Here is a 114,595-nt window from a genome sequence, read left to right on the forward strand (position 1 = left end):
TGTTCTGTCGTGTTTATGTAGTTTTACAGCACAAAAATGTGGATCTGCATAACTCAGGTTCATTCTAGGGTGCAGTTTTCAGATGCATGAGGGCACACCTTGTACTGTTCAATAATATCTCACCTCACTTGGTAGGTATTGTTTTACTAGTTCTTGACTGTCAGGAAATGTTTGGACAACATTTCTTGATTATCAAGTAGTGTCACTCTACCATAAAGGTATTATCAAGGTCTAGTCATCTTGCAGCTCCTTAAACCCCCAGCCAATAGATGATGGTAAATACACACAACTGTACACACACCAGCGGACATCTGTTCAAGGAGAAACAAAACACACCAACACATGCAAGATTTGACAGAAGAAGAATGATTTCAAACACCTGTTCCTTCAAAAGCAACTATTCTACTGTCTTTAGTGAAATTATGTTAGCAGGTCATATGATGGCACACTGATGGAAGGTTTCTGTGGTTAACTTTAACTTTACCATTAAATGCATTTGATATTGTGAAATTGATGACAGGATTTATATCAATGTAATTGTGACCATAAAAACTGAAGATATTTGTTAATTAATTTCGGATTAAATTATGAAAAACGACATTTGATTATTCAACAAATAAAGACAAACATAGTTTAAGTTTTAGTTTCAGTTCTTTTGTTTGAAATGCTTGAGTGGTTTGAACAAGATTCCTTGAACATTGTCTTGTTCATTGACTTGAACAAGGCTCCACCTTCCTAAACAATCAAGTGATGCCCTATCTTTAAAAAACAAAGGACAAAAGAAAGAAATGAAAAATATTCAGCACCAAACGAACATTACCACCTGGAGAGCTCAGGAAATCAGGTACAGAAAATATTTACATGTAATTTTTAATCAATTGTGAACAGTTTTTCAATCACATTTATAATATTTGAAATAATTTCTAAATGTACATCATATAGACAGTTATTAGCTTAATACATACGTTTTGAATTTAATTACAAATATGTGAGTAGAGTAGTTGTTTAAAAATCTTTCAGCAGTTTTTTGTTGTGTCATTATTAGTTTTGGGGATGTTTTTTTGGGAAAAGTATAGTCATTGATAATGAAAACTAATTACTGTGTTCAAAAGAGATGCTTATTTTAATAAGTACGTTTAATATTACTTTGGTATTTAAAAATGATTCACCTGAAGCATAATTTTAAAATGGGATTAAACTTTGTAACTGTGTCTGATCCAGCATAGTTTGTTAAATGCTGTTATATTTTTGGCTTGTATTTCTGAAATTAATGCTTCTAAAATGTAAGGAATTTCTTAAAACTCATTTTATGTCTTGCAGGTTTTGAAGGATTTTGGAGTTCTGCATAAGCTTTGGAAGAGTTTTTATCCGTGAGATCAGGGATGACCAAGTTGGCTGTGTTGTGTTTCCTGCTTCTGCAGACTGGAGTCGAAGGATTTAAAATATCAAATATTGTTTTTAATTTTTTTAACGGAGGCTCATTAACTCATGAAGTGATCACAGAGAGAGCAATCCTAAATGTCACTCTACAGGTGTGCCGTGCACTGGCTTTGTCTGAGGGAAAGACCTTCTCTTTTCCTGTAAGTATTTAAATTAAACCATTAAGTTTAACTCTTTTATCAATTAAAATGACTTTGTTGAAGCAAAAGAAACACCTGCATTTGTGTGTATGTATGCAGCCACAACCTTTCTCTGCTGGGGCTGTAGCAGCTGCATGTGACGCATCAAAATCAACCAAAAGTTTCATCGACACCATTGTGAGGATCCAGAAAAGCAACCACCAAGTGGACAAGGATTATGTGCTGAGTCCAAGTCATCACTGCGATGATGAAAGCATAGCAGCAGGACAGTTTCTCATTACACTTGGTTTAACCGCTGTGAAGGCTTCCAATAAGCAACAAAACTTTGTTTTAGCAACATCAATTCTGGGAGAGATACTCCATACCTTACAGGTATTTCTGCTACAGCTACATGCATTTTATTTCCTTGCTGCCTAAAACTGTCACTCGTGAGAAATGATCACTTTTTATTATTAGTTGTTTGGGGCTTCATTGAATCTGCAGACAAGGGTTACCAAAGGTCTATGTTGATATCTTTACTCTGTGCTGCCCACTTGTGGTAGGAAAACTCACAAAAAAGCTTGATACTTCCTTTGAGTCAATTAAGCAGTAGTTTTGTTTTGAAGGATTTCTACAGTCACACTAACTGGGTGGAAATAGGCAACACATTCCCAAACGCCAATCTGATCAAAGGAAATGCCGATGTTGGAAAAATAGCAGGTAAAGAAGGTGTTGTTTTGCTTTGTGTGGACTTACAGTATGTGCTTATATTCAAATATACCAAATCTAATGTGAATCTGCAGCCAAAACGAGAGCAACTTGCCGCAACTGTGCTGGAGAGGACTGCAGAAACAATATTTTGGAGGACATCTTGAAGGAACAAATCCTTACTTCGGGATATTTTTCACTTTATCCATTCTCTACAAAACCAAAAGGTAAACATCTTTATTTGGTTGTAAAATAGTATATCAGTGTAGTTACACTTTACTCTGCTGCCCACATGTGGCAAGAAAGGCCACAAAAAAGTTGTATATGTATGAAAAGAGTGTGTCAACAACTAAATATTCTTTGTGATTTGTATAATGATGAGCAGGAAAATGCAGCCATGGAGGGTCATTTGATCGAACAAAAGAAATTGAACCTACAGGTGGAATCAACAAAGATTCATTTGACTCTGAACATGGACATCTTCACAGCCAAGCAGCAAATATGGCGATAGCAGCAACCAGTGAGCTGCTGGAGGACGTTCGCAGTGCTGCTGGAGACAAAGGATTCTTACAGTGGGAAGCTGTTTATTTTCTCTTTACTTGAATTTCTTTACAGAATAATAGAAAACAAATGAACAGCTTTGCCTCTGCATTTTGCTTGTTGCACCTCAGGATGATGGGACTGTTCAAAGGGAGAGCCCTTTGTTTTTGCGTGGACACGACAGGAAGCATGGGGGATGACATTGAAGCAGTGAGGACTGTAACATCATCGATTATTGACAGTAAAGTGGGAACAGAAGACGAACCCTCAATTTACATTCTCGTTCCCTTCAATGATCCAGGTAGAATCCCAATGTTCAGGGCTGAACTGTATTTTCTTCCTGATAGTTTCACCTTCAGTATTCTGAATTTAATCTATGGAAACAATCATGACAGAAATTATTCCTATAGTTTTCATGTGCTTTATAGTCATTGTATTGCCAACTGAATAAAGAAAAAAGGGGAAAACAACATAAATCCAACTTTCTGGACTAAAGTGGTGTAGAATATACATATCATTGACTTCTATTTAAATCACAGAATTTGGGCCTCTGCTTCAGACAACAGACCCAGATGTTTTCAAGAGTTACATCAACTCACTAACACCAAATGGAGGTGGAGATGCTCCAGAAATGAGTCTTTCTGGACTTCAGGTGATCCGATTTATACCACAGAGCTGATTATGTATGAGAAGCAAAACAAAACAAAAAAAAAAATCTGTAATTTCTGCATACAGCTGGCTTTAACTGGTGCGCCTCCCAATTCGGAGATCTTCGTTTTCACGGATGCAGCAGCTAAAGATGACTACTTGAAAAACACAGTGCTAGCACTCATAGAGCAGACGAAGTCTAGGGTGAGTACGTCTCTGGTCATGCACTAAAGTCCTTGTTTTCAGTAATTAATGGAGCGTCGCACTTTAAACTAACGTACCGTCAAATAAACGGTTGTTTACATGACCACTAGGGGGTGCTCGCGGACCACCGGTGTTTCCATGACCACAGTTTGAGAAAGACTGGTGAAGAGCTTTCTAAATGCATTATGTTTTTTTTTCTGTTTCTAAAACATTTAGCTGCGTGATTTAGAATTTATCAATTTATTTATCTGTGTGAATATAACATACTAGTGGATATTTATGTTTGATAGTTTCTCAAGCTAATGTATTGACCCTTTGCACGTGACGTCATCATCTTCTAAACTCCGCCCGCTCCGCCATCACGGACGTCATAACAACCAATTCGCTCCTGTTAACCTTGTCAAAAAAAAGCACGTCTGGTAGCCTAATGTCGCTTTTACTTAGTTGATTTCGCAGTAAAAAAAAAATGGCCACAGGGTGCTGCGCTGTCGGCTGCACAAACGAACAAGGGTGAAAACCAAACTTGTCATTTTATTTTATAACTTAGCGAGGAAAGATGATGTGGCGGTGGACAGCAGCCGTCGATCATAATGACTGTTAGCCTTCGGTGTAACAGCGAACACTTTTTTACAAGGTAAGATTAACGTTCACAAGCTTTATAAATATAATTAAAAAGATATAAAATATCGCATTATGGTGAAGGTACACATTTAATCTTTGGTAACCATGGAAACAGTGCCCCGCCTTCATGTAGCCTAGCATGTATGGAAAAAAACTGGTTAGCATCTCGTCTTCTGTACGTTTTTAAGGCTGCTCCGGTTTAAGGGGAAACGCTGCTTATGACACGGTGACAGAAATCATGTGGGGTGAATTCAGGAAAAGTCGGTGATTTGGTCAACACGTCAGGAGAGAATATGTACGGGTCGGTTTCTAAGCTAGCTGATTCAAGCTCCTGTAAATACCGCCAACTAGCCCCAAGCAGGTGTGTTGCGTTCAAAGACAAATGAGCTTGACTCGAACAAGAAGAAGCCACAAAAACAACTTAGAAAAACAATTTCAGTCGTTCAGTTCAATACTCCCGATCCTCATTTCCAACGTCCGTCATGGCGCCTCGAATGATTAAGTGACGTAGTTGCAAACGGTCAGTGTCTGTACATGAGCTGCATGTCCAGTTTGATGTCTGTACATGCAGACATCAAACTGCCTGCATGTCCCCAGGCAGTTTGATGCTTAAAAAAAAACACGCAAAAAGAAACATGAAGAATCATCTCTAATGTTTTAGGTTGCACGCAGATTCAGTAAATGAGGTTTTTGCCCCCCTCATTGTGTTTCAGGTGAACTTCATAATAACTAATGTACTTGGCCTTCGCCGTCGAAGACAAGCAGACAACAACCAACAACAACAAGGTGTTCGGATGTCGAGAGCAAACAAGGTGTTCGGATGTCGAGAGCAGGTGGTCAGCTGTACAGAGACCTGGCTCAGGCTTCAGGAGGTCAGGCTGTTGAAGTCACAAAAGGTCAGCTGCTGGAGGCCATCAACATCCTAACTGAATCCACCAGCTCCTCTCTGGTACAGAATAGCTTTATTTATTTTGTTTTAATGTTTGAAGCGTTCAGATTTTATTTTACCTTTAAAAGTATTATTGTTGCAGGTGAGCCTTCTGCAAGCATCCAGGAATCTTGGAAAATCAGAAAATTTCACTTTTGTAGTTGATGACACAGTAAAAAACTTGACCATTTACATCACAGGAACTTCTGTAGATTTTAGTCTCATTAGTCCTTCAGGTAAATAAATGACTCTGTAATCGGGGTTGAGGTGGATTAGTTTAATTTCAAACATTTTGCTTTTGTCGTTACAAACCAGTGTGTATAAATTCTGAGCTTTACTTTTCAGGGGTGATTCAAAATATTGCCAACACAACTGGATCTTCAATCATTTCATCCCAGTCAGTTGGAAACCTTCAGACTGTGCAGCTGCAAACAGAAGGAGGATTGTGGGAACTACAAATTTTGTCAACCAATCCCTACAGTGTGAAAGTTGTAGGTAAGACATCTGTAAATATAAGGCTGACATTTTCAGAAGTCCTAATTTTGAACATCTGGTTAATCTATATTTTTATTTGTTCATCAGAAAATCAGTTGCTAATGCCTAAATCACTATATTAGATTGAAACATTGTGCATGCCTGTTTTTTGTCAATTCTTTTTTAAAACCATAATTCATTATTTGTAACATTTTACACAGATATTGTGATACATATCCTGCATATTTAAATAAAAAAAATGAAACATATGTTATGACTCCGTCAAGCCGAACAGCAACCAGAATGAAGTTAACAATATTTGTAAAACAAATATAAGGATTTCCCGTTAACTTTATCCATTTGTTGTCAATCCAATAATGTTCAACCCGAATTTAAACACCACTTCAGGCGGACAAACCTGCATAAACCACTACAATGTTTACTGCAAACTTAAGATGCACTCGATTCAATGCAAAATGATCACATGCAATCCAAACTCAAGATCACACCAAACAGGACCGGGTTTCAGATATTTAAGATTAACAGCGAAATTAAATGTGAGTATTCAGGAGGTGACCGAAAGATAAACAGAGGACAAAACAAACAAAATAAATGGAAGGTTGTTAGCCCGCCCTCACAAACACTAAGAGGGGACAAACAATCCAAACTGGGCAGACTAACAAAAAACAAAATCAAACTCTAAAAGGACAGCAGGAAGCAGTGACAGAACTGTAAAAACAAAAATACAAAAATTACTAAATGTTAATTAAATCACTTTAATCAAGTCAATCTAAAACACATTAAAAACTCTGCATACCTGCATCACATAAACCAGCACTCTAAAGTCAAACTTGATGTAGTATATCTGGTGCAGCCCTACCAAATAAAAACAATATAAAGACCAAAAACATACAATTCAATCTGATTAAAAGAGACAAAGGTGCCTACCTGCTGCGTCGAACAACCACACACCCAAGTAACGCTGCCACCGGAACGTCATTAATAATGCGGCCCTGTATAAAAACTAGTGATGGGTCCAGCAACACCGATGCATCGGCGCAGGCATCAAGCCCATAGACAAAACCCAGTGTCGGTGCCCATATTGCTTTCAGCAAGTCACGTGACCGATACAGGAACTGTTTCGAAATGATACTGGAGTGCCAAACTATGTTTATAAGGAAGCGAATCTGTCAACGGGAGGCATTTGCCAAAATAATTCTTGATCTTTTATGGTACAGCAGCAACTATGCAGCAGCCTCAAAGCAAACGAAAGGTTTTGTAGTTTGGGACATTTTGATCTTCCGTCAGAAAATAAGGCATCGGTTCTCACTTTGTTGTTGTTTCATCCGGTTCTTTTCAGTTTCTACTTGATCTATCTGAATCCAAATTCAGCAGAAATTGACTGTTAGTTTACTTTCATATTATGTTCTGCAGGTTAAGTGTTGCATATGTTTCTCCTTTTAAATCATACATTTCATCATTTTATTCTTCAATTACCTTCCATAAATAAAAATCTTTAGACAGAAAAAAGGAAAATAAAGACAACCTCGCTATAAAAAAGACATTTCCAGCAAAACACATCCATCCCCTCTGTTTTTTAGTTGGCTTTCTTTCATTGTATTTTCCTTTTTTGCAGGTGAGAGTCCCATTGACTTTCTTTTCAAATTTATTAAGGAGTCAGACAGCCCATTTGGAGGGTTTGATGTGATTGACAATCGCCCCACAGCTGGTAAAAAACCCACAATTTTGTGACATGCAAAAAGTATTCACTTTTAAGGGTAACTGTGCACTTTTTTCTTATTTTTGAAGGAGGAAATACCAGTCTGCTGGTGACACTGATTGGAAGCGATGTCGCCACAGTGTCAGAGGTCACACTGGTTGAATCGTCGGGTTCAGGTCAGGTTAACGGCACCGTAGAGGCCCAGGGTGGAGGAACATTTATCATCCACTTCGACAGGATCCCATCGGTTGAGTTTGTTGTGCTTGTGAAGGGCCAAAACAACGACGGCGTTTCCAGAGCTTCTTCAGGGATCTTCCAAAGACAGTCGGCCACCAACATAAAAGCCTCTGTTCTCACTGTCACTGTTGTAAGCAAATTTAAGCGTAACCAAAATATTTGTCATTATTTCATTGCACTGTTATTGTTGTAAGCAAATTGAGCAATCCAGAATCCCTCAAACTTTTCATAGATTAGTTTCACTGTACTTGTCTCTTTTACATTTTGGTTTCCATTGTTGTTTCAGAATGACTTGGACACGGTGTTGGAGCCAGGAACACCTCGATCTGTTTCTTTCTCTGTGATGACAACCGGTGAAGGAGGAAGCTTCACCATTCAAGCCACCAATGACCAACGTTTTGCTGCATCTTTTCCATCCAGTTTACTGCTGGATCCTGGAGTTAGTGCTAATGGCACAGTAAACATCACAGCTCCTGCTGGCACTCCATCTGGTACTGGTGTCACCTTGACCATTGAGGCCGTGGCTCCTGGAGGTGCAGACACCAACTATGATGTCCTGCGTCTAACCGTCCTTTCAAAAGTAATGTCTCATTTCGTTTTGTATGCATTCTGACACATCATTGAGGATAAGTATAGATCATATTTTCCTGTCACTCTCTCACAGGTGACTGATTTCACTCCACCAGTGTGCCAGCTGCTCAGCCTGCAGTCTAACTGCTCTGACAACTGCAGCCAGTCAACATGGGAGGTCTCTGTCCAGGTCACTGACGCAGCGAATGGGACGGGTGTGGACAGCGTCAGTTTCAGAGAAGGCAGCGGCACGATGAACACCAGCACAGCAGCTGATAATACAACTCTAGTGTCTTATGTGGCTTCCTGCTGCTCACCTGATGTGCAGCTGGTGGCTGTGGATAAAGTAGGCAATGTGAAAATCTGTAGTTACTCTGTTCGCGTAAATGTCACTGAAGCTGTTACAACGAGCAATGCAACAATGAGCAACGTAACAACGAGCAACGTAACAACGAGCAACGTAAGAACGAGCAACGTAACAACCAGCCCTGTAACAACGAGCAACGTAACAACCAGCCCTGTAACAACGAGCAACGTAACAACCAGCCCTGTAACAACGAGCAACGTAACAACGAGCAACGTAACAACCAGCCCTGTAACAACAAGCAACGTAACAACGAGCAACGTAACAACCAGCCCTGTAACAACGAGCAACGTAACAACGAGCAACGTAACAACCAGCCCTGTAACAACGAGCAAAGTAACAGCGAGCAACGTAACAATGAGCAAAGTAACAACGAGCAACGTAACAACCAGCCCTGTAACAACGAGCAAAGTAACAGCGAGCAAAGTAACAACGAGCAAAGTAACAACGAGCAACGTAACAACCAGCCCTGTAACAACGAGCAAAGTAACAGCGAGCAAAGTAACAACGAGCAAAGTAACAACGAGCAACGTAACAACCAGCCCTGTAACAACGAGCAACGTAACAACGAGCAACGTAACAACGAGCAACGTAACAACCAGCCCTGTAACAACGAGCAACGTAACAACGAGCAACGTAACAACCAGCCCTGTAACAACGAGCAAAGTAACAACGAGCAACGTAACAACGAGCAAAGTAACAACGAGCAAAGTAACAACGAGCAACGTAACAACCAGCCCTGTAACAACGAGCAAAGTAACAGCGAGCAAAGTAACAACGAGCAAAGTAACAACGAGCAACGTAACAACCAGCCCTGTAACAACGAGCAACGTAACAACGAGCAACGTAACAACCAGCCCTGTAACAACGAGCAACGTAACAACGAGCAACGTAACAACCAGCCCTGTAACAACGAGCAAAGTAACAACGAGCAACGTAACAACCAGCCCTGTAACAACGAGCAAAGTAGCAGCGAGCAACGTAACAATGAGCAAAGTAACAACGAGCAACGTAACAACCAGCCCTGTAACAACGAGCAAAGTAACAGCGAGCAAAGTAACAACGAGCAAAGTAACAACAGCTGTCACTGCTTCCTCTACAAGAGCTGATTTCTCCGTGTCTCTTTGCTTTGGTTTCTCAGTCCTGAGCTTCTTGCTACAGTCTCTGAAACTGTGATCCTAAATTTTACACAACAGATTACTGGTGATGGAAATCCGGTAAATATTATGTTCATCCCGGTGGTAGGTTTCATATCTAATCCTAATCCATACATAATCAAATATTTAGACACTTTTTGAAGCTAAATTCAACTTAAGCGCCGTAGTTGCACTATAGAGTTTTAAGAGGAGTTTGCTATTTTCTTTTGTTGAAGGTTTAGCTCTGTAAGCAAAGTTTGGTGACAAATGAATATCTTTGAAATCAATTGTTCTAATCTTTATGTATTCTTCATTGATTATCCTATAAAATCAAGTTTTAAGAAAGCATGTAATCCCTGACAATAATTAAAATATGAAAACCAGGTTTTTACTCAAAAGTTTTTTTCTACAAGTTCAGAAATGCTTCTACATAAAATAACTCAAAAACCTCAACGGTGAATCCCAATGTGATCAAAGTTAGCTGAGAGGTGAGACTGAATGTAAGATAAGGAGATAAAGTTACAAAAAATTGAAAAGTAAAAAAAAACTTAAGATCAAATTTTAGTTTGCTTTTGAGGCCTACTGTGATACATCAGGAAATGTCTGCTCTGAACCTGCTGCTGCTTTTTGTGTGACTGGTTAGTCTAATAAGAGTTTAAATTTTTATTTTTTATGTCTGATAAACTAGAAATTTTACTTCTGAAAATACCAAAGTGCAAACTTCATATCAAAGCACAAACATCTCAGATTAGGGAATAGTAAGTAATTGTTGTTCTTGATTAGCACATATTCAGAGCTTACCCCCAATGGCACCAAACATGTGGAGCCACATAAACCTTCAAGTTTATGACATCAAAGAAGATATTTATATTTTATTTAAACAGACAAGAGCTTAAAGAATCATTTTTTGTGGATACAACAGATGCACACTTATGTACACTGCTAATTGTGGTGTTTGTGTATCTTTTTCAAGGACATCAGGGTTTTTGAGATCAGGTCTTTGAAAATTTCACAATATTTCTGGTCAAAATCAAGTCTGTCTCAGAAAATGCTGTCTAGTTGGTGTTTCTGTCAAAGATGTTATTATGAGCTCTAAATATTAAGCAGTTTATAAGTAAAACCTTCTAACTTTCAGGCTTTTACATTTCTAGTAAGAATGGTTTGTTTTGATTCACAACACAATACAAACATTTATATATTAAAATAAAAATATATACTCATGGAAATCTGCTCTTTTCACTCCTTAATTTAATCATATAAAATGATATTCTTAATGTTTCTGGGCAGAACAAATGTTGGTGTCAAGTTTATCTGAGCTGCTGTTTCTCTCTGGAGCCTCTTGGTGGCACCACTGCATCTGATTTTGATTTTAAGCAAGTTTGCATGAGCACAGATTTCTAAATTAATAATGTGATTAGTTATTTATTAGGGGTTGTTATCCTCTAAATGTTATATTTTTAGGTTGTTTATGTTACACAGTGTATTTATGAACAAACCCCTGACTAGCCATAACAATCAGCCACCAATTAAAATAAATACACAAGAAATTAAAATTAATAAACAAAGAATGCTTCTAATTTCTGCATATGACATCAACTTTATTCACAAATCTATCCAATAATATAACTAATCTTTGCAACTTCTTCTTCCATGTTGCTCAGAATATAAAAGATTTTACTGCTTTGCAGCAAAGGGTTAACATCACTAAGAGTCTTGCTTGAGGAAGTGTTGGGATCAAAAGTTCAAAGTACATTTCCTGTTGTCTCAGCAAAATGTCACAGCATGAGAGAAAAATTAAACCAACTGAGTCTTTGAGAAAAAGACCATTCAGGTGTTTGCATGCAGCTGGAATGTCAGAAGAAATCTGAGGTGTTTGGTTCAGAAAACAAGCAGCTGAGAACTTTTTATGAATTTATCAGCGAGAACAATAAAATCAGGAAAATCTTAGTTGCTTAAATCTGTAAGTTGATTTCCTGCTAAGCAACAGCAATCACGTTATCACTTGACTGTTGCTGGAGTTGCTTGCTGCCTCCCCTTCATGACAGGTACAAGGTGTGGATTTGTCTCAGTCGAGGAAATGATTAATCCTGATGAACAGGAACACGACTGAATGTTTCTTACTGTCCTGAGTTTTTTTTGCCTGACCTCAAATCCCAGATATTCTAGAAAACATGACGTCATGCAGTTTGCACTCTTGATTCCCTGGGAAATCTTGGACTCTTGCAACACTTGATGTCTCAATGCCACATGATAATTTCATAATTCTGTTATATTGGTACACATTTTATATGGCCTTTAAGATCATTGCCAAAATCAAAACTCATTTAACTACAACTTCTTTCTTTTACTATTTTTGTCAGATTCATAGTTGCTCACTTCTGAAATTAGACCATGTTGGTCTATTAACCAAAGTAATTAGACTTTGTTTTTAAATGATTTTATGTGTAGAAATAAGAAATGATTACACATACTTTTAGTTATTTGCTGTCTAGAAACTGAACTTGTTTCCTTATTTTATGATCTGTAGTTTCTCATTTGTGGTTTTGTGATCTTTTTGCTGTTTGCCTCTTTGCATCACATTAAAATTATTGTGCACATCATTGCAACATCTCACTATTGCCTTCCTTTTGTGCCATAACCACATCTTATTTTTGACTAGATACATAAAGAAAATAACTAAAACAATGTTTACATAAGCACAATTTAATAGGTTGCACTGAAGTCTTATTTTATTGTTAGTTATAGATGTTTCTTTGTGTTATTAATTTCAAATGTTGACTTCTAAAAGTCTAATTAGGGAGTGGTTCCTGTTGTGGCGTTCTTTTGCTGCAGATAGAAAATAGACGACATCATAAAGATGGCGCAATATATGCGTGACATCTTAAGAGACATTTTAAGATATTATTCAGGAAGTTAAAACTGGAACAGAAACTCCAAATGGACAACAACTCAAATCATTTTTTACAATATTTAGCTGAAAATGTGTGTGTCTGATCAAAACTATATTCAAATCAGATCTAGTTAAAGCATTTCTACCAAGAGAAATGAGGCAACATTTCAGCAAACTGTTGTGAGAAAGCTGTGGGAATGTTCGACACAAAGTCATGCAGTTCAAAAAGTAATTATTCTAACACTACAGATGTTGTAAACATGAACTAGTTTATCTAATCTAGTTAGATTACATTAATGAAAATAGATTAGATTAGGTTAGATTAGATAGCATTTATTGTCATTGAACAGAATTCAACGAAATTTCCATTGCAGCTCCCGTGCAAAAGGTAAATATATACAGTAAAAATAAGCAAACACACAATAATAATAATAACAATATATACAATTAAATTAACTAAAGGCACTCAACCATCCAAAGAAGTAGCAGCAGGTCCAATTATGGCAAAGTGCAGATAATGTGACAGTGCAAAATGCAGAACAAATAGGGAATATTGATGTATATAAACTACTGACTGATGAAAAAAGTCCAACAGCAAAAGTTTAGTTTGACTTGATATCAAACTGTGAAAAAAAGTTTAGTTTTTCAATTGACTGAATAAAAGTATAAAATTTTAACTGTACATTTCATAGGTATTTTTTAAATGTTCACTAATTTTTTTGTGAACATAAATTGAAACTTAAACATATGAAAGAAATTTTTCTGGTGTTTTCTTGTGAAACTTCCATGGAAATAAATCCGAAGGTTACAATTTAACAAGCAGCTACAAATGTTTTTTATTGACCTTCAGAAATTTTTTTTTTTCATTCTTTGTTTGCATAAAAAGTTTACTCATCACAGCTTTGTGCTGACCAAACAATGTGTCACCTTCCCTAGCTGAAAGACTCCACCCTTCTACAGAAAAAAACATAAAAAATTTAGACATTAACGCTTCAGAAACATTGCTCTCAGGACATCTGCCACATCGCAGGTAAAAACTATTTTTTCCCTACTTCTCTTTACACGCTTATTGATAAAAATAAAATAAAAAATCACAATTTAAGAATAATGTTTGAACTTAAGCTAAAATAAAAAGTTTTAATTCATCCTGCTGTTAAATAAAATCAAGCGATAGTGAAGAGAAACACAGATGAGAAAGATACTTTAAGGGCAGCACGGAGTTTTGCATTTCACCCTCAACTCAAATGTTAAAATCTGCAGTCCTAACAAAAAAACATCTGTTTTTTTCACTAATTTAAATACATTTAAGAAATCATTAATATTCACAATATTAAGACTAATTCATCAAAAGTTACAATTCTACGAGAAAGGATAACGTTACCTGTTTTATGTCAATTTTGTACTGAAATTTACTGTATTTTTAGATGTAGAAAAAAATAAAGGAAGAAAGACCCAAAGAAAGAAAGACGCAACACAGTTCGTCCAGTCTCCTAGTTACTTGCATCTTTAAAATCACGTAAAACAAACGGGTTTTCATTTTGATGGGTATATGAGTAAATAGGAAAAAAAACGGTGCTGAATATTGTTTAAAAAGTCTGACCACAATGATGAAAGATCATTGTGGTCAGACTTTCTTCTAAATATAGAAGAAAGTCTATATTTCTTCTTAAAACAGACCTTGTTTATATTATATATAAACAAGGTCTGTATAATATTTCTTCTAAAAACAGACCTTGAATCTTGATCACAGTTCAGGATTGTTCAAAAAGAGTATAAAGCACCAAAACCAGATCAAATATTACATATTTGATATAAATTGTGTCAGGTTTCCTTTGCAGGTTTACTTGTTGTCACCTAATATAAAAATAATTAGAATGTTGCTTTTGGAGAAGGTGTTAAACTTCAGACTTTCTGTTTTCTTGCAGATTTTGCTGTGATGACTGTCTTGGCTGTGCTGTGTTTGCTGCTTCTGCAGACTGGAGCTCATGGTTTTGGTATATTTAATGGAAAGTCTCTGAGCCACCAAGCCATCACAGAGAGAGCCGCCCTAAATGTCACAGTGCATGTGTGCCGCAGCCTGGCTCTGTCTGAGGGCAGGGATTTCACTTTTCCTGTAAGAATCAAATTCACCACGTCTTTTTTTAATCCCATTTTCAACCCAATCAGGTTCTGTTTTAATAAAACACAGTGTGTATGTCTATGCAGCGTCAGCCTTTTACTGCTTCATCTGTTGCTGCTGCCTGCGGAGCATCAAAATCCTTAAAAAGTTTCATCGAAACCATTCAGCGGATTCAGAGGAAGAATTCGCAAACGGACATTAAATATGCCCTGAGCGCTCGTCGTCACTGTGACAACGAGGAGCTGGATGCAGGGAAGAAGATAATCACAGACGGTTTATCGGTCGTCAAGGCCTCCAATAAGCAGCAGAACTTTGTTTCAGCAACATCGAGCCTCGGAAGGATTTTCCACACTTTACAGGTATTTCTGAATGGTTTCCAACTAAAATTCACAGCAACTAATTCTGCTGGTTTGAACAAAAGTTTTTACTTTTAAACTTGTCCGTCTGCTGTTGTACAAGTTACACTGACTAGTAGAGGTTTTACTTTGAACAATTCAAAATATTCAGCGGTGTTGCGCTATATTTGGTTCTGCTGCCCACTTGTGGAAGAAAGCAGAATAAGGGGTTTCACATTATTATTATTATTAGTAAAGCTGCAATTTTGTTTTTTGTTTCTTTGAAAATCTGCCTGCATCCCACCTAAAAATCATAGCAATTAATTCTGCAGTTTTTGGACGTTTTTACTTTTAAATTTGTCTGTTTGCTGTGGTAAAAAGGTAGGTAGTCTGCAAATTACACTGACTATTGGGAGTTTTTACTTGGAATAATTTAAAATTTTCACAGGTTTTGTGCAACATTTTGTTCTGCTGCCCACTTGTGGAAGAAAGTGTCACAAAATGAAAGTTTTAAAGTGCTTTTAATAAGTGGTATTTCTGAATTTATTTCAACATCAAAGATGAAAGCTGTAATTTTGTCTCTTGTTTCTTTGAAAATGAAGGATTTCTACAGTCACAGTAACTGGGTGGAAATAGGCCACAAATTCCCAAATACCAATTTGATCAAAGCGAACGCCCGTGTTGGAAACATAGCAGGTAAAGACATGATGATACTGGCTGTAAGGTGTGTTTGGTAACAAACAAAAGGCGGATATTTTGTTTTGCAGTAATTTCTGCTCATATTGATCCATTATTTCTGCTCCAATCTGAATCTGCAGCTAAAACCAGAGCAACCTGTCAGAGTTGTGCTGGAAATGACTGCAGAAACAACATTCGGAGCGACATTCTGAAAAACAACATACTTACTTCAGGATATTTCAGTGTGAATTCTTTTTCCAAGCCCTCAGGTAAAAAATATTTTCATGGGTTGATTTTTTAATTGACACTTTTTGTAATTTCTCTGACTTTACACTGTGATGGTGCTGCACTTTATTTGGTCTGATCTGATTTTTTACCAGGTCTTAAAATTGTTTTCATCCAACTTTGAGAAAACACAGAAAATTCTTCATTTATTAAACTTAGAAGATGAAGAAAAATATTTAGTTGCCATAATTACTTGGTGCCTTTTTTAAAAAACCCTCTAATTTAACCAAATAATCATTACTACATTTGATTAATCTGATAATACTACCAGCTGCATTATTGCTCCAAAAATAACATATGACCATTTCGTAATTTTTAGGTGAACTGTGTGTGATTTTTCTTTATTACGGTAATTAGCATTTATTAGCTAATAAATGCTAATCTATTAGCATTTATTTTTAAAAAAGCAAGCTTAGTTTTCTCATAGCAACAAGATCTAACATTGCATGAAAATTCAAATACTACATATAACATTGAAAGAGCATTTCTCAAAACTATGAGAATATTTTTTAGGAGCTTTTGCTGCCTGATGTGTCATTGGACTTCCTTTGGCCCATGTTTGTGCTTTTTTGGGTACCTGTACATTTCTAAAACCAGCAGTTATACAAGTTCAAACTGGTTAAATCATTTGTGCTCTTTCTATGATGACAAACAGGAAAATGCAGTCATGGCGGTGTACCGGATAGTACAAGTTTAATGGAACCAAAAGGTGGAATCAACAAAGATACGCTGGACTCCAGCCATGGACACCTTCACTCTCAAGCAGCCAACATGGCGATAGCAGCAACCAGTGAGCTGCTGGAGGACGTTCGCAGTGCAGCTGGGGACAAAGCATTCCTTGAGTAATAAATTCGGTATTTCTTGCTGAAGTTATGCCATTGTATAATTTATAAAACTGATTTTTGTCTATCTCTGTCATTCCTTAGGATGATGGGGCTGTTCAAAGGGAAACCGTTGTGTTTTGTGGTCGACACAACAGGAAGCATGGGGGATGACATCGCTGCAGTGAAAGAGGTCACAGCCTCAATAATAGACAGCAAACTGGGAACACCGGATGAGCCGTCGGTTTATGTTCTGGTTCCTTTCAGTGATCCAGGTCAGTGGTTCCAACAATTTTTATCAATAGTGTTTAGTCTATTGAATTATTTTTATTCAAATTAAAATAACAATAGCTGTGAGCAGAGCACTATAAGCAACCAAAGTCCTAAAAAACAAAGAAAGTTCTCACCAGTTGAGACTGACGGTATAAACACGTTCAAAAGAATCGAACGACACGTCAAAACTTTCAGCAGGTGTAACTTGGTTTTCTGTGATCATAGAAGTATTCCTATACTTTTCTTTTCTTTTCACCGGTATCTTCAGTTTTTTGTGAGTGACCCGGTTTTAAGCCATTTATCCAGCGTTATTTTTAAACACAATCCTTTGGTTAGCTAGCTGGTCTATGCATAACACTTTCATATCACATAACGTCACTGCAAATAAACGGCCGTTTACATGCAGTACAGAAAGTCTGTTCTGCACCCTCTGTCATTTGGCTGTAAGAGTTAAGAGGGATAACAGAAAAGGTTTTTGTTTTTCATCAAATGTGCAGATTTTGGGCCACTGATACGGACAACGGACCCGGAAATTTTTAAGGCCTACATCAACTCACTGAGAGCAGCTGGAGGTGAAGATATTCCAGAACTGAGTCTTTCTGGACTTCAGGTGCTTTGTTTGATGCTGCAAAATTGATAATATATGAAAAGCAAATACTAAAGCATTCCTATGTTTCTTCATACAGCTAGCTCTGACTGGCGCGCCTCCCAATTCTGAGATCTTTATTTTTACCGATGCTCCGGCCAAAGACAAACACCTGAGAAACCCGGTGATTGCACTCATTGAGCAGACCAAATCTGTGGTGAGTAATTCTGCAGAAGCAATGTGAATTCTGTTGATCCAGTCAAAAATAATCAATGTGAAAGATATAAAAAGAAGATGGCAATGGCCCAATAGTTATCACTGTTACCAAACAGATTCAGTGTCTCATAAACATCTTTGTGACACTTCAGTAAAGGGCAATTTCACCTAATTTTTTACTACCTTCAGCCTCTTTTATCTATTCTACTTAAAAACCACAATCATCATTCTACTATAATAGCAGAATATTTAAAACCAAGTTTGTGATTTGTGAAACCTTTATTTGATTTGTGAAACTTCAGTAAAGGGCAATTTTGCCAAATTTTTCACTACCTTCAGCATCTTTTATGAGAGAAAGCAAAAAGCTAAAACTGGATACAACAGCAAAATAATGGACATTTCAGAGAAGGAGGAGTTCAGTACTTATCTGGTCCAGATGCAGAAAGAGAACTGAAATCGACCTTTATTGAAGTTTCACAATTCAAATACAGGTTTCACAAATCACAAGCTGGGTTTTAAATATTCTGCTATTAGTTGAGAGTAATCTAGTCCAGGTTTGAAGAGTCTGGGTGTTGTAGTTTTTTAACTAGAGTAGATAAAAGATGCCAAATGTAGCAAAACATTTGGTGGCCATTTCCTGAATCGGAAGCTGCAATTGGAAACCAACTTCAGCTTCGTTACATTTTGGTTAATAAAACATCTCAATATTTCCAGGTTTATTGGTTCCCTCATTTTGTTTCAGGTGAACTTCATGATAACTAATGTTCTTGGGATCCGTCAACAAACACCAGGAAAGGGCAACCAGCAACAAAGCTATCGGATGGCCAGAGCAGATGGTCAGCTGTACAGAGATCTGGCTCAGACCTCAGGAGGTCAGGCTGTCGAAGTCTCCAAAAGTAATCTGCTGGAGGCCATCAACATCCTAACTGAATCCACCAGCTCCTCTCTGGTATGAAAACAAACCAAGATGAACTTGTTTTATTTTCACGTTTAAAGATTTCACCTGCTGAGTTGTCTTCAATTTTTCAGGTAACCCTTCTGCAAGCTTCCAGGAATCCTGGAAAAACTGAAATCTTTACCTTTTCAGTTGATGAGTCAGTGAGAAATTTGACAATTTACATGACTGGAAGTAATGTTGAGTTTACGCTCATCGATCCCTCAGGTCAGCGTCTACACATTTCATAAGTTGTGCCAACTTCAATTGCTTTTTTTAACCAGTTTCCATAATTTCTTTGTTTAGGTGTGGTTCAAAATGATGTTAATACAGCAGTCTTCAATAATTTCATCCCAGACGGTTGGAAACCTCCACACTGTGAAGTTGCTGACGCTAGCAGGAGTTTGGGAAATAGGAATAGTGTCAAACAATTACTACAGTCTGAAAGTTGTAGGTAGGACTCTGATTTCAACTGTTAAATGTTACAGAATTATTGAAAAAGTGGTTAAATAAAAAGGTTAGATAACTGAATTCATTGTATTTTTCTGCGTTTACAGGAGAGAGCTCCATCGACTTCCTGTTTGACTTCATTGTGGAGTCTGACGGTCCGTTTGGAGGATTTGATGTAATTGACAATCGACCCACAGCTGGTAATGAAAATACTGTTTGGATGTATTGAAAATTAACCGGCTTTGGATCAAAAAACGTTTCTTTTCTTCGAAGGAGAAAATGCCAGTCTGCTGGTGACTCTGTTCGGAAGCGACTCTGCCACGGTGACAGAGGTCACGCTGGTTGAATCGTCGGGTTCTGGTCAGGTTAACGGCACCGTGGAGGCCCAGGGTGGAGGAGAATATATCGTCCACTTCGACAGGATCCCATCGGTTGAGTTTGTTGTGCTTGTGAAGGGCCAGAACAACGACGGCTTTTCCAGAGCTTCTTCAGGGATCTTCCAAAGACAGTCGGCCACCAGCCTGAGAGCCTCTGTTCTCACTGTCACTGCTGTAAGTGATGCAAGTAAAAGGCAAAACCTTTAAATATTTAAAATAAATCAGTATCTCTCTTCTTGTGTCTTAACTGCACTCTTTGTATTATATTTTTAGGATGAGTTAGACATCGTGTTGGAGCCAGGATCACTAAAATCAGTTCTTTTCTCTGTGACGACAACCGGCGAAGGAGGACGCTTCACCATTCAAGCCACCAATGACCAAGACCTTCCGCTGTTTTACCCAGCTAATTTACTACTGAGTGCTGGAGGTAGTGCTAACGGGACAGTGAACGTCACAGCTCCTGCCGACACGCCGTCCGGTACCGTCGTCACTCTGACCGTTGGGGCCGTGGCTCCTGGAGGTTCAGACACCAACTATGCTGTGCTGCATCTCACCGTCCTGCCAAAAGTAACGTGTCATTTGTTTTTCATACATTTAAGACATCATTGTATGATGGAGAATTAGGGCCATGCTAATAAAAAATGAATAAAAATTACGACAATAAAGTGATAAAATTACGAGAATAAACTCGTACAAGAAAAACGTCAATGTTTTGAGAATTAGGTCATTCTAGTACGAGAATAAAGGCACAATAGAATGAGAATAAATTTATAGTATTTTTAGCATAAAGTCGTAGTACAATTTGAATAAAGTTGTACAACAATAAAGTCTAAATAATGCAAGAATAACATATTTATAGAATAAAGTCATAGTATAATGAGAATAGAGTACTATACTAGAACAGAGTCATAATATGAGAATAAAGTTAATATTGCAAGAATAGTGTCATAATACTATTAGAATAACGTTGTACAAGAATAAAGTCAAAATAATGCAAGAAAAACATCATATTTAAAAAATAAAGTCATAATGTTATGAGAATTAAGTTATACAAGAATAAAGTCGTAGTATTTTGAGAATAAAGTTGTAATATTATTAATATTACATTATCCAAACTCTGATCATTATTTTCTTAATATCATGTTTGTTTCTGCTATATTTTTTATATTCATTTAAATATTCTTATTATTTATTTTCACTGCCTTCTGGGGTTGCTACTTTTTCCTAGCCGGGCCCTAATACGCTGCCACATTATTGAGGGTAAATATTGATATTTTTGCTGTCGCTCTTGTACAGGTGACTGATTTCACTCCACCAGTGTGTAAACGACTCAGCCCGCAGAACAGATGTTTTAAAAACTGCAACCAGTTGACGTGGGAGGTCTCCGTCCAGGTGAGCGATGGCGTTAACGGGACGGGTGTGGACAGCGTCAGTCTGAGAGAAGGCAGCGGCACGATGAACATCAGCACAGCAGCTGATAATACAACGACAGTGACGTATGTGGCTTCCTGCTGCTCGTCTAAAATGCAGCTGGTGGTTGTGGATCAAGTCGGCAACGTGGAAATCTGTAGTTTCTCTGCTGCATCTTGGACCTCGAGAGTGGATTACTCAGTTTTACTTTTCTTTGTCTTCACATTCCTGAAAGTTTCTTTGTAGCCCCGGACGGTGATCATCAGAATTTTCCAACTTATGAACCATGTTGGAAGATCGGATCCTAACTAAATGTCAGCTTTTTTTGGCCTTTTCACAGAATTGAACAGAAAATGTAATTTTTGATTTCTAAACCAATTTCTCTTACACAAAACAACAACTCTGTCATGTCTGAAGATGGCACCAATATGGAAATCGTCTGAACTTAAAGTTGAGTGTTACAGTTTTTTTTGTATGTTTTTTAATTCTTACGTACTAAAACAATTCAACTATACATCCAATTAGAAGACCTTCTGTAAAAATGGAATAAACTTTATGTATAAGAAACACTGCACACACTTTAAAAAGTCAGGGTTTCCCCCAGTATATCATAAGTCTGGCGGGCCACCAGGCTTTACTTGTGCCCCCAACCCATTATTTATTTAAGTATTTTTAAAATGTTTGCAACTTTATAGTTGGTGTTCAGGTATTAATCTACCAATCTTTCAAAAACACATAATTATCAAGTGATTATTTCAAATTTCCTGTCAACATTAAACATTTTTAACTCAAAAACACGGCGGGCCGCTGGATGAATGACTGCTGTAGCACCCAACCACCAGGCTGAGCAAGTTTTCTGGAGGAAACCTTGAAAAGGTGTTCACAGTAATAAACCTTGCATTGAGAATATCTCAGGCTATTTTAGCTCAAAGTATTTTCATGACAGATTTCTTACATGGAGGGTTTTATAAGCTTCATATCATTTTGTAGTTTTATTTCCTCATCAAAAACAATGCTGCTTTGATTCTTTCATGCATGTTTGAGGAATCCTTGACTCTCCTGTGGCAGCCAATAGGGGATGCTTTAACTCCAGCTCATACAATACGTCACGCCTTTTCCATATAGTTGAGCTTCCACCTCACAAAGCATCCCTCTCCTGCAATTTCCCACTCTGCTCCTCTAGACTAGTGGCAGCAACGATTAGCTAACGCCTGGCTGAACTCTGAATCTGCTTAGGTCATCACAGCATCTACTTCTCAGAGTGGAAAACAATCACCCGGCTTCTTGTCAACCAACCGATCTGGTCCATGTTCACGACCAGATGGATTCCTAGATGATCAGATAAGTTGAAGCAGAAAGTTTCAACACGCCAAGCAGGAGAAACGTGATCTTGTCTCTAATATCAGATATGAAAGAAACACTGAATTTCCGTGATGGTGCTTTCCAATTCAGAAAAAGACTGTAATTTATAATAAAATAATAAGTTAATATTTTTATTAAAGCTGAAAAAACTATACAAGTAGATTTAGTTCTGGAGAAGTCGGATGTGGAGGTGAACGGTTCAGTAATTTCAAGTTTTTCTTGCTTCATGACAAATAGATTCGTCTTTTTAAAAGATGATAAAATTTAATATTTAGTTACCAAAGAGTTTTAACTTCTGTCACTCTAATGCATAATGTTTTTCTGTCATATATTGTGGATAAAACACCAGGTGGACTGAACATGTGCAACATATTGCAAATGCAATTCAAATATCGCTGCAATGATCCTACTTATCCTTATGCTACACTTCCATTTTTTGGTTTTAATTTAATTAATACAAATTAAATCTTTTTAATTTAATGTGTTTTATTAAACCTTCTTAAAACCACATTTCTAAACCTTTCATTTCCTTATTTACAGCAGCAGCAGAGGGGGGGCTTTTCTTTGAGTTATTGGTTAAGCTTCCATTAACTTATTTTTCCAACATCTGAATTATGTAATAAAGTAAACTTTCGTCTCTTAAGAAACCAAAAGTGAACATGCAGGAATCCTGCTCAATGGCTTTTGCATCCTGTAACTGAAGGGAGTGTTTATTAAACTTTAGGCCTGACACCTGCCTGCAAACAGAAAGTATTTGGTATCTACCCTACTATCAATTATCTATAGAAATACGAGAAGTATGCAGATAATCACGCTGTGGTTTGAATAATGATTAAAAACGAAAGTAAAGAACACTGTTGCAATTTTTTCCCCTCTCCTCCTTAGCAGAACCTAAATCAAAAACCTTTGTCTGAATAAGTTTTATTCACTATAGCAGCAAATTTTAGGCCAACACTTAATGTCCATGTGGGTATAAAATAGTAACCCCAAGGTGCAGACATGACGTTTGCATAATGGTGTGATTAGAAGGTCAAGTCCAGCGTGACTCCGCCCTGAAGCTGACCCTTATAAGGTCGGTGTTGACAAATTCACCACAAAGTTTGCTGAACAGCAGCAAGGTGAGTAGGTTTCTCCTTTAACGCCTCTGAAAGGGATCCGACATGAAGGCGACTCTTATCATGGAAAGCTAGAATTGGGATGCATTTCTGACTTTCCAAGATTAACTTTTTATGGTTTGATAAAGCTTTTAATCATCACATCCAATAAATACTTTAACGGTTTCAAAATGGTGATTTAAACTGTTTTGTTTAGGTTTTTAAAGCTGAGCTTGATGGTACCAAAGGAACTGAATCTAAAGTGTTCATAATTCTGGTAAGTACTGTATGTTCCTGCTTAAAGGTTTTAAATTTGGAGCAGGAGACTCTATGTTGGGTCTTTCTCTTCATGATATGAGAATATGAGAAGGTTCTTCAGTTATTAAGATCAATACCCATTTTATTTCATCTGAGAGGAACAGTTTACCCTTAAATTATATTTGTGGACACAGTTTGGTGTTTTAACAGGACAAACAGATTTTGTACTGAATAAAACAGTCCAACATTCTGCTTTTTTTTAACAGCTTAGACTTCAACTTTAGTGAAAATTAAAACTCAAGTCTCTGAATGAGAAACCATTCCTGGTTTGCATCCTTTGCAAGTATTCAGCAGAAATGTTGAAGGATTTCCACAGCCCCTGGGTGGAGCTTTGAAACAGGCTCCCAAACTCTAATCTGATTCATGGGTGTAAGGGTTGAGACAAATTTATCCTAAAAATTTACGTAATGACAAAACATTTCAACTTGCTTAGGTGCATTTAACTAAATGGCATTGAAAATATATTGATATGAGCCAGGATAAATTGAAAAAGATGCACCAATTTTTTATTAAAAGTTTGAATTTGTAGTTTCGCTGAACTATCGTTGAGCTTTTCAAAAGATGCATTAAAACTGACTAGAATAATATTTGTATTGTCAAAAGTGACTGAAGATCTAAATCAGGGGTGCCCAAAGTCGCATCCTGCATGTTTTAGTTCTCTCCCTTGTGGTACCAACAACCTTCTGAGCAGGTCAATGTTCTTCTTAGGCCTCTAACAGCCATCATTTAATCCAGGTGCGTTAAACCAGGGAGAGAACTAAAACATGCAGGATGCCGGCCATCGAGGACTGACTTTGGGCACCGCTGGTCTAAATTGTAGATATTTGTTTCCTTTCAGAATATTGGAGCTATGATGCGCTCAGTGTTTGCTGTGCTTTGTTTCCTCCTCCTGCACATCGGAGCGCAGGCATTTGAAATATTGCCTGGGGGTTCTTTAAATCACCAGGAAATTACAGAGCAAGCGATTCTCAATGCAACTGTGCAGGCATGCCGCTCTCTAGCCCTGACTGAAGGAACAAACTTCAACTACCCAGTAGGAATACACTCCTGTTACATTATTCTTTCTAGAAACGGATCTCTCTCAGTCCTGGTGACGTTGCGTGAATGTGCGTTTTCAGGCTCAGCCTTTCACTGCAGAAGGCGTTGCTGCTGCCTGCGGCGCCTCACAGTCGTCGAAGGCTTTCCGTCAAGCCATCACATCCATCAAGCTGAGGAATATCAGAGTGGACATCCGCTACGCCTTCAAACCGAGCTTCCACTTTGACGAGGAGGAGTTTGTTCAGGGAAGGAGGATCATCACAGAGGGAATGGTTGCTGTCAAAGCCGACAACAGGATGGGGAATTATGAGACCGCAAAGGAGAAACTGGGAGAGATTATGCATCCTTTGCAAGTATTCAACATAATTTTTACTTTTTTTTAAAAAGATTGAAATCTTTGTGGATTGACTGGTAATTCTTCTTCTCTTATCAATGTTGAAGGATTTCTACAGTCACAGCAACTGGGTGGAACTGGGAAACACATTCCCAAACTCTAATCTGATTAAAGCAGAAACCAGCATCGGCAACATCGCAGGTAAAGAGATGGCATGAGCTGATGACCCTGCAGAATGCTGTTTGGATGGAATGGAGTAGAACCATATCATCTGATGCGGTTTTACTCCATGTCAGGTGAAAGCAGAGCCACCTGTCGCAACTGTGTCGGTGACGACTGCACCAACAACATTCTGGAGGACATCATCGCTGGACAGATCCTGACCTCTGGCTACTTTGGGCTCGTACCTTTTGTCTCAACCAAGCCACCTGGTAAATTCACATGCATTTCTCTTACAATTACCTTTGGAAAATTTATTTTTCTTCTCGAATGCAATACTTGGGTCATTGTCCAGCTTTGTCAATCACAGATTACAGATATTTATCCTTTTCAACTTGACGAGTAACTATTTCCTTGCAGCAGTTCTCTGACTCAAAAGTCTAGCTGTTTAAAATAGCAAGGGCTAAGAGGAAAAATAACTAGTTGAGTTTGGTCAAATACAGGTCAAATAATAGCCTATATAGCCTAATCATTTTTTTTTTTGTGGAAATCGGTTTCTTGTGTGAATTCAAGCGTTCTTGAAAGGACCCTGCTGGCTTTAAGGGATACAACCGGCAATTACTAGACTTTTGTTGTTTTTCTGCTTTGGTTTTTTCCCCATTCATGTTTTCCTGAAGCGATCTGCTCACCACAGCCTGAGGGAAAAGTGTCCGTCCTCTGCTGCTCTGGGTTCAGCAATGACTTATATCTGAACGATGAGATCAGCTGACTTGCCAAAAAAACTCAAAGATGGGTTTTCCAACACCGACCGGTCGTTTTTTTAGTCATGCGACATTTTCCACCCGCTCCTTTGCCTGGTCTGGTTGGTTCAGGACGAGTTCAGAATAGAAATTCCTTTATCAATCAAAGTTTAGTTTATACAGCAGATTTCAGCAACGAAGCAGTTCAAGCTGCTTTACATTATAACAATACAAAGTCATAGAACACAGTCAACAATTGAAACACATCAAAATGTTTCATTTATTACGTTTCAAATGCAACTATAAACAGGTGGTTTTTAGTCTAGATTTAAAGGCACTCAGTGTTTCGGCTGTTTTGCAGTCTATGGCTTCTATTTTCTGACACAATGCTTAAATCACCCATTTTATTTGTGATGTACATTAAAAGATACAATCTCCAGTGGATTTCAAAAACTCTGAATTTCACCAACATGTTTCTTCTGACAGAAAGTTGTTTTTAGCTAAAGATTAGGGTTAGAGGGCAGGAGACCTTCTGACAAAGACTCAAGATAGTCAGAATACCAGTGGAAACATGCAAAAACAAATGAGTTTTGATACTGTAATGCTAAAAAGCATCTTTACACTGATGCAAACGTTCAAATAATTGATTTATTTTTTGCGGTGCCTGTAAAACAAACCCAACTGTGTAAAAGCACTCAAACTTTTGTTTAATCAAAGGAAAGTGCAGTCATGGAGGAACAGTCGATCAAACTGGTACGATCGAGCCAACTGGTGGGATTAACAAGGATTCCTTCCAATCCAGCCACGGACATCTCCACACGCGAGCTGCAAACCTGGCAGTAGCTGCAACCAGCCAGCTTCTGGAGGACATTCGGCTGGCAGCCGGAGACCTCCCCTTCCTACAGTACGTTTGGTTAAATTATACAGCAATTGGTTTTCATTTATTTTGCTTCATTTTGTTCCATCTCTTTGGAAACTTTTAGGATGGTGGGGATCTCTAGAGGATCCAGCAAAGCTCTTTGTTTTGTCACTGACACCTCAAAGAGCATGAGCGACGACATCGCCGTGGTGAAGACCGTCACATCCACCATCATTGACATCCAGGTGGGAACAGAGAACGAACCGTCCGTTTACATCCTCATCCCATTCAGCGATCCAGGTACGGCTTCGCTTCTCCACATTTAAACACATTTTCTGTCTGAGGAAGAAAACTACAAACTGATTTGTTTTGTTTGCCAAGGATTTGGGCCAATAATTCGTACAACTGATGCAACACTTTTCAAGGATATTGTGAACCATCTAACAACTAATGGTGGAGGAGATGATGAGGAAATGAGTCTTTCAGGGCTGCAGGTATGCTCTTGCTGTTCGACTGTCTTTAAAACCTCAGTTTTTACTGAAGCTGATCTTTACTATATGCATGCATCATCTTACAGCTGGCGTTAACTAGTGCTCCGTTCAACTCCGAGATATTTCTCTTCACGGATGCTCCTGCTAAAGACAAAGATTTGAAGAACACGGTGATTGCTCTCATAGAGCAAACCCAAACTGTGGTAAGTGTTTGCATGCTAATTACAGCGCATATTTTTATAGGGCCTTGCACAGAGGATATATCCCAAACTTTTTTACATTTTGTCACAGAAACTTTAAGTTTTACTGGAATTCTGTGTTTGTGTTCACCCCCTTTCCTCTGATGCATCAATATGAAATCAAATGCAATTGGTAGACCAGTGTAGTTGAAATCTGGCGATTCTGTGAAAATCTTTGACGTTTTTCAGAGAACTGAAAGTGTCTTGATGACAAAAGGACACACCGATCAGGTCAATAGTTAAAAATGTTAAAGCAGGTTTGTTTGAAAACAATTTTGACAAGTCAAATTACTTATAGGAAAAAGTGTCAAGAAGAAATTTACAGTTTGTTGCAAGCCATACAGTGAACATGTGGAATCTAAAACCTGATTGGAGGAAAATTAATATAAATGGTCATGCATGGTAGTGGCACCATCATGCTGTGGGAGAGACTCAGTTCAATCCCCAGAGGTGCAACAGCAACCTACATACAACTGTAACTGCAGTGAAAAGTTGTTCATTCTGGGTTTTCTGAATTACAGACTAGTCCGGTTACAGTTTTTGAAAAACATGTTTTTCTTTCTTTTCAGTTGTGCACAACTTTGTTTTGATCTATCACACAAACTACGCCGTGTTTAGTAGCTCAAAAAGTGCAAAAAAAAAAAAAAAAAAGATAAAATAGTCAAAGGTCCATGAAGACGAAGCTAGATGATCCATGTGCAGATAATTTTTCCATCTCTTGTGTGGAATAATATTTTTTTTTTCTTCCCCAGGGTAAACTCTCAGTTTAATTTAAATAGTTGTTTTCTTATTTCAGGTCAACTTTATGATTACAGACTCGGTCGTTACTAATCGCCGCAGGAGAAGAAACAGCAACCAATTGCAGACGAGAGCGATCTCAGAGTCTGACGCTCAGCTGTACAGAGACCTGGCTCAGGCGTCGGGCGGTCAGGCCATCGAAGTGACGAAGGCCGAACTTCCTGTCGCCGCAGCAATCATAGTCCAGTCAGTCAGCTCTTCAATGGTAATGTCAGCCCAGATTTAAATGTGTTTTTGTACATTTAAATCTGGGCCTCCTGGTCTAACCTCTTACTGCGATCTGATAGGTGACCCTTCTGCAGGCGTCCAGGAACTTGGGAAAAACCGACAGTTTCACCTTTATTGTTGACGAAACTGTTATAAACCCGACAGTTTACATCACCGGCAGGTCCCTCACTTTCACACTCGCAAGCCCGACAGGTAATACCACCGCCTGCTAAATTTGAGCCAACACAACGTTTTGTTTCGGTTTTCAAAATATACAGTTTGCAAAAAAAATCTTTACAGCTTTTTTGTGAAAGCAAAGTCACTTAGTACTGAAAGCCTAATTTATTAATTTCAAAATGCAATAATTAGGATTAGAAAGGTAACTTGTATGCTGATTACTTCCCCCCCAGGTGTAACTCAGCAAAGCACCGACTCTACAGGCTCATTGATCACTTCTTCAGAGACTGTGGGAAACTTCATAACGGTGCGGTTACAAAAGCACGTTGGACAATGGGCAATAAGAATTGTGTCAAACAATCCCTACACCCTGAGAGTTGTTGGTAAGATTTCCACATGTTAGCAACCACTTCAGCATTTACGCTAACTTAGCATCTGCTCTTATTTAGGGCAGTTATAATGAAAGGAACTTATTTATAATAGCCCCTTTTTCCCCTAAAAAATAAACTTCTGTACTTGGGTACAGCAGAAGAAAACCCAAATATTAGTTTTGTTCTCAGCCACTTTATAACACACTATTGTTTTAAGTATTTTTCTTTTCTGCAATGAATATCCACAATTCTGATGCTGTAACAAATGCAATGTGTGGAACCTCCATTTACAGAAATGCACCAGGGGTTTCCTGGTCAATACAGTATTTGTTATTTTAGAGCCTTTATTGTCTCGTAGGAGGAAAATTCAGGAGATTTCCATGCACCATCAAAACAAGAGTGCATTTTTACTGATGTACAGAAGTGACAGGACTGTGTTTTACATGTTTCACTAAAAAATGTTTATTTAAAAAAAAATGCACCAAAATGTAAAGAAAAAATCAGAAACAACAGTCTTGGTCTGAAATTTGCACTGTTATACTTGTGCATCACAGTCTAACTTTAACTTTGCTGTAAATTTACAAAAAGGTGATAATAAGGCAAAACTATCATTGAGTTTTTTCTTTTTCTAATAAAATTAGTTATTGCTACAGCAATTTCAAAATGTATTTAACTCAGCAGTTTCTGCTTATACAATGACACCTGTGATTGTATATTCTCTCGACATTTTTAAAACATTTACTATTTCTTTCACTGCTTGCAATTTTTCTTTTGTTCCTTCACTTAAATTGTTCTGCGACTTCAACATTAGTCTTTCAGCAGAAGAAATTGACCAAAACTGACAAACACTTTTAATCACACTTATTACATAACATCAGTCTGCATTTACCGTACACACTCATGCTTAGCAACATAAGCAATAAACCAAACTGTCATGTTTTACCTTAACTCATCTATTAGTTCTGCTAATTTTTAAGTTATTTGAAAGCAATAAAATACTTTAGATTTTTGTATTTGCAGGTGAGAGCTCTGTCGACTTCCTGTTTGACTTTGTCGAGCCGTCTCAGGGTCCTTTCGGTGGATTCGATGCTCTCGACTCGCGTCCCAGAGCAGGTAAACACCTGCTAATCTAAACTTTAACCGTGATTGGGTCAGCAGTAATCACTCGGTTTTGTTCTTTCAAGGCTTCAGTGGCAGTTTGTTGGTGACTATATCGGGAAGTGACGCTGCTACTGTGACAGAAGTTGCTCTGGTGGAATCGACGAAGGGGTCGGAGGAGACATTGGGAGTTGTTGTGTCGCAGGGCGGCGGGAACCTTTTAGTCCAGGTTGATGTGATGCCGACGGTGGAGTTTGTAGTGAGAGTAAAGGGGAGAGTTCAAGGTTCTACTGCTGACTTTCAGAGACAGTCGCCCACCAACTTCAGAGCTTCTAATCTGACTCTTACAGTGAGTAAAAGTGTGGCATAAAAATCAAGACCAAAAACCTGATAAATAATGAAAAATTAACATTTAAACTCTTTTATTCAGGCTGACTCAGACAGCATCTTGATTGCAGGAACCATGACCTCTGTGCCCTTCACTGTGGCTTCAAGTAGATCCGATGAAAACATAACCATCCGAGCCACCAACTCGAGAAGTCTTGACTTGACATTTCCGACCGTTTTATTGGTGGAAAGTGGGAACAGCACTAATGGCACGGTGACCCTGCTGGCTCCGCTGAGCATCCCGTCTGGTTCCGACGTCATCCTGACCATCGTGGCCGAGACGCCGGATGGAAGCGACACCAACTACATTGTGCTGCGATTCTCTGTAGTAAACTCGGTAATAATGCCACAATTAAGTCTTTCAAGTTTACCTTAAGAATTAGGCAATAAGACAGTTCTTTAAAATATTCAAACCTATTTTTGCACCAACGCTGGTTCTATCACAGTTCAACAAATAAACATTGTGTTGCTTTTCTCAACGCATTTAATGCAACTAATGTTCAAAATTGTAGCCAATGCCAATGAAACATAGTTCCTAACGGAGGAAAAAGTAAATATATTCAGCAAGTCAAAAGTTTACAGGTTCTCTGGTAATAACTAGATTTAAACTTTCTGCAGATTGAGTTGGTCTGAAATGGGAATTTTCATTACAGTTCTCAAGAATAGTGGAAACTTTGCATATAATGGTTGCATTGGTGTTTTTAAAAAGAAAAACTTTCTCCAGTCTGTGTGGTCTGAGTTTTTAATCCCGTAAACCCTCTGAAAGATTTTCATCATTTCACATTTTTCTTAAGACATTTGATGGCAAGAAAAGTTTTCACTTTTCAATTTGGCCTTGTGTGATATGGGCCAAAGATTTTTGCAACATTTATTGTATTGTTTATTGTAATATTATAAATATTATTATACTAAAAATATAAATGATGCTTGGGTATCTAACTCATGATCAGGACTGGGTAAAATGGATGTAAAACTTCAGCACAGTATTCTATGGTTCTTTTTGACTGTTTGAATTTTCATCCGTTTTAATTTGCATTTTCAAATAGGCTTATTTGGGTTCATTAAATAGTGCAATAGTAACACTGAAGAGTACACAACAATGGTATTCAATGTTATTCAGATGAATAAATGCTCTTGAAATCAACAGAAAAGTTAAAGATGGCAATCTCAACCATTCTGTCAATGTTGAGGTTTCCAAAAATGGTCAAATGATGTTTACTGATAATTAGACATTACCCCAAATATTAATACAATAGTTACCCATCCCTACTCATGTACAGACTAAACCAGTGGTCCCCAAACTACGGCCCGCGGGCCAGATGCGGCCCGCCTCCACATTTGGTCCGGCCCCCTGAACAATACCAGAGTATTTTCATATATGTGCATTTTTATTTGATAAGTTGGACTTTTGCAATAAAATAAATGTTCCTTAGTAATGAACTTTATTTATTATTAACTATTGGTTAGTAACTATTTTATATATGCATATAATTGACCCTAACCCTTTTTTTATGTGGAGAACCCAGTGTTATTTGGTTATTATTTATTTCATAAATAGTGTTATTTCCTGACTTTTGTTCTCTGAAGAATCCAGAAAAGGTTATTTGATTGTGCTTTCTGAAAAACAATACATTTTTATGTTTAGCACTCTTACAATCGTCACACTTTTTCTGTTACAAAATGACCCCGGCCCCCCATCAGAGAAGGGACAAGTTATGTGGCCCTCACAGGAGAAAGTTTGGGGACCCCTGGACTAAACCCTTTTTGCAGTTATTAGCTCATATATAATCAAAAATGTCTTTTTTTCTCCCCACAGTTAAATGATTTCACCCAACCAGAGTGTCAGCTTCTCAGCATGCAGTCCAGCTGTGCTGAAAACTGCAGCCTGTCTGCTTGGGTCGTCTCCATCAGAGTGACTGACGGCGACAGCGGGGCGGGCGTCGAACGCGTCAGCCTCATACAGGGCACCGGCGTCTTCAACACCAACCTGGAGGCCGGAAACGAGAACGTAACGCTGGTGTCCTACGTCGCCTCCTGCTGTGCGCCAGTAATGCAGCTGCTGGTTGTGGACCGGGTCGGCAACGTTGGCACGTGTCGGTTCACTGCCAGGGTCTCCGGGTCCAGCATGGCCTCGCTGTCTTTCTTTCTGTGTCTCATCATGATGGGGTTTGGACAACTTTTACTGAGTGAATTCATGAACTGAGTGATTCTAATACTTTATATCTTGTTGTATAACTTATGAATACTTTATCAACCACTCTGACAAATCTAAACCATCTGGAAAGAGATTCAGGAATTTAAAATGCAATTACTTTCATTTTTTTTATTGAAATTTGCACTGATATTTTTATTAGGGATGCACTGATAGAAAAATTTGGGTAATCGATATCCAATAATAATATTTACCAATATTATATATATTTCACTCCAGTTTCGACATCTTTGGTGAAAAAACCAACCAGAAACAGGAAAAACAAAAAAGAAATCGGCAAGGTTTTTTATCGTACCGATACCAATATGTTAAAAATGGCTAATGGCACCGATGTTGGTGCTGATATTTCATGCATCCCTAATTTTATAATCCCTAATTTGCATAATTTTCTGTAGACATGCATTTATTTTATTAAAATTATGTTGAAAGAGCACACTTCAAACACACATTTTTATTTTTGCTAGTCTGTAAGAAGCAAACTTCTTGGTTGAATGAAATCAACTTTGACTTTGACAGGGTCATGAATAATTTTAACTAATAACTAAATTACTGTTTTATACTCAGTGTGGTGCTAAATACATACTTTTTTTGTTTGTATTAGAAAGCAAATTAAGTTGTAAATAGGATAAAAATTAAAAAGTGTATTGTGTAGAGCAACACCTCAAGATGGATGATGTTACTTGAATTGTGACCTTGTTGTTCCACAGTAAATTATCCAAGATATTTGTCTTTTTTATAGTAGAGATGAATGAATGCACTATTAGGAAATGTCACAGTGTTTACACCATGTACAGTACTTTAGAAGCAAAAAAGCAACAAAACATAGCTGAGGCTTTTTTTGTATCCAAGGTGAAATCCATTGTGAAATTTAGTTGATAAAAGGTGCAACACTGAAAAAAATGAAGGATCCCATTAAAAAAAAACAGATTTTATTGTGATTATGTGTCTATTTTTACTCTTTTACAGAACACAAACATGTTTTTCTTTTGACATTATAAGTTTGATATTTTATCACTTGTTTTCTTTAGTCACTATTTACATTTTGAAATATATTCGGAGAGGTCTGGTAATATCTGGCCATCTGGTACATGTGTTCGCTCTTTTCATGGTGGACTATTCCTTTTGCTCTCTTTACTTATTTTTATTTTTGGGGGGAAGAATGAAAGAATGAAAAGCTAAGAGCCCCCGAGCCGCTGCGTACCCATGCGCTGCCATCTTTTTCCGTTAAACTCTGTAAACCACGGGTGTCAAACTCCAGTCCTCAAGGGCCGCAGTCCTGCAGCGTTTAGATGTGCCTCTGCTGCACCACACCTGAATAGAATAATTAGGTCATTAAGGCTCTGGAGAACTGATCTACACAAGGAGGAGGTCATTAAGCCATTTCATTCCAGCGTTTTGTACCTGTGGCACATCTAGAAACTGCAGGACAGCGGCCCTTGAGGACTGGAGTTTGACAACTGTGCTGTACACATTGCTAACTTTTTTTCCTCACATCTGACTTGCCTATGTCCTTCAATTGCACAGTCCCACAGCTCCACAGTTTTCACTCCATTCAAATCAATAAAGCTATGACTTCACAAATGCAATGCCTTTGCCATTACGGTACATTCTTTTCAAACTCAGATTAGAAATTTTGCAGAAATGGCCACAAAGCCTCTGAGTTTGACAGGAATTTGATTAACAAATTATTTGCATTATTTAACAATATGTTCAAGGAGGCAAAATGGCTGAAGTTCTCAGAAGGGTGATTTCTTGCCAGTGCAGTGAAAATGCATTTCTATAATAACAGTGATTCTGAAATTCAGACCAGTTCTTTAACTGATGTGTTCACATGCACATCAGGCAGTACCGTTGGTGTACTGGGAAAGCTTATTCTCCAAGTCGCAGATCCGCTTCTCCTGAGACAAAACTGTGGCCTTCAGATTCTGAATCTCCTCCAGTAGCCTCTCAAGCAGCTGAGGCTGGACAGGAGGAAACAGGAAGGAAGGGAAACAAAGGGAAAAAGGAAAACAGAAAGTGATGAAAGGGGGGAGAATGATAAAGAAAGAAGGGGAAAAAAGGTCAAGGGTAGTGAGAAACTAAACCAAAACAGAGATGGGTGCTTTGAAGGGAAAAGTTGTGCACAATAAGAAAAAGGTTCAACAGAGAGGGAAATGTTTGAAAAGCCATATAAATGTAAAAACATTTATTTAGATGAAGTTCGAGCAAATACTGTTAATGCAGCAGAATGATATGAATCCCAATCATTTCTGTGAAAACGAACAAATCAGCAGATCGAGCTTTGTATGCTCAACATGTCCAAAACTTACAGGCAAGCTGTTGGTGTCCAAGGCGGACATGCTGCGTCTGGTGGTGGGTCTGGAGTCCAGCACGTTCTTCTTCGCCACTTTGAGCTCTCGGCTCTTCGGCGGCACGTAGCCGTCCCTCATGGAGATGAGGATGGGATCTTCGTCACGGCCGTCCAGCCACTCTTCAGGCTCCATGGCGGGATCAGGCCCTGCTGTGTCAGGGTAAAGGTCATCCTGGAAGAGGTCCGACTGGCCCACACAAAGTCAAGCAAGAAGAAGAGAGATATTTTAGTCTGTTTTTGTTTTGAACAGTAAACTATAGATCCCTGCTGTCACATTGTTTCCTATGTTGCCAACAAATGTGGGCAGAGTCCCCAAAAGTTAGACTCAAGTAAAAGTATCACCACTTCAACGTATTTTCACTCAAGTAAAAGTAAAAAGTAGCCATCCAAGAAATTACTCGAGGAAAAAGTATTTGGTAAAAAGTCTACTCAAGTCTACTGAGTAACTGATTAAGTTATCAATCATTTAATATTAAAACATTACATCATCAGATGGAGCAAATTAAAGTTAAGTGGAAAGGTTGGTATCTAATGGATGAAAAATGACAATAATTCATATAAATAACAAAAAAGGGTTAGAGTTAGGGTTACTTACTTTTCTAGGAACTGTCATGGTGATGGGCTCGCACTTTTTGTCGAGTAGCTTGTATAACCTGGGAAAGAATAAAGGAATGACAAACAGGAAAAGCAGAGCGATCCGTCAGCCTCGTGTTTGTTTTCACTTTGATTTCTATTTAAGGATGGTGACAAACGATTTGCAGAAATGAGCGTTCGTGATGTAACAGAAATTCAGAGTCTCAGCTAGAGGAAAAAATATTTCAGAATGAATAAAAGCCTTTTTGTTTATATGTTAACTGCATCAAGATGTGTTGAAACAACTAGAATAAAATTTACTTTAGGGGATGATAACAGAGAAGGGAGAAAACAAAGAAATAATAGAGAAAACACAACTTCAAAGTTTAATTTAGTCCAGCCTCCACAAACTATTTTCTTTATTAAAAATGTAGAAAGTCGCATGTTTTTACTTTTTAAAAAAGCGTCAGAGCGTCAGTCATGAGTGTCTTACCGTGCAATCTCACATTTGGTGACGTCCACACCTCTCTTTGGCATGAAGCCCATCCCTCTCTGCGGCTCTTTACTGCTGAAGGTGCTGAGGTAATGGACGTACGGCAGCTCCTCCGTGATCTCAAAGTAACGGATACTACTGTCCCCCTGCACGAAAAAACCCTCTAAACCAAAACAACTCACTCTCCTAATCGGAGCCAGAAATATAGGACATATTTACAACAGAAGCTGCATTCAATGCTTTATATGTAGAAGTTTCCATATGATTAGATTCATCTTATCATAAATAGGACCTTTTTCAGTTTATAGATGAATTAAAATGAGCTGAATTTAAAGAAACTGTGTTCTTATATGATTTAAAAGAATAAACCAGCTCACCTTCCCACACAAGTAGACCATGTTTGCGTCTGCGTCATAATACGGTAACAACACTCCGTTACTCGTGTCCAGCTCCAAAAGCGCTATAGGCTCTTCAAAGTTTGTCTAACCAGAGTAAAAAACAGCCAAAAGGTGAAATATGATCAACTTGTCGTCCTTTGCCTTCTGATACAGACAGTATGGAAGGTGTTTGTTACCGGATCCCAGAGGCCGAGCTCTCGCTGGCTCATCCGGGTGAATCCGGTGGTGAAAATGTTTCCGTCTCTAATGAAGATGGCTCTCATTGGTCGGATGCCTTCATGTGGAGCCAGACGTTCCTGTTAGAAAGCACAAGGAAAGATGAGACAACAGAAGCCTTTTCAAGAACAAAAATAAATCTGTATTAAAGTCTGATTTTCTATCCACATCAACAAAAAGCCTAAATTTATTTTATCTATGTAAAGACTTATTAGATTTCTGTCTCGCTGGAAACATCGAGACAGAATTTTGCTCTTAGAAAAGGAAGAGATCCCAGTAGATTTTTATAGTTTCAACACCAAATTAAAAAAATATTTGACTTCCGTCTAACTTTGGTGCGCGCAGTGATATTTTCGAAGGCTGCTACCTGATATGAGGGAATCTCAAAAGTAGAAGCAGCAGATAAAAAGTGGGTGAACAAAACTGACTTATGTCAGAGTCATATAAGTCCCAAGAAATTTAAATATATTTATATAAGTCTTTATATATTTAGATTTTCTTTGCTAGCTTTCAATCATATTAAAAGTATTTACATACATGCTGGTGTTTGCACAATCACGTACTCTGATTTTAAATAACACCATTTTCTGAACTGATATACTGTATTGTAAATAATCTGACTTTTTCAGTGTTTAATAAACATTTACATTATTTACATTTTTGAAAAAGTGATCCGACTCAGTTGCACATCCCTTGGATTATTATTTCTAATAAAGCACAGTATTTTTTGTTACAGTTTTGTACAGTATATTATTATTATTATTATTATTATTATTATTATTATTATTATTATTATTATTATTAATAATAATCTTGTTTTTTATATATTGGTTTTAACACTTTATTCACTTTTTTTGTGTGAACCTACACCTTTTGCTTCACTTTCCCTTTTGCAGGATAATAAAGACTTTATATTCTATATAACTTGTAACTGTGGGACATTCTACTCCAAAATGAATTCTGGCAATGTTTGACACTTTTTATTTATCAAAAAGATTTTTTTATTATTATTATTATATAACCATACACCACACAGTTTTGGTCACATAGTCAAATAAAATCCCAACCAAACACATTGAAGTTTGTGGCTGTTAGATGTCAAAATGTAAAAAGGTTTAATCGGTTAGTACTTGCTCACTCACCGCCACCACTTCCCTCTTCCGGGGGTCACAGACACGCAGGCGTCGGTCCTTACAGGTGGTGCAAAACAAGCTGCCGTTTCGGTTCCAGCTGACGCTGTAGATGAGGTCCGGGTGGTCGTCCATGGATATGAGAGGTTCGCCTGTTCCCACGTTCCAGATTATTATCAGATTATCACTTCCTGGAAGCAGACAGAGTCAGAAAAGAAAGATTTTAGTCATCTTCACAACGCCTTTTCTGGTTCAAGCACATCACTGCGACTCAGAGCTGGGCGATAACTACTTACATTTATTCCATTATATTTACTTCAGTAACTTTTTAAAAAAAAAATGCTTTTAGGAGTATTTTTACTACGCTGTGCTTTTTTACTTTTAGAAGAGTAATTTTATTTTGAAGTATTGTTACTCTCACTTGAGTAAAATGTCTACATTCTCTACCCACTGAATGGAAAAACAAACGTGTAAAAATTTACCAGACACAGACACACACCTGCAGTTTTTGTAAAAGTTTCATAAGATTTTTATTGACTTTTTATTAAACTGATTTGGAAACATTTCTTTTGCCTGATTTTGTACATGAATTATTGTCATTTTGGTCCTTAAAATACCAAACTTTCCACTTAACTTTAGATTTTGTTCTGACTGATGATGCAATTTAAAATCTAGGATGACTACTTTTTACTTTTACTTGAGTAATTTTATTTTGAAGCACTGCTACTCTTATTTGAGTATAGTTTTCAGGCACTCTGCTCACGTCTGCTGCCTAATGAAGATCTGTTTCTCTGTTGGTGAAACCCACCGGCAGTGAGGAGGATGTTGCGTGCGGTGGGGTGCCAACTGACGATGCCGACCCGTTTGGAGTGACCCTCCAGCACCACAATGGGATCGGACAGGGGACGGGTCAGGGAGTGATCTGGGATTTGCCAAACCTGGAAAAGAAAGAGAGTATTTTGGTCTCACTGTGATCTGCAAAGCTAGCACATAGCTAGCACATTTACGATTTGTCACCTAACAAAGATGTAATAAATAGTTCTCATCATCTCTTTTATTGTTGTCACAATAGTACAGCAAAATATAAAATAAAATTTCATTCATTTATTTATTTTTCTGTATAAAAAGATTTCCAGAAGAGTTTGGGGTTTCCAGCATGACAGAATGCCATGGCGACAGAGCCAGGTAAAAAGTAATCCAGCTTTGTAAGTCTTAGAACCAAAAATTACCCCGATAAAAACACTAATCCTGGTTTGTGATGTTGCCAAGGTGATGACTGAACTACTGGACAACACTCTCACTAAAACACACACTCACACACACATTAACTCTCTCTAAAGAGCTGTTTGCTGGAGCAATGACCCGAAATAAGGAGAATGACTTCACAGTTTTGGCCTTTCTGCAAATCCACTACAGTAACAGCTGCAACTGTCTGTCTGTGTGCTGTTTGATATAAACAAAGCCCACACACACCTACACACACACACAAAACACTCTTACACACACGCATACTTAAACAGCGTCCATGCAGCTGCTGCCAGAAAAGAAGAAGCAATTTAGTCTTCACATCGCACAGATTCCTGCAGCCGTGACATGACCGAGTGGGCGGATCAGTGACAGGTGCTGCGATGCACATATGTTGAAACAAGCTGCCGATTTACAACAATAAATGTTACAACAGGACATATGCACAAAGACTTAAACCACTCTGGTAGAATATTTAATATTTAAAAATGAAAACATTTGAGATTAAGTTGTAATTTGTCTGCTCTGATGCAGAGTTTGATATAAAATATCTTTTGTGGAAAATAATGTTCAATAAATTCCAGTTAAAGTGTGTTTTGTTTATATCATGGTGCTTTTACCAAAGAAACAAATCAAGGTTTTGGACAATATAATGTAATTATTAGATCTATGATCAGAAATCTTTGATAAAATTTTCGTTCTGATGGATTTTCTTATGAATCCCTCCAGACAAAACTCCAAACCCGCTATCTCCTCCTCCATCCTTCCACCTCCTTTTAAAGGAAAACATTACTGAGAAATTCAAGTAATATGTAGGAAAAAAAAGCTAGAAAAGACCTTTTACATTTTTAATGAACTGTAGTTAAAATGCAGTCTGTGGTGGAGAAAATATGACATTCCACATATTTCATCCCACTTATAGTGTCTAAAATCACATATAGGTGATCAGAACGTCATTATTCAACATTCTGAAGAAATGTTGATATTTCAGATGCTTCATTTTGTTCGCTTCTGACAGCTGAAGTGAAACTGAACCCAGAATTATTAGAAAGATTATAGCAGCTGTTTAAAACCCTGAAGGCTGTAAAGAGGTATCAAGAAAGACATTGAAATCAGACATTTTACTCAGCAGCCAGGCTCAGCTAGGTCTGTCAAAGAAAGGCAAAGCAACCATTTAAATCCATGATTTATTCACACAAAAGCATTAACACAGGAGGAGGATAAAGAAATGGTACTTACCATTGCTGTGCAGTCTTCTGAGCAGCTGGCTAGGATGTTGTCGTCATGAGGGCACCAGTCGATATCCAGGACGGGTCCAGAGTGGCCGATTACCAGCGGGTAGTTCTTATCCACACGGCCTGTCTGCAGCACCAAGGGCAGAGTTTGACACGTGCAAGGTGGCGTTTTAGAAAGAATATTATAAAATAGCTGCATTCTTCAACTCCTTTAGCCAAAATATAAAGCAATATGAATATAATTAAAGACAAAATTCTAGCCTTTACAGAAAACAATTCAATTCAGCTTTTATTTATATTTTATTTAGATTATTTATATTGGGGTTCAGTGCAACGGCTTTGAAAAAATACAGCTTTTTAAAAAAATGAAGAGACCACTGAACTGAACCCCATTAAAAAACTCCTGGTTGTTCCACCAAATATCTGAACTCTCCCTGAGTTAAAACATTAGTATTGCTGTTTATAAATTCATATAATCTTGTTTTCTTTGCCTTATTTGAGGTCTGAAAGCACTGCATCATTTTTGTTATTTTGACCATTTCTCATTTTCTGTAAATAAATACAAAATATTTGCTTGTAATTTCAGAGACATGTTGTCGGTAGTTTATACAATAAAAGAACAATGTTCATTTTACTCAAACATAAACCCATAAAGAGTAAAATCAGAGAAACTGATCATTTTAAGCGCTATATATATGCATGACACTACAGTATTAGCACTGCATGCTGCAGCACACTGATGATGAAAGCATTAATGAGTTGCTCTCTCTTACTTTAGCCTGCTAACTAGGTAAAGTATGCTAACTAGCATATTGTGGATAAACATTGTGACTGTAGCCACATTCTATCATAGTGGCCTCTTACTGTACAAAAATAAACAGATTGAATAAGGAAAAAGAAAAGCAAAAATGTGTTTCTTATCATGTATAAGCATTAGAAATATCTCTGGCTCCACAGACACACACACGCTCAGCGAGGCGTATTAATAGATCGAATGACAAGCTGCTGAAAGGGGAGTTTTTCTTGTTGCCTGTTGGGGGGGAGAGGGAGGATGAAGATCGCCCTGCGGCGTATAAATAGCACGACTGTCCCCCACGACTTTTCAGTGAGTTCGAAAATCCTGGAGATTACGTTGCATTTTTAAACTCTTTTTCACAAATTTCAAAAATATTTTACAATTTTCCTTGCTAAAAGTAAACAAGAGAAATCTTATGATTCATACTTTTGCTTTCAAATGTCGCAAAACTTATAGAAGTTTAAAAGGCAACAAATTACTTTGGCCAAATACTTAAAATTATGAAGCCTTAGAGATTTTAAAACACTGTATGCCAACATTATTTTTCAATTTACTACCTGCTATGAAGACTAAAAAACTCAGCTCAAATAATTTCTTCACATATTTATGATTATTGGAGCACTGTTAGGAAGAGCAGGTACAAAAATCTCAGGGTATAATAACCAACAGTAAAAAGACCAAAAATAATAATAAAAAAAAGTTTATAAATATTAGAAAAAAGAAACTATCATGATTTAACAGGCTGGTAGAATTAGCATAAAATAAAAACATTTCATACAATCTAACTGCTTTTATTTAAAGATGAATAATTTATTTATATTGTTCAAAATAAACTCTTAATTACAGGTATGCACAACAATTATTTATTATTTTGATTATTATTTTTCAATTATGAAAATATTGTCGCTCTTTGTTTTTTTATTTTTAAAGCAAGCTGGCAGCTGGTTAATTGATCAGAATATTTGTTATTTTGTAGCATTTTTGTTGTTTTTTAACTCACAATACAAAAGTTATGAATTATTCACTTCATACAAATAATAAAAACTATCAGTATCATAGGAGCATAAAAATGTACCATGATAAATTTAAACACACTTTAATGTTGTACAACTGTTGTAAATCTAGACGTTTATTTTTATATTTATATATATAATTTTTTTTTTTTAGAAAATAAGTACAATATGATAGACGAAATGTAACAAAACAGCATTCCTTGTTGTTATTTTTTATTTTTTAAAGGACAAGCTTTTGTAATAATCCCCAGTTTATTTTAAAAACCGACGTACTTATTTTCTCCCTCTGGCCTTAGTCGTTACTTTTACCTTCCAGGTCCAACCTTAAAGGAGGAGATATTGACTTTTCTGTGTATTTCAAACATTTGGGGTCAAAACAAATATTTGACCCCACACAATTGCTTGCTGAACGTTTTGTCATGAATGACTGGAGCCTGGAGTAGCTGAATACTACGAGAAATTCAACCTTGAAACAACATTTAAACATCTAAAGCCTCTTCTGCTGAGTCTTGTTACAGAAACGGAACATTTAATACAAGTTTAGTCATAGTGGAGTGAAGATGAATCACGATCGTGTTCTCAAAATCTAATGACAAGCCTAAAAATGAAGAAAATTACACACTTTTTGCAACATATCGTGTTAATTTAATGTATGCAGCCATGAGAGATTTATTCTGCATTGAAAAATATTTCTCTACGTTCTGCCTTCTTTTCACTCATGTATTATAACAGAATCAGTTTGTACTTTTAATAATACAATTTGTTAAATCGAGTGAATAAACTTAATAATTGATTGAAAGTCAGAGTATCCCTGGTACTGACGAAATGTATATAAACTTCTGAATTTGAAGAAAGCTACAAAAAAAAGTCTCTAAAAATATTCTCAATAAGTTTTCTGGCATTTAACAAATATTTTGGTAATTATCACCTAAAGCAAAAGACGTTTGGTCTGATTTATCTTCAGACATTGAGGAAAAAATGTGTATGTGTCTTTTTATTTGTGTATGGAAATATTTTTTTTCAATTACAAATCTGTCTATGCTAAATAACCATAAAACAGAAATTCAGTTAAAAATGTAAATCATCCATGAAACGTATTAAAATTTACCAGCAGCTGTTATATAACAAAAAGATCATCAAGAGAAATACAATCAGGGTGAAGTGTGACACAGCTATTGTGAATTTCATAATTAAGAACTTATTTTTATTAACCTTAAAAATTATGTACATATCCCTAATGTAATTATAGTAATTTGTCATCTGTAACTGTACTTTATATTTAATTCAAAATTTCAAGTTTCAAGGTTAAGAACGTGTTTTTGTTTCCAATAAATTATCCAAAACAGATTTACTACATCACCTTAAAATGAAGGAAATAACGGAAATCTCATTAAGTAAAGAATGACAAAGAAACTATAAAACCTACAGTATTATTAGTAAAACTTTTGAATTTCTAATCATTTACATCAAAAATGCTCCAATGTGTTAACTTCATAAACATCAACATTAAATCCTTCCGCCCACAGCTGACCTTGGAGAGCGGCAGGACGAGGAACGCTCCTCCTCCACTCGACTCAACGATGACGGCCAGGAACTTTGGGTTGACGGCGCAGAAGGAGCTGTCCCACGTCACCTTGGAGACGCGGATGTCATCGTAACCCTGCTCAGCTTTGACCGCCTGCCCGAAGACGTGGCGAAACTTACTCTGCCGCACGATGCTGCGACTCATGACTGGACAAGAGGTGGAAGCACAATGAGGGAAGAAGAGAGAGGAGGAAAGGTTAAGGATGAGCCGAGAGAAATAGAAACTTTCATTAAACAAAAATAAATCAATACTCAAGTTATAAGATGTGGCAGAAAAGCTTACAGTAACTCCACATCAAAGTCTGGTCTGACTTGTGGAGGAAATTACTATGCTACAAATATGAAGGCGAAGGCTATAAGTTTAACATTACATTGTGTTCGTAATTGGGACTCTTATTACTATGTCAAATATCTTTTAATGCATGTTTGATATAAAACAACAACTCAAGGTGATACCTGCTTGATTGTGCTATAAAATGGCACAATGTGCCTGGAAAGTATGTAACACTGCTCCTTCAAAGTCCTGAGCTTCTACTCGGTCCAGGAATTTCCATTTCTTAGTTTCGACAAGTCGTTAGTGGATTTCAACATTGTTGTGTCTACCACTAGGTGGTGTACGAGAATAGGATAGAGAGAAGAGAGGAGAAGAAGAAGATATAAGATGGAGGAAAGGAATACTTGATGTTACTGTACTGCTGAGCGAGTTATGAATAAAAGCTGTTAAGGGTTCTTTGTCTACTTGAGCTTCTACCTCGTCCTAGCTTCCAAACATAACAAACATGAAATGTTAAAAGGTCCAGTTCTACTTCAGCCTAATTTTCTGATATCTCAACTTGTGATACACAATAAAATTATATTTAATTTTTAATTAAATAAATATTTTGATCGATAAAGAATTTTTTAATTGAATTTGAATTTAAATTCATGGTGGATTCTTTGATGGTAAAATAGTCAGGTCCTAAAACTTCCCTAAGCCATGACTCTTCCAGCTCCGTGCTTCACAATTTGTGTGAATCATTTTCTTTTAAGTCAAAAGTGAACTCTGTTTCGCTATTGAATAATACAGAAGATCTGGTCTTTGTCTATATTCTTTCTACGAAAATGTTTGTCCTTCAGGCAACTTGTTTTTCTTGCAGATCAGATGAACATAAACTGCAGCTGGTAAATAACCAGTTTTGTAGTTTTCATTGGAACTAGATAAACCTACAAACTGTTTCATGGTTATTAAATCCTTCAAATTCTCATGCCACAAAAAAGGAATAAGAAAATCATACTTTTTTTTAAAAGAAGTTTCAAAATATAAATTCTAATCAAAATTTATTTATTCCAATTTATTCAAGTCTTAGTAAAGTAAGAAATGTGTTGGAGTTTCATTTTTGCAATGTTATATGTATGGTAAAAACAAAAATTAACAATTTTTATTCTTGTAACCAACAAAAAAGTACTTTGTAATAGTATGTGAATATTACTTCTTAAAGGATAAAGTACCTTGGGATAAACTGGCATTGGTCACCTGTAATAATTAGATCCACCCACTAGAGGGCAGAATACAAGAGTATGATTTTAGACAACAAGTTTGTGAGACTACAAATTTTGTTAAATAGTTTAACGTCTTAGAAATATGCATAGGAAGATTCTAGGGTTAAGGAATCTAGACTGAAATCTTCAATATAATTGTGATTCTAATCAAACCTGAGCAAGATTGTTCTACTTTAACCAAAACTAAATTTAAAAAAAAAAACAGTTTTAAAGATGGAAACTCTTCTACTTGTTTGCATTTAAGGTTGTTTTTTGTATTATTCTGCACTGATTACAAATTCTTCAAAACACTTTAGTTTGATTCTTTTCTAAGAAGAGATTTTAGTTTCTCCACAAATATTAAAAGCTACTGCCGTTTTTGTGAAATTAAATCTTAAGTTTCAATTAAATAATTTATTTTTACATACTCTGTGTATACCTTAAAGAAAAAAGGTAAGTTATTTTAAAAGTTTTTTTTTTTAGTATTTTCATTTTCTTGCCTGTTAGTTCAGAAACATCTTCTGCTTTCGCCATTGTTTAACAGAAGCAGCTTTAAATAATCCTGAGTGTGTGTTAGCTACATGAAATAACAGCCCATCTGCATGTTTTAGCTCCGTTTGTTGACTGACAAGTAGCTGTCCTGTGGCCACTGCAGACAGCAGATCTCTAATCCTCCAAAACACAGGGGATATTGTATAACAGAGAAGATATTAATAGTTGATTGTCCCAGCAAACACTATGTGCTATCAAAACATCAAAAGCAAACACACATAACATGGATAGAGCAGATAAAAGTTGGGAGAGGGCTCAGAATATAAAAATCTACATCTGTTTGGATGTTTTCCTGATGACAGTATGACAATATGCTATGGCTGCACATAGGTCAAAGGTTAAAATTAAATCTAAAATAAAGAAGATGACTATTTTAGATGCTCCTTGTTGCTCTTTACTCTAATTTTTTAAAGTGTCAATATTTTTTTATTTTTAAAGGTCTTTATAGATTTACTTTGGCTAAAGAACTCTGGTTTTTCACCCCAGATTATTTGGAGAGGACAGATTTTTGCTTGTCAAGCCACTTTAATCCCAGACCTTTTAAACGTTTTGGTAGAAAGTAGCTCCAAAACTCAAACACCCAAGCAGCATTATTTTACAAACCATGCAACTAACACTATTTAATCACTAATTGCTGTCAGCCTGTCTCAATAACAGTTTGATCCAATTACTTTGGCTGGATAAAACACAAAATAAATTTCATCACCACTGACTTGAAGTAACGCACTTATAGAAAAGAACAGAACTGCAAAGTGGTTGTAAAATTGTTTTAAATAACATTTTGATTATGAAGTACAAATCTTTTTCTCAGTGATCATATTGGGCCTACTCCTGTTTATTTTGAATTACGGTACTAATTGAGGAATATTCTGTGACATGGACTGGAAAATAGGTCAACAAGCAGTCAATGTCCAAACAATAAAGACACTTTAGGAGAATGTACAGCACAAATGTGTTTCTTATAATAAAGCCTTGAAGAGAGTCGACTGAAACTGAGATGTTGGTTGACTTCACAGTAGAACATAATCCAGAAATGACCTCAGAGGAGGGGAGACATGACTGGACAAGAGCGATGAGAGGACAGAAAGCTCTAGCTGCTTTCCTAGAAGTTTTACTTTATCTAGAGATTTACATTCCAGACTGCCAACTGTGGGGCGTTCAGGGCCCCCAGAGCCGCCCCTTCAAACTGTGTTTGCGTTTATGTTTTTTCTATATTTTAACAATGTTATAGCTGGACTGTTGACAAAAGGGATTTTGGAGTGTAATAAATATAAGACATTACAATCATTTCACTTTTTATAGAGCATATAACTTTATGGACTGCTGGTTATAGTGGTTCAGAAAATTATAAACATTCAATGCCTAATTTATTTGGATTAAAATAATCCTAGGCTAATGTGTTCACATTGGGTGACATATGAATGAATATATCAATAATGTACAAGTCACAACAAATCTCTGATTTGGAGCAAGAACCTAAGTTTGTATTTAGCTTGAAGTAGCTTAGCAACAGCTAAGCTAATGTCAAACTAGCCAACTAGCTTCGCTGCTTAACTCTGAGGCAGTATTAGCCAATGAACTACATGTCAGCTCTAATGTTAGTAAATGTAATTTTAAAAAGTTTGTTACTATTTCAGTAAATCAATTCTTTTTTATTTTTTTTTCTACCATGTTTGGTTTCATGAGGTTAGCTAGGTGCGTTTGTGATTCTACTGCCAACAACGGAAGCAGCAGAAGCTCCCAGATAAATGTTTGTAGATTAAAGAGTGCAGCCATGAAATGTCTCTTTTACAAGGATTGGGATTGAGCTGTTGGTTTAAAATACATGTGAAGGCAGAGAAATTTGAATTAATGCACGTTATTATCCTGTTGTTTGCAAACTATTAATGGTGCTGGTATTTTGCATGTCCATTTCATAAAATAAAAATAAAATTTCAAACGCTGCCTGTCAAGCTTGTACCGGTTACTCCAACAGTTTGTTTTAAAAGTGCGCTGTTTTGGCCTTTTCAGTCATCATGTGTGAATGACATATACATAAGTGGGGGGGAAAAACTCATAAAACTGTCTACTATCTTGTGCAGGTTAATGAGATAGCCCTGTTCCCGGGTGTGTGAGTGCTGCGCATGGCACAGAGCGAAAGAATGACACGGCCACTTTCCTAATATAGACATGACAAACTGATGCGTCCCACCCGGAGGCCCCGCTCCTCCCACCTGCCTGCAACGTCCCAAATAGTCCCAGAAAGCAGGCGGCGGCCCCTGTGGCGCTCTGCCGCTAATGAACAGACAGTAAATTTAAACAGCCGCTGCCTACAGCCTGTGCAAACACGCATAAACAGCGACACATAATTCTTAGAGGTGAAGGGCGGCAGAGGTCGGTTGATCTACCTGCAAAACGCACTAAAGAAATGGCAGCAGTGCAGAGTCTGAGTGCTTAGTCCTTTCTGTCTCCATGCGTCAGGACGCACAGCAATAAATAACCCGACGCACCTCTAACGCCAATGCAGCAAACACCGACACGCAGCTCACCTCAGGTTTTGGGGAGTCCCCTCTTCCCTCGAGAACTTCTTCTGCGGTGTTGCCTCCTTCTTCTCCTTCTCCTCTTCCTCTTGATGGCTTATGAGTTATATGAAGTCCCGCGGTCCGCTGTCCTGAAGTGCGGAGTCCTGGCGAGGGGACGCACTGGGTGACTGCGCGACGCTCCTCGGCAGGGGGAGAGATAGAGGGGAGACAGCGCCGGGGCAGAGCAGGCAGGACAGGACGGTGGGAGGACGGTGGGAGGGTGGGCTACCGTCTATTTTAGAACAGGCTCCGTCAGTACGGGGAAACGCGAACATAGGGGCGGGGAGGATGTGCGTTCACGGCGGACACTACCGACCAGAGGTCAATCACTGATGCCCCCTGGCTATTAGGGGCTGAATAAATGATACACTGTTAAAACCAACTGTTAGAATTACATGAATAAAAGATGCAACAACTTTTCATGCCATTGAATGTGTGTGGAAAAGTTAAAGTATGCTACATTTATTTAACTCAATTTAAATAAAAAAAAAAATCCGTTTTATATTTTTATATCATATATTTATATATGATGTAGACAATTATATGCAAATTTGGGTATTTTTAAATAAAATGAGTAAAAATAAAGAGGATCTTCACAAAAAAGTTATAAACGAAATAGTTTATCTGTTGAACACTTTTGAAACAGATAAACCATTACAAAAACCTAACTGGTGTTTACAAGCAATCCGATTCTTTGAACATCTCTTACTTTAGGACTCTATTGTGAAAGCTGTTTGTTGCAACCTGGCTTGCTTACAATGCTCTGCTATTATTTATATTTAATTTATAATTATTTAATTTTCAAATCATTTAACTGAACAGAGAAGCATTTTTGTCTCTCCTATCCATTCACTTTTTCTTCCATTTGTTACATTTCCCATTTATGTTTCTATTTTACCAATAGGCCTTTATCAAAGAACATTAATCTTTTAAAATGTTAAGGAATTATATACATAATCAAAACATTATCATTCTATTGTGCAACTTTTGAGTGATATTATGCTGGCTGGAAAGTTGAGGGGTGGCAGAGGATGTTATCTGGAAACATTAAAGCAACATGTGAAGAAATCCATCAGGAATTGGACTGAAATCAGACTTTTAAATCCAGAATCAGTGTAATTTTGTGTAAGTGACTGAAATACAGAGTCAATGTTTTAGAGTGACCATCAAAGACAGGCCATTAATGGGCAGAGCTGATAAGGTTTGCCTAACCACGATGGCCAACCTTCCTGACCGAGTAACACTAGTTCTACCCAGGAGGTAAAGGCCGAAATTACTTTGTAGTTTAAAGCTAAAATAATCAAAAGCAAACTTTTCTCTGGTCGTTTTACCAACCGACTTTAAGTCTCTTTAACAAACTCAGAGAAAACATGACTTTTAATAATCTCCATTTTTATGATCACATTTGAAGCACAATATAAAATATTTACATCAACAAATTAAAATAAAATCCAAAATGTGGTTGACATTACATACACACACAAAGGCGCACACACACATACCCGACACCTACTACCGCCTAAGCATGCTCCCCCAAAAGTAGCAAACCTACGTAAAAATAAAGTCACAATCAAAAGTAAAAAAAGGGAGTAAAGTGCATGTATGACAGACGTCCCTGTACAGATATTTCTGATTGCAGAGAAGCTTCACTTGCCAGTCACAGGCACACTCCTAAAAGCTGTACTAAAGAGATCCATTCAAAATAAAACTAACTCAGTCACCGACACATTGCAGATGTTTATTAAAAAAAGAAAACACACACGTAGGTTCTAAACGCTCAGAATATAGACTTACATCCAAAAGAGATCACAGCAGAAAACTCATAAATATACACTCTGCCATTATGCTCCAAGCCCCCAAAACTACCCTTCCTCCCTCACAGCTAAACACACGAGGAATCAGTTCTGAGTGGCTTCAGAGCTGAGAGAACAACGAAAGATACCAGTTTTTTTTTTCCAGTTTATCAAGTGTAGTTCAAATTGTTTCAGACTGAGGAGGACATTCTAGAAAACCAGAGCCTGACGACTGCGCAGGTCAGATTTGGTTGAGGTATTGATATTGTGGTACGAAAAATAAAAAAAACACATTCTTCCACTCTTTCCATTTAAAAATCCAAAATTTGGGTTTCTACTTCCTGATTAAGAAGTGTTGGGAACAGATTTCTAATCTGCATTCAAGAGACAGTTGGCGGTTATGATTTCTGCCTGATTTTGACAGTTACGCAAAAAAATTGGCACAAAATGAATAAAACTCTCCAGAAAATGTGTTTTGAGAAACATTAGCAAGAGGCAGAAACAACAGAGGCAACATTCCACCTTCCTGTGATATACGAGAACGATCAAGAAAACCAGCAATGACGGGCACAGGGAGTATGTATAGGCTCAGGAACAAGTTTGGGTTTTGATTATGCTTCGGATCAGACGACGGTTCTTATTGTTTAACTGATGGTGTCGCTGATGTCACAGAGGCTCTTGGTGGATAAGTAGGGAAAAAATGTACAAAGAAAGACAACTAAAAGCTATCCTTTAAGGCAAGAGGCTTCGGTTTGCTGAATAAATCCAACATGTGCACTTGATTTCCACTTAAGAGGTGCACGCACACAAACACACACACACGCATACACACACAGTGAGGGTCACATGGTGTTGTACAGGGTGCCAACAGTTCTTTTCTGAAGCTGCCTCAGCGGATGAGTCTTCCCATACTGCTGCCTGTTGGTCAGAAGAGTCAGCCCAGGAGAATGTAGAGAGTCTTGATCAGCGTTTGGAAGTTTTTTTGACGATAGAAAGCCTTCTCCAGCAGTACAAACGTTCTTAGCTTGTGGATGTTTGCTGCTTGATAGAGGAGAACTGTGCACTCGCTGCTTTTTGGATTCATCACCAGCGGCGTGGAGAGGAGCTTGAGAAGAGGGCGGAGCTGCAGCAGAGCAGCTGCGCTCCAGCTCATTCAGATCGTTGGCTAGGAGCTCCAGGCAGCCCAGTTTGGCCAGCGACGCCGAGCGCTTCATCAGAGACGGCGGGGTCAGGCCCGCCTGCCGGATTCTGGCTTCCACCTCTCTGACCCTTTTCTGCAAGCTGTTTCCTTGCTTCCGAGCGCTTCCTGAGCCCTGGCCGAAGAAGGCTCCTGCTGAGCCGACCTGTTGAAGGAAGGCACCCAGCTCGCACAGGGTCTCCCACGTCTCCCTCCAGGTGATGTCAGCGTGGAGTCCCTCGGCGAAACAGTCCCAGTCCACGCACGACTCGAGCTCCGTCACACCTTCCAAACACAGGAAGTTTACCGACGCAAAGGGAGATGGTGCAGCGTGTTGGAAAGGAGAAGAGGTAGACAGGAATCTGGTATCAGCAGGCTGGAGTTTGAGTCCCTTTGTGCTTTTCTCAACATTTCCCAGAACCCTCCACGTGTTCCCCCTTCCAACCAGTCTAAACATGCCATCTCCCTCCTGTGCTCCCTCCACAGACACCTGCGGGGAAACTGATGCGCCCTGTGGCACTGACGTCGTCATGGAGTGGATGCTGTTTGGACGCCGCTGGGAGCCGCAGGTGCTGCCAGCGGACGAGGATAACGGCGTCTCGTGTTCCTGTTTCATCCGCTGCTCTAGCTGTAGCGTAGCTTGCCGCACAGACCCCCTGGTCCAGTCGTTGTGGAGGCGAGGGGGGGCGACCTCCTCGTCCTCTTTCTGTTTGGATTCCTCTCTTACACTCTTGGCCTCCTTCTGAGGGACAGCGTCTAGATTCTCCATTTCCTGCTTCGACCTCGTCCCGTCTTGGTCGTGGGAGCTTTGTGGTTCGGGTGGGGTGAGGGTCTCTGTGGGGTTCACTCCTGCGACCTGCGCAGAAACTGGCATTTCCTACAGAGCAGAGATCATTCAGAAGCAAAAATATTAATAAAGTGAAACCAATAAAAACATGTGTAAACTTTTCTACATACAACCACTAGAGGGCACACTTGAATCATGAGAATCTAAATGCTTATTTGGAATAATTTAAATTATATACTGGTACATAAATACAAAATTCAAATATACTTGAACACACAAAACAATCATTGAGACGTTAATTTCAAAAATCCAATTCAAAAAGTCAAACTTATACTATTCATTATACAAAAAATTATGCATCAGGGAGTGTCTAAGTACCTAAGGTAAGGTTAGGTGGAAGAAAAAAAGGTATGTTAGGAAAAATGAATTCATGCTACAAGGATAACTGGAGCCTTGAGAAGCCTATTCAAGAGCAGGGAGAGATTTACAGCTGTTGCATTCTTCATCTTAACCTGAACCAGAGACATCATCAAAGAACTTGGCTGCTTATTGGTCCAAAGGCGTCTTAATTCTAAATATTTTCTACATTTCATTCATTTCGGTGTCTGGATGTAGAGAAGAAATGTTTCTTCTGTGGATGAGCTTTAGGAAGATGGTGATTTCACACTGCCAACAGTACCAATGCCAGGACTAATGATCATGGTGTCACTATTATATCAGTGCCAGAAAACTGATTTGACTTTAAACGCAGAGGAACTATGGCCGACTGTCAAGAAATTAAGAAATGTATCACCTGTGCTTAATGAGTTCATCTGAGTTGGACTTTTTGAATCGAATTACTGAAAAATAACTTGTTTTCAATGATATTTAAAGTTAAAGATATGTAAATACTGTAGGATTTCTAAGACAGTTATAGCTTAACTTCTCAGAAAATTCACACACTCACTCATTCACACTAAGGACAAAGACTGAAAGAAGGTATAGAGGAAAACTTACAAGCAATGGTTACCTTTCTGTTCTCCTCCTCCTGACCCCCACTGTTTTCATCCTCCTGTGGTAAATGGTCTTTGCCACAGCTCTTCAGCTGCACAGCAGCACTTTGAGTTTTGCCATCGTGACTCATTCCCTTGAATTTTTCCCTGGCACTAAAAAAGTTTATGTGATCTGCACTATGGCCGAACAGCAGTACATTGTCCTGCGGAACCGCGGTGGGTGAGCTGCTGATGTCATTGGAGGAGGGCAGATCTGAGCCACATGTCTGATGGTCATTTGTTTCTTTAATAGGCACTGGTGCAGATAAACAGTGGGGTCCAGGCTGGTGTGTGTTTGGTGGCTCAGGTTCCAACACCAGGAGGGTCGAGGAGGAAACCTGCGGTTTGGTGGCTTCATTCGTGGTTGATTGGGCTGGAGACGGGAGGAGGTGGTGAACAGAGGGAGGTGGGTGAGGCTGGCCCACCAAAACGCTTTGTGCAACAGTCACCACGTCTGTCCGTTCCGGTTTAGGGACCACTGTAGCAGCCCTTGGCTGGGAGGGGGGGGGCGACGATGGCTGCTCCTCTGAGTCACACAGACCATTGGAGAGGGTCGGAGATAACACAGAACCAGCTGTGGAGTCGGGGTGGGGGTGGGTGAGCTGCCTGCTGGCGGCTGTATCAGCCTGAAGGGATTCCTCCAGGCTTTTAGCTTTAGCATCATCTGATAAAGACGGCGCATCATCAAAGGCAGAGGAGCCGAGCCGACTGGACTGGGTGCCGGTGTCAGGCTGGCTCGTGGAGTATGTTGTTTTTCCAGCGCTCTGCGACGTTCCCAGTGAGTCCAGCAGATCTCTCACAGAGGGGCCCAGATTGCTGCTGGCCTGGTTATGGGGGTCCGCGCGACCCAGACTGCTGGGTTGGGCGAGGGACTTGGATAGGGGCTCATGGTGTTCAGAAAGATCGCTATCAGAGTGAGAACGCCATAACTTGTTGTGCCTTTGCTTGCTACAAAATAAATGACAGATGTATAGACAAAATTAACAAAATGTAGCAAAATTAGTTGATTCACATAATTTATGTCAAAGTTATGTCCTATTGTGCAAGCTTATCATCTCAATGATGGTTAAATTATGAAAATGATTTTTATTATTTGAATTTTCTGTCATCAATATTTTCCCTTTAATAGGCCACGATTGGTGAATGGCAAATCAAATTAATGAAAGAAATAGGCATTCATCTAAAAAAATGTCTGATTTAATGAAGCTCTGTTGTATGTTGGATAAGCAGAAACACATCTTCCATAAAAACCTTAAGATATTATTATGTTTAGGTGTATATTTAAATTCAAAACTGACTAAATTACTAAAGCAGTAAAAATTCATCACAGCACAGACATTAATACACCAAATAAGACGATAGGTTCAATCACATATTCCATTAAATTGCTAAAGCAATGACGTTTTGTATTTTTTGTTCCAAATATCCAGTGGTTAAAATGTTATATGCGTGTGTGTACCTAGCTAGCAGTATGCCCTGGTACTCCTCCAGCTGCCTCATAAAGGACGGGTTTGGTTTGGTCACAGTCCGACGCTCCTTTACGTAATCGAAGGCATTTTTCAAATCCCAGCCATACTCCTTCATGGCGTATGCAATCACCGTGGCTGCAGAGCGGCTTATTCCCATTTTACAGTGGACCAGGCACTTTGAGCCAGATTTCCTGGTCCAGACAAGAACAATTCAGTTATTCATTGTCATTTTGTGTTTAAAACCGGCATGTAGAACAAATGAGCTGATTCAGAAGCAAAATCTTAAGGAAAAGAAAAAGTATACCTTTGGAACAGTTAAAAAAATTAGCTGATGGTTTATGTTTAAGTAAAAAAAGTCCTTCTCTTGTAAACATTTTTTGCCAAAGGTTTTAGTTTAAAGTGAAACTATAGTTGTGTTGATTAATTTGGGATAGAGTTTTTCTGCAGGCTCAAATCTTTGTAAATTAGCAACATTCCCCAATGTAGATTATGTAAACAACATCTGGAAGTAAATGAGAGCAATACTAACAACTATACAAAATAATCACAGTTACCTGATTAAATGTAACAAAATCACTAAAACATAAATGATCACTAACCCTGACAAAACATTTGTCTGTTGGGATTTATTCACTGCAAGTTCCAAAAATCATTGAACGTGAGAAAAAACTTTTTTTTGTTTCCCCTTTATCCTATTTTGTTGCTTATAAACTAACTCAAACCAGCTGAAGTTTTAAATTTATATCAGTCATATGTGTTAAACCTGTACTGGATTAATCTCCATCTTAAATATATTTGCTGAAGCACAGCTTACCTTTTATACATTTGTCTGTAAAAAGCCCAGGTTGTGATGTTGTAAATCAAAGATAGTTCAAAAATAATCCAATTAAAAAGAACTTTTGTTCTTCATTTCTCTTTCAGAAATTTTGATTTTTATCTTATAACAGGGAAAATGAATTAAGACTGGAAACACCGTTCTTGTTACACATCTTTACATATTTTAACAGTATGACCCTAGTCTTCATACTTTTCCAGATTGCACAGGAATCCAACAAAACTCACTTTGCTCTAGATATGAACTTATAGGTGTCGTTCCAGTAAGCAAGCAGGTCGGTGGCTTCCTCGTCATAGACGCGGATGTTGTGGTACTCAAACACACCGGGGAAGAAATTATCAATTTCCCTCGTTACATTCAGGATGTACTGAACGCTGGACAGGAAATAAACAGAGGTTAGATGAAAATAAGAGACTGCTTGTCTGCTGCAGTTTAACTCAAAACACACCAAGCTACAATGTTCTCATTTTAAGCATATTTATTCTTTACTGTTTCTATTGCTATCCCTGCTACTGATGTTTCATTGAATGTGTTTCGTTGCATTTTGCTTTTCCTTACCCACTCTTCTGCAGCTCTTCCAAATTAGATGCATTCCACTCAGATCCCTGTAGGAAACAAAAGCAATCCTCAGTGTTGTTCTAGGCCGTCCTCAGAGCTTTTCATCAGTCCTAAATCCCATGGCAAGTTATGCCTCATGTGCAGTATGTCTTTACAAACCAAACAAGCCCCAAGTACCTTAAAATTGCAAGCAATTTATTACACAAGACTGAATCAGATTGCTCTGGTTTAATACACAAAGTGAAGCTAAACAGTTCTAAGCTTTTTCTGTTTAGAGTAACATCCAAAAGAAGTGTTTAAATGTTTGCTGCCAAAATACCAAGAAGACGTGGTCAAAGATCTCAGTAGGACTGTCCATCTGGCCCAGAATAACAATCATCTCTTTGTCGATGAACTCCTTGAACTCTCGCAGGTTGCATGTCATGTGCATTTCCAGCTCTGTCCGGATCTGTGGGACACAATCAGTCAGAGAACAGGCTGTTCAGTTTAACCTAATTTGGAGCAACATCTAAATAAATGACTGCTTCTGCTTGACAGATCTTTACACCAAGCATCTGAAGCAACTCACTTCTTTACAGGTGACATTCTCGAGATCTTTCTGCATCATGATCTCCCTCAAACTGGTTTTTATTTGTCGCTCTGTGAGCTCTCTCTCTGTGGGGCTGGAGAAACATAAAAAGTTAGACAAAAAAGCGCTTTAAAAAAGTATTCATAACAAATGTCTTTAAAGGCACAAACTTCAATGTATTTTATTAGGATTTTACATAATATTCCAACATAAATTAGAATGCATTTGTGATTGGAACGTGGAATCTGTGGCAAGACTTAAAATCATTTTCTCCAGATGCTTTTAATGCTCAGTTATTTTGCAAAAAACTAATAGTTCTACAAATTACTGAGTGATGTGGGTTCAGCACAAACACCTTCAGAACTTTGTAAGGTAGAGAAAGGTTGAAAATATTAATAAAAATTAATACTTTTGCATGGTAGTGTAAATTAGGAGTATGCCAACTAATATAAGATTTGAATATTTACACATCAGAGAAAAGGACGGGCGAGTCGGCGCGGTGTGACTGCACATCCTGCATGGCGTTCCACTCGTTGATGCGGGTCTGGTCGGAGGACACCCTGCTCTGATAATAGCTGACCCAGGTGAGGAACAAGCTGCCTGGGAAGTAGTTGTGGCAACGAGCCACTTCGCAGGCCTTGTGAAGCGACTGCAAAGACGACCTGTCAATATGAGTTGGAAAGTGTCACAATTCTGACACTGAAAAGGTTTTTGAGAATGGAATAAAGACGATGGCAGGAAAAAAGCTTTTAAAACAATAAAAAGATCAATTTCTTTTCTTTAGACTCACCACATGGCTTGCACAGAAACAGGCTTGAATACATGCACTTTGTTGTCTGTTGATACACTGAATCCCCTGAGAGCAAACAAAGAACAGCAAACCTTCAGTCATTTTGCCATCTTTTGCTTGGACTGTGCTCAGTTTCATCATGTTTAGAAATGTCTCACCCATCTCCATCCAGGTGTATTAAGGTGTCACTCCATAAAGGCAAAACCATACCAACTGAACATGAGCTGTAAGGAGAAGAAAAACCCACCATTTTACAACTTTACGACATCATCAAAGCTGCAAACATGAACTTGGGTGCTTCATTTTCTCACCTATCTATGGGACTAAAATCCATGCCTAAAACCACGCTCTCCTCCGTGTCCTGGCGCCCAATGGTTGAGACCACCACCATGTAGCGTGTGGCCTGAGTGCTGGCGCTCTCCAAACGAACCGCCTGGAGGAGGAATGATTAAAGTCAGAAGCAATTTAAACACCAGCGCTGAAGGCAGACTGTGCTTTGAGCAGCATTGTGCACCCACCAGCTTGATGTTGTCCTCTGGTCTGAGGAGAGTGAACATGGTCTGTAGATGCTGCTGGATGTCTCCTGTTAGGATTCAAGAAACAAGTCTGATCAGACTGAATTAATGCTACATCATCCAGCTAAAAGAAGAAAATACAGAAAGAGGTAGTTAATTTAAACAGAACCTTTCACCTCACCTGCATGTTTACTTCGCAGCTGTGTGAAGCGAGAGGCTGAAGTTGGAGACGAGCCATTTCCTCGGGGCAGGAAGAGAGCAGCTCCCTTGACCGTCAGGAAACTTTCACTGATGCTGCACAGACACAAAAAAGAAATTGGTTGAAAAAAATTAAATTAAAAAAGAAACACATCAACACCTTTTTGGGACTTTAGATTTCAGGGACTTTTCACAACAAACATTCAGATCAAGAAAAATCTTACACTGGAGGGTATGTTCATTAGCATCCCTGGTGTAGATTGATAAAAAGCCTAAGAAATAAAATCATTGTTGCAGCATAGTCAAGCTAAAAATGCTGAAAAATCCCCGATTTAATATATTCATTGGTTTATGCTAAGGTTTACTGGGATGTTAGATGAAACTTTTTACTTTGGTCAAATGAGAGACCAAGGATTCAGCTTTTTGGCGATAAAACACTGCAGGCGAGCAGAGCATGAAAATGTAGAAAAGCACCTCATCCCCCACTGTTAGGAATAGGTGGAGGATCTTTGATGATATCGGCTTGTGTTTCTTTCAAAAGGTCCTGGGAATCTTGGAGTGTGTGGCATCATTAGCCCTTTGAAATGTGGAAAGATTTTTATTAAAAATTAGGCTGCTTTTGCTCAGCCCAGGATGTAGGATAGGAATAATGGCACTATTAGTGATTTTCTTTACATGTGAATAAATGCACCAGAATTAAAAGGTTATTTATTTTATTATTTGCAGTGAGGTAGATCTATAGTAATAAAATGTTTTATCATATATACACATCTTTAAATGTTGCCAGCACTGGAGCTGTTTGTTGCAACTTGCCACCTTAATTTTCACTGAAAGTTCAGATACTTTTGTGGCATTTCATTCCCCAGCCATATCAAGCAACCATAAAAATGTTTGTTCAACAGTATCTGGTAAATGCCTGCAATCAAAGCTTGCCTGAAAGGGGGATTGCACTTCAAAACTTCTGTTTTGATTTCAAGTTTCTTCTGTGCTCTGCTAAAACAAACAAATAATCTTGTGCACAACCATTACAGGCAAGATTTATGAGCTTCAGACAGTTGAGATTGCTATGTGAAACAAAACCCAGCTACATATAGCTATGTTTGCTGCGTTGGATTTTATGTGTTCCTAAAATGACAGAGGCACGACAAAAATGAACTGGTTTGCAAAGTAAATAAAAGCAACTTGCACTTTGACATAAACAATTTCTTCTTTCTTTTGAATTTCCTCAATTTTTCTGGGATATCACTACTTGCTCACACAAACTTGAACAACTATCTGCCACAAACTTGGCACCTCTCACTAAGCCACTTAAACTGAGAACACTTTGGATAATTGAATTATGTAATGGACTTAAGGTACCCAACTCAGTAATCTGATTGCGACGTTCTCAGGTGTTTTTATTGCCGAAATTCAGTGTAGTGGTGATTGCATGTTTTGCTTAGTAAATTGTTGGCATTCTCAGGATTAATCCAACGCTGGAACTCAAGTCTGTTTGTATTTTATGACGACGGTGAAGGCAGATCCTGTCAGCACTGATGACTGAATGTCCATATCCGTCACTCATTTCAAAGCCAGAATATAAACATAGGGCAAGGCTGAGGTGGAGAGACAGAAAGTCTGGAAATATAACCACCTGTCATCAAGTGGTGGAGTCATTACAAAACAAAAGTGACAAAAAAAAGAAACAAATGTTGGCTTTAGTCAAGCACTTTTACGCTACAAAATTCCACTGTAAAAAATGTTGTATATTCTAATGAAACAAACTACATTTTTTAAGAGAAACTTTGGTTTTTCTGTGAAGGATTTAGAGAATCAACAAGGATTAGACACAGGCAACACTCAGAAATGACAGCACTGACAGTGTGATGACAATACCCACATGAAACTCTTCAAACCAAAAAATAAATACGCACGTTTGCACAATGCCGTTAACATGCCTTCAGGATCTTCATACCAAGATCTTGTGAAAGAGCTGAGTTTGCACACAGACCCACACAGCATGTCTTATGGAAGTGTTAATAATGAATAGGTGCAGGAAATATTTCTTGCTTTGTTGATCAAACACATAAATCACCAATAAATGCCAGCATGATCCAGAGTGTTCACCTCCAGAGATGACAGATTAATTATAAGCTATGAAAGTGTCTGGGGTACACAGTGTGCTTGCTGCCCTGTGCTCCCTTCAGATGCATGGAAACCGGGTGGGTGGAGGGGAAGAGCATGTGAGGAGGTGAAGCATCTGCAGGGAAGTTTGTAAGGAGGCAAATGCAAGATAAACCCTTTCATCCAGGATGAAACGGGCATACTTTCTATAAAGTATAGAAAGTATACTTTATGGCTTTAATGACTGCAAGTCATTTTAATCCAAGCCTACTTGGAGCATGACAAAGACTTAAGAAAGTGGGGTAAATAAAACAACTTACAGTTGAGTACAAAATGTTACAGCAGCTCACATTCTGATGATTTCCAATCAGAACTTACAGCTGATAGGTTTCTCCCTGGGAGATCACGGAGTTCTCAGTGAAATAGGGTCTCATCCTGACCCCACAGCAGGCGCAGAAGCAGCCGGCAGACGAGCTGCGAGGGGCGGTCACCACTCCGGGAGGCATCGCTGCTCCGGCGGCGGGGACGGGACGCGCTAAATCGGGGTTAGCTGTCGATAACCGCCAACTAGAATGCGTGAATCCCACAAGGATTAGCTCAAACGTAAAAACTACGCTAATTCACACTTTGTCGGTTTTTTATTATTGCTCATTGCACCGCAACAAACGAGTCTCGGGTTGCTGCTCACACCTGCGCGGTATTACGGTGAGCACAAAAAAAAAATCCCGCAAAGACGCCGACACGTTTATTAACAGAAACAGTGACGAAGCAGGTGCATCACCATCTGCTCAGCGGCTACTTTCTCATGTGTCTGCGGCAAGCTGCGGTAAATCCTCCCGCTGAAGGGGAGGAGACACTGGCGTGGTCCAATCGGAGGAAACAGCAGGATGTGAAGGTCTGGATGACGGATTATCAGGGGGGAGAAATGTTAGAGAGGGGCTCTTGAGTAAGAGACCTAGATTAAGAAATATTTTTTCAAGCCTATATTACAACATACTGAAAAAGGTTGCATTGCCATTGGTCATTTTTCTTCTGTGAAGGATATCTGGCAAAACATTGCAAACTCTGACAGGTTATGTAAATGACTATTTTCATCATGGCCCCTGAAGGTGGTCGGGGAGGCAGGGAGTGAACATTTTGCCCTCGAAGTTGGCATTTTAAGCAGGAAAATGGACAAGAGTAAGGATTTGAAGGACCAAACTGCTGTTTTTGTGGGATGCCCCGTTCTCCTTAAAACAGTTTCTGTTCAAGAAAGAAACTGTGGTAAACATGTGACAGGGTCACATGCAGAGTGAAGGTTTGTGATCAGACCTAAAAAACAAGCCACTATAGCTCAAATCATAAAATCTCAGAATATACAGAGCATCAGACACCTGAATGGGGTTGAATAGTCAGATTTGTCCTGTCACCAAAAAATGCCAAACATTGGGAATATAAGCATTACATTTGGACCAAAGAGCAATAAAAGGCCATGTAGAAACACGCTTTTCTAAGCAACACTATGGAAACAAAATGCTTTGCAAATCTAAAATGTGTTGTCAGATTGTAGTTTGTCAGACACCACAGCACACCTTCAGAGGTCTAGTGGAGTCCAGGTCTCGACAGGTCATGGTTGTTGTGGAAGAGAAAAACTTTTAGGTAGGTTGTCATAATATTATGCCGTTTGATGTCACATGATGCAGTAAAAGCCAGCTGACATAATCAGGAAGTAGGAAGTCTGACGGACACAATTATGATAAAACCCCTCAACATAAAACATAAGCTGGTTTAGATAATTGGATGGATGGATATTCAGATTTATCTTCTTTAACCAGCTTGTTGCAACTTTTCAGCTTCTTCAACTTTAACTTTCTAAAATTTGCCAAAGATGTTTCTCATGTTTTCAATCCTGGTAAGACAAAATCCCATTCTTGTGACTCTTGTTTAAGGAGTAATAATCTTCCCTCAGCATGAAGCATCCTGTGAATAGAGTAACCTACATATTGATCATGTTTGTGTTTTCTGATCACTTCTGCTGGGAGAATAACATAACATATAGCAGGTCTGCGTTTGAGCCAGCTAAAGCTGATACCGTGGGCGTTTCCAGAACAACAAACAACAAAAACAACAACGGAAAAAGACGATTGAGAAATCAAAACTGACAGTCCAGCCTTCCCATGTGTGTAGTAGAAACCTGACCATGGACTTGGGTCACGCTACCCGATGATCACACATGGTTTCAGTTTTTAGGCTACGTTACATGCTGAGGGAAACTGCTTGGTCACCACCTGACAGCAAAACACTCCCCAGGATAAACAACAACTGCAGTGGTCTGCTATGTGCTGTGGCTCATGTATTACTTATTGGGTCTGTGGCATTTATATTTGGGCATTCAAAGGTCATCTCTGGTCTTCTTTGATCAAGGAAGAGATAGCTCAGACCAAAATACTTGCAGCAATCTTTAATCACCTTCATAATCTGATAGTTAGCAAAACATGTAAACACACTGTTTACCTGGCCAACAATACTTACCTTTTTCCCTAAACAAGGACCTTTACGTAGTTCTCTGATTCTTTGTTACCAACCTTTTCAAGTGATAAGGAAGTGTTAATGCCATTATTCGTACCACAAATCACAGATCGAGCTAGAAAAGGTCAGAGGCCACCAGTGGGATTATGTTTGTGTTGTTGAAGCCATTTCTCAAGTTCCACCTGACTGCTCGGTTTGTCTGCTGAAACTCACAGCATCCAATGACACGCGACAAAGGCAAGGATGTGGTTTTTGCAAGCAGACACCAGACACTCCACTGTTACTCAACTGTTGCCAGATGTATAAACACATACAGTGGCCTTACTGATCACAGAAGAGCCTTAAGTATTTAATTTAAGACACTTGCTATTCAGCAGGAATATCACATGAGCTGTTAAATTAGATTACCAACAGTCTCATCAATGATGCAAAATACTTTCTGCGCACCAAGTTACAACAGGGTTGAATTGAAATGCTAAATTAAACCCTCATTCTATTTTGTTCTCCGTCTAAAGTGTGAGATTGTAAGGGATCAGGAATACTGATTAAAACTATGAGAGAATCATGTTTAAATCCTCAGTCTCTTTGTAATGTCCCTTCTGTGGGTCAGCCAGTGAATGCTGCTGTTTTAGCTACCGCCATAAAGTGCTGATGTCACAAGGTTTAATCAGCAGCGCTGCAGTGGTCCTCGCTTACGTAGGCACAACCGCTGCATCACCACATCTGAGTCTGAATGAACGTCTGCTGCAGAAAACACACACACACATTTAACAACGTCAAGAGGAATAAACTCGCTCAGATCCCTGCATAGTGGAAAAATTCATTCAGAATGCCGACTGACTCAGGATCCATCTGAGAGCATTATGATGCAGATTTAAAAGACAAAGAGAATAAAAAAAAAACACAATTAAAAGTTTCTATTAGTATTTAGGGAAAACATAGAGCTGGAACCACACTAGCCTCTGACAAGGGTTTTGTTTCTGCTCTGGTAATATTGGATTTATGTGTTACTTTCAACATCGTAACATTATTGTACCAAGACTTTAAGATATAGTTGGGATTAGATTTTATAGACTTACATTTGTGTATGAACACAATGAACCCATTGTTCATACCAAAATAATGCGCAATGTTGTGCAACCTATTCTGATCATTTTTTAAATATGCTTCCCCTGGGACATATTTTTTTAAAAACATGATAAACAGTTATACTCTACAGATGATGATATCATGCTCTATTTATTAATAAAATTAATTCCTACTTAAATTCAAAGTCTTTTTAAAGACATTAACTCTTTGATACCCTGCAGCTTTTTTAAGATGGATGTTGGATGGATGTTTTGGATGTTACAAATTTCATCCTGTGGCATCCTAACAAAAAAAAGAAAGTAATGTTACTCTTTCAACAAGTCTATCCACCTCCTAGGAATTATCAGGGAGAAAAATGTAACACGTGTATAAGAAATCATGCTTATCTTTATCTGAATAAACAATAATATACAAAACTACTCTTACACAGAAAAAAAAGAAGAACTTCAGGTTAAAAATCCTGCACTGCATGGGCACACATGTGGAAACTTTGACTTTTGTCCCACTAAATGACTATAATTACTATAATTCCACTATTTTGGTGACAGCTGGAGAATTTTATATTGACATTGTTCAGCTTTGGGTAGAGGATAATACTCAGGTTCTCCACCAGCAGTAACTTCTGGTTACAGTGGCTCTCCAAATCAAAACAAAAGTCCCAGGGAGGAAACAAAGGTTTCTATTGTGAGCTGTAAACGAAGACTGTAGAAAAGTCGGGACAGCACTTTAATTATAATACCAGCTGTCAGGGATTCTAGACCATCAAAACAGCAACCTGGCCAGTTTACAAAACCCAGAGCAGGACAAGTTGGGCAAAGTTAGTTTAACAAGATGCAAAGACTGATTAAAATGGGTAAGTATACACCTGCATGCAGGCACTCAAAATACTCCATTAAATTCAAAGACTTTCATTCAACGAACGGCAAACAGAGAAAACCGTGTCAGATCACGAGTGGATGTGATCATCACAGCCCTTGAGAATTCGATTTTTTTTCCCGCTTTGATCAATTTATACTTGATTTGTTTTCCAGTATGAAAAGGAGTTGTCTTCCTGGGGATGTTTTGGTTCAGCCATGATGTGCCACTTAATTTCCATGTTGAATTGCTGTGATTTACAACAATTTTCTATAATCTGATCAATACTGTTAATCAGCAGGAGGTGGCTTAGCGTTACTTTGTTTAGATCACGGTTCATATCTGATATGAGCCTATTCACACAATCAGTGGAAACATGGTGTAATACAAATTTTTCATTAAGATTGTTCATTTATTGATTATTTATTTGTTATAATATATTTCCACAATGCTTACCAAAAGTTTAACTACCAAGAAAGATCAACTGATCTACAATGGTTCAGTAACTGAGTAGAAAATTTGGAGAAATTGTAACCTTTGGTTATAAAAATCCTAGTTTGACAGCAAATTAGTATGCAAGTATAGCATTTCTTATACAGTACAGTTCTTTTTACAGAAATAAAATATATAACCATCAGATTATTCAATAAACAAACTTAATTTTACAGTTTTATGTTTTTATTTTAGTAGCCAAGACATAAACGCATAAAAGTATCTTCAAAACAACTAGAGGCATTTGAAATGTATGAGTGACAGATACTCAAGCCTGATATCAGAAGTACATTTTACTGGAAAAATAGTATGATGAAAATTTTGATTGTTTCAACAGACACACAAAATTGGATTTCAGATAACCTTCAGCTATTAGCTTCTGCAGCATCACCCTTAAACAAGTACAACAAGAAATTTTATCTCCTGCTTCTCTAAACTAAAAGCTTTTTTACTGAACGCATGTTGCTGTTCAGAAACAGGAAAAGTAAACATCACAGAAGGTCTGAAATCATTTTTAAGTCAAGAAAAGGGCCAAGTCTTCAAACTGAACGTTGTATAATTGAATGAAATTAAATTTTAAAAAAAAGATAATAGATCCTCTATATCAGGGGTCTCAAACTCCAGTCCTCGACGGCCGCAGTCCTGCAACTTTTAGATGTGCCTCTGCTGCACCACACCTGAACAGAATAATTAGGTCATTAAGGCTCTGGAAAACTGATCTACACAAGGAGGAGGTCATTAAGTCATTTCATTCCAGTGTTTTGTACCTGTGGCACATCTAAAAACTGCAGGACTGCGGCCCTCGAGGCCTGGAGTTTGAGACCCCTGCTCTATATAAAACTCGAATACCATGAGGCAAAAATAATAATCTGCCAGATGCTGCCTTACTTTTACTACAAATCTTCACATTTTTAGAAACTGATTTGCTTTCAGAGCAGATGACATAAATGTCCCATCAGTCTTTATTAGGATTTGAAAGTAAAATTTATTAAACTATTCAAAGTTAATATGACATCTGATCGTGTACCTTTAACTATGTAAACACATACATAATCAACCCCTATATGCAAGCAAAGATTTCCATGCCAGCTGCACAAATACAGTCATTTCTCTCAGAGGGAGGCGCAGAGTTCTGATGACCAGACAGACACACAAATGCTCTGAATTTGGTAGTGGTTACCAATCCTGTCCCTGGATCAGCAGGGCAGCTTCCCTGACCCACATACTGACATCAGCCCAACACAGGCGCTGCTGCCCTCTAAAGGACAGACAGAAAATAACCATTAATTATCACCAAGGGATTTCAGGCTTTCACTTGTGATTAAAATGCCGAATCTAACAAAGGAGAAAGAGTGCTCAACATTTAAACACATTTGGCAACGGATGTGATTACTGATCACTGTTGGTTCAAAAGCAGTTACAGCTGTGTTTGAGTGAAAGCGGGTAAACCAACTCTCCAGCTCCGCAGCAGCGAGGGACAACCATGGGCTGAGATGTGACAACAGCAGCAACAGCTCTTAGTCACATCAGATTTACAGAGAAAGACTTTCTGACGCAACATACAAGCACAAGTTTAACCTGGTAAAACAACATTGGATTTAGGACATAGTAATCATAGTCTACACACACACACACACACACACACACACATACACACACACATAAAAATTATAATGAGTTTCAACTGAGACAAAAAAAAACATGGGGCTAAAACTATTACCTCCTCGGCTGAGAGCGGCGATCATCCTCCCCACTACCGGACTCCTGGGAACAAATAAATAATATATCAGATTAAAAAATATAATGTACACTCTTCATTAAATATAATGACATCTAAGGTGAGCCTCGGCATCATTGTGAAAATGGAAAGAGTGAGGTATGTTGGTTTAATCTGATTTTACATTTCTATTGCAAAATGCAACAAAGATTTTGGAATTTCACATTTTCCTAACATTGCAAAGCCAACGTTTAAGGTAAATATGGTTACTATTACTGTCCTAAACTGAATGCTTTTTCAAATTCAAACGTCAGATTTTTGGCCTTCAATTCAACAGTGGATAAAAGGAAACTATTTCACAGTTTTCTGGCATCTGTTCATTTTTAAAATGTGTAACACTATTCTCAAATCTGGAGTGTATTATCCTAAACTAAAAACAGCCTTTGTAAGGCACAGTTTGTGATCTATAATACATTTTAGTTGTTTGGAAAACATCAAAAATAAAAAAATAGTTTCAAAGTTGTCAATGGCATTCAGACCAGATCCAAATGAGGAACCACTGGTTCTGTTTTAAAGGTGGAAACAGAAAAACAATTACTATTGGAACTGCTGTCACAAAATTGAACTGTCGAGCTGATGTTGTAATGAATTAAAAAAGAATTTAAACAAATAAAACCATACAAGATGTCATGTATCAAGTTAGCTTGAAAAGAGACAGAATCCCAAACAATTTATAGTCAAACATAAAAAAATAACCTGTTATGATGCGTGAAAGAACAGTAACTTTAACATTTACACACACAGGTGTCACACAAAGAGAATAAAAGTACAAGTGGCATCTGTAGAGCACTGCCCGGCAGAGCCATGCGAAGGGGGCAGAGTTCAGCTCCAACTCAATTTACACACTCTGCAGGAAAATGATCTCATTCTGTTTTTAAGGTGTGGCTGGGCAGAGAATAAAATTTTCACACACACAAACACCAGGGAGATGGGGGAAAGCCAAAGTGTAAATAAACGTAATATGAAACCTCGTTAAATGAAAAAGCCGAGGCTTGGCAGCAGATGAACACTTGGTACTTATCTTGTAATGCCCGGTACTTATCTTGTTTATTCTAACGTGCCTTAACGACATTACTAAAACATCAGCAGCTTTACAAAAGGTAAGGGTGAATAGTAGGTTGATGGTGGGCAACAATGAGCACAGACAAAAGATGACTGAAGCAAGGAAGAAAGCTATAATGGAGTATTATTTGCTGATTCATTCATGCAAATTGCAAACATGACCTTGGCATATTTTGTATGCAAGAGTAGAAAGAGGATAGGAAGATTTTGACCAAGCCGTCTTTGGAAAAAAAGATGAAAATTGCATTAAACTATCATTGGCAGTTCTGACAACACTGCTGTGGCTGTAGCTTAATATAATAACCGCAACGGGTGGCGCTCATCCGCTTTCAGCCAAAGTATCCGCAGGTTTCCATTGTCGGCTGTCAGACAGAACAGCCCAGGAGACAGTTCAAATAAATCCTAAGCACAGATGAATGTCTGAGGTAAACTATGAGCAGCTGGAAACATGAGTCCAATAACGAGACTGCTCTGTTCATGGCTTATGACTGCACAAATGTAAAGAACTTTATCTTATGGTAGGTTTTGATTTTGCGTCAGAAGATTGATATCTGCTTTTTTATGCAGGCGTGTCACATGCTGCTACCACCTGAACCTTGTTTGGATAAGAAAACAAAAATTTTGCATACATGAAAATGTGAGAATTTTCCAAGGTGAATGAAAATGTGAGGCCTGAGCAAAAGGGGCAACAGAAACTGGGCACAAGTTTCTGCTCATGTACAACACCCTGTATTATCTGCCTTCATTAGAAAAATACTAAAAAGATTGTAATCTAGAGGCCAACGGATGGCTTCAGCATGTGTGCAGCACACAATGGATTTCCCCTAACTCAGGCATAGTTCAAGGAAATGTTACAAAAAACATGTTGAGGGCAAACAGCTAATTGACATTTCATTAAACGTCTTCGTACAACACATGCACACATCACATCTATTCAAATACGGGAAGCTGTGCAACTTGTTATTGCAGTATTTGAGCACAGGTCACAAGGTAAAAGCATATTTCCACCTGAAAGCACTTCCCTACCATTTACTCCATTACTTCAGCAGCTTTTCCCTGGGTCAAAAATAAAACCTCTATAAAATGAGATTAAAACTCAGATTGGCTACTAATAATTGCAGCATTCTCTCCTCTATGCTGTTTGTTTTTGTGTTTCATGAGGAAAACAAGACAAAAAATGTGTGTGTACACAGCAAGGCAGTTATCACTATGCCTACTCACAGAACCTGTTTTCCTCTCAGAATACAAAAGGCACGGGGTCAATTTTCAAGGCCATCATACGAAGACTGAAACTCTTTCTGTTTAAAAAGTAACTTAACATCAGCGTCTTATTCATGAACATAGCAAGGGAAAAGCAAATAGATTATTAATCTGATATACTAATGGTTTACTTGTAGGGAAACTGTAATTCTGAAACACTTTAGCAATTATATTTGACTGGATGGTGTAGGTTTGGGTCAGTGTTAGAGATTCGCACTATGAAAGCCATGACTCTTTCAGCAGTTTCACAGTTTTGCCACAAATCAATTACAAAGGTATGATGTGACAGGAGGAAGCACAGTGAAGCTATGATCAGCAGTGCTGCCTTGCACCAAGAAAGTTCTGGGTTCGAATCCTTGCCTGGGCTCTTTCTGCAATGCGTTTGCATGTTCTCGCCTGCGGTTTTCTTCAAGACTCCAGCTTCCACTCACAGTCCAAAAACATGACTGTTCTGTTCATTGATCTCTGTCTCTAGTGGTTGTTTTTCCTGTCTGTCAAGCCTGTTTGTTGCCCTGTGATGGACTGGTGACCTGTCCAGGGTGTACCCTACCTCTTGTCCAATGACTGCTGGAGATAGGGAACCAGATCACTGGATGGATGATCTAATTGTTTTTGTTTAAAGCAGAAAAGTTATAGTATTGTTATACAAACAAATTACCTATAGAAACTTAAGAAAAAATGAAGAATAACCACTCACTAGACATAGTAATCTTTCTGCAGAGGTGACCCAATGAAATGGCCTGAGATTTAAATCAGACAAGTGATTAGTCTTGTCTGATTTAGCAGGCAAATTACTAAAGAAAAAACTATTTTCTTTAGTCAGTATATCCTTCAAAACTTACAACTTGCACAGCTTCAAGTATGTAACTGCAATAACTAACACCATGTACATTAATGTACTTTTATTAAGTGGCAAAAATATATACGTCAGCCTCTCCAGATTGCATGCGTCTTTCAAATTATACAATGACACTCGCATTTCTAAGCAAGCATGTACAGGTAAAAAGAAAATCTGTAAACTTCACTGCCTAAGGCATCAGAAACAGTACACAAACAGCTGCACCTACACAGGAAGTGTGCACACAAGCCTGATTTTTTTTGTGTGTACAAGTTTGCTTGTAGATTACTTCCTCTCTCTATTTCAGGCTTTCTGGGGTGGTTCCTGTTTCTCTTAGACCTCCAAAGGAAAGAACAACTCCAAAAGCACCTGTGTTTCTCATTTGCATGGGGCTACCTTCACAACACACCATAACACAACACCACACACAGAAACAGGAAGAGAGGGGAAGACTGGTAGAAATTATGCAGAGTGTGTCTGGGGAGGTGACAGACATGCAAAGACATAGACACACACGTCCATATTCGCCCATATACAAAGAAAGTTCACAGAACTCCTTTAAGAGGAAGCACAATGGTATTTTGTTTGTTCTCGTATAGCCGAAACAATACCTCACACATGTAGAGCAGATAATAAAAGAGAGGAACTTAGTTAAGTATCTGAGTAGAACATAAGCTTTTTATCTGGGTGGAAATGTACATACAACAACCATTTTAAAGGAACATTATGTAAAGCCTAATTTCTCTGGAAGGCAGTGGTGTGACGTTTTGAAAACTAAATACGACCAACACAGACCAGAACGCAATTTCTGAGCAGGTTTACTTTGCATTAAGTAACTAACTGAAAAATGATGTGCTATAATTCACGCATGCGCACGGGTACAAAGGCGAAGCACTTGGAGACAGTCAGCAGCCGTTAAAAAAAGACAGCGGAAACGGAGCCCTGGGCCGCCTTCGACGACTAGAACATGTGGTTTAAGGTGACAGTGGAAGCTATAGTAGAGGAGGGTGAATTAAATTAAAAGCAAAAATGAAAGCGGCTCTCACCGAAACGCAGGGGCTGGAGCTGGTGCTGGGGGTCGGTGAACGCTGTACGGTAACCAGCGCCATTCAGCGACCGGGAAGGGGGCACCTGTGAGGAAGCGATGCCGTCGAGACGAGCATAGCTGTCCTGAGAGGGAGAAACCTCCGTAGAAGCCGAGTTATTTGTTCCTCTGGCTGTTTTTCCTTTTCTTCTTTCTCTCTGGTCGTGGACAGTTTGACTACTCCCCGGCTGTTTCCTCTGTCAGTTTCAGCTGCGCATGCGCAACTATCCCTAGCTTGTCAGTCTCGATTAACCGTCTGAGTGCCGGGTGTAAACAAAGCAGCTGTGAGAAGTGTGCCTTAGGCTAGCCATAATTTAACTTCTAACAACATAGTTATGAATTTCAATGAAAAAACTTGAATTTCTTTCCTGACAAATACGGTGCAATCATTAGATGCACACAAATATGTCCCTGAGAGACCTCCTCTGTTATAATTTAACAAAACTAGATTAAACTGAATAAATAAGTCTTTGTCTGGGATTTAACAGTCCACCTACAATCTAACCATGTCTTATGGTCATGAAAGTTTGTTGGTAACTGAAATAACAGTTGGCTGAAGAATGTTAGTGATGCATATCTCCCTATTAGCAGGGAGCACAATGAGATTCTTGATAAACTGAAGTTACAAATACGCTTATCTAACATTTCAGACAAACAAAAAAGCAATTAAACATTTAAATATATTATGCAAACTAATTTGTATCATCAGTTGTCAAAGCAAGTGACAACGTCTTAACTTATTTCTGTACCTGAAAAAAAAATGTGTGAGAAATTATCAAAAACACAAATTTACCATGGGGTTAAATAACCAAGCAAGGCAAAACCTTATTACCTGTAGAAGTAGAAGACTTATGCATTCATGGAAAAAAAAAAACTCTACACACAAAAGTCAAAACTCAGTATTAAAACCCATCACTTTCTATCTGTGGGAACAATAAACTCAGCTTTATTCAAAACTATAACACATTTACTGAAAATGGCTCAGAAAAGCCACAAATAATAAAAATTACTGGGGAAATTATAGAGACTAAAACACAAATGAAAACAGCTGTACAGGGATTTCTGATAATGGAGATGCAAGCTATTGGAAAACAAATCAACAGACACAGAGCTGCTAAATACATAAAAAGAATACAATGAACAGCAATAGCACCAGCACAAATTCAAAGATGGTATTTTCAACAAATCCATTAAAAATGTATTTGTTTCGTGACTTCTCGTTTCTTCAGTTAAAATATTTGATTCACAATAGCTCGAGGTTCATCACCACAGAGCTGGGGAGAAGTGTTTATGAGAAAATTCTCATAATACACAAAGAGTGTATTTACAGACAATAGATCATAGATTACAAAATAAGCATCATTGACAGGCTGCTTCTTTTTAGTTCTTTAGTCTAAAACTGTTATTGGAGCCAACCATTGCAGTTCTCACTGAAAGATATATGGTTGTTTTCCCAATGGTTGCTAACTCGTACATTATTTTATATGCATATACAAAGTGAAGTGGCTATAGGAAGTTGGGTTACATGTCACAACTCTGGTGATGTAGCCTGTCTGTCTGAACCTGTACTGCTGCAGTGTTATCTTCACCGCCTGAGGCCGTACACAGATTGATGATAACAGGAACTATAGCCTGTAACAAACACTCGTATGTGTGTCATTGAAAGAGGCGGCACAGCCCAGATACCAGACTGTGCAGCAGTATGCACATAAGGAGAAATTGTTGTAGCTATTACTACGAGCTGTTTACAGACTGGTTTCATTTTGATAATCAGACAGAAATGCCAAAATATTATAGATTAAAGCGATGAATCACGACGCTTGGAGCTAATCTGAAACAAATATTCAAACCATTCATGTCGTTTCCTGGTTGTTGTCAGCTCTCTTCTATTTATGCGTCATTCGAAAGCATGAGGAGGAATTTTTATATCTCATTTTGTCCCTTCTTTTAACATCCTTTGTCTTTATGACTGCCTGCGTGTCGTTTTAGTCATTCACATTTGAGCTCCCTCTATCAGCACTCTTTTCATTCATGTGTCAGGCTGCTTTGGCTGTTCTATTTGTACCAGAGGGATTAGCAGTAACTGCAGAAAGGAGATGAGATGCAGATTACGACAGAGATAATAGTCTTTGGATTTAGACTCATTCAGAGGAAGCTGTGGGAATATGAAACCACAGGTTTAATCATAGGTGAGCCATGAGCTCTGGGGATCTGCCCCAACATAATGGCTTACCACTTACAGAAACAGAGGCGAGACAGCAATGAAACCGTGTAAAGTTTCTGTCCGGAGATGCTGTTATTGCTCATGCTGCTCCACTCTGACAATGGTAGCAAAATCACTTTTAATTTTTATAGCATTTTGACAGATATACTGTATCCCTGGGCCTCCTATTTAATATTAATTGTTGTATTTGAAACACAAAAAACCATGGGCTCCATGCATGTTCAGTAAGACCTGTGGCCATCTTAACTTGATAAACCTAACTGGATTTAGCAGGATTGTTAGAATCAACATTTTAATTTGCTAGTGTTGAGGATTTTGACCTCTGTTGCTGGATTTTGTTAACTGACCACTACAGGGCTTTGGCCAGAAAGCACGCTGGTCATCAGGTGTTTGAATAGGTTTACTGAAGAATTATGTCAGTGGCGCAAATAAATTGAAGCAGTTTCTGGAAATACAGAAATAATAAATAAAGGTTAAAAATTACTGTTGCAAAAAATTTAAATACAACAGCTCACCAGCATTAGTTCCCTCTGAGATAAGGGCTGTTTAAATTTAAATGATGCAAAACTTGGAATCAATCTAGCTCTAACTGGTCAAAGCTCAAAAACTAACGGTTAAATGCTAGAGAGTTTTAATAAAAGTCAACCACATTAAGAATAAAACAGACATTAACAAAATATAGAAATATACCAGCTGCTAAACAACTGTCATGTCACATGACTAATACCACTACTCACGTCATCAATGACTGCGGCACCGGCCTCAACAGTAAACAGAAAACAGATCAGCTGACGAAAGTGAAGAAGAAGAAAATAAACGGAACAAACCTCCTTCAAAATAACTTTTAAAAAGACCTTCAAAATAAAAGCATAGATATGAGACATTGAACTACTTGAAGAATTACTAACAGCTAAGTCATTTATTTCTGTTGGATATAGTTTGAATCTCCACTGTGTCCAAACAAGTAATGGCAGCACCACACAACAAAAAATAAAAACGGAATTTATAGTCAAAAGCACATAAATTATGAAGTACATTTGTGTCCTAAAAAATATCAAGTAATAGTACTTTAAGATAAATTTAATTAATTTTAAATGAATTCATAAAAACAGTCTCATATTCATCATATTTAATGTACACGCCATGCGGATTTGGACTTTGACTGGGCCCCTCAAACACATAGACGTACTGTGATCTAATCATTCTGGCTGTATGTTTAGTTTTCTGCTGAAAGACGAACTTCTTCCAATTGAATGCTGTGTCCCTTATTTGATTGTGGCAAACTACAAACTACAAATAGCACTTTTTCAGCAGTTATTTTCTTCTTACCAATCATTATAGTCATAATAAATTAGAATGTTATTGAAATGTTTGCTATTTTGGTAGTACAATTCAGCAAGTGAAACAGATTACTGAGATTAATTATGCACAAGTTGATGTTTTCAAGCCTTAGTTTCTGTTAATTACGATTATTTTCCACTTGAACTATGAAAGCTTGACATTTTGTTATTCTGTACAATATAAAAAGTACCGAAACCTTATTAAAATATACCAGCTCAAATGTTATTTTCAAAATGTACTTTTAATCTGACAAACATGCATCATTTGAACACATTAGATAATTAATTGAATATGAACTCAAGTAAAATGTATCGGCTTAGAGAAGTATTGAGTGTCCACACAATAAGCAACGAAAAGCCTCAGAAAACACCTGAAGTCTCACATGCCGAACAAATCTTTTTAATGTAAATAAATTGTCGTACTTAGACAGAAGTACCATTATGATTGGATCTAAACATCATTATATTGTTTAAATTAACATATTATTACTTTGGTGCAATAACGCTCTCTATTGGCAGAAGCAGGTGTAACACCTGAACTAAGTTAAAACGCTGTACAATACTGAGATTTATATGACATATAAATCTTTTTAAAACATTAAGCCAAAAAAATATATATCATAAATGAATGACTAATGGGCATTTCTGTTGGAATGTTCTAATTTCAAACTATTCCGAAATCTATTTTCATCTATTTTAATTAGAGAAACATATTGCTAAAAATACACCTCGTGTTTGAAGTGGTTGTGTTCATATTTTAAAATATATGCTTTATAGCTTTTATTAGTTTGTGCAGTGAAAACTTTTGTGATATTTGTGTGTCGAATCTGCTGCGCACGATCACAGTCAGCAGGGCAAAGATGGCGCTCCCTACAAAACAGTAAGTTACAAACAAGCTAACAAGGCTAAAGCTATGAGTGAATGTTTTTCTGGTTTAGAATAAAACAGTTTGGTGTTATATCTGATATTATTAGCTTTATAATGTTAATATAGGACTCACTGAATTATTAAAAATGGCAGATTTGTATTGCTGCTGTTTGAAAACAGCTAACGTTATGCTAACGACAGGTAGCTTTCGTTTATTATGACTTTTTTAATTTCAGTTTTTATAAAAGTGTATTTCTTTTTAAACTGGTTAAAAGGTAACCTTTAACTTTAACCCCACTCGTGAATGTTATCGGAGAGGGTTAGTCAATCTTGGCATCTACTAGCATCCCATTTATACTCTGAAGCGATGCAATTTTGCCACAAATCGTGTGCAAAACACAAATCTTTGATACGTTTGTGTTTAGCATAATGTTCGCCAGTGTGTGCTTGAACATTTCGTTAGTTGTTTTGCAAATTACTTATAGTTTTAACTAATGAACGGAAATATCTTCTAGTGCATCTGTTTGTGTGCATTTGTAGTTCGTTTATATTCATTCCCCTGGTGCCAATTTATCCCAATTCCTTAAAATTAACACACAAAAATGCACATTGGTTTTGGATTATATCTTCACGCTTTTAGTGAACAGTGCCTCATAGCTGCAAAACTGAACTGCAAAGTTCTTCTGTTTAAAACTTGAAAATATTGTCACAAAGACGTAGATTATTACTCAGCCCACGATGCTGTTTCTCCTAACTATAATCTTTGAGTTCTTCATGAAGAAAGCAGTGTTTGCAATAAGTATGCTGCTTACAACATCTAAGATTGTCATCTTTTCTTAATACCAGTTGTTGTTTTATAATTAACACTTAGTGTAAACACATACCACCAGACAGAGTTTAATAAATGCTGTTGTTGTCCTTCAGGTATGGACTTATCTTGCCCCAGAAGAAAGGAGGCTCAAAAAACCCATTTCTGCCAAAACCCTCGGTTTTTGGAGATGACTCAGATGACGAAGTGAGTAAACTTTTGAGCTTACTATGTGTCGGTAGCCAATGTTTTGGAAAACTTAATTAATTTCTACCAAACACCAAATGTCATGTTTCATTCTTCAGACATCAGTTGGAGAGACTCTACAGAAAGAGGCTATCAAGAAGAAGATGATGAAACAGGTGGGAGAAATAAAATATTTGTTGGTTTTGTTAAGTGTCATTTCTCTGCGATTTGCTATTTTTCTGGAGTCTGTCCATTTTTCTTTCTTCCCTTTTTTTTCAAAGACTCGTTTGGAGATGCAGAAGGCCCTGGAGCAGGACAGCACCGTTTACGACTACGACGCGGTCTACGATGACATGCAAAAGCAGAAACTCGAGAGCAGCAAGAAAGTCCTGACAGGAGCTGACAAAAGGGTAAATTCTCTTATGCTAAACGCTGTCCGATGCATGTAGCTGCTCTGATTATAACGGTTCTCTCATTTCAGTGTGGCTGAATAAAAAAGTAAACACAAGCCTTAAGAGCAAATCTTTTTTGTCTTGTTACAGCCTAAATATATCCACCAATTAATGAAAGCGGTGGAGGAGCGAAAGAAAGAACAAGAGCGGAGAGATGAGCGGAAGATTCAGAAGGAGAGGGAGGCGGAGGGGGAGAAGTTTGCTGATAAAGAGGCCTACGTAACCTCGGCCTACAAGAAGAAGCTGGAGGAGCAGAAGGAGGAAGAGGAGAGAGAGAGAAGACAGGCAGAGATAGAAGGTTGGACTAATGCACTCCATCTGCATTCACACTGCACTTATTATGTCACATTGTTTTGAGTTTAAATGAAACAAAGTTTCTTAGTGTAGTTCAAGCTAGGTACAGCAGCCCCTATACTTAATAGCACCAAAGGTGAAAAAGATAACGTTATTTAAATGCCTTAAATTGATGTAATCTTTTATTGCAGTTGCACACCCCAAACATTTATTCTGTTTTTTTCTTTTCTTTTTAATAAAATCTTTTTTATTGGTGCCCCATGTAAATAAAATTAATTCATTTATACTCTAATGCTTTCTAAATGTCATCTTAATGTCTAGAAAGGCCGATATCGATGCTTTGTCACTTCCTGTTTCCCTGGATTATAAGATTAGCATGACACACAACACCAGAGTGTTGAATTTGTAAAGGGTTTGGACAACAGTATTTCAAATTTATGTAAGAGATTATATAATTTATACATATTTGTTTTGGGTTTTTTTTTCCATTTAGCTGCTCTGGACGTGAGGAAGCAGAAAGATCTGAGCGGCTTCTATCGGCACCTGCTGAATCAGACTGTTGGAGAGGAGGAGATCCCAGATCGCTCAGCTAACAAGTTAGCTTAAGTTAAATTAAAACGCTATTATTTTTAAAGCTTCTGGTAATCTTCATCTCTCTTAATGTATTTTTCAATCCACAGAAATCAACCTTCAGAATCCTCAAAAGAAGCTGAGAGGACCTCGCATGCTCTGTCCCCTCCAGCCCAGGAGAACATCCCCAGTTCAGGCAGCGACTCTGAGGAGGACCAAAAGCCAAAGACTGGATTTAATAAACCAGGTGGAGCCTCAGCTCACTCAAATCGTCAGTACAGGCAGAGGTCGCCTTCATCCGGGAGTGGAGAGGAGAAGGGAACAGAGAGGGACAGAGACAGACATAAGAAGAGTCACAGAGGGAGAGACAGAGACAGAGACAGACACCATGGGAGGGAAAGGGACGACAGACATGGAGACAGAAGAAGTGACCGGGACAGACGGAAGGATAGGGACAGAGGTAGAGACGATGACAGAAGCAGAGGCAGAAGGGATTCAGAGAGGGAAGAAAGACATGTAAAGAGGGAAAGAAGTCCTAAAGAAAGGCACTGGAAGAGGGAGAGAAGTCCGAGAGAGAGGGAGCGGGAGAAAAATGGCGAAAAGGATAAAAGGAGGAATTCAGAAGAAGACAAACGGAGGGACAAAGATCAGGAGGAAGAGAAGGAAAGGAAGAAAGAGCCAGAGAGGGAAAAGGCAGGAGCGAATGAGGAAGATACTGATGATGTGGAATCAGTCAGACAGGGCTCAAAGCAAAAAGATGACAAACAGGAAAAAGAAGGTGAGGAGGCAGAGGAAAAGGCAAACAAGTTTGCAAAGCGCAGCACCGAACAGACTGTGACTTCAGCACGAGATCGCTACATGGCCCGACAGATGGCCCGCTCTGCAAATAAGACCTACATCGAGAAGGAGGAGGACTGACACCATGCATAACTCAAGAACATCATCTCTGCGTTTCACTTGACTTTCATCTGAGTTCATAAGATTAGAATAAGGTTGTAGTGGAGTTTTCACACAAAAGCATTTAAAAAGAAGCTTTAGTAAACACTCTTATCACTCATTGTGTTTTTGAACCATCTAGTCTGCAGATTTCAGCACAAACACATTTTATTTAACTTCCCAAAATACTGTAGAAATGAGTAAATATCCCTGTGAAAAGGAAGAAAATCCCCCTTCACATGAAAACACATTGTTGCAGAAGAGTTTTCAGGCCAAATGCAGGTTGAAATAAACTCAGGTCAGTAAAAAAAAAACAAGCCAACGGTACACACAGGGTGAAATCCAGTAAATGTGTAGTGCTTTTTATGACAAAGTTTTGTTTTATTCTCCTTGATAAGAACGGTCACCATTAGCTATGAGAGAAGTTTAAGATATTTTACCAGGGTGCTGAAGCAACTGGATGGATACTTTGGAAAAAGTTTCAGTTTTTTATCTCTTCTGTGGTTAATAAATTAATTACATTTCTGGTCCTTCTGCTGCCTGAATTATTGTGTTTTGAGATTCACATGAAAAAACTGATACAGAAACTCAGTGGAGTTCTGTGCAATTATTGCACTGCAGAAAAACAATCTTAAAGTAATTTTAGCACACCTGAAATAAGAAAAAACTTTAAAGTATCTTTTTATATCAAGATATAAAGGCTTGTTTTAAATGAATTCCTTAGTATTGATGGAAAAGTACTTGATCCATTGGCAGATTTTTTTCATGTTTTAAGTTTCTCCAATTATTAAATTTACTTAAAACAAGACTCTATATGTTGCTGGTTACTTTTAAGTTAGTCTTATTTCAAGTGTACTGTGATATTTGCACTAGAACTATTCCAAAAGTTAAGTATTTTGTATTTGCAGGCTTGAAAAATGTTTTATATCCAAAGTATGTGTGCCAGTTTTGGTGGTAATTTAATCACAGCTTCAGTTTCAACACTTTTTAAAAAGGTATGGATTTATGAACACACCACAATGACAAGTCAGTTGAATCTTTAATATGCAATACGTTCTATATTTATTCATTATGCAGCATTTTATCCAGACTGTACAGGCTTATACAAGAGCAAGCTACATCAAGAAGCACATATTTCATTACCTAAAAATATTAGCATTCAAGATGTTCCTGACAGTTCACCATACAACACAGCTAGAAGGATTAGCAATACTGTCAATTAGCATTAGCAAGAACCCAGATGACAGACTGTAGAATCAGGTTTTGCTGATGTCAAAAGGAGTAGTCAGGTATTTTTCTCCAAACTTCACTTGCTCCATCACCTGAGAAAAAGGAGATCAGTTAGATTTCAGACAGGCAGGAATCCCACAGCAGATGCATCAAAACAGGAAGTTGTTTTTAGCCTCTTTAATACTTATGATGCAAAAACTCAATATTCCTGGAAGGAGAAACCTTCTGTACAAAGACATTTTCCTATTTCTCACTGGTAATCTCACCATGACACTTTCATGTGATTGAATTAAATATACATCTCTTACCACAGAGACGTGGACAAAGTGTGATAGTCTCCATGTCCGATCCTTACGTAGGGAGAGAAGAAGAAAAAAAGTTAAGTCTCCCTAAAAACTCAAAGGAAGATTTGACACTGCGACTCAAGATGTTCAGAAAACCAAGGGTCACCACTGTACAATCTGCCGGTAATTCCAGCATTTCTCAGTTTAGCTTTCATCACAACAATACAGCAAAGTAAAACACATTTTACACACAATGACTACCTTCCATTCTGATCCATGTGTTCAGGAGGCAGCATCATCTGCAGGACAGAAAACAAGAGTTAGAGGAGAAATATTCCTCAGAAAATTCTGATGAATTTTAAATGACTCAGAAAGCTGGATCAGAAAAATCGTCAGTTGTCGCATCAGACGGCACTTCCTATTCCAGGTTTTCATCACCGATCAAATGATGCTCAGTAGCAGGGCTCCGACCAACAAGGCCAATTTCTACTCCATTTAATTCTATTAAACTAAGATGCAGCATGTTTTAACCTATCTGATGACAGAAAGGGAAATTTAATCTGATGAATAAAAGCTGTAAACGTCCTAAAACTTACCAAGATCCACTTAAAAATGACAGGCTCCATGTTTTTTGGAGGGAAACCAGATTTCAGTCAACTCGCCACCATGTTAGCACCTTTAAAGAAAATATGGAAACGAAAGGTTAAATTAGCTGAGATCAATCAATTAGTCAATCTGCATAAAATAAGTTGCTGCTCATCAACGCTCAGAAACTAAGTGATCAACACTGAACAATCTGCCGGTAATTCCAGCTGTATTAGTTCAAGTTTCATCATAACAAAAGCAATAAGATTTACATCAATTAAAGCTAAATACGAAGTACGTACCTTCATCCCAACTCTGTCCTCTTCAGCTTCCAGGAAGTAAAAAATCTGGTAAAGGAAAATGTGAATTTATTGAACGGATATAGTTAACAGCACAATCTAAACCCATCTGGGCTTTGATTCTCAGAACAGTGACAGAAACATCGTCAGTTGTCGCATCAGACGGCACTTCCTATTCACAGTTTTCATCACTGACAAAGTTTAACTAAAACAGCTGAAAGCATTTTGTATTAATTTACCTCTCAGGAAGGAAGTTGGGTCCAGACATGACGGGGCTGTTGAGTTGGTTAGAGTCATGGTCCCTAAAAGGAAGAGGAAGCTTTTAATAACTTGCAGCATAAAAGATGCAATCAAACTGAGAATTAACATTCATTTAGAGTAGTAAACCTGGGCAACTCAGGAATTTAATCTTAAGTCATAGCAGTAAATCTGGTGCTAACGTCGTCCACCACGTGGCTCTCCGAGGCCATTAAGCTACATTTTACAGCAGCTAACAAAAGACGCGACGTTTATCCAATAACCCTGCTACTAAAGCGACACGCAGCGGTTTTAAAGCGTCTTGAATTTTATTTAGAAAAATGTTCTACCTTGTAATAGTAAAGACTTCTCTCGTCTGACACTGTTCATCAAGAGAGAGCAGAAGCAAAAAGGAAAGACCAGGAGGTCGGTGTGCCTTATAAACCTCGACAGTCGCGGTAAGATGACGTCAACCGAAACCTGAAAAACCAAAAGAGATTATTTTCTTTATTTTAAAAAGAGCATATTTTATGGAACAAAGTAAGCAGACAACCTCAATTTCAGACACAAACTTTATCTGATAAAGTTAATAGAAAATATAAATTTCAAAATGTTTTTGAAAAGCTGCTGTTCAAATTTCAGATTTCCATCCTTTTTAGATTACTTTATCTCGTTACATTTTGCTCCCTAGATGCACTTTAATTGTGAAGAGTACAAGAAAAAAATATGAACAAAATGAACACTGTGCGTGATTTTCGTAGTGTGCGTTAAAAAGTAAGAAGCCACCAGGGGGCGCTGTTTACACATCTTTCTCGCCAATAGAGTTCGCTGCTGTTCAGTCTTTATATGACCAGTTTGTCTGTGTGGAATGTTGTCTTTGGAGACGGACTTCTTCATTATGAGCGCTTTGTTTTACTATATATCTCTGGAGTTATACCACATTTACAATACCACCTTTTAATCTGCTTCAGGTACAGTTTTTTTTCTTTTTGTAGCATTTCAATCCAAAGGTCCTTTTGGTTTGTTCTGTAGAGATTTAAATTTTTGCTGTCCAATCTGGTGATCCAATAAAACAGCTAGAAAGCTTTGACTGTGTTGAATTAGCTGAATTTCCTTGCATGTACAATGGATAAAATTGCCATTATTTCTTTATTTGAAAGGAAAGAAAACACTCTTGTAGCGATTACCCACAAGAATGTAGGTTTTTATGTTTTTATAAACATATAAATTGCAATACCCTGGCTAAATCAGTCTGCACATCATTAAAGTAGTATAAAGTAGCTGGAACACCTTACAAAAATTGTCCAGATCTACCTTGGATAATCCACAACCACATGGATTATCCACGGGACTAAGTTCTGCACCCTGGTTAAGCCATGAAAAACTTTTTGCTCATGAATCCAATCTTTTGTTGATTCCGATCAGAAATGCCTCTTGAACTTTATCAGATAGTTTTGGGTCAAAACTGGCTGTTCACGATTTTCACCAAACTTCACAAAACGTTAAAATATTTTGGAGAGAACGTTTTGTTTTTGTGTCGAATGCATTACTTTTTTAGAAAATGAGGTCCAAAGCTCCACTTAGAGAACGTCATCATCTTCCAGAGAGTTTTAGGAGATTTAACTCATCATGTGATGGTTTCGTTGTGAAAAGCTTTCTCCTTAAACACACGGAGAAAACAGTATATTTCAGAAATTCCTGCAGATTCTTCAGTGTTAATGTCGGGCTCCTGGCAGCCTCCCAGTTTCCATCCATCTTTTTAGTAATTAAAGAGAAATGTCCGGTTTCATTCATGTTCCATGTTTTCTCAAGTTGTTAGTGATTGCCTTTCTGTGGATCTTTGTTGCTTCCCATGACCAATGAGCTGATTTTGATCCTCTCTGCAATCTTTTGATTTAGAGAAAATATGAAGAACATTAAACTGAGCTGAACTTCACTTCAGGTTAATCGGATTCAGTTCAGATAAAAGCAGGTATGAACCCAAGAAGGCTGAATCCTTTGTGATTCAATAGTATTTTAGCACATTCATATTTAATCTTTTAACAGATTTATTATATTTTCTGATTGAATAATACAGTATATGTGTCAAAATATTTTAAAACAAACTGACTCTTCGTAGACTTCTTGTCTGGTTCTAAAACCTGATATTTTAACATTTACTGAGCACAGCATTCAGAATCAGATCAACAGAATTTGCTTCTGGCATTTTTATTTAAAATGTATTCTGCCCATTTATTTAAATTAATGTAAGATTTCAAAAATAATATGCACCATCCCATTCAAATTAAAATTATTGAACATTTTCGTTTAATTTTGTATTTCAGGCAAACTGTGAAGACCTTAACTGTGGCTCTTGCTTGGTTTCTGAAATGAGTCTAAACATAGCAAACTGCCACTGTTACCTGCACTAAAATATGTCTTTATGTGTCTCTTACAGTGTGGCAGTGATTCTCTTTAAGTTTTAAAATAACTCTGGCAGCATGTTGCCTCCTGTGAAGAAGGACAGAATCATCACTCACCTCCCAAAGGTTGGTAAACATAAATAATATTCCATAAAAACAAGAATTATTCAAAAATCCCTTTAATTCTGAGCGATAGCTTAAATCTGGGAATGTACTTCCTGCACATTTCTGCAAAAACACGATCTGAAGTTTTATCAAATTTGATAAAGGTAGTTATAAGTTAAGAAGGGATTTAGACACAGTGGGGTAGTAAACAACAGAGGTTAAAGTCATTATTTATTGTTGACTAGTTTTCTGTATTTATCTATCATTTTGCAACTAGTAGCTTGACATTTTACCGCATTACAACCGCAGCCTCCAACGTGTTGAAGGCTGCCTTCAGTCCTGATCTGAGCACAAATCTGAAATCTTTGGGTGTAGATTGAATCAGCATTTCTCTTGATTTTCAGCCAGAAAAACTATTTTCATTTAATCTAAGGTTTTCTTCCGTTTAATATGTTTTTAGTGTTTTAGTCCAAATGCAGCTCTGCACACCAAAGACGGCTTCCACCCGCAGGTGAGAGCTGCATGCCAGGTTCAGAAGACGGATGGCGTGAGGTAAGATCCGTTTTTATAATCTCCACACTGAGATATGTGTTGAAGATAAATGAATTAGCTCTGAATTCATTTTTTTGGGCTGAATGGGCTGAATTAGCCCATTCATTTGGGCCGTGAAGTCACGCTAAAGTTTGTCTCAGGGATCAGCTGATAGACATCTGTGAAGCCTACCATCTCTGACAACATTATTCCTAAGAAAAGAGAAGGCTGAAGATTTTATTTTTTGGGAAAAAAAGAGACAAAAAAATTACTACACACAAAAGAAGATACAGCATTATATTAGATGATTGTGTGAAATCAACCTCTAGAGAAATTTTCCATTATAATGTAAAATCAAACCATGTGCATGGTTCCTGTTAACAGTTATGAAATGTTCTTACATAAACGTAGAAACACATCAGCAAAATGTGACGAATGTCCAACAATTTTTATGAATTGTTTGAAGTGTTGTTGTTATTGCAGACGCTTGTGTTTATTTTTTGAAAATAAGACAAATATGACTTAATTACACATTTAACGTCAGTCCTTTGAAATATTTACACCTTTAAACCAGTTGTACTGTTTTTCAGAGTCCTATTAACTAAAGAATTTGTGTTAAGAAATTCCTCTACGGAACAATTTGCATGAAATACAATTTCACAAATTAATTCTGAACTCATTAATATTAAATTGCAAATATTCTAGATTTGACAAACCTTTCCATTTTCTGTAGTTCAATTTTTTTACGTAAGAATCCCAAAGCTTACAAAGTGAAATGTATTTTCTGACACTTCTGGCTTTCTGCTTTCAGCTTTAATATCGCCAAAGTCATCGTGGTGGGAGACGTTTCTGTTGGGAAAACCTGTTTAATCAGCAGGTGAGGCAAAGTTTACGCAGCTGCAGAACAAACTACTTTATAATCACACAGAGTCCATTACAAGAAATATTTTGTATCCATCCATACATTTTTCTCAAATTATCACCACAAACATCAAGGAATTATATTGAGATTTTATGTAAAGTGGAAGGAAAAATACTGATGGACCATTAAGTCCAAACAAAAGGAGAAAACTGTCAACATTATGGACCACTTTGTGTTGGGCTGTCACATAAAATCCCAATGAAAAAATGTGAAAAAAATGTGAAGAAGTGAACTTCTGAAAGACAGCTTTTCCTCAAAAAGGTAAATTTTAAGCAATTTTTCAAACTTATGTTACAGAAATTAAAGCAAGTTCTCTGTAATAAGCCTTCTTCTGAAATGAGAGACTTTAATCTCATAACGTTTATAACTTAATCAGTTCTGGATAGTTTTATCACCGTTGTTTTACTCTTTACTGTGTGCTCTATGTCATTAATTAATCCAAATTATCAGCCTGTGTTGATACAGAAAAACACTCATCGCTTGTTTTCGATTCTCAAATGTTTTTAATGCTTTTATTTGCAAAGTTCTGAGTTTTCCTGGTTTCTTCTTCAGGTTCTGCAGAGGAGCGTTCGACAGGACCTACAAAGCAACCATCGGGGTGGACTTTGAGATGGAGCGCTTCGAGGTGCTTGGCGTTCCCTTCAGTTTGCAGCTGTAAGTCCTGAAGTGGCAACAGATTTATCCACATCTGGTGTCATGCATCACAAAGAAATCTGTGATCTCCCTTTTGTTTTATTTTAGAATTAGATAAATATGAGATTCTAACCATTTAGACTGTTGAGTTGGACCTCAGTTCCCTTCAATGTGTTGATTTAGTGTAACTTTACAGTAATAAGCTGCCAGTGTGCGTGCTTTTATTTTGAAAGTGCTTAACGTTTTCCAGGTGGGATACAGCAGGTCAGGAGCGCTTCAAGTGCATCGCCTCAACATATTACAGAGGAGCGCAAGGTGAATGCTGCAATAATCCAGATTTAAACTGAGCTGCGTTGCATCTAATCAAACTGTGTCCCCAGCCATCATGGTGGTGTTTGACTTGAGCAGTGTGAACTCATTAGCGCATGCCAGGTATGCAGCATCACATTGTTTTAAAATATTTCCTTCTCTTTCTGCATCTAAAATTGTGGATTTGTGTGTGCAGAGAGTGGCTGGAGGATGCCATGAAGGAAAACGATCCGTCCAGTGTTTTACTGTTCCTCGTCGGGACCAAGAAAGACCTGAGCGTGGGTGAAACTATGACAGAGAAACTGCCAACAGAGATTACAGCTGAACCGTGTGATTAGCTAACAGATCAGTCAAGATGGAGCAAATGATTTCGTTTGATGTCTTTGACAAAAATTGATATGCAACAGATCTATATCTGGAAGGTTGCATATGTGTTATAGATAAAATAGTCAGTTGGACAAATGTTTACATTTTGAATAAGCAAAAAAATGGGCAAACACACATCTCACATTTTCTAGAAAAATGTTGAGAGATTGTTTTTAAAAAATTTTGAAAAGTAGAGCATCTTGTCACATCTGGGTTAAGTATTTCAAACGTGGGAGTTTTGTATGATAAATGCTTTTACGGGGTCTAGTTAAAGTCTGAATTGCAAAGATTCATCTCCAGTTGTAGAAGCTTCTTAATTATAGTTTAAAGCAATGTTAGGGGGGAATTACCTTTTCACTTACAGCCAGAATGATTTGAGCACCTTCTTCCCTACATAAGTTATAACTTCAATTTAATTTAAAATAAGTTTAATGCTCTGAAGTAAATCTGTAAATGTTGCCCCCTTTACAGATTTATTTATTTTCATAGACATGAAAATAAATAAATCTTTTAAGACTTTTTCTGAATCATGAACTGAAAAAGACAGGTGAACTAAGACACTAGATGTTCTGCCAATCCTGAGTTGATTGATTATTTGTCTTGAAAGATATAAGTATTGATGTTTTATTTTTCTATTTTAGTCTCCTGATCAGTTGGCTGAGACAGAACAGGAAGCTATCAGACTATCAGAGGAAATCAAAGCAGAGTACTGGGCCGTGTCTGCAAAGTCAGGTGGGCAATAAAGTAGTTCCAGTCAGACCAGTAAGCCTGAATTTGTTTTTTAGCTCACAAACATTTGATTCCTTTTTGCTGTTTCAGGAGACGGAGTCAGGAATCTTTTCCTTCGTGTGGCTTCTTTGACTTTTGAGGCGAATGTTTTGGCTGAGCTTGAGAGGAGTGGGTCGAGACACGTCAAAGACATAATCAGTGAGTTTGTCATTTACAACACAGTTACTGTAGCTGCTGCTGTCTGTCTGTTATCTCATGAAGAGTTTAAAGAAATGTCTTTTCATGCAGCTAAAATGCCAAAGCTAAAATAAATTATTTCAATTATTAGTTTAATGCCAATGAAGTCCTAACTGGGGAAAAGTCACATTAGGACCACAAGCTTGAGTGTCTTTTATCGGGATTTTATGTGACAGACCAACAGAAAGTGGTGCCTGACTGTGAAGCAGAAGAAAAAGGACGAATTGTTTTCAAAGATTAATTGACCGAAATCTCCAAAAACTGTCTTTGCTCCCAGTGTCAGTACTTGGAAGAACTCTCTTTTTGCCTAAACTTACTGTCTTTGCAAAGTAGCTTAAGCTCAGTCAGATTAAACAGAGAACATCTGTGAATATTAATTTTCATGTCTTGATACAGATTTTTAATCAGATTTAAGGCTTTCTCCATGAATTGTCCCAGTAATTATTGCGCTAAACGACAATATTGTTGCTTTGAGACCATTTTCAGTAACAAATTGATAATGGTCTAATACAAAGTTGTCATGCGACGTCACACTTCTGGAAACTTTGTAGCCAACAGCCATCTTGGTAGGTATCCTTAGCTATAGCAGTTGCTATGATGACTATAAACAATACAGGTCGATCCTGATAATTTTGTTATATTTCTCTTGCACAGTGGTCAAGAGTGTCAGAATACTTTATTTAGGTTGGTGTTGAAGTCATGGTTCATCTACTGTATGTACGCTGAGCTTGCCTACCAAGATGGCGATTCAGTGGCGTGAATCACTTCCTGTTCAGACTTCTGGGAACTATTACACTCAAAGAGCAGACATTTTGAGAGAGCAAACTTGTATTATACTTAGTTCTAATGCAAGTTTATATCTTCCACTTTAAACTCTAAAGTGCAAGATATTTTAAATATTCAAAATAAAACAACAATAAATGAAATTGGAATTCAAGAAATATTCATCATCTGATTGGAAATGATCTATTATTTTAGGTTTGAAATCATTTTCTTCCCCTTCACATACATGCATTACCTTCTGTTGGTCTATTGAATAACGTCCATTATTCTTTCTGTTTCCTGTGCAGCTAATTGTGTTTTTCATCTATTTGTTGTCAGTAACCTGGCATTAATATGCATACAACTGCTGAAAAACAAATTCTTGATTGGCTACATTTGATATTTCTGAGACATTTTAAGATTTTCTGATGTGTTTTTCTGTTGCACACAGGAATCACGGACAGCTCAGAAGCCAATCATAAACAAAAGAAGAAGGCCAACTGTTGTTGAGAAAGCCTGATCTCACTGGTGCGGCTACACGGTTACTGGAGCCAAACTGGTGTGGATCCCCTGAGCTGGGCTGCTAGAAGCAGAATCAGCTAAGCAGGCTCTCTGTAGGATCCAGGAAACCACTTGAGAAAATATTTGTCATGATCCAAGTAGTAGCTCCAACATAATGCCTCCAATTGAGCCTGCGTGTTTCTCAGGAATGTTTAGTGCTGACCAGATCTGCAACAAGTAATTCTTTGTCGTATTCAGGATTATAAAGATAGTTTTCCCAAAACCACAGCAGCACTTCACAAGAACATCGTCTGTGTGAACCAACATTTTATCCCGTTAGGAAATGTCTGAATATCATCCTCTGTATCTTTTCCTCCCTGCTGACTTCTGGTCATGTGTCTCTGCTCTTGCTAATGTGATGCATACATCGGATCAAATGACCACCGTCATTCCCATCATGCCTCTCTCCGCTCCGACACAAGCGCTCATATGATCTGGGAGCGGAAGGATTGTTTGGTGGGAGAGTCTCAGAAAGTGGAAAGCTTCATCTTCATAAACTATTCTGCTGGACATTTAATCCCAAAATGATTCAAACTCCTGGTTGATTCAGAGGTTGGAAGGCCTCCTTGCCATTACCCTAATCTCCAGAGTTTCTCTTTCAGGCTTTGACTGAGCCACTCCAATGTTGATATTTCTTCCAGGCAGAATAAACATTCTGGTAAAATTATTATATTAACTCGTGATACACCAGGAGTATGAATAATTTTGGGCTTAACTGGATATCTTTGGAGAAAGTATTGAAATGTTTTTGTAATTCATTGAACACTTAAAAATGTAATAAATCACTTGATAACATGAAATGTCAGATTTAAAATTAAGGTCTTTGACAGAAATGAAGGCATGGAGAAGTATATAAAGGAATTTAATCTCTCTTTATACCAGAGACATTAAAGGGGAAAATGTTGTTATTCCTTCCCCTGCACCTCCCACAATCAGTCCCTGCAGACTAGCGGCAGCAACAATGGATCTGCTGACCTCATCATAGGAGCTACTTCTCAATCCAACGCAGGTAAAAATATTGCAAAAGGCTTAATGGAAAAACATTGTGTTGGAAAGAGTAAGAGCTTCTTAAAGAGACAGAACCCCAATTGTAAGTCAAATTTCTTTGAAGTTATGCTTCATAATTGTGCTAAAAATGATACTTTGTGCCTGGAAAATACATAAAAATTTTATTTCAGCTCATTGGTTTTAGGCTAAGAATTACTAACGCCAATAATAAGTTAATATTTGCAAACCCCAAGAATCAAGTGCCTATATTTCCATTACTAGTTTCATGAAAGAATCACCAAATACTTTACAGTTAAAACGGTTGCACCAAACATATTGATACTTTAATCCCATCTCCATAGGTTCTGTGTTTTTAATTAGGCATGAACAAGACAAAGAGTTTACTATGAACACTTTTATTAAAGAGATATCAGATAGAAAAGGTCATCAGCAGAATCAGAGACGACATTTCTCTACCAGAACCAACAGCTGCTGACAACCAACCAGTCCCTCAGGTTCAGTATCGTAACCTGGCAACTCAAACCAAGTCTGCTTACTTAAAAACATTATTTTAAAAGAAAATGCATCTCATGAAACCATGATACGTTGCACAACGCAGATTTAAGCACACCATTACAAACCAGTGCTGCTTGCTTGGGACACAGACTGTACTGTGGGACACAGACACGGGTCAAGAGGGAAGCAGAGCGGCCTTGAAATGCCAAAAATACGATCACAGAATGTGCTTTTTTTATATTATATTCATTCTACTGAAATAAATGCGTGCAGTTCTGAATATTACAGAGTTGGGAATATGAACAGAGTAGGCAGGAATCTGTCTGATCGGATCTTCTTCCAGTAGTGTTGCAAAAACTAAACCATCCACTGAAGCATCGTAAATTCACAGCTGCAGGTGTGAAACATTTTGCTGATACTGTCTCATGACGAGTTAGAGTGGTAAACGTAACTCCAGGTAAAGTGAAACCGGAAACATTTAAAATGCATCGAGTTCGGATAAACTTGAAGACGTGTCACTGACAAAACTAGGATTTTGTCAAACATCTCAGTTTCCTATAAAAATATCAACAACTTCTACAACAAAAAGGTAACTAAGTGGAACCACTGTTTCCAGAGAGGCATGTTGCTCATGTTCACATCAGGGGATTTGTACCAGGGCTCAAAGTCAGCTGATCATAACACAATTAGCATTAGCCCATGTCTGTCCTTTAGAAACCCCGCTCCGTTAACTCGCTATCAGTCTGTGCAGTTAAGTTTGTGTTTATTTTGACAGATGTGACGAGCAGAGTCTTAAAGTTCAAAGAAAAAAAAGAAGTCTTTATTCATACTGACGCATTTCCGTACAAATATTAAATTTCCTGATTGGCTTGGCAAAGCGTTGTTTTGGCAACTGCTTTCAAAACTCCACATGTCGACGCTTCCCTTCAGCCAAAACCGCTCAAAGATCAAACTAAAAGCAGAACCAAAGATAGGACAGCTTGTCTGTCAGTGTCTGTGCAGGTCCATTTCCCAAATGTAACTGAAACTTCAAGTATTTCTTTTTTTTATATATATATCTTTGTACTACTTTTCTGCATGACATGCAAAAACACTTTGCAGCCAGAGGAGACTGGCAAAAGGAGAGGACATGAAACACCTGGTATGAGATGACAGCAGGAAATGAGGTGGCATGAATGTTGACACCATGTCGACTGCTGCATGAATACCTGAACGGAATAAAGGGTGAAAGGTTATCCAGGTGAGGCAGTACAAAGGATGAAGTAGAGGGGGTGACGGGGTGCAGCAACGCCCCCCTCTGTGTCCTATCGGTCCATTTCGTCCAGCAGGGGCGTGGCGTCTCCGGCGAGCGACATGGGCGTGCTCTCGATCATGGGGCTGGGCGAAGGCCGCGGCGTCATCCTCTGGGTCTTCTTCCTGTCCTCTGCTTCTTTCTCCTTCAGCCACTGTTCGGCCATCTTGCCCCAGTCAACCGCCGTGGAGGAGGAGGCACTGCTGCTCGGCCTGCAGGGGGAAGAGAGAGAGAGGGATGTCAGGATTGTAGGTTCCCCACCGCCACCTAGTGGCAGAACACCAACACAGTCAGAAAAGTATCAGTTCAGTACAGGGACGCAAGGTATCGATTATTGATTTAATATAAAGTTCACTGATCTTATAGGTCAACTAATGATTAATTGCCAAGTAGCTATTTTCTAAAAAACCTGAGTTTTCTCTTGAATGAAGACGGCGTGTACGTGAGTAATTTCTTGGACGGCTACTTTTTACTTGAGTAAAAAAAAATGTAAGTAGTGCTACTCCTAGATGACTACTTCACCTCTGGTTATTAATTAATCAGTTGGGACAAATTTTAATCTAACAAACCATTAATTGACAATCATTGATTAACTGTTGAGAACAAAATAAGTGTTTCAGGAGATGAACTCACTTTGGCTGCGGCGGCGTCGGCTGTTGCTGCTGCGGCGTTCCTCTGCGGGACGAAGAGGACGACGACGGCGTGCCGGAGGCGTGGCCGTGGTGGCTGCTGGGAGCGCCGTGATGGCTGGGATGTGGCAGGTGTGGGTGGGCGTGTACGTGTGAGGACTGGGGGGTGGAGCCCGGATACTGAGGAGTGCCGAGGGGCTGCTGGCTGGGCGTTGTGTAGGAGTAACTGGGCGTCATCATGGGCGTCGCCATGGGCTGCTGTGGTGTCGCAAACACCTGCGAGAAACAAATAGCTCAGAATTAAATCCTTTGATATGTGTGGATGAAGTGCAGCTGTAATTATCTCAAAATGACTCGGCTTCGGTGTTTAATAAAGTCTTAGCTTCCACAGCTGATCACTGATTTGATGTCTTACTGCTAATATTTCACTTACTCTTGGTAACGCTGTACATAAACAGAAGGTGACATTATCCTGAGCTGCAGCGATTTTCTCTAAGGCTCCTGTTCACTAATACCACAAGAGCTCAGGTCGTCTTGTATCTTTCATCGTCACAAATAAACTGCTGCATCCTCTAGAAATCACGAAATGAAGCTTTATTCAGTTTGCTTTAAGCCCCAACAGTTACATGATAAGCAGAGGAGCTGCCTCCCCCTCCTCCTGTGCTGCCGCCGTAGCCGTACTGGCTGGAGCCCCACTGTGCAGGGGTGGCATTGGGGTTCTGGTTCTGGCCCGTCACCGCGGCGATGGCGTTGAACATCTGGGAAGTCATGTTGCGTGGGAGGGCGTTGACGGCTCGCGTTAAGTCTGAGGAGGAAGGAGGGACAGAGTTTGTACACTTATTGTAAAATTCAATAACTTTTTAACTTCAAGCTTTTCCAGCTTTGGAGAAAAAACAACTGAATTATTCACTATTATATGATTTTATTTGTTACTGTTATTGTGATAGTATTCTAAATTCTAGGGTAAACAAAAATAAAAATAAAAGTTTTGAAAAGTCTATTTCACTTTTCTAGTACTACTAGTTTAGTCAAACGACTTTAATTAAACTAGTTAAGTTTAGTCAATTAGTTCTGACTAAACTAAGAACTAATTCAACAAAAAAAATCCCGTAATTTTAATAACGTTGTTTAACGTTAAAATATAACCCAACTTTTATTCCGATAACACAAATCAATTGAGCCATTAGAAATAATAGCTATTCATGATGTTACAATAAAAAACCTTCCTGCTCAAATTAAGTACTTAGCAAACTATTTAAAGTTACAAAAAGAAAATGTATCTTCTATTTAATCTGCTTGTTCTAACTGTCAAAACAAGAAAAGACTGATTCAACTCTAGAAAGCGTAAAAAAAAAAGATCCATCTTTTTATTATTGGGTGTATGAAAATGTTGTTTCCAACATTTCTAATCAAACTGCACAGTTTGAATATCAAGTACTTTCAAGGACTTTACGCAGAAATCAAGCACTTTCCAACCCTTGCAAACATTTTCAAGGATTTCAAGCACCTGCACGAACCCTGCAGGGAATATGTTGCAATAAAAAATGCACCAGGCTTTTAGTGTGGACAGAATCTGGACTCACCTGCAATGTTAATATTGGCTGGCGTTGCATTTAGTGATGCAGGGGTTCTGGTTCTGCTGCTGTTGGTGGGAGTAATACCTTTAAAGGGGGAGAAAATGTCAGACCTCTGTGGTGCTTTTAACGGATTTATGAGGCTCTTAGAGTGGAAGTTATTGCTTCAGTACCTGGCACCGGCTCCTGATAGTGGTCCTTAAACCATCGAAAGAGTCCATTCACTGTGGGAAAGATCTGGGAACGGTAGCGGAAACCATCTGGGGTGATGGTCACATACTCAACTCTACAGGCAGAAGGGAAAAACAAGAACATTTAGCTTTAACACAGTATATTTTATAGGATTTTCTCCATTTTGCTTTTCTTCTGCCCCAATTAAAATAGTTCAGATTATTGTTTTATTTCTTATTACTGAAAGATGAGTTTATTTAGAGGTACAGTAAAGTTAAGAGTTGCTTTCTGCCTGACGTTCTGTGGAGGATGGTGGTTTGTTAGGCCCAAAGAGTCCACCTCAAACTTTTCATCAGAATCTGTCCGTCTCAGTGTTCTTTGTAAAATCATTTCACTAAGCCATTATTACAACGAGAAATTCGACCTACCGAGGTTTTCCACGAGGCTGGTAGCCCAAAATAAACTTTCCTGGCAGGTCTTTGCAGGCTGAAATAAAGTAAGGAATGAAAGTCGGCTTCTCTCGCTTTGTCCTGATCAATAATTCCTCCATTTTCTATCAAAGACAGAACAAAACAAACGGCATGAGAAGACAGAGGACTATAAATAAGTGACAATCTAAAGACAATAGAAAAAGAAAATCGATGTATACCTCTTTACTTCCTCCGCTGCAATCCTGGAAGTATTTATGTCCCAACAGATCTCGTGCAAACGAGGCCATCGGCTGAATGTATCGAGCTGTAATTTCATCTAGATCTTCAAATTCCTGCAGAGCGGTACAACAAGTCATCTTTAAAAGACGTGGCAACCACAAAAATATTTCCAAACGTAAAATGTGAAGCAAAATAACTCACTTCAGTATTGATCCAGAGTGTATGGCCCAAGCTGAAAGCATTTTCTTTGCCTTCTTCCCTCACATCCACATGCTGGTAGATGCCATCTGCCACCTAATACCCAAACACAGAGAATGGAGACAAATTAAACAAGAATGGATTAATAAAAGTAATCCGAAGCATAGTTTATTTTGAGATGTACGTTTTCTTTTTTTACCAGCTGAATTATTTCCCCATCCCCATGTTCCCGTCTGTCTCGCTTACTTTCCAGGTGACGGTCAGATGGTTCTCCCCTTTGCTGCTGGGCCTGATGATCAGGTCTCCCTGGTCCAGCGTCTCCATCATCTTCTCTGCCTGGCTGAAACTGATATTGTGGAAGTTGGGGTGGGCGATCACACGCTTTATGTATGCTGAGGGGAGAAACCAGAACTGCATTAGTAAGGAGCTCGATTGAACGTGTGTATAAGCTCTTTTTGTTTACACTAACGTGTGCGCTGCTGTTTCTTTTTGAACTCTTCATCCAGTTTCTGGTCTTCAGCCTCCGTGTCAAAGTCGTAGTAGCTGTCCTTGGGAAGCTTCCACTCGTTGTTCTTGTCCATCAGATCTGAGGTGCGGCACGTGAGGTCAACGCTGAACTTCTCGATGTCGATCTTCATGATCCTGCAGTGAACCGTCATGCCCACCTGAGGCAAAAGACAAACATTTTTTTTTTTTTAAATCACACAAGTTAAAGGTTTATAGAACTGGTAGTGGAGTTCTTTTTTGCAGGTGAAGTAAACAAAAGAAAAAAAAGTCAGCAAATCAAACCATCCATGAAACATGGATTCACCTTGACCCTCTCCTCGGGGTGTTTCACCACTTTGTCGCTCAGAAATTTGGTTGGAATGAATCCCTGGACGCCGTTATCTAACCTGCTCCGAACACCGATGGCCTGACCGGGACAGGAGCCGCTGTCAAAGTGATTCCACACCTAAACAAAGAGAAAATGTCAGGAACAAAGACGACTCTCAGCTCTGAGAGTTCATTTGTTTCCTTTTAGCGGCTCTGGTACCTCACTCAGCTCGGGGAAATTGTCCTGCTGGCAGAAGGGACACTGCCACAGGCCTGTAGCGTCGTTCCGAATGGCCTGGTCGTAGCTCTCTCCCTGGGGCCGCCGGTGAGCTATACCGGTCACTACACTCGTTATTAGCTTACCTGGAAGAAAAAGGGTGCAGAAATGTAAATAATGGAACACATTTTCACCTGTGGGGTTTAGGATTTCTACTGCAAAGAGGTTTGCTGATTGTTGGGAGTCTATGTGTACCGATATAAAAGGTCTCTGGGGTTTCCTTGGTGAGCAGATTGAAGACCTCCTCTGTGTTGGGAACTCTGTAAGGAACCCGAAGGTCTTTGTACCTGCAGCTCAGCTCTGCTCGGATGTCATAAAGTGTGATTCCCTTGTTGCCGTAGCCCTACAGGTAGAGGAAACGAGCAGAAAGAGACGGCTCGCCTCCTCAGCTTTATTTCACTCTGACAACGTTTTCACCGTCTGAGCATCTCCTCTCACACTGACCTGTCTCTCCAGCTCCTCAGCGAAGGCGTCCAGGTCCAGATCCTTAAGGCGTTCCGGGTTTTCTAGGATCTCCTCCAGAGCTCCGGCTGGGTTTGCATCTTCTGCAGACTCGTCGTACTCAAGGGCATCGACGGCCATCTTGCGAGCCCACTCGTACGTCTCAGGGTGGACCCGAGAACCGTCCAGCACTTCTATGTAGGAGTCCGTACTGTCGTGAGTTTCAGAGAGAAGATGTCGATTAAAAAAAAAACAAAAACCGGTGCAACAGTATACCATAGATATCAACATTTCTGCTTTTCTGTTTGTCTATCAGATAAAACCTGTGTAAAATAAAGTTTCAAACAGTTTTATTGTTAGAAATCCCAGGTTATTGCACCAACCTGTCGCCAAGTGATGCCGTGTCGATCTTGATGAAACCAGCGCAGTTGATGAAAACTTTGGGTCCCATGTGGCACATCGTAACCAGCTGCGTTCTGTTCTCCAGACGAGTGTTGTTCTGCTTTAAGATCTGCTCAGATAAAAACAAACACGGCGCTCAGATGATCCGTAGGCAAGACATTATGAAGAAATGTCTGATTTTAATTGAGATGAACGGTAAAATCCTGACCTTGAGGAGGTGGGCTCCCTTCCTTGGTCCCAGACCGCAGACATACTGGACCAGACTCTGAGTGTGGGGATGGGCAATCGCTCGGTTCACATCCACACCGACCTCGTTGACCCGGTTGATGAATTCACAGTAGAGAGCGTTAAGCAAATCCTCCTTCACCACATGTTCCTAAGAAAGAACAATCATTTGTGAATATGTGCTTTATGTGTACGCCATGTCTGTTTGACAAACAAAACATAAAATGATGAGCATAAAAAAATCCAAGTCTATTTATTAGCATTAGCCCTCTAAGGTAGTGGGTCTGCACACACTTATGAACTCTAACTAACACTCCTAGTAAAATCCAAAACATCACTGCGCTCCGTTCTCTTCCCATCTCCAAAACTCTCTCCAGAGCCTCTCGCACCACGTGAGAGAGGCTCACCGACAAAAACTTTTCATTGGTTGTTTTAGAAATGTTGTGCATTTAAGAAAATTGGAAAAATGGGTGTCATATTGCAATCAAGCACTTCCTGGTCACAAAACGTTCACTGAATGAGCAGCAAATGAGAAAAATGCGCACAAAATTATGGTGAAATGACTGATCATAAGTCTGGTCTTATTTGGAAGTAAATAAAAAACAAAACCAATATAAAAACACTACTTCTAAAAGGTTTGAAGTCATTGCTGTCCAGCGAAGTTGAAGTGAGCATTTTTGTTACAGTAGTAAATGTGATTTAAGGGTTGAAGTTAATGAATCAGCCTCCTGGATGTCTCACCTGCAGTGGGTGTAACTTGAGGCAGAGAATGTCTTCATCAGTGCTGCAGACCTGAGCGTATTCTATCAGAGGATCCTGGATCTTCCTGGCGACGGAGACGGCTTGTCGCAGCAAGGGAGGGTAATCCCTGAAATCATTCTGCAAAAATAAGAAGGTTCTGATAAAAACCAGCAACATAACAATAAAAAACCCGCTGATGGTTAAAATGTTACATAAAACTCAGTCTGCAGGATTAATCAAGAATTTACCTCTGACTTCTTGCTGTTCATGTACAGCATGGCCAGTTCGTTGTCCACCAGCTCCACTCCGACGGCCGGCAGGGAAGACTCCTGCTCCAGCTCACTGATGGTCCTCTTGATGTCCTCCATGATCATCTGAGCATCTCTGCACAGAAGGCTCATATTTAGCCTCGTATATCCGTCATAACTTCTAATAAATCTGATAATTTCCTAAAGTACACTCAGCATTTCCTGTTCAGTTATATTTAGCTGCCGGGATGCTAGCGTGGGTAAAATAAAAATCTCAGTTTAGAAGAGCGTGGAGCCTACTATTACTTATAACTATGGCTTGTAGATCCACACAAAGGATGTGAAATGAAACTATTATGGAGGATGCAGTTGGAACAAAATTCTGCACTGAAATGTTAGGAACAACAATTTATTTGGCCACAAAATCATGTTATTTAAGTGTTGAAAATGATACATTTTTAATACTTTATTGAAAATCCTTTATCCCGTAGGTATCAATAGACACTGATGTAATAAAATAACCAATTTCTCACCGATTCTCCCCAGCAACAGCCACCACATGAGGTTTCTTGCTGGAAAGAAATCTCTTCAGATTTTCAACGTCATGAGCCTGTAGGTGATGGAGACAACAGAAAAAAGGGGAATATTTCAAAAATAAACTCAGAGATCGAATCTGAACATCTAAGATTGACACCAATTCCTCCTTTTGAACCTTTTTCTCTCTCTCATCCTCCCTGAAGGCATTCCTCCTCTTCATGAAGTACGGCAAGCGAAGGAAGTCCACCACCTCTCCATCCCCGTTGATCAAAGCACAGAAAACTGGTGTGTCTCTGTCAGAGGAAACAGAAATCTTTAAAACTCCTCCACAAGCAAACGCTACCTGATTTTCTATCTTCAAACTTAACTTGCATTGTATAAATTTTAGCAAAAGATAAATAACTACTGAATACCAACCTGCTGGGAGCATAGGCCACACCCAGCACACGGATGCCTTTCCCCTGGCTCTCATCCATCAGGTCATCATCTTCCTCCACCTGCTGGTCGGGCCGGTAAGGAGCCACCTTCAGCCAGTTATACAACCGGCGGCAGCAGGACTTTTAAAAACAAATGAGAAACAAGTTATTTAATAACCATCTCAGAAAAATATATCAGCAAGAAGTTTGCTTTGGTGGTAATCTGATGTAAAACTCTAGCGAATGTTGAAAGGCTTATTGTGGATTTTCTGAGCCGTTACCTTGACGATGCTCTCTTTAGCCTCAGCAATCAGTTTGCTCTTGAGCTCCTTGGCCATCTGGGGGTAAAGGAACTGGTTGAGAGCTCTCTCTATGGCGAGAGTTCGCTGCCTGTTCCACTCCTGCACCTGGTGGCTGAACTCGTCCCTGTAGTAAAACTGCTTGATCTCATCAAAGTAGGTCTGGTCTCCAGCATACCTACAAAACAGATGAAAACACGGGCGTGGGGAGAGAACGTGAGCTTCAGCTTATCATTACTGACTTTAAAGCTTTGAAGTTTACCAAGAGAGATGAGTTAGGAAATCAACGGTTGCTTAAAAACTCAGAGTTTATCATTTTAACCTCTTTATTTCCCTCTATAAGTTCAGTAACATTGTCAGTAATGTACAAAAAACTGAAGTAGAGCTAATAAACCAATGTCAAAGTAGTGTGTATTTTTAAAACAAAATAAAAAAATAAAGTTCTCTATTTTTTTCAAATGAAAAGTCATAAATGTATTAGATGAAAGTCACAAACATTTAGTTGCCTTCACGCAACGCTCATATTTAAACCAGGAGTAAATTACATAAAAACAACCACTATTTGCTAACTCTAATTAGGTAATTACTGAAGTGAATTTATCAAACTGGATTTTAAGTAGGGGTATCAGAGTAAAGGGGAAGTTATTGTTAACTTACCCTTTGACCCCTATTAGATCTATGCAGATATCAATGGAAAGAAGACCCTCGTCCTCTGCCAGGCACATCTTCAGGAACTGATCCCCATTCAGCTCTTTCACAGGTTTATTCTTCAGATATTTAAAGGAATATGCAAAATGAGCTTCATCTACCTCCTGTTGGAAAGAAAAAAAGATGAGTTAGGAAACTATTTTTTCCCACATGCCCACATCTAAAGCTCATTCTGCTTGTTCTCGTACCTTTTTGCCTTTCTTTGTAGGTTTGGTGTTGATCTTGGCTCTCTCCTGGAAAGTCTGACGGAGGACGTGCCTGACCAGCGGCTCTCGGGCAATCTGCATGGCCACCATGTACCGGGTCCCTTCCAACACCGCCTCAGGAGTCGAGAACTGACTGCAGATGTAATCTTTGGCCAGCTCTAGCGGCTCGGCGGGGAACTGCTCCGTCTCGTGGCGTTGGTAGCTGTCTCGCAGATTCTCTCCGAACTGCTCTGGGGTCAATCCGAACTTTTTAGCCAGGCCGTCTGGTGGAAATATGGAAACAGAAATATAACGGTGTTGTTCTGATAATGGAAACAGAAATATAACGGTGTTGTTCTGATACAACATAGGCGTGGTGGTATGAGTAGCAGGAAAAGTGGCTAACCGAGTCCAACACTTTGACAGATGCTGTACATATCCCTACGAGACGCCAGCTTCAGGTCAGGACCTTTCTGCTCCTCCTCCTCTTCAACCTCATACTCCTCTTCCTCTCCTAAAATTAGAGAAAGTCAGAACACAGCCAACAAAGTTTTAACTTACCAGGAAATAATAAATTGGTTTTCTCGTGTAATCCTGCTTACCATCTTCTGAGACTTCTTTGATTTTCTTGAGCTTCTTCTTCTTGGATTTTGCCGCGTTCTGCATCTTCGGGATGTCTCGGCCGTAGTAGAGCAAAAAGTGATTGTAAACATCGCTCAGCTCTTCAAGAGTCTGCACGTCCTTCAGCCTTGAAAATGTGACAAAAGATATTTGAATTTACCAGAACTGAGAGGGAGACAAGAATACATTTTAAAAAATAAACTTTATTTTTAGCTTTTCTGTGAAGTCCAGTCAGAAACAAGCAGTACCTCTCCATGTCGGCTGTGTCCAGAGGACGGATGCCGTCAGCCAGCGGTTTGTCCGGGTCTGCAGATATCTGCTCAAACTGGAAGGACTGCATCTTCTGGAACAGACGGGTCAAGTTCTGTTTCCGGGTTTTCAGCTGCGTCCACTGATCAGAGGAAGGAAAATAATAAAGTCAGTAACAGATTGAAGACTTTCGTCATCCAGTTTTTGGTAGAGAGCGAAAAGAGAAAAACATAAATAAATCATGCAAATGGAAATTTAAAATGATATTTATAATCAAGCTTATTTAGAAGGAACGTGTGCAGTATAATTATTTAAGTGTTGAACTTGTGATAAATTGCTTTGAGAGAAGCTAGTTGTAAGAATACCTTTTCATCCCACTGCCACACCTTCCACAGGTCGTTGATGTTCAGCTCTGGCTCTACATATTCCTTTCTGTAGAAAGCTATGAATGGAACCTGAAGAAAAGGTTTTAATATAAAACAAATCTGTCAGGTTCTAGATTCAAACTAAACATATGGAAACAACTCATTAATTATTGGAAGTTTCATGATTAAATGAAACCCGCCGCACCTCAAACTGTTGATTTCTCATGAAGTTCAGGGCTTCTTTGATTTTGGCAATGGTGCTGGGTCCTTTCCTGCTGAAGTTTGTTGTCGTTCCTCTATCAAGATAGTCGGTGCTTTCCTTTAGCAGTCATCAAAAAAGAAAGAACATATTTTTTTTGTGAAGAAGGAGCTCAAAAATTAGACCCAAAAAGTGGACAAAACAGGGATGAAGTCTTTAGACTCTGCCTCTATGATAATCTTGAATAAAAATACCACATCATCAGGGTATTTACACAAAATGTAAAAAATAAAATCTACAACAAAAAACTGTAGGTACTGTCTTCCAGCTTTTCTGTTTATATAAATTGTTGGATTTAATTAAACAGAAAAGCTGGTAGAGCTCCTCTATATCTTGATTCCAATAACCAGTCTGTGCTTAATGAGGTCTGGAACGAAACCAGTACCTGCATGGAGATGGTCAGAGTGGAGAACCCGTGTCTGAAGATCCACTCTGCTTCTTCCTCCAACTCCTCATCCTCAGCAGGTTTAACAGGGATTGAACGCAACTGCAGGACAGAGCAGCAGCAGATCCAGCAACAGCGCCAAGTTCAACATGGGAAATCGGGTTTACACAAACAGAACCAGCAGCACAGACCTGGAATCTCTCTGGCATGTCAGTGGAGCGGATCTCGTTGTCCTGATCGGTCATGTGACTGCTTTCCAGCTCGCTGGGCTCATACAGCTCAAAGATGCTCTTCCTCCCCTGCCTCCTCTTGGTCTGCTTCTTGGGCCGGTCCCAGCCCTCTTCATCTTGATCCTCCTCTTCCTCTTCGCCCTGGTCATAGGCGTCTGCGTCAAAGTCGGCAAAGTCAAAGTCTCCACCAAAAATCTCCTGGGCCTCCTGCAGGGCTCTGGAAAACAAAAAGAAAAATCTGCTTTTATACTTTCAGGGATTCCTGATGTCAAACTTTCACACTGATGGATTCATTTCTTAGAGAAAACATAAAAAGATACAAAAGCGTCTTGCTGGAAACATTTTTAGGACAAGAAATTTCAGCAGAAATCTAAAACTCACGCGTCTGTGTATCCTGAGAACTTCTTTCCCCTCTTCTTGGTGATGGGCTGTCCGTCATCATCCACAATAAAATCATCTATATCTGTGGGTCAAACACACACTCACATTGAGAGTTACAACTATAAAATTAATAATAGAACTTCTTTTAGATCTTTTTGCCAACCTGACTCTTCATCTTCCCCCTCTTCTTCCTCATCTGCTTGTTGAATTGGTTCGTCGACAGCTTCGCCGTCCTCCAGCTCTCCCTCACCGTCAACGTGAAAAATCTCATCCGCGATCAAGTCTTTCTCGTCATCATCCTCATCGTCATCCAGCATTTTAACGCGGTCGTATTTCTTCTTCTATAAAACAAGCCGATAAGCAGGTTTGAGATTGAAAAGGGAGGCAACAAATGAGCAGAAACATCATGTCTACAACACGCAACCACACAGGACGAAAATATTTAATTTTCTTACCCTCCTTTTCACTTTGACACCCAGATTTTCCTCAATCAAGTCAAGATCATCGTCATCCAGGCAGTCATCATAAGCTACGAAAAAAAAAAAAACAAGAGAAAGGTTTGGCAACAGGAAAGAGACTTGAGTGTGTTTGCTCAAACACTTACTATATGTCATTCTCAATCTAAATACATCTGACGATATAAAAAAGAAAAACTGCAGCAGTATAGCCAACAATGCCTTTGTGGTTTAATCATTTTAGCAAATCTAACACAATGATAAAGAAACAGAGTTAAACGGTAAAGTAAGATATTTCGATTCAAATGTCAGACACAGAACCACAAAATCTTGATCAGAGCATCTCTGCCGTAATCCATGTAATAACACAGTTAGAAGACATTTATTACATCTACAAATAATTACACTCTTCAATAGTTTCATTAGTGACAGTAGGCACCGTTAAAATTAACATCCAGTGAACTTACTCCGCTTTTTCCGCCAATGTTTTACTTCCTCCTCTGAGTCGCTTCCTCCACCACTGTTGCTTTTCTCAGCCTCTTCTTCTCCCTCTCCCTCCTCATCATCATCGTCGTCAATTAGTCCACGTAAATTTCCGTGCTCATCCTGCTCCTCTGGGTTCTCAACATCCTCTTCTTCGTCTGTTGTGAAATGAGAAATTGGAAAACCGAAAGCCCTCAAGGATTTCAAGCTAACGCTTTCACATCTTACCATCTTCCTCCAAGAACCTCTGGGTCTTCTTAGGTTTCAGGTCGCTCTCTTCAAACTCCTCCTCTGATTCCTCAGCCTCGCTATCAATGAAGTCTGACATGGCTGCGGTTCCTAGGAAAACACACAATGCTGTGGGATGACGACTTCCCTGACACCTAAACATGCATCAGTCAACAAGAGGTTCTCATGTCATGTTTCAATTATTTTATTTGAACATTTTAAAACATTAATGTGTAACACAATCCAACTGCTTTTATTTGAAACAGAAATGCAACAATTATCCCTACCGCAGTGATACTATAACAATTAATTGCGGAATTTATTTGCAAAGTTTAAAAGGCTTTGCTTTAAATTTAACATTATGGCTGACGTTTGATGTTTTTGAGCCTGAAAATAACAGATAAATGAATCAGTCAACTTTGAGCCAGTCGACCAGCTGTGTGTTGCTACAGACGGGGAAGGGTTTGTACTATATAATCCTTTCACCCTCCAAAAAACTGTTTACTACAGGACATTCTGTGGCATTTTATCAAAATAGCTTAGACTCAGAAATAGGCCAGCAACAGCTGGTTATGTTGAAAATGGTTCAAAAAGATAGTTTCAAAACTACTAAAATGAACCCTGTTAAAATCCTTTTGATAAAATGCAAGAAAATCTTACAGAGTAATGAAGAGTTTTCTTTGACTGTATCAAGCAGAGTTCTGCATATTTATCTTTCATCTAGGAAAGAAAATCGCCTGTTTGGAAAGTCATGGTTCGGATAATAAAGAAACACAACCCATAAGTGTAATATTATATTTATGTCACTACTTGGAACAGAAAGAGAACCGAATCCTTGTATTTTTTTTTTGTTTTTTACATTTATTTAGCTAAGAAAGCAGCAGCAATAAGAGGATAATCTCGCTGCAATGGAGGACTGAGATTCAAAAGTCCTTTCCTTCCTCAAAACCCTTAAGAGTTTTACATAATGATTGTTAATTTGTGGCACAGAGAATTAACATTAATAGATTAATACAGGGATAAAACCGGGATTGCTGTGAGTCGTTATTTTCAGTCAATAAATTATAACACCTGCGTTACAACAAGAAAACTACAGCAATGCTTTTAAAAATATGTGTAATACCAGTATGTCGCAGTGCGTAGATCCAACATCATCGGAATTAACCACAAGGCAAACTGCCTCCAATACAATAACTAGCTACATATGCAAATACTGCTACCTGGTGAGAATTAAATATTTCCTTTTTACGAATGATAAGTAGTACAACTGGCATGTTACAACCCTTTAGAACAACAAAATTTAATTACGCTAACATTACTAGCAAAGTTAGCAAGTTAGCTAACGACAAATCGTTCTATAATGGGGTGATTTTATGCAAAACGGTCTCATTGACATTTTAATGACTAAACGTAACAGTAGAACTCCAGCTGCAACAAGTTCGCGGTAGCGGAAAATAAACCGTTGTTTCTGAAACCAACCTGGGAAGCAACCATTAGCAAGCTAGCGCTTTAGCATAGCGGTGCGTTAGCTTGAACAATAACAAGCAGCGTTAGATTTAACGACCGTTACCAATACATCATAATGTTGACATCTTTCTAAAAGGTCAACAATGAATTTCAACTTACACGTCTCAGTGTGGTGATATAGTCCGAATATGATTTTAATAAAAACTGTTTAATGCTGTGTTTTGCGTTTCTGAGCTTACACCACTAAAAATGGCCGAGAACAAGCGGCGTGATGACAATTCCGGTGTAATGTAAAATTGTGCGTCCCGGAAAAGATTAATCTTCTTCTTTTGTGTAAGTGGTACACCAACTCTATGGCGAATTACCGCCACGTAGTGGACACTCATTTGGAACCAACAAACGTGCAAACAATTTAACCAAGGCTCTTGCTTGAGTCTAGAGGGGATGAGGAATAATTCAAATAAATTTGACTAGACGTGTACTTAAATATTTTGTTTTTTAAACTATCACTAAAAACATTAATAGTAATAATAATCATCATCGTAATAATCATAAGAATATGACTGATTTGAACGCTTTATTCAACACACTCATGGTCCACATAGTCACATCGTCTATTATCTACCAATATGGTGGTGGTAGTATTAAAGAAGGAAATTTATTAGGTTAGCTTAAATTTTGGAAACAGCATGGCTCTCTTTTCCTCCTGTTAGCCGGGTCCCGAGCGGATGCCGTCACGGCTGGAAAAACAGACGGCGAGGCTCAATGACGTCACAGAGATACAGAGTTTAATTCAATAGAAAACACCGTATGAATTTAACAAGAAAACTTCAGAGTACAAAGAAGTACATTCTTTACCTGAGACAAAAGAATTAAAAGAACAAAGGATCCTTTGGAGACAGCTGTTGCTTAAAAGCAGAACAGGGCAGCTATCTGAATCCTTATTGTTGCGCATTCCCTTTTTCTAGTGAAGGCGTTTCTCTTTGTTAATATATGCAAATAGGGCGTACCTCTATTTTGACCAACCAAGAGCTACCTTGGAAAAAAAACTTAGACCTTCCCCTGAGTTTTAATGACAAATATCAAGAGTCATTTTAGTTATTAAAGTTATAAGTTATTTTCACAAAACCTATCTTGCTCCTCTGCAGTCAGCTTCTCCAAAGATTTGACCCTTTGCTTTATCACAAACAATAATGAGATAGAAGTCTTTTTCAACCTGTAAAACATAACATTTAAATCATTCTCTTTTGATTCCGATATTGTCATAGTTAGTACATTTTCAAATACATTCGATTTACTAGATTAGTACTTGTAGCTTGGGTAATATACTTTAATCTAACACACTATTGCTACCAATATTAAAAAGGTATATCAGAAATTAAACCTTAAGTGTTCCCAAAATTCCTAAGTTGTGATCAACTCCAGATGCAACTCTGAGCTCCTGGGAAACCCCCAACCTCTGACCTGTGAGCCGGGGAAGATATTCTTTATGGCCTACTAATTTAAAGCCTTTCAAGAGCATAGTGTTTTATGGCTGCTCTAAGTTACAGCCTTGCCAGGAGAATGTTTATCTCTGATCGTTTACCTTGCATCAGCTTGTCCAAATAGGAATGTTGATCTACTTAAACGCACATGGCATTAGCTTAACTATATTAAACAATCAAAAATAGCCATATTTCCTTAACAGTAGTCAGATATAATAACTGAAAGAAAAAATCAGGATGTACATCCCTGCTGTTATTTTCTGTAGTCTGTTGTTTTTACGCACTTTTTATTGTTATTGTTATCTGCATATGAGATACAGCAATAAATGTATGAGCAACCAAAACTGAACGACATAAATCATAAAACATTCACCGCCTCACGAGGCTATGGGTATTACATTACGCAAAGGAACTTCCTGCAGGAGTTGAGGCACAGACTTTGATGGGTGACTAAATATTTTGTAGCACCCATATGAAAATTCTGTCTTCCATGATGGAAAAACGATGCCCCCTGCTGGTTTATCTTAAAGTCCAGAAGAAAAGATTAAAAAAAAAATATATATATATATAGCAGAACATATAATCTGCACTCTGTAATTTTATATTTAGAAATAAGTTGAAAATGTGTTCAGTTTAATCAATTATATCAAAGTATTACCAAGGGACAGTTAGTAGGCAAAAACAACGGAAAGCACAGAAAGTACCGACCTTACTATTCCAAGTCGCTGGAGGCGCTAGATCCATGTTTTCACATGGATACTGTACAACTGTAATGACGTAGCGATAACTGTTACAAATCTGAAAAGAGGCATCGACCGGTGACAGCTCGATTTTGTGGTGTTGTCGGAATGGATACCCCAAACTGTCGGAATTTTCTAGACTTCCTGCTCCAAATTTCCCTACTACTCTCCGGCATATGTGGGCTGTCCATTGGCTCGGAACTCAGCTTTGTTACGTGCGGATCAGTTATTAAACTTTTGAATGTAAAGCACAACGTCAGGCTGCACTCGCACGACGTTCGCTACGGGTCTGGTGAGTTTAAACGTCAACGAACGATTTAATGTAAAATGTATATTATCGTGCTTTCAAACACCAGCAACGGCTTTATTGATCAATCACATCTGGTAACGTGTCTGTACTGAATAGGACATCACCAGTTTCTGTGTTCAAACGTTGTTAGTGGATTAGTGTGACATATTTCACTTCATATTGGCTCCATATTGCATATATTGTCGGTTATTTCTGTCCACAACTGAACATAACGCAGATTTATAGGTTTCCTACACATTCAGGTGTAAATTTGACCCTTTTTATGTTGTTTCTTACTATCCCTTCAATGCGTTGTGACCTCTCTTTCGCTTAAATTAGGTTTTACTGTTTAATCAGGCATTTTGTATTGTTAAAAATGAAAGTACCCTGAAAATAAAATAGTCAAGTCAAAAACAGATTACACATATAGTGCTCAAATGTGTACTTTTAGGTCAGAAGTACACAGTGCCTTGCAAACAGATCCATTCCTCTTAAATAATTTTAGATTTTGTCTTGTTACAGCCTGTAACTCCTACTGGGATTTTATGTGACAGACTAAAATAACATAGTGCGTATTTATAAATTAAAGACAATCAAAACATGGTTTTAAATATTTTTATAAGAATTTATAATAAAAAACATCTAAAACACGTGGCATACATTTGTATTTAGTGTTCTGTCCTCTGAAATGATAAGTAAAACCTAAGAGCTCATCTGTGTGAAATACTGTCTCAGGATAAATCCAACCACTTTGTGAAGGCTTCAGAGGTTTATAACAGAGAATTAATTAACAGTAAAACCAAAAAACACACTAGGACGGTCAGACATAATGTCATGGAAAAATTTTAAGTGGAGAAATCGCTAAATCACGCATTGAACGCCTCACAGAGCACAACTTAACATGTCATCTGAAAATGGATAAATTAAGGCACAAAATAAAACTTAAGCTGGCAGGCGGGGTAAGAGAATATTAATCAGAAAAACAGCCAAGAAACTAATGATAAATCTGGAGGAGCAGCAGTGATCCACGGCTCGGATGGGATAATCTGCTGACAGAGGAACCTCACACATCTTTTAAGATAAGATAAGATAAGATAAGATAAGATTTATTGTCATTGTCATCAACAGATTACAACGAGATTGAGATTTGCTCGACTCGAGTTAAGATGCAGGTTATGTGTATATACATAATATACAAAGATAAAGAAATAAATAGTACAAAATGAGAAATAAATAGACATCAGAAGATGGTTGCAGCGCCTGGAGGTGTCGCAACAGAATTTACATTTTTAACAAAGTGGTGTCAAGAGCAGAAGTTCTTATGCCTTTGAATTTAGTGCTTTTTTAAAAAAACTCTAATTAGGACTATTTCTTATATTTCTTAAGACTATTTCTTATAGAAGAAATAGTCATGTTAATGTCAAAAGGAAACCGTAACAAGACAAGAGGTATGAAACTGGGGTGAATGTTTACCATCCACCAAGAAAATAAACACCAACATAGAGAAAGAGCTGCAATGAACTCATTTAGAGCAAATCATAGTCAAAGTGCAGATCTAAATCCAATCGTGAATCAATGGCATAAGTTGAGATTATCTGTTCATAGATCTATGTGCCGTTATTGGTCCCAATTTCCTTAATTTTGGGAGATCGGTAATCGGCCGATACTTATGTGAAACCGATCTTATCCACCGATCTTATCTACCTCAGCAAATGTCTAAAAATCACTCGCTGTCCTCTTCTGCTCTCCTGTGAGAGAGATTTGACTGTTAGTCCCCCCCAACCGGGTCATATCGGCACACTTTTGCTATATTAAGCAACATTTCAAATAAACAAATTGGTATCGGCCAAAATCAGAATCGGCAGGTCAGGTTTTGCGCTCCTAGATCAGATCCATCCAATCTGATGTAATAAAGTTATATTTAATTCTGCAAAGAAGAACTCAGAGGATTCCTAAGGAGACTAAAGAATAATGTAGATCACACTATTCAGGTTTTTACTTGTTAAAGAGAAAAAATAAAACATGTTTACTAGTTATGCATTACTTGGTCTATCTAAAAAAAACACATAAAACACAAATAAGTTCCTGTTTGTAAGTAAACAAACCTAAAGTAAACTATTAAGAATTGTTCTATAATTCCCAGTAAATGCTGAAACACCTGAAATGTAAATAGACTTTATTTCCTAAATTAGTCGGTTTGATCTCTTTGAAATAAAAGCCATAAACTCTGACTCTGTGCGGCAGGCAGTGGGCAGCAGTCTGTGACGGGCGTCTCGGCGGTGGAGGACAGTAACAGCTACTGGAACATCCGAGGGACGAGCGGCGCCTCCTGCACTCGGGGAACGCCGGTCAAATGCGGGCAGACGATTCGCCTGACTCATGTCAACACGGGCCGCAACCTGCACAGCCACTACTTTGCCTCGCCGCTGTCCTCCAATCAGGTGACTTATTCATTTATTTATTTATTTAACCTTCACCAGGTAAGTTCTCATTTTCAACAACAGCAGAATATCATAATACAAACAAACAAAAATAAAACCATATTCGTACTGATTAAACACACTATTTTAGGGATGTTGTGATTATAAATTTTGCTGGATGATAAATTGCTAAACAATAATGTTCTTGTTTTGAGACCATTATCAATTAATATAATGATAATGGCTTACTACACTGCAAAAACACAAAATCTTATCAAGTATTTATGTTGTGTTTCTAGCGCAAATATCTTAGTAAACTGGAAATAAGACAACACTAATTGAGAACTAACTTTTCAGCAAGACATAGCAGCTTGTTCTAAGTAAATAATTCCTTAATATTGATGAAAAAGTAACAGGTCCATTAGCAGATAATTTCACTTATAAGTGAATTTATCTGCCAGTAGAACTAGTAATTTTTCATCAATATTAAGGAATTATTTACTTAAAACAAGCTCCTATATCTTGCTGAAGAGCTACTTGAAAGTTTATTTTTCTTATTTCAAAAGAAATAAGAAAAATAACTCAGATATTTGCACTAGAAACTACACAAAAAACACCTGGCAAAATTTTGTATTTTTGCAGTGTAATGCCAGAATGCATTCTCAAAAATTAATTAACTTTAAACTCTGTAACTGGAAGACATTTTAAATATCCAAAATAAATGAACAAAACAACAGAAAAAACAAATAAAAATTAATATTGGACTCTCTAAACAAAATTGTCCTTCAAACAAAAAGCTAGTTGAGACTAAAGCACCAAACTGAAGACTTTAGTTATCCAGTCGTTGGTAGTAAGAGAAAAATAATAAATTATGCAAATGGAAATGACTGAGTTTGACTTAATTCTTGGCACGATTATAGTTATAAATTTATTAGAATGTGAGTGTTGTTGGAAATATTGATGAGTGAGTGAAGGTGTGGAGGATTTTTTAGATTAATTTATACCAAATTATTAATGTGTGAGAATAGAGCGAGTGTTGGTTTACAGGTGAGTGTAGATGTCTGTGTTGTGATGCGGAGGGGATTTCAGAGTTATGAGAAGGATTACACAGAAAGCTCCCCACTGAGGTTGGTTAAAATCATTCACGTGTAAAAAAAAAACAGCCCTGTTATTTGTAGGCTTATTTTTAAAAAAATAAAGCGGATTATTAAAATGGTTCAGAAATGTGCCAGAATTCACCAGCATGCAGTCATGTTTAAGGCTCTTGACTAATGACAGTAACTGAGTCTAAATTAAATATGTGCAAATGTAAAATAATAATAATAATAATAGTAATAATGATGATAATAAGCTGCCCCTTGAGTTTATTTATGCCCCGGGCCAAATTTATATTATTTAATTGAACTAACTGAAAGCAGATTCAGGTCAATGAAGTGTGAAAAAACGGTCTAGCTTCAATAATAATTAGGAATTCATTTTGATCTATTTTGATTTTATGTGTTATTTGGTGGCCATTATTATGACCCTTTCTGCATTTCAATCCAAACAAATGGAATCTATGGCTGCGTTCAAGTGACCTGAAGTGAAGGTCACTTCAGGTCACCTGGGCATCCGATACGTATCCTATTCAAATGTGGCCTAACGTCCAGGTCGCATTCAGGTAAAAACAAGACAATAAAACAATGAGAACCTCTAAAAATATTGGAAAAAATCTAATAAAAATGTTACATTGAAAAGTAAAATATCCAAACAGCTAAAAGTGGAAATGAGATAATTATAAATAAATAAAATATTAGTCAGAAACAGTCAACATCATTCAGTGGAAAACATATTCAGTATATGTTACTCAAATTCGACCTTGGTTTGGTGTCTTAAAATAGGATTTTGTTGTCGCTACTCTAAGAGAAGAATATGGATTATTTGGGGCAGAACCAGAACGTTTTGGCCGAGTAACACCTTGAATCAGCTGGATAAACGCTCATAAAGATCATCAGATAAAAATGTTGCTCAAACATTACAAAGAAGCTTAACTGCTTGAACATAAAATTAAATAAATGAAGGGCGACTCAATACCCTGAAGGGCACAGGGTACTTTTGCTGCATGCAAAAAAAAAAGACGAGAAGCAATACCAGAATCAACATGTTTCATCCTCTCACGGTGGCGTCCGCAGGAAGTGAGTGCGTTTGGAGAAGAAGGGGAGGGCGACCACCTTGACGAGTGGACAGTCCAGTGCGGCGGATCCGTGTGGAAGCGCGAGGAATCCGTCCGTTTCCGCCATAAATCCACTGACGGCCTGCTGTCCGTGACGGGGGAGCAGTACGGGCGGCCAATCCACGGGCAGATGGAGGTCCACGCCATGTCGAATCCCAGCCAGCACAGCTTGTGGAAGGTGATGGAGGGCGTCTTCATGAAGCCGAGCGAGAGCCCAGCAGGCGGCCGGGACTTTGCTCACACACACACGGAGTTCTGACTTTCCTCTATTCATCCTCAGCTACATCTGTACCAGCAGCCACCTTCACTGTCCCAAAATGTTTAAATCTGTGGATCAGAACCGTGAAAGATCCAGCAGCCACACTCAGTTGGAAAAAATTAGTAAAACAAACAAATTTGAACCTTCCATATACTTTCCATATTTGTTGCGTTAGGTCCAGATTAGGGTTTCTTCTCTGCTGTTGTTGTTACTCTGCAGCTCAGGAAGCCTTCTAGGTGAACATATTGTTACACTTGTGCCTTTATCTGCCATTAAAAGAAGTAGGTTTACTTTGCAGTGAAAGCATTTTATATACGAATCTTTTATGGCATTTAGGCCACACACCTCCAGATCAAAACTCAAACAGTATTCCTGTCTAAAATTACCCTTTTTTCTTATAAATTATTCCACATGCCAGAACAAACTTTGCTTAGGATTGTGTTTTTCTTTAATGATGTTGTTACTTGTCAGTGTTCAATTGGTTCTTAAGTCTTGGGAGAGTGCAGTGTTACTAACGCAGATGTTTTATTACGACATCAAACTGACAATGAATACCTCATAATAAAGATTTTTTTATGTAAACAGTCTTCAGCATGACTTTCTTTTCTTTAATTTGATGTCAAGCAGTTTTCATCACCTCACAAATCCCTTAATTAATAAAGGATTTGCCAGTGAGGCAAGCTGCTAATGTCTGCCTGGACCATTAGACGAGCCTAATGCCTTGTTTGTCCAGATAATGGCGTGTTTGGGTTCATTATCTGACAGATAATGGGGTTTGAGGGGATGAGGGAATCAGTTAGGAGGATAATCTAACTTGTATTTGACCTGCACATTGACGATGAGTCCCGATGCTGAATCTGCTCTGCAGGACGTGCAGCGAAGCGTTAGTTCACAGACTTCATTGTTTTTTAAGCAGCAGTTCTTGGTAATGGGTTCTTTTTTGTGTCTTTTCACACCCACTGAAGTTAGTTCATGACCTGCATGGACTTTATGATTCAGTCCATGAAAGAACTACTGAAAATTTCTCTCTGTTTTACAGGTTTGCATTTAAAACGAGACCAAAGAAGAACTTCTGTATGGTTCTTCTGATTGTTCTGCATGAACACATTTAGATTAACAGATTAATAAGTGGCGCTAACTTTTCTAATAACTTTAATTTGAATGATGCTGCTTTAAACGTAACAATATTAACTTTAAATGTATGCTTAATCTTTAAAACTACACAATAAACACACTTTTTGTCACCCTGGATTTCATTAGTTATGGGTGTCAAAAACGTCTCAAGGCCTTAAATGTACCTAGGCTACAACTTAAGCTGATTCAGATTTATTTTACATTTATCAAAACATTCCCATGTGTAATTGGCATAGGTCTCACAAAACCAACATAAGACTCAATAACGTCCCTTAATCTCCTTGCTATGCAGACTGTTATGTGTACTGCACATGGATTGTTTCAATGTTTTTCAGTC

At 38.3% G+C, this 114,595-nt stretch overlaps 8 protein-coding genes, 1 long non-coding RNA gene, 4 other non-coding genes and 1 pseudogene across 17 annotated transcripts; 6 read left to right on the top strand and 8 right to left on the bottom strand.

Moving 5' to 3' along the window:
* Positions 1-767: 767 nt before the first annotated feature.
* On the top strand, positions 768-10,092 carry LOC114153822 (mucin-3A-like). Its single transcript, XM_028032593.1, is given in 17 exon segments — positions 768-844; positions 1,321-1,580; positions 1,680-1,952; positions 2,186-2,279; positions 2,363-2,494; positions 2,653-2,839; positions 2,939-3,108; positions 3,347-3,459; positions 3,543-3,659; positions 4,994-5,059; positions 5,062-5,229; positions 5,312-5,444; positions 5,554-5,703; positions 7,319-7,411; positions 7,492-7,769; positions 7,926-8,219; positions 8,304-10,092. Coding segments are annotated over 16 exon segments (3,912 nt in total). The 5' UTR covers positions 768-844; positions 1,321-1,382; the 3' UTR covers positions 9,750-10,092.
* Positions 10,093-13,520: 3,428 nt separating this feature from the next.
* On the top strand, positions 13,521-21,595 carry LOC114153827 (von Willebrand factor A domain-containing protein 7-like; annotated as a pseudogene).
* A 1,486-nt stretch (positions 21,596-23,081) lies between these two features.
* LOC114153824 (von Willebrand factor A domain-containing protein 7-like) lies at positions 23,082-33,905 on the top strand. 2 transcript variants are annotated; one of them, XM_028032597.1, is made up of 16 exons: positions 23,082-23,816; positions 24,696-24,890; positions 24,976-25,248; positions 25,337-25,430; positions 25,526-25,660; positions 26,846-27,032; positions 27,112-27,287; positions 27,369-27,481; positions 27,565-27,681; positions 28,514-28,720; positions 28,803-28,935; positions 29,133-29,282; positions 30,291-30,383; positions 30,455-30,717; positions 30,799-31,092; positions 32,572-33,905. In XM_028032597.1, the coding sequence occupies exons 2-16, from the start codon at positions 24,708-24,710 to the stop codon at positions 32,956-32,958; spliced, it is 2,805 nt and encodes a 934-aa protein (XP_027888398.1). In that variant the 5' UTR covers positions 23,082-23,816; positions 24,696-24,707; the 3' UTR covers positions 32,959-33,905. The 2 variants fall into 2 exon arrangements, with proteins under 2 accessions (XP_027888398.1, XP_027888400.1); XM_028032599.1 differs by lacking the exons at positions 23,082-23,816; positions 32,572-33,905 and having other exon boundaries at positions 24,621-24,890; positions 30,827-30,966.
* Positions 33,906-34,585: 680 nt separating this feature from the next.
* On the bottom strand, positions 34,586-48,837 carry coro6 (coronin 6). The gene is made up of 11 exons (XM_028032600.1): positions 48,599-48,837; positions 43,948-44,147; positions 40,612-40,734; positions 38,936-39,065; positions 38,140-38,318; positions 36,958-37,077; positions 36,761-36,865; positions 36,384-36,529; positions 35,913-35,970; positions 35,277-35,504; positions 34,586-34,928 (listed from the first exon to the last, which is right to left on the bottom strand). The coding sequence occupies exons 2-11, from the start codon at positions 44,143-44,145 to the stop codon at positions 34,806-34,808; spliced, it is 1,410 nt and encodes a 469-aa protein (XP_027888401.1). The 5' UTR covers positions 44,146-44,147; positions 48,599-48,837; the 3' UTR covers positions 34,586-34,805.
* A 1,153-nt stretch (positions 48,838-49,990) lies between these two features.
* ssh2b (slingshot protein phosphatase 2b) lies at positions 49,991-74,543 on the bottom strand. Of its 3 annotated transcripts, none has more exons than XM_028032594.1 (15): positions 74,382-74,543; positions 67,120-67,163; positions 58,336-58,448; positions 58,158-58,222; positions 57,951-58,072; positions 57,798-57,863; positions 57,640-57,705; positions 57,317-57,511; positions 56,850-56,943; positions 56,601-56,729; positions 56,282-56,328; positions 55,951-56,097; positions 54,879-55,079; positions 53,398-54,367; positions 49,991-52,478 (listed from the first exon to the last, which is right to left on the bottom strand). In XM_028032594.1, the coding sequence occupies exons 1-15, from the start codon at positions 74,526-74,528 to the stop codon at positions 51,267-51,269; spliced, it is 3,618 nt and encodes a 1,205-aa protein (XP_027888395.1). In that variant the 5' UTR covers positions 74,529-74,543; the 3' UTR covers positions 49,991-51,266. The 3 variants fall into 3 exon arrangements, with proteins under 3 accessions (XP_027888395.1, XP_027888397.1, XP_027888396.1); XM_028032596.1 differs by lacking the exon at positions 74,382-74,543 and adding an exon at positions 71,383-71,709; XM_028032595.1 differs by lacking the exons at positions 67,120-67,163; positions 74,382-74,543 and adding an exon at positions 60,834-61,276.
* Positions 74,544-75,777: 1,234 nt separating this feature from the next.
* On the top strand, positions 75,778-79,631 carry nsrp1 (nuclear speckle splicing regulatory protein 1). Its single transcript, XM_028032601.1, has 7 exons — positions 75,778-75,864; positions 76,776-76,866; positions 76,965-77,021; positions 77,127-77,255; positions 77,388-77,595; positions 78,085-78,187; positions 78,272-79,631. The coding sequence occupies exons 1-7, from the start codon at positions 75,845-75,847 to the stop codon at positions 79,077-79,079; spliced, it is 1,416 nt and encodes a 471-aa protein (XP_027888402.1). The 5' UTR covers positions 75,778-75,844; the 3' UTR covers positions 79,080-79,631.
* A 486-nt stretch (positions 79,632-80,117) lies between these two features.
* Positions 80,118-82,195, bottom strand: LOC114152509 (uncharacterized). The gene is made up of 7 exons (XR_003597133.1): positions 82,083-82,195; positions 81,735-81,797; positions 81,499-81,543; positions 81,208-81,287; positions 80,873-80,910; positions 80,636-80,677; positions 80,118-80,419 (listed from the first exon to the last, which is right to left on the bottom strand). It is a non-coding gene; the product is annotated as an uncharacterized LOC114152509 (long non-coding RNA).
* On the bottom strand, positions 80,757-80,831 carry LOC114153851 (small nucleolar RNA SNORD65). Its single transcript, XR_003597437.1, has one exon. It is a non-coding gene; the product is annotated as a small nucleolar RNA SNORD65 (small nucleolar RNA).
* On the bottom strand, positions 80,977-81,053 carry LOC114153848 (small nucleolar RNA SNORD49). The gene has a single exon (XR_003597434.1). It is a non-coding gene; the product is annotated as a small nucleolar RNA SNORD49 (small nucleolar RNA).
* Positions 81,376-81,449, bottom strand: LOC114153852 (small nucleolar RNA SNORD65). The gene has a single exon (XR_003597438.1). It is a non-coding gene; the product is annotated as a small nucleolar RNA SNORD65 (small nucleolar RNA).
* On the bottom strand, positions 81,617-81,691 carry LOC114153847 (small nucleolar RNA SNORD49). Its single transcript, XR_003597433.1, has one exon. It is a non-coding gene; the product is annotated as a small nucleolar RNA SNORD49 (small nucleolar RNA).
* Positions 82,196-82,543: 348 nt separating the features above from the next.
* Positions 82,544-90,089, top strand: rab34b (RAB34, member RAS oncogene family b). Of its 2 annotated transcripts, none has more exons than XM_028030762.1 (11): positions 82,544-82,703; positions 84,170-84,260; positions 84,700-84,791; positions 85,582-85,647; positions 86,245-86,346; positions 86,576-86,640; positions 86,706-86,757; positions 86,831-86,912; positions 87,642-87,732; positions 87,820-87,927; positions 89,180-90,089. In XM_028030762.1, the coding sequence occupies exons 2-11, from the start codon at positions 84,213-84,215 to the stop codon at positions 89,236-89,238; spliced, it is 765 nt and encodes a 254-aa protein (XP_027886563.1). In that variant the 5' UTR covers positions 82,544-82,703; positions 84,170-84,212; the 3' UTR covers positions 89,239-90,089. The 2 variants fall into 2 exon arrangements, with proteins under 2 accessions (XP_027886563.1, XP_027886564.1); XM_028030763.1 differs by lacking the exon at positions 82,544-82,703 and adding an exon at positions 83,634-83,704.
* A 587-nt stretch (positions 90,090-90,676) lies between these two features.
* On the bottom strand, positions 90,677-106,022 carry supt6h (SPT6 homolog, histone chaperone and transcription elongation factor). Its single transcript, XM_028030761.1, has 37 exons — positions 105,880-106,022; positions 104,254-104,364; positions 104,010-104,183; positions 103,543-103,616; positions 103,251-103,428; positions 103,088-103,169; positions 102,668-102,923; positions 102,477-102,578; positions 102,038-102,151; positions 101,833-101,922; positions 101,467-101,609; positions 101,200-101,345; positions 101,004-101,111; positions 100,601-100,881; positions 100,362-100,516; positions 99,687-99,882; positions 99,407-99,546; positions 99,165-99,282; positions 98,986-99,062; positions 98,453-98,588; positions 98,205-98,342; positions 97,447-97,614; positions 97,220-97,347; positions 96,840-97,047; positions 96,591-96,738; positions 96,339-96,481; positions 96,117-96,257; positions 95,775-95,970; positions 95,552-95,697; positions 95,309-95,401; positions 95,107-95,220; positions 94,886-95,010; positions 94,460-94,572; positions 94,296-94,373; positions 93,339-93,517; positions 92,717-92,988; positions 90,677-92,295 (listed from the first exon to the last, which is right to left on the bottom strand). Exons 2-37 carry the CDS (start codon positions 104,351-104,353, stop codon positions 92,097-92,099), a joined length of 5,259 nt encoding a protein of 1,752 aa, XP_027886562.1. The 5' UTR covers positions 104,354-104,364; positions 105,880-106,022; the 3' UTR covers positions 90,677-92,096.
* Positions 106,023-107,969: 1,947 nt separating this feature from the next.
* On the top strand, positions 107,970-113,711 carry sdf2 (stromal cell-derived factor 2). Its single transcript, XM_028030764.1, has 3 exons — positions 107,970-108,236; positions 110,478-110,674; positions 112,825-113,711. Exons 1-3 carry the CDS (start codon positions 108,053-108,055, stop codon positions 113,122-113,124), a joined length of 681 nt encoding a protein of 226 aa, XP_027886565.1. The 5' UTR covers positions 107,970-108,052; the 3' UTR covers positions 113,125-113,711.
* Positions 113,712-114,595: the final 884 nt, after the last annotated feature.

Source organism: Xiphophorus couchianus, chromosome 11 (genome assembly GCF_001444195.1).
Source record: "Xiphophorus couchianus chromosome 11, X_couchianus-1.0, whole genome shotgun sequence".
In the NCBI taxonomy this organism is placed as follows: Eukaryota; Metazoa; Chordata; class Actinopteri; order Cyprinodontiformes; family Poeciliidae; genus Xiphophorus; species Xiphophorus couchianus.

Excerpts from the sequence above, each read along its gene's own strand:
- LOC114153824 (XM_028032597.1), top strand. The coding sequence starts at position 24,708 with ATGATGCGCTCAGTGTTTGCTGTGCTTTGTTTCCTCCTCCTGCACATC. Across the intron at positions 24,891-24,975 it reads GAACAAACTTCAACTACCCA|GCTCAGCCTTTCACTGCAGA; the intron begins GTAGGAATACAC and ends GTGCGTTTTCAG. Across the intron at positions 28,936-29,132 it reads CACACTCGCAAGCCCGACAG|GTGTAACTCAGCAAAGCACC; the intron begins GTAATACCACCG and ends CTTCCCCCCCAG.
- rab34b (XM_028030762.1), top strand. The coding sequence starts at position 84,213 with ATGTTGCCTCCTGTGAAGAAGGACAGAATCATCACTCACCTCCCAAAG. Across the intron at positions 84,792-85,581 it reads CAGAAGACGGATGGCGTGAG|CTTTAATATCGCCAAAGTCA; the intron begins GTAAGATCCGTT and ends TTCTGCTTTCAG. Across the intron at positions 86,913-87,641 it reads GGACCAAGAAAGACCTGAGC|TCTCCTGATCAGTTGGCTGA; the intron begins GTGGGTGAAACT and ends TTTCTATTTTAG.
- ssh2b (XM_028032594.1), bottom strand. The coding sequence starts at position 74,528 with ATGTCTCATATCTATGCTTTTATTTTGAAGGTCTTTTTAAAAGTTATT. Across the intron at positions 67,164-74,381 it reads GTGCCGCAGTCATTGATGAC|GAGTCCGGTAGTGGGGAGGA; the intron begins GTGAGTAGTGGT and ends ATTTGTTCCCAG. Across the intron at positions 58,223-58,335 it reads GCTGCGAAGTAAACATGCAG|GAGACATCCAGCAGCATCTA; the intron begins GTGAGGTGAAAG and ends GAATCCTAACAG.
- sdf2 (XM_028030764.1), top strand. The coding sequence starts at position 108,053 with ATGGATACCCCAAACTGTCGGAATTTTCTAGACTTCCTGCTCCAAATT. Across the intron at positions 108,237-110,477 it reads CGACGTTCGCTACGGGTCTG|GCAGTGGGCAGCAGTCTGTG; the intron begins GTGAGTTTAAAC and ends TCTGTGCGGCAG. Across the intron at positions 110,675-112,824 it reads CGCCGCTGTCCTCCAATCAG|GAAGTGAGTGCGTTTGGAGA; the intron begins GTGACTTATTCA and ends TGGCGTCCGCAG.
- coro6 (XM_028032600.1), bottom strand. The coding sequence starts at position 44,145 with ATGAGTCGCAGCATCGTGCGGCAGAGTAAGTTTCGCCACGTCTTCGGG. Across the intron at positions 39,066-40,611 it reads CAGAAGACTGCACAGCAATG|GTTTGGCAAATCCCAGATCA; the intron begins GTAAGTACCATT and ends TTTCTTTTCCAG. Across the intron at positions 37,078-38,139 it reads GGAAGAGGGAAGTGGTGGCG|GAACGTCTGGCTCCACATGA; the intron begins GTGAGTGAGCAA and ends GCTTTCTAACAG.
- nsrp1 (XM_028032601.1), top strand. The coding sequence starts at position 75,845 with ATGGCGCTCCCTACAAAACA. Across the intron at positions 75,865-76,775 it reads ATGGCGCTCCCTACAAAACA|GTATGGACTTATCTTGCCCC; the intron begins GTAAGTTACAAA and ends GTTGTCCTTCAG. Across the intron at positions 77,596-78,084 it reads AAGACAGGCAGAGATAGAAG|CTGCTCTGGACGTGAGGAAG; the intron begins GTTGGACTAATG and ends TTTTCCATTTAG.
- supt6h (XM_028030761.1), bottom strand. The coding sequence starts at position 104,353 with ATGTCAGACTTCATTGATAGCGAGGCTGAGGAATCAGAGGAGGAGTTT. Across the intron at positions 104,184-104,253 it reads GAGGTTCTTGGAGGAAGATG|ACGAAGAAGAGGATGTTGAG; the intron begins GTAAGATGTGAA and ends ATTTCACAACAG. Across the intron at positions 94,573-94,885 it reads CAGCCTCGTGGAAAACCTCG|AGTTGAGTATGTGACCATCA; the intron begins GTAGGTCGAATT and ends TTCTGCCTGTAG.